General features: G+C 42.8%; 2 protein-coding genes and 1 pseudogene across 8 annotated transcripts in view; 1 reads left to right on the forward strand and 2 right to left on the reverse strand.

Moving 5' to 3' along the window:
* The first annotated feature begins 16,118 nt into the window (after positions 1–16,118).
* On the forward strand, positions 16,119–113,536 carry plppr1 (phospholipid phosphatase related 1). Of its 7 annotated transcripts, none has more exons than XR_007956631.1 (10): positions 16,119–16,298; positions 19,932–20,051; positions 72,639–72,827; positions 82,808–82,940; positions 89,743–89,993; positions 98,313–98,489; positions 102,158–102,289; positions 108,497–108,588; positions 110,670–110,728; positions 113,245–113,313. XR_007956631.1 is itself a non-coding variant. In XM_052019690.1 (9 exons), the coding sequence occupies exons 2-9, from the start codon at positions 19,986–19,988 to the stop codon at positions 113,261–113,263; spliced, it is 1,059 nt and encodes a 352-aa protein (XP_051875650.1). In that variant the 5' UTR covers positions 16,119–16,298; positions 19,932–19,985; the 3' UTR covers positions 113,264–113,536. The 7 variants fall into 7 exon arrangements, 5 of the variants coding, with proteins under 5 accessions (XP_051875650.1, XP_051875649.1, XP_051875652.1 ...); XR_007956632.1 differs by having other exon boundaries at positions 108,501–108,588; XM_052019690.1 differs by lacking the exon at positions 110,670–110,728 and having other exon boundaries at positions 113,245–113,536.
* Positions 88,214–88,367, reverse strand: LOC127572437 (60S ribosomal protein L39-like; annotated as a pseudogene).
* Positions 113,537–124,473: 10,937 nt separating the features above from the next.
* Positions 124,474–144,179, reverse strand: part of grin3a (glutamate receptor, ionotropic, N-methyl-D-aspartate 3A) — a 163,718-nt gene continuing 144,012 nt past the window's right edge. Inside the window, exons 7-9 of the mRNA XM_052019968.1 lie at positions 131,340–131,504; positions 128,558–128,631; positions 124,474–125,505 (exon numbers count right to left, since the gene is read on the reverse strand). Of these exons, the coding sequence (XP_051875928.1) occupies positions 125,169–125,505; positions 128,558–128,631; positions 131,340–131,504 (576 nt within the window). The 3' untranslated portion in view covers positions 124,474–125,168. The remainder of the gene's footprint in view (positions 125,506–128,557; positions 128,632–131,339; positions 131,505–144,179) is intronic.

The raw sequence follows: 144,179 nt of genomic DNA on the forward strand, positions 1-144,179 counted from the left end.
ATTCTTCCGTCCCTCCGTCTGCCTATCACCCCTCCGCGTCCAGATGCACTATGCCTGCCAGCTCTTGCTCCACCCCTTCCTCTCCCCTCTTTACACTGGCTATCTCCCTTCTATCTTTCAGTCCAGATGAAGGGGCTCAACCCAAAATGTTGACTGTCCATTGCCCTCCATATATGCTGCCTGACCTGCTAAGTTCCTCCCGCATCTGCAGTCTCCTGTGTCTCCATTCCAGATATCAGTCTAGTAGTCCCTCTCTGAGCTATTTCCATACATACTGAACTACATGAACTTCCCTGATAACCATATTATTTCCACACTATGGTGTGTAATTTTCCTCTTTTTTTTTGCTGAGGTTTGATTTAAGGTTTGAAACCAAACAAAAAAATATTGTCCATGAAAGTGATGTATCGGTGGATTCATGGACCAAATTAAATATTAAAGAGGTCCCATCTCCTTGGAATAATGATTGTGGCAAAGTGATGGTTGTTAAAAGGTCGCCAATTGAGTTAAAAGATTCAGTGATGAGAAGACATAACCATCCCCATGCAAATTGCAGTGGTGTGGCCAGCACCATTGGAAGAAGCTGCAGGGTGGACAACGATATGTGATGGGCTGGATTTTTGGATGTAAAACAGCAGCAATAAGATGTCATCAACTACCCTGCTGCAGCTATCCCATTGCCTTGATGGATAGCAACCTTGCCATTGAAACCACAGATTGTGCATTTAGACACTTGAGTATAAAATTTAGTTCTGTAGTGCTGAAGGAGGGTTGCATTGATGGAGATGTTCTCTTTCCGATCAGAAGTTGAGTTAAGGCCCAGTTCCCTCAGTATATACAAAATATTACAACACTATCTTGAAGGAGAGGATGTGACTTCTTCCTGTTGCCTATATTTATATCTCAACCAACAAAACTCAAGTAAATGATTTGGCCGTTATTATACTGTATCACCTTGTGCAAATTGGGTGCTAGTTTCCTGCACTACATTTGAGGCAGAAAAATTTTGTTGGCCATAATGCACTTGGGATATCCTAAAGTATTGAAGGCTTCTGCTTGCTGTTTTCAGAGCTTTCTCGTTACCAGCTTCGCTCTTGCTGAAGGCAGTTCAGCATCAAAAGAAATCTTCTTGCAATGTGGAAGCAATTACAAAATGTTTCCTCACAGATTATTTATGGTTGCAGGGGTGAAAGTAGCCCTGATACATAATGTTTTAGCTTTTAAATCTGTTGAGAGTGTTTTGAGATGAATACTATAATTATAATCAGCAAGTTATGATATCTCCGAGCATTCTGACATATCTTAATGAACAAGCTGCACATGTGAGGTGTGGGAACATGGTAATCCAAAGGCTTGGGTCCATTAATTCAAGACATGAGTTCATAATTCATCAGGACACCAGGAGAGAATGAGCTTAAGAACATTACTGGTGACCAGATTCATTAATGTCCTTAGGGGAAGAAATTCCAGCTTCCTTTTTCTGTCTCTATAAGATTCCTCTCTATTGCAGCCTTAACTGCCCTCTGAAATGACCTAGCAAGCTAATAGCTCCACTCACTGAGATTCTTCCATCATCCTTGGCCTGAAATCCTAGAACATATTACCCAATTCCCTGTGGGGGTACCTTCCCCAGGAGGATGACAGCAATTCAAGAAGGTGGCTCACCACTGCCTTCTCAAGGACAATTAGAGTTGAGCTATGACGGACAGCAATGAATATCCTGTCTTTGCAAACAACATTGCACCTCATGAAAGAATAAAGCACTGTGATGCAGAAGAGATATCACTGTGGCAGCTAACATGTGTGCAAGTTTCAACTGATATTCATGTCAGTCTGTGCCCTTTCCTGTCAGACTTTATGCCGGAGGCAAAGCATTTGTTTGCAGTTCAATGGCATTGATTCTAGTTTACCTGAAACATTCTATTTGTGAATCTGATTGTATGCTGGTAAATGATGTAATTAAAATTTCCTCACATCCCTTTGTCAATATTTGGAAATTCTGAAGGCAGCTCAGCATCAAAAGAAATTCTCTTGAGAAAGCATGGAAGATGTGCATGGGCTGGAATGATGAAGTGAGAACAAATGGAGATTGCTACATAGTATCTGGCAAATATCTTCTTTACTTCTGCTTCTGCTGTGGAATCAAGAAAGAGGAGTCAGGGTTGGACAGTGGTTAAGTATAAATATTTCATGAAATATGACCACAGACTGACACTCCATAGATGCTACCTGACCCATTGAGTTCCTCCAGCATTTTGTGTGAAACTTACAGGCCTGCTGCCATTTTAATGGTGAGGTGTTGTATGACAGGTCACATCCAACAGGTGAATTACTTCATTATAAATTAAGTCAGTCTACTGCAATAGATTTGGGAGTCTGGCTTAATTGTAACATTTGCCATGCTGAGTTTCTAGGTCTTGGGATATGCAGCAAAGGATGGAGACAGAAATAGCCTGATTCAAGTGGGAAAGTTGTCTTACGGCACTGCTTGTGGGCTGCCTAGAGCTGGAGAGCTTCCCACCACCAATCTCTTAGGGTTAGGTTGTCGGTCTGTGGGCAGTGGGTTAATTATCCCTCTTGTGCTTACTGTTCTCTTTACTGGAGCTTCACCCTCATTAGAAACTGCCACCATGATCTGTCCCATGATTTCATTACCCTAGTCCAATTCCACTCACCTTTATTGGGGTCCATACTTTATTGTTTATTTTATTTTTATTAGGGTTGGAGAGGGGTCACAGGTGTGAGTCCCAAAGTCAAAGTCAAAGCTGAGTTTATTGTCATATGCACGAGTACACGTATGCACAGGTGCAATGAAAAACTTGCTTGCAGCAGTATCACAGGCACATAGGATCAGATAAGCAGCATTCACAAGAGAAACGTAAATTAAACATAAATTATACACAATTTTACTATTAGAACAAACGAAAAACAAAGTCCATTTTAATGGAAAGTGATTAAAGTTGTCGTAGTGTTGCTATACTGCAGTGTTTAGGGTTGTGCCATTTGGTTCAAGACCGAATGTAGCAAATATAGATTGATGAGGAGGATCAGCCACTGGATCTGGCAGCACCTCAGCCCTCCAGTCCAAAAGCAGGAAAAGGTGCAAAGTTTGTCCCAGGGTCTCTCAGACCCGCTCCATCACTTTATAGAATTATGGCTTATCTTTTACCACAATGCCACCTTTCCACTTGATCCCTATATAGCCAATATTACTCATAGTGTCCAAAAACAAATATAACCAATGATGAAGCATCCCGATCCTTTAGAGCATATGATTCCAAACATATGCAACCTTTTGAATAAATAAATGTCCCCTCATCTCAATCCAAAACAGTTGATCTCTTATCCTGAATCTACTACCCTAGTTCTAGACTCACCAGCCTGAGGAAACCGCCTCTCGGTGTCTGCTAGTCAATCTCTCTCAGAATCTTGCATGCAGTAATGAGGTCACTGCACATTCTTCGAAGTACTAATAATCAAAGGCTGATTCTACTCCTCTCAACACTCCCAACCTGGACATTAGTCTAACGAGCTTTCTTTGCCCTCCCCTCGGGTGAGGAGACCTGAGTTGTACCCAGTAGTCCAGGAAGGAACTCACCAGAAGCCCACAGACTGCAGCAAGCCTCTTCACTCCAAGTTCTTCCAATAAAAGTCAATGCGCTGTTTATTTTCACTACTTCTCACTACAGTTGTCTGTTAATTTCCTGCATATCGTGAACCAGCACATCCAGTACACCAACTTTTATTAGCATCTCACCTTCAAAAAATACTTTTTAAAAAAATTATTCCTACTGTAAGGAATAATCTCACCTTTTCCCACATTCTGCCAAATTCTTATTTGTTCATTAACATATCCCTTTGCAGAGGCTTTGTATCCTCCTCACACCACACTTTCCAGCCAGCTTTACAATGTCAGCATACTTGGTTAAGAGAGGAGTAGATACCCCTGGTGCCCTGGCCAGTATTTATTCATCATTCACAACCACTAAAATCACATTACCTGGTTGGTGTTAAAGAGCTGTTTGTGGAAACTTGTCCTATGTTGCCTGTTTAAAACAATGAGCACATTTCAGAGGCTGCAAAGCATCATGTCACTGGGAAAGGTGCTACTATAATGCAAGGTGCTTTAGAACTGATTTGGCAGATCGTAGTTACAGTAATATAACTGTAACTTGTCTCAACAATATGTGCAAATGGATGAGGAGAATCCAAGCTGGGATTCCTACTTTTTATCACAATCCAGTTACTAAGCATTGAATTGTTACGTTGTTAATGGGAGAGAACATTGGTGGTGTCCATTAAGAAAAGCCTCTGCTCAGCTCTGTTGATGTGATGTCTAAGCAGTGAGTCATGGTGTCTATTTTTCTACAGGTGGTAACCACCCCCTCATTTTAAGCCAAGCAGGAATCCCACACATCTTGTATCCCACACAGTGACTACCTGCAGCTTATCTGACGAAAGGAGATATCGAAAGAGCAAGAATCCTAACTGTATTTCCTGTGCTCTTTGATCAAGTCTACTGAAGTTACAATGTTCCAATCACCTCAGGATGAGGTCAGATGACTCAGCACATTTCTCAAGCTCTTGACCTCTTTATCACCACCTGCAGGTTTGTCTCCAAGTCACACATGATCTGTATATCACTGTTCCGTCATCATTGCCCTGTCTAAATCCTAGAACCCCCTCCTCAGTGCCACAGCCACCGGGAGGTTAACAGTCTATCATCACTAACTCAAGGCCAGTTAGAGATGGTAACCTTGCCAGCGATGTTCATGTCATGTAGAAGAAGAGATGAAATGGTAGAGGACCCACTGGTTGGTGCTATTCTAAGCAGTATGTTAGGCTACTATCAGAGAAGAGGAGACACACTTCCAATATTGTTTAAAATTGTGGCTAGAAATTGGACCATCCTTATTAAAGTAATAGAGTCATAGACTAATACAGCATGGAAACAAGCCCTTCAGCCCAACTCATCCATGCCGACCATGGTGCCCATCAAGCTAGTCCCATTTGCCCACATTTGACCCATATCCCTCTAACCCCGCCCTATTCATGTACTTATCCAAATGTATTTTGAATGTTAGTTTTGTACCTGCCTCAACCATTTTCTCTGGCAGTTGAATCTTTATACTCACCACCCGCTTGTGAAGAAGTTGCCCTTCAGGTCCCTTTTAAATCTTCCATCTCTCACCTTAAACTATGTCCTCTAGTTTTTAGTTCCCCTTCCTTGGGACAAAGACTACATGTATTCACCCTATCTAGACCCCTCATGATTTATCCTATGTAAGGTCACCCCTCAATCTCCTATGCTCCAATGAATAAAGACCCAGCCTGCCCAACCTCTCCCTACAGCTCAGGCCCTCGAGTCCTGGCAGCATCCTTGTAAATCTTCTCTGCACTTTTTCCAGTTTAATGATGCCTTTCCTATAACAGGGTGACCAAAACTGTAGACAATACTCCAAGTGAGGTCTCACCAGCATCCTCTACAACTGCAACATAATGGTATTTGGTGTGCTACATGGGATGGCGTTAGCCCTGATGGGTTATTTGGGAAAAACAATGCTAAATTGGTGAAAATCCTGTCAGAAAAATATTTAAAGTGCTTTTAACATTTATTCATTTATTAAGATGCTACCTGCACATTTCCTGAAAGCCGCTCCCTGAAGAACTCATGGCTGTCATCTCATAAGCATAATGGCTGCTGGGAAGTGAGGGAGATCCTGAAAGTGCTGTATCCTTGTCAGCTGTAGTGAGGATAAATAGGGGAGGGGTGAGTGAGGGGAAGAGGAGGAGTGCTTGCATTGTAAAAGGACAATTCTCATGCAATAGTCTGACCTGAGAATCTTCAGCCACAACTGGTCATGTGGCCGGGGGACAGTGAAACAAGACGGGCAGAGGTGTGTAATAGTCTTGCACAATGGGCCCTTTAACTTACATCACCATGCCTACCTGCTTCGGGGTTTGCTCCAGTTTTACTGGGGGTTAAAATCAAGCTCATAGGACATTATTGGTCCAACTCTTGTTCAAAAGGCAGAGATGAATATTGTATGTGTTGATGACAACATCAAGTCATCAAAAACATCAGCTACACTGAGGGGAATTGCGCCTGGAAGTGCCTGAGATGATTAGGGCTTCGACTGGATGTGGACGCCATCACAGTATAACGTGTACAAAATGGACATGATATGTGATTTGCACATGAAAAATAGGATCTACATGCTCCAATTTTTGGGCAATAACATCTTATTTTCAAGTACTTGTTTCACCCTGCCCCTCTCTACCTCTGCACGAAAAATAAAATGAGATTGGTGGCTGATGATTGGTGTGGATTAGGTGGGCAAAGGGCCTGTATCTGTGCTTCATGACTCCATGGCTCTGTGATTCTGTAACCTCCGCCAGCCCTCCAGCTCTCCAAATTGCACTGCTCTGCTAATTCTGGCTTCTTGGGCATACCTGAATTTAATTGCTGTGGCAATGCCAGCCATGTCTTCAGCTGCCAAGACCCTTTGCTCCCTAATTCCTCCCTAATTCCCTAAGGTCCTATTTCTAGCTCTGTTTCCTCCTTAAGGTGGACTCTCTTGGCCAATCTGAATGCCACTCAGTTTTAGTTTTTCTTTAGTAATGCACCTGTGTAGTGCCTTGGGATGTGCAGTACATTGAAGCCACTCTAGAAAAGTACAACATAAAAAAAGCTGGAGGAACTCATTGTGTCAGGCAGCACCTATGGAGACCATAGATATCTATTCCATAGATGCTGCCTGACCCACTGAGTTCATCCAGTTTTTTGTGTCGCTCCAGATTTCCAACATCTGAAGTCTCTTGTGTCTCTAGATAATACAAGTCATCATTATTAACATCTAGAGCAATCTATCATTTGTACATCTCATAAATCTTCATTTCAAGTAATGTTAATGATTTGTTTGCTATAGTGACAGGCAGCATGGTGGTGCAGCAGTTAGTGCTGCTGTCTCACAGCTCCAATAACCTGGGTTCAATCCTGACCTCAGGCGCTGTCTGTGTAGAGATTGTGCGTTCTCTCTGTGACTGATGTGAGTTTCCCTTGGCTGTTCCGGTTTCCTCCCACATCTCAAGATGTGTCGGTGGGTTAATTCCCACTCAGTGTTAGGCTGTGGCAAAAGAATCAAAGGGGAATTGATGGGCATGTGAGGGAAACAAGGAGGGGAAATGGATCTGCTGGGAGATGGCATGGACCCAGTTAGCCAAATGGCCTCCTTCTGTGCTGTAGTAAGTAACAACTTGGATTGAAGTAACATCCTAAACATGGCAAAACATAGCACAGCCTTTCACTGGAGCATAATCTAAAATACGTTTGATTCTGAGTCATATAAGGAAATAAATAAAGAGAGATACAAGAGACTGCAGGTACTGGAATCTGCAGCAAAAACTTCTGGAGGAACTCAGTGGGTCAGGCAGCATCTATGGAGAGAAATGGACAGTCAATGTTTTGGGTCAAGATCCTTCATCTTGACAATGAGTAGAGGGCAGATAATCAGTATAAAATGGTGAGGGAAGGAGTTGACCAAGAGGACATCATCGTAGAGATGAGCAGAATCTTGGGGAAAGGGTGTTGTTTTAACTTCATGATGCATCAGATTTATTTTGAGTTGTTTGTGAATCTGGAAATGTTTGCCAAATGCAGTGGTAGAAGGTCATCATCTTAGAAATGCAACCATTGAACTGGTACTCTGTGACAATACCACATAGACCATCTGCTTTCCATTAGTGTGATGTGTTTGTAGTGATTTATACACTAGTGGCAACCAACCAAAGGAATGTGGGTAGGTTAGTCATTTTAATAATGGAGATTTTACTCAAAGCTTGTCTGCTCTCTGCTGCCTTCAATAAATGCCCATGATCCAGAGTAATTTAAGATCTGTGAAAGTTTAGCTTAAGATGTGGCAATGCCCTTTGGCAATAATAGTAATTAGGTAGGTGTGGATCAGTCAAGAAGAAATGGAAATGAGGAGTGTTACAGGAGACGTTGGATTTGAAACAGTTGAGGGAGTTCTGAGTGAATCTTTTGGATGACAATTTATCTCCACTGTATAGTTGAGGATATTACTGCAGTATCAGAAGCAAGCAACAAAAGTCCCGTGATAGCATTTAATTTTAAATTAATTTCTGTGCTATAAATTATATAACAAAAGATTTACAAGGGTGCCCTGGTGGTAATCACTGAATAAGACAAAGGGCACACAGAAACCAATGATTCCTTGCACGGGCCTTTATGTAAACTAAGAAAAACTAATTAAAAGTGTTGCAGAAGAAATGACAGAGAATTTAAGTTTAAAATTTATTTAACTTCACTGCCGAAGGCTGCTCCTTCCATCATTTTAATATGGCCATAATAATGCAGGCAGCTTATTAACAGAATATTGCAGAGTATCTGAGTCAGCTATCTCACCAGTATTTCACTGCGATTTTATGCTGCAGCTTTTAATATAACCATTGGTGTACTGGGTTTTGGGTTCATGCTGGGATTGTGGATTTTTGCCACATAGTATACTCCCACATTGTACAGAGTCAGCTGTGACCAAATAGGTAGAATTATTGCTTCTGGGCCACGAAATGATGAGCACAAAATCTCGGTTGATGCTCTAGAGCAGTACTGAAAGGTGTGCTTGCTACACCATTGGAGGTGCTGTGTTCCCAGTGAGAGTTTAAACCAGGGCATCAGCTACCCTCTCGGGTGAACTTTAAGGATCCCCACAGTGTTATTTTGTTATTACATTATAATTATCAAGTCATGTCCTGTTTTTCAAATCCTACCATTTCTTGCCCCACCCTATCTCTATAAGATACTTATCACCTCACAGGAGATCATTTGGCCCATCAGCTTCATGCTGGCTCCTAGCAGAGCAATCCATCAATTACTTTCCCCCTTCTTATTTCTTTGCAATGTATTCTCTCTCACATGCCCAACAACTCCCTTTCGATTTTTTTTGCCACTTCCTTACACTGAGGGGTAGGTTACAGTGGCCTATTAAGTACCAGCACGACTTTGGGATGTGGGAAGAACCCAGAGCACCTGGAAGAAACGCACACCTTCACAGGGAAAATGTACAATCTCTGCAGAGATACCATCAGAGGTCGGGATTGAATCCAGTTCCCTGGAAGTGCATGGTGGTTTATGTCATTCTGCTGCCCTATCCTTCTCTAACTCCCTCCTCCCCTACAACCCGACTCCAGCTCTGCTCTCCTCCAATCCTGACTCTTTGCATGACCGCAAGTTCCAACGTTCCACCATTGGGGTGAAGGCAATACCTTCAGCGTCAGTGCTCTAAAAGTTCTTACCTTATCTTTCTGCCTCTCCACTTTCCTTCCTATCTGAATGTCTCCCTCTGTGGTTAGGTGTGGAACCATGTCTGATAGCACCGCTGTCCTGTGGTGCATGAGTCCTTCCATCTGTGGTGCTGAGTATGAAAGTTTGTTTTGCTGATGAGCTTCTCTGTTTGCTTAGTTGGTCCCAAAGCAGCCCTGTGAGCAGAACATTACTCAGAAAGCACAAATCCCAGAGAACAGCATTACTGATCAGTTCCAAAACACTAACACCTTTAGGCAGTTGAATCACAAAATATAACAATATTAGATCCCTCTTAGAGAAAGACAAAATAATGAATGTCATTTCTATATTTTCATACATCACGGTGGTCTTTTCTCTAATAACCTGCAAGTTAAATGACAAACTTTGGTAGTATTTTGTACTGTTGATTTTGAAAATACTTTGGCTTAATTTTATGCTGTCGTTACACAATGAAGCTGACAACAATTTTGTTCATAAAAACAGAAAATGTTGGAAATACTCAGCAGGTCAGGCAACATCTGTGGAAGGAAAAACAGAATTAGTGGTTTAGCTTGAAGGCTTTTTGTCTGAGGGTCTCAGACCTGAAACCTTAACTCTGCTTCCCATTCTACAGAAACTGCCTGACCTGCTGAGTGTTTCCAGCATTTTTTATTCTTATTTCAGATTTCCGGCATCTGCAGTATTTTTGATTTTCATTGACCTTCAGTTCGCACTTGCACAGTTCAACATGAAGCTACAAAACAAAGCAGTGTGTGGTAAAGAGAGGCTATTGAAAATGAAAGAGGAAAAGAAGACACTTGGACATAAAACAAAATGAAGGACAGCCACTTGGCAGAAATTTGGTCATGACAAACAATAACAGTTTCTTTGCATCTACTTGAGAGGAAACGTGGAACCTCAGTTAATGTCTCGTCAGAATAAATGGAACTTCTGAGCTCAGTTCACTCCTGATCTCAATGCCTGTCCTTCTCACCTGTCATAGAAGAGAACACTGTACTCCACACTTGCTAAGAGAGAGCAGATGCTGGAATCTGGAGCAAAAAAACAAAGTGCTGGAGGAACACCTTTGGAGGGAAATGGACAGATGACATTCGTGTCGAAACTTTTCATCCTCGGAGGGAAATGGAGAGTTGACGATCGGGTCGAGACCTTTCGCCCTGTCCGAATGAAGGGTCTCGACCCGAAACATCAACTGTCCATTCCCCTCCACAAATGCTGCCTGACCTGCTGAGTTCCTCCAGCAGTTTGTTCTTTTGCTGCAGTTGAACCCAGCCTCATTTTCCCTATGACTATCACCATTGAAAAACACCGTGCTTTCATCCATTCAGTCTTGGTTAGGTCTGAACCAGGCTACAAAGGTTAACTGCTAAGCCAACCAGTCCTCTGTACACTCATTTCACTTCACACATGCAATATTTATGATTTTGGCATTATAATTACCAATCCATTGTCAAGCTCCTCAATCATGTTCATAAGTGGCCAGTAATGTAACTTGATGCTACCTCTGAATTATAATGTCAAGGAGGCAGAATAAAGTGGTTTAGGCTGAAATCATTCCCAGGCTTTGACAATGTAACATCTTCCTCGACTAACACTGTTAAAAAATGTTTTGCTTTGAAGATAGCTGCCATTTAATTGAAGATCTATAAATAATCGTCCAAGTGATTCCCATGACTGAGATTGCCATCTTGCAGTTGTTACTGCTGCTTCTATCTTTGTCACTTTACATCGAGGCCCATTTCAGGGGAATGGCAGTGTTGTGGCCAGCCTCCTGGACAAGTAAAACAAAGAGACTCAAGAAACTGCAGATGCTAGAATCTGGAGCAACAGTCTGCAGGAGGAACTCAGTGGGATCAGCAGCATCTGTGGAAGGAAAGGAATTGTCGCAGGGTTTCGACCCGAAACATCAACAATTCCTTTCCTCCCACAGATGCTGCTCGACCTGCTAAGTTCCTCCAGCACATTGCTTTTGCAGCAAGTAAAACATAAATCTGGGCTAATGATTTTGAAAGAAGAATTCAAAATACACCACTGGGGATATTAAATAATCCAGGAAAAAAGAAGTATTGTTCATGATGATCACAGAACTATTGGAATATTGCTAAAAGCCTTCCATGTTCACTAACAACCTTTAGGAACGGACATCTACTGCCCTCAGATGGTGTGGCTTATAGGGAACTCCAGACCTTGGAATGGGCCTGATTCTGAACTATCTTCTGAAATAGCCTAGCTTGTCACTCAATTCAAGGGCAATTAGGAAAGACCAATCAACCCTGCTCTGGGTGGCATTCAATGAATAAATTAAACAAAAACAAGCAATTTGCTTGCAATAGTTTCAAGTCAGTACAGTAGCAGATTGAGACAATTTTATCTTCATAGCTTTATCAGTTTCTATGCTGTTATATCCTGGAAAATCTCAGCAAAAGTTGGAAGAATTCTCCCCTCAAGAAAAAGAGCATTGATGCATATATTTAGCTTCAGTTTCCTTCTCTGAAGGACATGAGTTCTGCTGTCCTTACCCAGTTAGTCCATGCCTCCAGATCCATCAGTCTGCTTGCCCTCAGGGATTTGGGATTAAGATGCAGAAAAAAACTAACTGGAATGAGTTTTTCCTCTTAAAGTCCAAGTGTGGTATGAATGTGGTGATAGATATTTGCTGATCTATGCATGTGCGCAGTGATTCTAGGAGCCAGAGGAAGGAAGGGTTGGACAAGTTAAAGGAGGGTGGGGTGGGGGAGGGAGGAAGCAAAGGCTTTGAACACAAGGATGAAAATTTTCAAACTGATGTCTTGCTGATACAGGAGCCAAAATAGGCCAGTGAGCACAGGGGTGCTATTATAAAACTGCCAATTTTTATTAACAGCTATTTCAGTATGTGTGGAGTGCAGGCCTTTGTAATAGCTTATACTCCTCCACAATCGTCTCTGTTCAATTCAGCATAAAACTAACGCCCTAGGAATTCTACTTTCTAGCCTATTTTTGGATGAAGTACAGTTGGAAGCCACAGAGCCCACGCGTGAGATCCAGATTTTGGACCTAGTCCTTTTATGATTGTTGTGATGATGTCTGATGTGACTCTGGAGCCTGCTTAGCACCACTTTAATATGGGGATGGTCACCTTGCTGGGAACCAATGCTGCCAATATTCTAAACCTTCTACTGAAAGAGTGGCTCCTCCAGTTAATGATATCTCCACCAACTGCCAGAGTGAATGCAAAAGGGTTTCAGTGGTAGACGAGCTGGGGATGTTTCAGAGCACAGGTGAATTTCTGGAGACGATAGTGTGTGTAATAGTGATGGGGTGGGTGTGTGGTTGAAGGTATGAAGCCTCCAGAAGGGCAACACTGAGCGCTGGCTCAGTGGCACAGCTAGTAAAGTTTCTGCCTCACAGAGTCAGAGACTTGGGTTTGATCCTGACCTCTGGTGCTGTCTGTTTGCAGTTTACACCTTCCACCTGCAACTGCATGGGTTTCCTTCGGGCGCTCTGGTTTCCTCCCGCATCCCGAAGACACACAGGTTGGGAGGTTAATTGGCCACTGTAAGTTGTCAGTAGTGTGCAGATGAGTGATAGAATATGAGGAGGAATTTGACAAGAATGTGGAGAGAAGGAAAATGGGATTAATGTAGGGTTAGTGCAAACGGGTGGTTGATGGACTTGATGGGCCGAAAGGCCTGTTTTCATGCTGTCTCTCTCTATATTCTGTTGTTTGAATGGTCTGGGCAGGTGGGGAGACCCTGCGTCCTTTTTCCTGTGAGCAATCCGTCACAATCCTGAGAACGTACTGGGCATCTCGGTGGGGCACAGAATAAAGTTACAGGTTTGACCTTGTTTGTTTGATGAAGCTGCCTTTAAACATGAGTGCAAGGACAAAATCATAACAAGGCATTATTCCTGAAATTGCTTCCTGCTTTGTGTTACTAAAGGCATTTCATTGTAGTGGCAGTCCACTGTATACTACCTCTGAAATTCGATTCCATTGGCTTCAATAGAATTAGTTTCAGAGATGATCTATGAAGCTCTGCCAGTATTATAAAGCACTCACAATAGGGAATGAATTTCATAATCTATTAAATGTTCTAATTATGACATATGCTCTTCACTATCACATCATGCATCTGGATGTTTCCTCCCCAGGGACACACTCTGCAACTTTACTCTTTCCCACTAGGTGGAGCTTCATGAGTTCCAGGGATATTAGATCCACACCCACCATCCCAAAAAGCACAGAGAAATGTGCATTGTCTTGACTGGCTGTAGGAGGCATACAGTTAGGGGAATCGTGCACTATAAGAGAACTGACAACTGCTCACTCTATTTATCTGAATTCTAAACAGGAAATGTTGGATACACGTGGCAGATGAACCAATATTTGGTAATTTGTAATTGGTTTATTATTGTCACATGTACCGAGATGCAGTGAAAAACTTTGTTTTGCATGCCATCCATACAGATCATTTTGTCACATCAATGCATTGAGGTAGTACCAAGGAAAAGCAATAACAGAATGCAGAATATAGTGATACAGTTACAAAGAAAATGCAGTGCAGGCAAACAATTTAGGTGCAAGGCCATGATGAAGTAAATTGTGAGGTCAAATGTCCATCTCATCATACATGAGGTCCATTCAATGGCAGGATAGAAGCTGTCCTTGACCCTGGTGGTACCTGATTTCAGGTTTATGTATCTTCTGCCCAATGGGTTGGGGGAGAAGAGGTGAATTTCCATAGTGGCTTTCAAGACCTCAAGTCATCCTAAGGAGTTTCACAATTAAGTTCTTTTTGAAGTGTAGCCATTCTTGAAGCACAAGAGCCTCCACATTTGAAATGAATGGCAATGAGCTTATGGAAAAGCAAAATGCTGCAGATGATGGAAATCTGGAATAAAAAAAGTGAAAATTCTGGGGACACTAAGCAGGTCAGGCAGCACCTGTGGAGAGAGGAGACTGAACATTTCAGGTCGATATCCTTTCAGAGGTAACATGGCAATGATGAAATTATTTGTTTTACTGTTGTTCACAAAAGAGTGAATGTTAGCCAGGACACGGGACAAGGAACCTTCTTCTCCCGAGAGAGCAAACAGAGCCCCAGTTCAACATTTCATTCAATAGATGGCACCTCAGACAGTTGGGCACCCCCTTTGTACTGCCTTGATTATGTGCTCAGGTCTCAGGTAGGACTCAAACCCCAAACCTTCTGATTGTTGCGCCAGAATACAATGAAATGAGTTGCGAGTTAATGCCCCAGTAGCCATTGTAAATGTAACAGTGAATTCACAGCACCTGCTGCTACTAATGGATAAAGGTTGGGGCAACTAGTCATAAGGAAGAGGTACGTTGTGAATTCCAACTCACTATAAGTGGAATCACGCTGCTCTGTCATTGGCTCACAAAAGAAAACCAGCTGATGAGGCAGAAAGGAGTAAAAAAATGTTCGGGTTAGGCAAGGATGGCTGAAAGGAAACTCGGGTAGATTATGGGTTATTTGCACTGAATAGCCTGACCCTGTGCGGAATATTCTATGTAAAAGTCATTCGCCCTCAGCCTCCCATAAGAACCAAGAGCTGGCCGAATTCGCATTGTAAATATGGATTAAACTCAATGCAAACAATTCTGGTTGGTCTTCGATGATGGAAGAAGTCTGTCACTAACAAGGTTGTAATACTTTGAAGCCCAGGAAGGCAACAATTGCAGAGTCTCCATCCTAGGTTTCTTGAAGTCTTACATTTCAACCGTTTTTAAAAACTCTCTTCTAACTCCATTTTAATCTCTCTTAGTCCGCTTTCCTTTTTCCCCTCCCTGATGTCACTTGGATTCACCCCGTTCCCATCTCTGCCTTTCCCACTGTTTCATCCAAAGGGTTCTTGAATTTCATTGGTTAACTGGCGGGATATCTCTCCAGGCTCCTGGATGACCCAGATGCTGGAATCTGGAGCAAAAGAAATCTGCTGGAGGAACTCAGGTGGTCGAGCAGCATCAGGAAGGGGGGGGGGGTGTGGTGGGAGAAGGAACTGTTGACGTTTCGGGTCGAAACCCTGCATCACTCCTGATGTATCAGCCACAGATGCTCCAGATTTCAGCATCTGCAGCCTCTTCTGCCTCTGCTGGAGGAACTCAGCGGGTCAGGCAGCATCTGTGGGGGTTCATCCGGAGGAAGGGTCTCGACCTGAGGCGTCGACTGTCCATTTCCCTCCACAGATTTGTTTGTGTTTGTTTTTGCAGTTTTTTTTCTCTTTGAAGTTGAGACATAGATGGAATGACGGATCGTCTTGGAAAGGCTGAACGGCCTGTCCTGTTCTAGCAAAGGACTGAGGTCACAGATCAGCCGGGATCTAATTAAATAGCGGAATTGATCGAGAGGGGAGAATATCCATCTCTTCTCCAACCCCTGATTGCATGAATTTCTCTCCGGCGAAATGTGCTTGGTTGTATGACTATAACTCTTCTGAATATATTGCACTAAATCAGAACCACCAGACTGATTGATTATCCCAAAGCGCTTAGAAAGAGATATGAAGGCCCTTTTTTCAAAGTAAAGGAATAGATGAAATTTCAGCTGAGCCAGCAGGAGGAACGATCGGAGCACTCTGCTAATTGACAAGAAGGATGATCAAGGGCCATTTAGCGCAACAGACTCCAGGCTGTCTCCTAACTCATGTTTGTGTGTTTAAGAGAGAGAGAGACAGGTTCTGTTTTAAGCAACTTCTTCGAGTTGGTTGGTGATCCCGCCTCCTTCAAGCCTCCCCACAGGAAGTGAGACGTGAATGGCAAGGAGGGGCAGTGAGAGGGGCAGTTCTGTTGGATGGTGCCTTTGCTGGGAGGGTGATGAGAAAGCGAGGATGAGCTGCTGGAGGGACTAAACAGCGATCTCCTTCCCGCCCCGCCGCCGTTGTAGCTCCGGGTGTTCTCTATGCCCCGATGGTGCTGTTGGTAGCGTTGGGCACGGTACCAGCTTGGCGGCGTGTGGCACCGACACAGGTAAGAAATAAGCTCGGCACAGCTCGCTGCCTCTCTTCGCCTGTCGCTCCTTTTGTTTGGAGGGGAATAGCGATTCTAAAATCGCGGCCAGATTTCCCGACAGAAACATTTTTTGCTCCCCCAACCTCAAGTGTGTGACGAACGGTCAATCTTTGCAGCCTTGCTTTGACTAATCCAACAATGTAGTATCAGCATGTTTGATATTTGAACCGGATTTGTCACTACTATTGTTCTGGATTGCAACGGCAAGAGCTCGTACCTTCTGTCCTGCTTTTATAACACTGTTTTAACATACAAAAAGCACCACGTTTTGAGATAAACCATTTTATTTCCTCGGCTGAGCGCAGCTAAGTGTTCCTGATGGTATTGTATGTTTCTGGCGATATTCGGAATGGTTTTGATGTGTGCTGACATTCAGCGCTCTCTCTCGCTCTCTCTCCCTCCCCTCTCTCTCGTCCCTGGTCGATGCATTGTTTGCCGAGGACCAGTCCTGCAAAGCGTTTAGCTTTAGTTCAATGTCAAGCCATTGTTGCAAAGCAAACAACCACACACATTCCCCTCGCTAAAGGGGATCAGTCCACTCCTTTAAGGACTGCATTGGAAAAGCTATTAGGGAAACTTAATTTCTTTTAATCTGAAATGTATCTGAGGGTAACAGTCCCCTTATTATTTATTGCGTGGTTACGCTGCAGTTACAGGGAAATGCTGAGCAGATTGGATCTGTAACAGATTAGTAGGTGGCTAACAACTCTCTTGTTTCGCGATGTGCGTGTATTTTGAGTTAATCTCGACACTATCCACTCCTTGAGAATGGAAATAAGGATTGACAAGAACTGTATCACTCTGTAGTTCTACAAACTGTGTCCAGTTTGAAGAGACTGGACTCTGTGTACACTCAGACACAGTTACCAAGAGAAGAGCAAACCCTTCCAGTCATTGACTCACCCTTGACTGAGCTGGGTTCCTTTAATTCAGGGATGTTGCATGTGTGACTGGAGATGTCCTATATTCATTTCTCCCCCTGGGTATCTTAAGGGAAAAGGAAACTCTCTTCATTGAACACTTGTTTCTGTGTGACTCCACTGTTGCAAGAGGAAATATTAGGATTGTTTTAATTAAAGTATTCAGAATGGGATTTATGAAGATTTGTGATTAATCAGTTTGCTTTACCATCAAACCTGTTAGCTACATGCAAGCCTGTCCCAATGATCCATTTATTCATTAGGCCCTGTGTGTATTTTCGGCGATTGTTTCAATCGATATAGGGATGCTATCAACTGCGCCGCATTTTTTGAACTTTACAACTCAGTCCGCCGTGAGCGTTGATTTACTGAAGCTATGAAATCCAGGAGTTTGCTCTGTGAGTAAGCATACTCCAATCCGGGTTCGAGCCAGTAATTTTAACTCCAGTATTAGTATCAGGCAACAGTAATTCAGCCACCATTGTCTGCTTGGAGTCCGCTCCGAGGTATCACGTGTTAAGAAATCCCATCTCACGCTCCATCATGTTTTATGTCAAACTGTTTGCGATTACTTTTGTCAGTGCTTGCTGGGCTCACTGTGTCTGCACCAGCGGAACATAGAATATGAAGACTGCTTTGTGTTGAGAGGGGTGGATATTCCGCATTTCGCTAAATCCAGCGGATAAGTAGCCCTGATTACAGAATAGCTGAATTTATGATCTCTAATCCACCATTCATCTGTTAATTTTAGCCTTTCTAAGGTTACAGGAAATTTGGGAGATAATTCGCATTTTCAGAATAATTGAGAGAATATTTGGGCTTCCTATAGTAAACGCATTGCTACCGAAAAGTCAAGGATACAGCTTAGAAACGTCTGTCGTCTGTCCATGTGCTTTCACTTGGAGGATCTAATTTATGGAAAAAAAATACAGGCAATCAGCTGCTTTTCATCAGTCTTGCCCTCTCACTTGATGTATGATGCATTAAAATGCAGCACACTGATGTATCTTATTCAATTCTGTCCCCTTTTCTTTAAAGGATGGAAAATTATGGCATTTGTTGAAGTATTGGGAACTTCAGTTTGGTCCCAATGTACCTTAAAAATAAGTGCCCAATGTACTTTATAAATCACGTTCCTGTGCAAGCTTGTAATGGACAGCTACAGAAGATTCATTTGCGACTTTTAAAAGCTTATTTTTTGGATTAATTCTAATCAAACATCAGTGTTTGCAAATATGTCTATTGAGTTGTTTTCCCACAAATACCTCTACGACATTTAAGACACATTTAGATAGACACATAACTAGGCAAAGCATAGAAGGATACGGTCCTAATGCAGGAAAATGGGATCAGTGTAAATGGACAAAAAGGGTGGTATTGACATAATGGGCTGAAGAGCCTGTTTTCTGTGCTGTACCATTCTTTGACTCCGACGATCTCACAGTCTTTTTGCAATTTTGAAATGTGAACTGATTAATCTTTGATAGAAGTAATACAGAAGCAACATTGAAGAAGAGAACCTTTGCTTATAAATGAAGTATGGGTTTGCAGCCTTGGCGTCATATTTGACTCCACAACTAGATTTTGACCATATATTTGCACCATCACTAGGACCATCGATTTGCATCTCTGCAACGTTCCCAAACTTTGGCCCTGACTCAGCTCAGCTGCTCCTTGTCACCTCTATTCTTGACTATTCCACCACTCTCCTGACTGGCCTCTCTCCTTCTAAATTTGCCTTTACCCTAACTCACACTACATCCTGTCAGTCCATGTACCTTCACTGATTTCTTATTTAGCAAATTCTTGATTTTAAGTTGCTCACCCTTTAAGATCTCTGCACTACTCCAACTCTGAATCTCACACCTCTCTGAATTTAATCACTCCACTCTGTGCCTTCAGTTGCCAGGGTTTTGGTTATCCACACTATTATGTGCCTTGGAAATCATTGTTCCTTAGCTCCATGGAACATTTGCTCTATTAAAGACATCATTAATTGCCAAGATTGTATCTTAACGTAAGAATAATAAATATTTGAGAGAGAATGGAATTGAAAGTTATGTTGATGAGGTTAGACAAAGAGAGTTGAGGGATGACCACATGGAGTATCAGCCGCAGCGGAGAGGTTTGGCTTGTTTCTGTCTTGGAGACTTGATATCATGTTCCTTACACTGATGGGATGGTCTTTTTTCTCTTGACGTGGAGGAGGCTGAGGGGGAAACGTGACTGTGATGTAGTAAATTACGAGAGGCATTGAAAGTGTAGATAGTAAGAAACATTTCCCCATGACGCAGGTGTCTAAAGCTAGAGGATGTAGGTTTATGATGAAGTGTTGGAGGTATAGAGGGGATTTAAGGAATAACCTTTTTACCTAGAGGATAGTTGGAATCTGAACCACACTGCTTGAGCAAGCAGTAGAGGCAGAGACTCACACAATATTTAAGCAGTATTGACATGAGCACTTGAATGACGAAGGCACAGAAGTCTATGGACCAAGCAACCAGCATAGATGGTACTTAATAATGGGCAGGGACATGGTGGCCTGTTCTCTTGATGTATCCACTATGACTACAGAATATTTTCTCCTTGATTTGCTTTAGGGAGCACTAACGATTAAAACGGAGCAAATTGAGGGAAGACTGTGGTTAAAGTGGAATTATTTGGTTTTCAGGTGTGAAAGACTCTGAAGTCTATCCCTCTTCCAAGAGCGATCCGATGCATCAGAATGGCTACGGAAGTGAGCAATATTCAGAGGAGTTACTCTATCATCCCTTGCTTCATATTTGTGGAGGTAAGTGGATGAAACTGTGCATGCTGGATCATTTGTAAGTAATTGCCCCTAGGCTGGTACAACAAGATAATACACTTCAAGAGGAGACTCATATCTATAAGGCCACCTCACTCAAAGTGCATTACACCGAGAGATGTACTTTTTGATGTGTAAGCATTAGAAACGCAGCACTAATTTGGATGGAGCAAGCTCATGTTAACAGCAGTAAATTAGTCACCAGAAACTCTGCTATTGTGACGCTGAGTGAGAGATAAATATTGACCAGGACACTGGAGATAAGTACTCTGCTCTTCTTCAAGACAATGCTGTGCAGTTTGGTAACAGCCGCACATGGGATCAACCAGTCTCAGCTTAACATCCTCACCTTGAAGGGCAGCACCTCCTCTGCACTGGAGGGTTGCCTAGGTTTTTGTGCACTGCAATGGGACTGGCAGATGGAATACAACATAGAGAAGTGTGGGGGTCATGCACTTTGGTAGGAAGGATGAATGTGTAGACTATTTTCTAAATGCGGAGGAAATTCAGAAATCAGAGGTGCAAAGGGACTTGGGAGTCCTAGTTCAGGATCCTCTCAAGGTTAACTTGCAGGTTGAGTCAGTATTAAGAAGGCAAATGCAATGTTAGCATTCATTTCGTGTGGACTAGCTATAAATGCAATGACATATTGCTGAGGCTTTATAAGGCATTGGTGAGATCACATTTGGAATATCGTGGGCAATTTTAGGTCCTCTTATTGAAGGAAATATGTGCTGGCCCTGGAGAGGGTCCAGAGGAGGTTCACAAGAATGATCCCAGGAATGAAAGGCTTAACATATGAGGAACGTTTGATGTCTCTGGGCCTGTACTTGATGGAGTTCAGAAGGATGAGGTGGGATCTCATTGAAACCTACCAGATACTGAAAGGCCTGGATAGAATGGATGTGGAGAGAATGTTTCCATTAGTAGGATACTCCAGGATCTGAGGGCACAGCCTCTATACTGATGTCCCTTTAAAACTGAGATGAGGAGGAATTTCCTTCATCCTGAGCATGGTGAATCTGTGGAATTCATTGCCACAGAGGGTTGTGGAGGCCAAGTCATTGAGTGTATTTAAGGTAGATAGGTTCTTGATTGGTAAGGGGGTTAAGGGTTACGGGGACAAGCCAGAAGAATGGGGTTGAAAAAAATCAGCCATGATTGAATGGGGGAGCAGACTCGATGGCCTGAATGGCCTAATTCTGCTCCTATGTCTTATGATCTCATGGTACTCACACCTTGTGACATGAAGGCAGGAGTGCTCCCCATTGAACCACAACCGTCCCCAATATAGAAATCTCTTAAAAGAGCACTTCAAGCAAAACATGTATTGTGGAGTGTGGTGGTTTAGGATGAAACTTTTTAAGTATTGATAGTTGGAAATTTTTATTGAGACTTGACCAGAAATTATGTGCGGGACACAAGCAGGGTGATAACTGCTGGTGGAATAGTTTGAGTCCATGCTGAAGATGAGGAAAACTGAGTCAGGCCAGAGGAGGGTAAACAGAGGAGACACAGCTGCATTGTGTGAAGTGTGTCTTTATACATGTGTGTGGGCCTGTGTGGATATTATACTGGGAGTAAAGGATAAAACTCTTCAAGCAAGTTGCTATTCACCATAGTACTTAAAATGTCAACCTGATTCAGGAGCACTGATTAAAATTCTATTTTGGCACTGTTTTAAAAGACTTGTGAAGTTGGGGAGAATACAGTGGGATCAGTTTAAGATTTGTTTAAATATTGTTTGATGGCTGGCAGTGACTCGGGGGTCAGAATAGCCTGTTTCCGCACTGCATGAGCTTTACTGTAAGATTAGGGGACAATTCTACTCCATACCAGGGTGTAGACCACCCAAGGGGAATGTTGTAAGTGCTGTGGGTCTTTGACTTGTGTGTAATGGCTGTTAACAGTGAATGGGACACTGGGTTATATTGGCTGATATGACGGTCAGGAGTCATGTTAAAGCTGCATGGTCATTCCCCTCCTGGAGAACACCATGTGGTACAAGGAGTAACAGGAACACAGTGGGAGAGAGACCAGGCTGATATTGAGGGCTATTGGGTAAAGTTTTGAGGAACAACATGATGACTTAAGGTTGGGTAAAAGTGATATGTTTATAAAGGACAGTTTGCACAGATTTGAAATGTCCTCCATTGAGTTTGGAAGATTAAGATGAGATCTTATGAGGGTTTAAGATAAAGGAACTGATAAGGTGGATCACAAGAAACTATTTCCTTGGGTATGAGAATGCAGAACAAAAGGACTTGAGCTTAAAAGGAGGGCTTGGCCTTCAAGGTAATGTTGGGAAACATTTTGTCACATAAAGGATCATGAAAACCTGGAGCTCTCCCTCTTCAAAAGCTGTTGATTATAACGTTGGTAAATAGCGTTACCTGTGGGTTAGAGTCATAGAGTCACAGAGTTGTACAGCACGGAAATAGGCCCTTCAGCCCACCACATCTGTGCCAACTTTTTGCCCATCTACGCTAATCCTATTTGCCTGCATTAGGTCCATATCCTTCAAAATTTATGTACCTGTCTAAACGTCTCTTAAAGGCAGTGATTGTATGTGACTCCACCACCTTCCCTGGCAGCGAGTTCCAGATGTCAATCACTTTCTGTGTAAAGAAAACTTTCCCTTCAGATCCCCTTTAAAACTCCTTCCTCTCACCTTAACCCTCTGCTCTCTTGCTTTTGTTGGGTTAATAAGGTCCCAGAATTAAGATGTATCTCTTGTGGGACCAAACCATACTGGACCCAGCCGCTGCCTCAGACTTCCTACTTGCAGTACCCCTGCCTTCTGCACTTCTTCTGGGTGTAGAGGGCTCACGTCACAGACAGGAGGAGTTCCACCAGGCGGGACTGGCTTTGAGCAGCAAGTGAGCCTCAGGTGGCTTTCTGAGGCCCCGCCCCAGAATTCATTGGCAGCCTTTGACAGCTTGCTCCATCAAAAGCTTTTTACCAGCTTTTAAATATCTTTGACAGAAACATTTAAACTCGATTCAAGTAGATTTAGTTAACTCTCCGCAATAAAACAAATAAGAATTAATTCAAAGTGCACTAAAATACCAACAAATAATTAAAAGCATTAAAATGAATTAAGTAAGTACAGCATTTATCTGCACTCATCTTTTGCCACAAGGTAGTTGACCCCCCCATCAAATGTACAAAGTTGCACTTTGAACACTGGGTCTCCCTGGTGTAAAGCTGAGGGCTGTCCATGAAGTGAATCCAACCCTCTCCTCAATACGTCAGTCTCCTGATGCTGGGCTCAATGGTGAGACAGGCGAGGGAGCTGACCCTCAGATGCATTGGCATCTGATCTTCATGGTTCTCCGACTTCCAAGATTGACTGCAAACGCATGGAAGTCCGAGACTTCCCGAGGCATGAGCAGCTGACAGGCAGGGCAGTGTGACTCATTCATCCGGGGGAACAGGTTCAAACTGATAAGTTGTTCCAAATACAGGAAATGTATGAGTTGAACTTTGTGTTGAAAAGGGAGACTTCACTGTCAGACTGCATTCATTTCTCGTCTTTTTGAAAAAGTCAGGAATTATACCCAATTGTCAGAAGTATGAACTTTATTATCCAAGTGGTCAATAATAGAGATTTAAGGCACTGTAATTTGGAAAGCATGGCAGGCAAATTGAAAACAGTGAGCTCTTGACAGTCCATGCCAGTCAGACTGTCAGTCATAGGGATGTAGGGTAAAAATTAAGTATCACCAAAGCCCTGTGGGGAACTCTTCGTTGATGTAGTGCCACTGAACCCTTTCCCTCTGCAGAGGTTAGTCCAAGGCTCAGTTTTATGTTCCACTATCAGGAAAGGCACAACCATGATATGGCCAGCACCATTTCGACCCAACCATCTTTCCTTGGGACTCAAAGCTGAGGAGAAACTGACATTGTGTGGAATGTTAGGAAGTGGAAGATTGAAGAAATGGGGCAGGCTGGGTGGGAGCAGACCATTTGGCCCATCGAATCCGTGCTTGCAGACTCTAGTTGGACACTTTCCTGAAGGCATCACAATGTAGCCCATTGACTCTACTCTGTGGGTCCAGATAGTTAGTCTTTAACCATGGTCTCCAATGTTCTGCTTGCCAACAAACATCAGTGTTAAAGGAAAAAGAAAAGCAATAATTTTTAATGGCTTTCTCCTTGAATTGAGAGGAGATGAGCCTTTAAATTTTTGGGGGCACCAGGGGATTCTTGGTGGATTGGCAACTCCAGTGAAAGAGGCTTTAAGAGAGAGTTTCAGTGGGTTGAGGGATTACAGAGCAGCATGATTGCCTGGTTGTCTCACAGCTCCAGTGACCCAGGTTCCATCCTGATCTCTGGTGCTGTCTGTGTGGAGTTTGCACGTTCTCCCTGTGACTGCATGGGTTTCCTCCCACATCCCAAAGACATGTTGGTCAGCAAGTTAAATGGCTACTGCAAATTGCCCTTAGTGTGTAGGTGAGATGTAGAATCTGGGGGTGGGGTGGGGGGAGGTGGGGTGAGTTATAATGTGCGGCAGATAAGTTACAGGGAAAATTAGTGGGGAAACAGAACCACTATGTGAATCAGCATAGACTTGATGGATCGAATGGCCTCCTTCTCTGTCCCGCACCCTCAAAAGTAGACCAGGTTAGGCTGCCACCACCTTTGCAGCATATTGTCCCAGGTCTTCCAACCCGGCACAAGTGTTTCCCCACACCTCCCTGCAGATGCTTTGTTTCCAGTGTTGGGATCTTCCTGAGTTGGGAACAACACCTTCTGCCCAAGCTCCGAGTGTTACTGAGGGTTTCTGAATGCCGGACATAAACAAGCACTCAGTGCCTCAGTAACACTAACGGCTTTGACAACCTGTGAGTTTGGAAGTGGGGGCTCACCGGCTGTCAGAGCCATCTTGTGAGTACATCCAGTTGCCCGCACTGAGATGGGCCCTGTGCATTGCCAGGCTGTGCCAAGGTGCTGGGAAACATACTCCCCATGGAAAACTAAGCCCGGAGGCCAGACTGCAACAGTGGCGTGGCCTGGGGAAGGGGGGAGGAAGGCAGGTGGGCAGTAATTTCAGGACAACAGTAGATCTGTCCCAATAACTCACCGGAGGTAACTACTTCCCGCCTTCTCAGTCAGTGCTCCTGTCATTTTTGGACCTTCTCTAATCCACTATGGAAAGGAAGAGCTGCATTGATATATCTCCTTTCCTGACCTCAATATGTCCCAAGGAAACACAGTAGACCAGTCCCAGTTTTCTCCACAGCACCCTCAAAGTCCATCATAAAAAGATCATCTCATACCCTCATGCCATCTCCAAGGCCTTGATGTTCTGTGCCAAAAATGGCGCACAAAACACCAGATCCACACATTGATTCACCAAAATGGCTTCACCATTGAGTTATAGGGTGTAACTACCATGCATTTGTATTAGGAAAGTCTACGGGGCTGATGCATGGACGTTGTGAGGCTGAGCTCTAGGTATGGTGTTTTGCAGGAATACTTTGTGTCCTGCACACCATTCTCCCATTGAGCTTGGTGTGGGTTACGGAGATGCACTCCCATTCTGTGCTGTCAGCTCGTAAAGTCTGCACTGAGGTCAGTAACGGTCCTGAGTGGAGCAACTGGCAATCGAGGAGCCGTCCCCAGAACCGGTTCCACCACTCAATTCAGATCAGACCTGTCTCTACCTCCGTCCCTTTGCCAGCCTTTGCTGCATGTTCCCTGGTCATCTTACCCAGCAAAGACCTGCTGATATCCCAGACCTGATGGTTCCAAGAATGCATCAGCATCCACTGTATTAAGCCAGGGCGAGTTACAGAGTTTCACTTGACTTTGATGAAAAGGTGCTCCCTGACTTTGATTCCAAATGACCTTGCTCCAGTTTTAAGATTGTCTGCTGGTCTGGATTCTCATTGTGTCTCTGCCTCATGATAACAGTTTAAAGACCTTTATCTGAACACCATCCATACAAAGGGGAATCCTTCAACTGCAACTCATCGCTTATAATTTAATCCTTTTAAGCCCCTGTATCATGTTGGTGGATCTATGCTGTGCCATTGTCATTGAGTCATAGAGAGATACAGCAGGCCCTTCAACCCATCGAGTCCGTGCGAACCATCAAACGATAAGTAACTCATTTTATTCTCCCTACATTTCCACTCCCCACCCCCCCCCCCCCCCCAAGATTCTACCACTAACCTGCACTAGGGGCAATTTACAGTGGCCAGATAACTTATCAACCTGCAAGTTTTTGGGATGTGTGAGGAATCCGGATCACCCAGAGGAAACTCACATGGTCAGAGGGAGAACGTGCAAACTCCACACAGACAGTGCCCGAGGTCAGGATTGAACCTGGATCCTCAAACTGTGAGGCAGCAGCTCTAAGAGCTGCACTACTCTTCCACCCAAGGGTCATGGGCAAACATAACTGAGGGTCATCTTCACCTTTGGGCACTCAAGAGTGTATTGCTTCATCTAGGTTGTTTCTGCCTGTGCTGGTGATGGGATTCAGCAAGGATTTGTCCCCCTCATCCCAATGGTCATTAAACACAGACTTGAATGTATATACTCTAATAGGTCTGTTTCAAGTACCCCTCCAAAAGGAGTCAAATTTAAATCCCTGTGCAGGCCCCAGGGAGAGAATCCAAAACTATCTTAAATATAACTCAGTAATCAATTAATCCAGAGTGTGGTGGGAATGTGGAACCTTCCATCAAAGAGAATGCCTGAGGCAAAGAGTGTTGATGCTTTAAGGGGGTGCTGAGCAAATACTGAGAAGCGGGAGGGTGTGGTGATGGAAAGGGAGGGGCTTGTGGTGATAGAGAGGGAGGGGCTTGTGGTGATGGAGAGGGAGGGGCTTGTGCTGACACAGCACTGGCATGGTTCATTTCTCCTGACCGCCTCTCCCTGTGTTATATCTTCAGTGTTGGTTATCGGACTCGGTAGAGATCCCTCTTTGTCACATGGTGCCAGTCAGAGTGCATCCCCTTTATTGCTACGCCGTGGAGTGGAGACTGGGGCCCTGATACGTGCCCTAAACAGTGGCAGTTTTCTGTTGTTCTCCTCCTGTGAATTTCAGAAGCAGTGTACCTCACACTATTTTGTGTGTTTAGGGTGAATTTCCCAACTGATCAACAACCAGAGAGAAAAGAATTCTTCACTAGAATGATCAGTGAAGACAAAATTTGTGTGTGTGCATGTGTGTGCGTGCGTGTGCGTGCGTGTGCATGCGTGCGTGCGTGTGCATGCGTGCATGCGTGTGCGTGTGTGTATTTTATATGAGTATTTACTTTATTTTACTTGCTTATAATAAAAATAGATCCCAGGCTTATCAAGTTGATGGAAAATGGACAGGTGCTTGGTCGACTTACTTGCTTCTGGTCATTGAACGGGGAGCCTATCTGATCCATGCCAGTCTAAGGAATTCAGGCTCAGTTTTAGGTTCGGATTTGGTATTCCTCCAGCCCTAGGTTGCAGGAGTTCTAACGCTGGTTTGCCCCTGCAGTGTAACCTGTTTTAAATACAGACCAGTTGACTGAGCCCTGCCCAAGCCATGTAGCATCAAGGTGTTGGTCCACTGACCCACACATCCTACACTTGCTACCCTGGAGGGGACTGAGTGTACTGAGTGCTGTCACATTCTGGTGAAGAGCAGCTCATTTGATCTCCACGGTTACTGAGTAGCTTCAAGAAAGAGCTTGCAAGGAGGACAAGTGCCACCATTGATTACATGGCCTCTCATGCTCCTGTCTCTGAAGCATGCAGTTGTCGGTTTGAGTCCCACTCGAGCTCTAACACCTTCAGTGATGCAGACTGACACTTCATGCTGTAAAGACGGAACTCATCACCGTCAGAAATGCCAGCACTTCAGATGAAATCTCGGTACAGTTCTCTGTCAGAACATCCAGAGAGATTATGCCGATCTGATCTCCTGTTGCTTTGAGTTCTTCTGTCCCCAATAAACACCAAACTGTGTAGTTTTGTTTATTTCAGCACAGTGCATTTTGGAGTATACTGACTACTTGGTGAACTGGGATAATGACCATTTCAGCGATGTACCAACCTGGTGTGTATCTGTCAAGACTTCCACTTTAGATGCCCATCATATTACAGAATTCCTGTACAGTAGCACCCCCTGGAGAATTGTGGTGGTAATTAGACAGGACCAAGCATCATTGGATGAACCCAGGATTGGTCATCACAGCACAGCACTGAAGCAGGTCCTATGCCAGCTGTTTGTTAGTGGGTGGGGTAGTACCACAAACTGATCTTCTCCTAACACTTTGTTCTCTCCATCACCTTCTGATCTTCACCCCCAACTCTCTGATCTGCTCCAATGACTTTCTGATCTCGCCCCAGTCCCCTAATTGGTCCATCAAAGCTTGGGTGCAGTACCAGCTCTCCTTTCCTCCCTAACTCTGCTCCCTTAAGGCCTTGCAATGCCTGTTCAGTAGCACCCTAGGACAGCACTGATGGTTGTGGCAATGGGTTCATTACAGAAACAGCCATCGACCATCTGTCACTGAGGCAAGTTAGAAGCTCTAGGTTTCCGTGACATCTATAGCTTGACTGTGCCTCTAAATATTAAAGCATTTGATGAGTCAGTCAGGCACCAGCAAGTCAGTGTCAACTCATGAGCACCCAGCAGACCAGCTCTCGCCCAGATCACTGCATGCCAGAGGACTCGGGACTTGTTTGTCTTCACCTTCTTCAGTCTCCATCCTCGTTCTCTGTTCTTCCAGAGTTTGGCCACATCACCTGCCCAACACAGAGGACCATTTATCAAACCACTAATGACAATAGTGACCTACATTTCTACAGCACCCTTCACAACCCCAGAACTTCTCAACCAGCTTTGTAATCAGCCAAGTGCTATGGAAGTGTTGTGACTTATACAAGGAACTGACTCACAATGTATATGGAATCGGGGCTAGCTTGTATCATTTACCATAATTAGTATTTGCCAAGATTTAAAGCTTTTCTAGAAAATGTACCTTTGCTGAATTTTGCAAGTTGTTATCCATCCGATAGCTGATATTTATGAAGGTTTTGTTTTTTTTAAAACACGACACTATCTATTTCTGTTTTCAGTTCCAGGTTTGTGGTTAGGTTTGATCCTAGTTTGTTGCTTTGAGACTCTTGTTAAGTAGCTACAAGGCTGACATATCAGTAAAGCCAGGTATCAAAATGTTGTTTACATGAAAGTCTTCCTCATGTTCAAAAAGTCATGCATTATGGAGAAGATAATACAAGGCTCTCAGCTTTTTCTGGAAGCAGGAGATAAAAGCCTGGAGATACCTTGAAGCTCACAGCCACTATAGTTCAAATATTCTGGTGTTTATGTGTGAAAGCTGAATAGTTTAGTCAATATGTGAGGACAAAAATAATTTGCAGCTCTCACTGACAAATCCTTGTCAGCCATCGGCCAGCAATGGAAAAGTGGGGTTCTGCTGCCATCTCCTGGTAGTGCAGAGTAGTGACGAAGTGAAAGGCAGATCATTGAAGAATCGAGATGCAAGAGATTCTGCAGATGCTGGAATCTGGAGCAGTACACAAAATGCTGGAGGCACTCAGCAGGTCAGGCAGCATCTATGGAGCGAAATGGACAGGCGATGTTTCGGGTTGAGACCCTTCATCAGGACTGGAAAAGAAGAGGGCAGAAGCCTGAATAACAAGGCAGGGGGAGGAGGAGGGGCACAGGCTGGCAGGTGATGGGCGAGTCTAGGTGAGAGGGGGAAGGTAGGTGGTTAGTGGAGGGTGGGGTGAAAGGGAGTGATGTAAGAAGCTGAGAAGTGACAGGTAGAAGAGGCAATGGGCTGAAGAAGGAGGAATCCAGTAGGAGAGGACAGTAGACCATGGAATAAAGGGAAGGAGGTGAGGAATGGATGGGCAGGTCACGAGGGCAGGGGAGGGGAAAGAGAAGGGGTGAGGGGGCCACAGGAATGAGGAAAAATAGAGGGGGTAGGAAGGAATAACAAAAAAGAAGGGAAGAGGGGAGGGGTCACCAGAAGTTAGAGAAATCGATGTTGAGGCCATCAGGTTGGAGGCTACCAAGGTGGAATATGAGGTTTTGATCCTCCAACCTGTGTCTGGCCTCATCGTGGCAGTAGAGGAGGCCATGGATAGACATGTCAGTGTGGGGGTGGGATGTGGAATTGAAGTGGCTGGCCACCAGGAGGTCCTGGCTGTTGTGGCAGATGGAGCAAAGGTGCTCGACAAAGTGATTCCCCCAATCTGTGTTGGGTCTACCTGACGTAGAGGAGGCCTCACCGGGAGCACCGAATGCAATAAATGACACTCTCAGATCCACAGGCGAAGTGCTGCCTCACCTGGAAGGACTGTCTCGGGCCCTGGATGGTGGTGAGGGAGGAGGTATAGGGGCAGGAGTAGCACTTTGTATGGTTGCAGGGATAAGTGCTGGGAGGGTCATCAGCAGGGAGGGACAAGTGAACAAAGGAGTCGTGGAGAGAGAGATCCCTGCGGAAAGCGGAAGGGGGGGAGCGGAAGATGTACCTGGTGGTGGGAATCCCATTGGAGGTGGCGAAAGTTGCAGAGAATGATGTGTTGGATGTGGAGGCTCATGGGTGGTAGCTGAGGACAAGGTCATATAGGTACTGTCCCCTCCTACCAGATTCCTCCTTCTTCAGCCCTTTGCTTCTTCTACCAATCACCTCTCAGCTTCTTACACCACTCTCTTTCATCCCCCCTCCCCCACCCACCTACCTTCCCCCCTCACCTGAACTCACCCATCACCTGCCTGCGCGTGCTCCTCCCCCTCCCCCTCCCCCGACCTTCTTATCCTAGCTTCTGCCTCCTTCCTTTCCAGTCCTGATGAAGGGTCTTGACCCAAAATGTCGACTGTTCATTTCTGGAGTTCCTCCAGCAGTTCGTGTGTGTTGCTCGTGGAAGAATTGGATGTTGCGTGAAGTTAGTTGTTCGGCAAGTAGATTTAATGGCAACAAGAGTATAAAGCAGATTTAACATACTGTCATAAAACAAAACATGACACCAAACTGCATTTGACCAAAGGACTGGTCAAAAAAGTAGGATTTAATAAACTCCCTGTTGGAAGGAATGATAGATGGAGAGTTAGAGGTGTTCAGGAAGGGAATCACAGAGCTGGGTCTTCTCATCTATAGGCAAGGTTGTTGAGTAAATCTGGGGATACTCAAAAGGTCTGAGTTGGAGGAGAGGCAAGAAGTTGGAGATCTGTAGAGGTGGAAACAAAGAGGCAAGGAAGGGAGCAGGGAATGCCAGATTTCAGAACAAAATCAAGTTATTGGTAGAGGTGTACAAGATGATAAGAGGCATAGATCAAGTGGACAGTCAGAGACTTTTTCCCAGGGCGCCAGTGGCTAACACGAGGGGACATAATTTTAAGGTGATTGGAGGAAAGTACAAGGGGGATGTCAGGGGTAAGTTTTTTTTACACAGAGAGGGGTGGGTGTGTGGAATGCACTGCCTGCAGAGGTTGTGGGGGCAGATACATTAGGGACATTTAAGAGACTCTTAGATAGACACATGAATGATAGAAAAATAGGGGGCTATGTGGGAGGGAAGGGTTAGATAGATCATAGAGCAGGATAAAATATCAGCACAACATTTGGGCCGAAGGGCCTGTACTGTGCTGTAGTGTTCTATGTTCTATGTTATTTCTTAAATGAGAGCTAAGGGAGTTCAGGGATCATGGGGTGACGATTAAACATCACTTGGTGTGTGTAAGATCACAGACAGCAAAGTTTTCAGGGTTACAGACAGTTAAACACAGGAGGTTGAATAGGGAATATCAGAATAGCTGAGCCTGTAGTTAGTGCAGATGAGGAGGGATGAGTGGTAAATCACTCCAAATGGCTGGAGACTATGTATGTGAGATTTATATTTTCTTTCTATTGGTTTGTTCCCAAAGCATGAGAACTGAGACCCTTCTCCGTCACTGGAATCTCCTCCACCCACAGCCCTCCAGGATCTTGGCTCTTTTCTGATCAGGCCTCTTGAATTTAATCATTGCACAATCAGCAGCCATGCCTACAAGCTGGGAAGTCCCTCAGTTCTGGGATTCCTTCCCCAAACTTCTCTAACTCTCCATCTCCTTCTTCCTCCTCAAAGCGTACCAAGCTTTTAGTCAGTCTTATTCTTTGATTGATAATGCTGCATTGTAAAGCTCAGGTGGTATGGTTTACCTGCAGAAGGTAGCTACACCACTGGGGGAGCTGTAGCAGGAGACTGTCTCACATCTTTCCCAGCCCGATCAGGCCAGCCGTCTTTTTAAAGCACAGGGTTGCATCGGCACTATTCCCAAGCCTCCTAATGGAGGCCTGATTTTAACCAGCAGCCTGTTTTGGCAGCTGTGCTGGTCCCCTCTAAGCTCAGAGCCTTGCTGGGACTGTTGCTAGAGGCAGGGAAGGTGACTTGGTAATTATTCCTCCTTTTGCAAGCGTGAGCCTCCCTTGGCCGGCCCCTGCCCAGGTGACCAACACCCCTACACTGCTGACCCTCCTCTGGCTCCTGCTGCTTAATTTTAAGAGGCATGAGTTTGTGTGGAGGGTTTGGGGAGGAGTGGAAGAGGGGTAGAAGAAAGGTTGAAAGGCCGTGGAGGTGACAGAATGGGTGGAGGGGTTTTAAGAAGTGGTCGAGGGCAATGAGGAAGGGTGGAGAGGTTCAGAGAGATGGCAGATGGTCTCTGGAAGGGCAGTGGAGGGGTGGTGGACAGGAGTGAAAGGGCTTTAGAGGAGTTGGAGGAGTAGAGTAGGAGGGTGAAGGGGTTGTGGACTTACATTGAGTAGATTGTGGATGGGCAGTGGAAAAGTGGTGAGGGGGCAGTGAAGTGCAATGGCATTGAAGGGGCTGTGTAGAGGCAGTGAGGTCTCTCACTGCATGGGGCCTAGCATAAATCTATAGATTTGACAGACCGTATCTGGCCTTTGAGGGGAGGATTCCCAAGGTGAAAATGAGGAGGATCAGTAGTATGGATCTTGAAATGTTGAGCTATATTAAATGCAGTACACATGTTGTGGACTAGGCTTGTGCCAACTTAAATTCTAAAGGGGCACTGGGGTGATCTATCTGAGGCGTTTAAGAAGCATGAAGCATTTCTCCGGTTGGTGGGGAATCTGGAACAGTGGGGCTTAAATCAGGGCCAGTCTGTCCAAGTGATATCAGGAAGCAGGGCAGGCATGTAGCAGTTAGCGTAATGCTATTACAGCGCCAGCGACCCGGGTTCAATTCTGGCCACTGTCTGTAAGGAGTTTGTACATTCTCCCTGTGTCTGGGTGGGTTTCCTCCAGGTGCTCCGGTTTCTTCCCACATTCCAAAGACGTACGGGTTAGGAAGTTGTGGGCATGCTATGTTGGCACTGGAAGAGTGGCGACACTTGCGGACTGCCCCTAGAACATTCTATGCAAAAGATGTATTTCACTGTGCGTTTTGATGTACATGTGACTAATAAAGATCTTATAAATTCATACAAGAGGAGTCAGAATCTGGGATTATCTCTCCAAAGGCTGAAAATTTCAAGATGGTAATTTATAGATTTCTATTAGGTAAAGGCTGTAAAGGGTGAGATTGGCAGGGTGGGTGGGTAGAATTCAGATGTGAACCAGCTAATGGAAAAGGAAGGCAGGCTCGAGGGGATGGATGGCCCACTGCTCATCCTGTGTTCCTTTCCCTCTACTCCCAAGCATGGAGCAGTACACAGGCCGACTCCTCCAGTTCCCACACGGGGGCAATTGCAGCACCTCTGACTAAACTTGTGATCATTACAGGAAGTGGAGGAGGTTCATTTCAGACATTTGCAGTCAGTGGAGACAGACTTTAACTCATTAGACAGAGCCAGATTTGGACATTAAATGAAACTTCAGAGGAATGCGATTGATTAGCATGTGTTTAGAACTCTGCTTCAGAAATTTAGTTCAATAATATTCCAAGGAATTGTATCCCAGAAGCAGAGTTGAACAGCTACGTGTTATTTCATGCATCGAGCTGTTTTGTTTGATTTGTAAAAGTTTTCCTAAATAGTCAACCTTCAGGCTGTGGTGAGCAAGTGAATTAATGTGTCCTCCCACCGCAGAGAGTCCTCAGTCACCAAGTGTGGGTCCTGAGCAGCTGAAGTGGTTGATCAGGGTTCAGGCTGTGTGAAGCTTGAAGGCGAGACTGACCTTCCATTGGACAGCTGGGTCGTTGCTCGGGCTGGACCCGTCTTCCCTTCCCCCATCCCCCCTATCTGCACTAAGATAAATAAATCTCCTTTGAGAACACCACCTGCCACTGAGCTTCTGTTTGGTTTCAGTCTGCTGACAGATTCTGCTGCCTTTTGTTACAGTGTCTGACTTGCAGAGGGGTTTAGAAGGTGGAGATGAGAAAACCCTCAGACCAGTCTAATTAACCCCCTCCCCACCCCCCCCCCCCCCCCACACACACACCCTTACACAAAGGCACCCCACACAAACGGACCCCCCCCACAAACAACCACCCCCCCCCCCCCCAACAAGCACACCTAACACACACCCCGCACATGGAGGGATGACACATGTGTGCTGGACTGCGATGGACCCATTCCTAACCTCACACCTCATTCTCCCCTTCCACCCCACCCCACCACAACGTGGCCCTCTCTTCTGCTCTCTCTGACTAGGGTGCTTAAGATGATTAAAAAGGAATTGGTAGGGTGGATTCAGGCCTGAACAACAGTTCAGGCTACTTACAGCATTTGTCAGAGTCACAGGTCATACACTGGAGCCCCAGTTACTCTCCAGAACCAGAGACTGGGAATAATTCTGCTGCATGCCTGTCATTCGTGCAGCAGGGGGTGTATTTGGGGCAATCCTGCTCTTGTTGGGCTGAATCTCCCCACTGAACTTATCAGGAGTTTTGGGCTCAGCTTCCTGGTGGCAAGCTAATTACCTTGGATCCCCTAGGAATTAAAGATTACTCTTCTGAATGCTGCCAAAAACTAAATCTTGGGAAAATTCAAGGAGAGCCATGTAAAGATAAAGGGAGATTATTGTTTGACTGTTTTCCAGTAATAGTCATAGAATCAAGGAGTTATACAGCACAGAAACAGGCCCTTCCACCCACCATATCCATGCCAACCATTTTTGCTCACCTGTATCAATCCTATTTGTCCACACTAGAACAGTGTTCTTCTATGCCTTGCCTATTTAAGTGTCCGTCTAAATGCCTCTTAAATGTAGCAATTGTATCTGATTCCACCACTTCCTCAGGCAGGTGAGTTCCAGATATCAGCCACTTACTCCTCAGGTCTCCTTTCAAAACTCCTTCCTCTCACCTTAAACCTGTGATCTCTTGTTTTCTGATATGGTAGGGAACAAGAGGATTGGGCAATCAATCAACCAATGATGGGAGTATGGAGGCGGGGCAGTTGAAGTGGGGGAGACATTTGCCCAATCAGAGCTCCTAACCTGGGCTGCATATTTCAGCTATGTTCAGGGTCTCAGGTCTTTACACCCAATAAACCTGCCAGAAATTAGGCATAAAATGTGCTAACCATTACAACATTACTGCTGAATTAGATTGTTACCGCCTGGAAAAGGGTAGGAGCCAAGCTTGGAAAAACCTCAGATTTCCTTGTAGTTCATTCTTTGGTCGTGTGAGGTGCTAGCAAGGCCATCGTACTCAGCCCTTCTCCAATTTCTCCTGAACCGATGGCTTGCTGGTCAATTTCAGAAGGCAGATTAGAGCCTGGAGTCACGTAGAGTCCAGGCTGGGTGAGAATGACAGATTTTCTTTCTTGAAGGACAACAGTGAAAAGGCTGGGCATGTAACAACAAGGTAGTATTTCATGAACACCATAAATAAAGCTATTTTTTTTAAGTCTAAGCTGTGTTACCTACCCCTAATTGTTAATGAATGCCCATAAATTTTGATTACATCTTTTTGTTGTGTGTTTGTCACAGTTTTGACATTTCTGAAATGCAGCAGTTGGAACAGTTGCGCCAAAGGTTGGTAAATTGCAAATTGGTTACTTGGTAAATTGGTTTATTATTGTCACATGCACCGAGGTACAGTGAAAAACTGTTGTGCATGCCATCCATACAGATCATTACCTTACAACGCTGCATTGAGGTAGTGCAAGGGAAACAATAACAGAATGCAGAATAAAGTGTTACAGTTATAGAGAAAGTACAGTGCAGGCAGACAATAAGGTGCAAGGCCATAACGAAGTAGATTTTGAGGCCAAGAGTCCATCTCATCATACTAGAGCACTGTTCAGTAGTCTTATAACAACAGGATAGAAGCTGCCCTTGAGTCTGGTGGTATGTGTTTTCAGGCTTTTATATCTTCTGCCCAGTGGGGGAGAGAGAAAATGTCCAGGGTGGGTGGGGTCTTTGATTATGTTGGCTGCTTTACTGAGGCAGTGAGAAGTCTAGACAGAGTCCATGGAGGGAGGCTGGTTTCCGTGATGTGCTGAGCTGTGTCCACAACTCTCTGCAGTTTCTTTGCAGGGGTGGTGAGTCCAACCAGTAAAGTGAAGCTAAGCTACAAATTCGGTTGCTGTCGACTTCCAAGGTCTTGAGCCGTTATTGGTGGCCTGGGGGTGGGGGGGGGGGAGGTGGGAGTTGTCTCATTCAGAAACAGAGAAGCCTAATAACTTAATTAGGAGAGGGGAGGAGGAATTACAAAATAAATATTCAGTAGTTGAGGATCCAAAGAAGTGTGCAGGAAGGCAGGTGTGTTTGCTGTCATCTGGTTGTCTTGTTGGCTTTTGAACCTGGTGGTTAAAGGTTCAATTCCCACCCCTGAGACCTTGAGCACAATGTCCAGGCTGACATTCAGTAGTGGCATTGAGGAGCAACACACAAAATGCAGGCAGCGTCTATGGATGGAGATGGACAGTCGACGTTTCAGGTTGAGATCCTTCATCTGGACTGGTCCAGATGAAGGGTCCTTCACCAGTGCAGTGAAGGACCCTTCATCTTGACCCAAAATGTTGACTTTCTACTTCCCTCCATAGATGCTGCCTGACCTGCTGAGCTTTTTCAGCACTTTGTGTGTTGCTCCAGATTGCAGCATCTTCAGTGTCATGTGCCTGTGTGGTACTGAGGGGTGCTGTGCTGTATGAGATTGCATCTTTTGGATGACATCTTCAGCTGAAATTAATTTTACCATCAGACCCAAACACACACTTGGGCTGGTTGAATGTGGGGGTGAATATCCTATTGTGCTTCCTTGGGGAGGATAAAAGTTGTTAGTGGACTGAGAGCTTCCTTCCCACTATCAGTGCGTCTCGAGGGATGCAGTTGGATGCTAAACAAACAGACTTTTACCCAAAACCTCGACTGTCCATTTCCCTCCATAGATGCTCCCTGACCCGCTGAGTTCCTCCAGCACCTGGTGTGTTGCTTCAGATTCCAGCACCTGTGGTCTCTTGTGCCTCCATTAGATTTTTACTCTGTGCTTCTTCTGTTGTGTACATGCATCTGAACCGGTGCTGGAATGTGGTCTCCAAAGCCGAAAACCTGGCCAATGAGTTTTGGAGGTTTATGATGTGAATAGCTCCTCTTTTGCTTGCTGGTTGAGTCCAGAAGAAGGACACAGCCAGTACACCTGGGACCAGTGTTTGCATGAGCTACCAGAGTGAATGAGGCTTCACCCAACATGGATTGGCCTAATTGCCTGCACTTCTTTTGTCATGGGTAAGGCTCAGTATCTGGAGTCATCTTCTCCCGGAGAAGTTAGCAAGCAGAAGTTTGCCGGACTAATGAACCATTGTCCATCACTGGGCAGTGTGATCACAGGCAGAGACGCCCGCAGTTGCAATAATAAATGCGTGAGGCAAAGGTGGATTTTGACTTTCACAAACTTTGTACCTCCAGACTTATTTACCTCATTAACTGTATTGAAGTTTGCCAGCAGCCGAATAGGATTTGAACCCACAGTGTTCTGACCATCACTCCAGAGCATCCTCCACTCCGACCCCACCCCCACTCCAAAACCCACAGGTAGTGGGAGCTGGGAGAGCAGAAGGTAGCTTTGGAAGCAAGTGCAGGAGAAGGTGCCTGAGGGAAGGGAAAAGGGAGCATATGGGTTGAAGGAGCAATTGGGTAAATCACAGGCAGATTTCTAACTTAGTAGGAATCCTACACAATTACATGGAATGTGGGATTTACTGCCTGCCTGATATTGTTTGTCACTGACATCAAGAAAGAATAGAATTTAAAGTATATTGTCCTGTCTTGGTGGATTAGGTTAAAATTGCTTTAACTCGCTTTAACTCTGTAACTGATCCTGGCCAATTACAGAGATTTCTGGCTTTGTGGTAGAGTTCATGTAAGTTTACAATTGTGCATTGTGTTAGCCCGCAGTTGTATATTCTGCAGCAAAGCAGGCCTGATGTCTCTGCTGTTTAATAACTATCATCTGTAACCCTGGGGAAGCCGTAATACAGTTCAGGAGTCCAGCCACATGTCTGGCCTACCTACCTCTAAATGTACATCTGGCTCCTGCTCAGGTACAAAGACAAGATGCCCTAATTGTTCTTGTGAAATTTGTGCTTTCAAAGGTTTTAAGAAATAGATTGAAGCACTTTCTCATTTTACTGTAATCACAGACATCAATTACCGTCAGTTTAGGGACGTTAAAAGGAGAAAAGAAGCTAGGCTCATGTTCCATTGTTCCACTGTTGCACACAGCAGTAATACAGTACACGAAGTACAGACTTATACACTTCTGTTTAACTTTTAAAGATCCATTATTTAAAATTTCAATTGAGCGCTGTCAGAGGCGTCACTTTTAAACTGACGCTCCCTCTGCTCCCTCAGGTGGATATAAAAGATTCCTTAGTTGTACTATTCAACAAGGACCTTGGGATTCCTAGCCAACATAGTCAACATTGAAAAGCAGATTATCTGATTATTATCATGTTGTTATTTGTAAGACCTTGCTGTGTTCAAATTGGCTGCTATGTTTCTTACAATACAAGAGTGACTGCACCAGAAACATTGGTTCTTATAATACAAGAGTGACTGCACCAGAAACATTAGTTCTTATAATACAAGAGTGACTGCACCAGAAAAATTAGTTGAGACATACTGAATCTATGAAAGATGGGACATCAGTGCAAGTCTTCTTTTATCACATATTTTCATGCTGTATTGGAATGAGATTGTGCTGGGAAGGTGAATGGACACAATCTTTTTCTCAGGGTAGGGGAGGCTAACACTAGAGGGCATAGAATTAAAGCATAGGAACTGAGGGACAATTTTTTCACGCAGAGGGTGGTGGGTGTGTGGAACGAGCTGCCAGAGAAAATAGTAGAGGTGGGTACAATTATGTTTTAAAGACGCTTAGACTGGTACATGGATTGAAAAGGTTTTGAGGAATATGGGGCAAACACCAGCAAGTGGGATAAGCTCAGGTAGGCAACTTGTTCAGCATGGACAAGTTGGGCTGAAGGGCCTGTTTCCATGCAGTATAACTCTATGACTCTATGAATTTATCAGTTAAGTTTCTTCAGCAAAGACTATTACAACAAAAATAGGACACCTCCAGCTTCCCACTCCAGACTGCCATTAGAGGGTGAAAGGCTGTGCTTAGCTTGATGCATCATCCAGGCTCTTTCCATTCATTGGGAGAACAGTATTGAGGTGTCACCTGTCCTCATCACACTCCACCTCACCCTATTAATCAGAGAGTGAATGGTCACAGTTGCATGACAAGATATTGGTACAGATTCACAACCATTGAAAGCAAAAGGCACCTCCAAACTAGCAGGGTAGTTCTGTTGAAAGACAAAGTAGACATTACAACTTCAGCATGGAATTGAACTGTATACAGCTGTTGAGGTCTCTTTTTCCAGCATCTAACTTCTAATTAGATAACAACATTCCTAGTCATTATTAAGATCAAATTTGCCCTGGTTCCCTAAAGAATGCTTGTTTTCATTCCTTGATTGAGCGTATATAATATATATTTTGAGAAAACACAAAGTTTAAAGTAACATTGTCACAATGTCCATCAGTATATATTTGTGTAAATTATGCAGTGATATCACAGCCTGTGCAAACCACTGAGAAAACACTCTTGTTTTAAACAAAACAGCAAACTGTAAAGAAGACCTGTCATTGTTCACAAGCTGTATGAAGTTACTCGAGCAGTTAATGAGGTGTCACTTCAGGCAAAGGTTTTGGATAAGGCTGTAGTAACAGCTTGGGCAAGCCAGAACCCAGTGGAGTTGCAGAGCCTCTTTAATTCAGCAACTGGGGAGGATGCTAAGTTCAGAGAACTTCCTTGCCATGATCATGTTAAAAAGGCATTCTTCCCATGACTTTTGGCAGCTGGCACATCCATCATCCCTCTGTTTGTTCGTTTGAAATTCAGAGGCAAGAGACAAGAACTGAGAAACTCTGCAATTGTACGGCTTGACCTTTCAGCCCCTGAAGGGCCAGCACTGAGGATTAGGGCTGGTTGGGACAGACGTGAACTACAAGAGAAAGGAAATCATTCTTGTGTGAATGCCAACCATTGTTCAGGATGCTTTAAAGCCCAGTGCAGGATCTGTTAATGCTTACAGATAACCACATAACGGCTTCCATTGTCCATTGGCGGGTCCTTCCAAGCTGACTGCCTGTCCGTCTTCTGAGGTCACATTCGTACAAGGGTGTTCCTGAAAAGGGAGCACGCTGTGTCCACTGGCTCATTGGAGGCTTTCTGCAAGTGGGTCCCACAATGACACCGAGAGCAACGCTTTAGCTTTGGGATCATGAACGCAGAAAATGTTGGAAACACTCAGCAGGTCAGGCAGCATCTGTGGAAAAGTGATTAGAGAGTATTAGCTATAAAGAGAGGTTGGACAAACTTGGATTGTTTTCTTTGGAGTGTCTGAGGCTGAGGGGAGACCCGAAAGAAGTTTATAAAATTATGAGAGGCACAGATAGGGTAGATTGTCAGAGTCTTTTTACCAGGGTAGAAATGTCAAATACTAGAGAGCATAGCTTTAAGGTGAGAGGGCGAAAGTTCAAAGGAACTGAACGAGGCAAGTTTTTTACACAGAGAGCAGAGGTGGAAGCAGGTATGATAAGTGTCGTCAAAGAGGTATTTAGACAAACACATAAACATGAAAGGAATGGAGAGATATGGATCATGTGCAGACAGATGGGATTAGTTTCATTTGGCATCATGGTCAGCACATACATTGTGGGCCGAAGGGCCTGTTCCTGTGCTGTACTGTTCTATGTTCTGTGAAACAGAGTTCATGTTTCAGATAGGAGATCTTTCATCAGTACTGGGAAAGGATTTAAGGACTTTTATTGATGGTAGAGTCATAGAGACTTGTAGTAGGGAAACACGCCTTTCGACCCACCAAGTCCACACTGATCATCAACCACGCATTTATAGTAATCCTACGTTAATCCCATTTTATTCCCCCACATTCAAGCCCCTACCCCCCTCCCCGATTCTATCACTCACCTATACACTAAGGGCAATTTACAGTGGTCAATTAAGCTTCCAATCTGCAAGCCTTTGGGATGTGGGAGGAAACCAGGGCTGTCTTAGGGAGAACACACAAACTCCACACAGACAGCACCCACAGTCAGAATTGAACCCGAGTCTGTTGTTGTGAGGCAGTGGCTCTACTAGTGGCTCTACTGATGTTTTAATACAATTATTTTTAAAATAAAGAAGAAAAGATAAAAATGGACAGCTTCTATTGTAGTGTTCTGATTCTTTGCAACAATCATTTTTAAATGAAGCCAGTCCAATTTGAAGCCAATTTCAGAATAAATGCAATAATCCACGGTTAATGGATTGTGGGATTGCTTTTGCGACAAGCACTGTAATTGAATTTTGAATTGTTTAAATGCTTATCATTGAAATCTCAGTTAAAATGATTCAGGAATATTTAAAGTGTCCAAACAAAGGAAGGTGGGGGAATCAAACTGCCAATTTTGGCAGTTTTGTAGGAAGCTAGATTAGCTGGTCTCATGCATCCACAGGCATCCAAGCTTGTACTAAGGAGTGGTCTCCTCTGCTCTAATAATCATGGTTCAATGAGAGGATTGAATAGGTCACAGTGTCCTTAAGTTCTGCAGTATTACTTCATTCTTTATTGCCCTTCCCTTCCTTTATCCATGGCTTATTGCCAGTGTCCTAGGCACAGATTCCTCACTGTCTCATTAGCAGTTCCTGACCCAACTATCCTGATATATTACCTCCACCTGAAGGACTCCTGGGCTACTGATGACAGAACTTCTGCTCCTTTGCCATTTTCAAGAACATCCTAAAGCTTCCAGGCAATGAGCATGTTTTCTTTTGACACCTCATCACTTGTAGTGTTCAAAACCTGGCATCCAGTTTGCCACAAGGACAAGTGAGCTGTTACTGATGTTGGTCTGGGGTTTGGTAGTGGTCCGAGGTCACTGGAAATATCTCCCCCTTCCCCTCCTGCTCTCCCTCCAGTAGTACTGGGTGGCATGGTGGTGTGGATAGTGAAGCCATTACCCCGCAGCTCCAGCAACCTGTTATGTGTGCTTGCCGCGCTTGTGTGTGGAGTTTGCACGTTCCTTCTGCAACTGCCTGGTTTTCCTCCCCCATCCCAGAGATGTGCAAGTAGATTGTCCGTCTTTGGTTGACCCTGGTGTGTAGTGAGGGGTGGAATCTGGGGAGAGTACATGGGAATATGGGGAAAATAACAAATGGGATTATTTGTTGTGACCTTGCACCTTATTGCACTGCACTTTGTCTGTAGCTGTGACACTTTACTTTGTACTGTTACTGTTTTTGCCTGTACTACATCAATGCACTTTGTACTAACTCAATGTAACTGCACTGTGTAATAAATTGACCTGTACGATCAGTTTGTAAGACAAGCTTTTCACTGTACCTCGGTACAAGTGACAATAATAAACTAGTACCAAGAAGCCAATACCAATAATGTAGGATTAGTGTAAATGGGTGGTTGACAGTCAGTGCAGACTCGGTAGTCCGAAGGGCCAGTTTCTGTGCTGTATCCCTCCATGACTATGAGCTAGAAGTCAGTGGCAGGGGCATTTGATGTCCTTCCTTGCCACTGGAATCACCACTGTACCTGTCAGTGTGCACTGGGAGAAGGGTTGGGTGAACTTCATCACCAAACCCTCAACATTACACCTGGCAGGTCTGAAACACAGGCAGCAACCTTATCATTTGGACCCTGCTGATAAAGTTAAATCCAAGTTAGTCTTTATTTTACTCTTTAATCATTTTTTAGTATTTTGATGTGTTTCTAATTAAATTTATTTTAAAAATATTTTAACAATGTTTTTTAATTTGCCTGGTTTTTAAATACTTCTGTTATTGGAGATATTTAAAACAGTTCACAGGCCTTTGCTGTACAGTGAGCTGTCAAAGGGGGTGGGGACTCAGGACATGGTGCCAAGGCTGAGTTGTTGATCGTGGGTATGGAGGGGCAGTTTAGTCAGCTTGTGGCCAAGTAAGTGTGGCTGGGCAGGGACTGGCAGCAAGTCTGGGTTGTGAGGTCGGTCCTGCAGGATCTGGCCAAATATTGTTCAACTGGGCTGCCTCTCCTCCAAAATATCTCCTACATATAAGCTGCAAGGAGGTTTCAAAGAAGGTTAGGGTTGACTGAATATTACATCAGGTCTACTGTGCAAAGCTCCTCCCACCCCCTACTACATCTGCACCTGCAGACGTGTCCTTGCATTCATTTTTCTGCCATCCATTTATGTATCTTGCACTTAAATGCAGCTATGATAATTACATGAAGTGCTAGCAATGGCTTAGTGCATTGCCAATTACACCAGTGACAGACACTTGTGGATTCTAGTCCTACTTCAAAAATCAAAGACTAAAAATCCAGGCGGGCACTCCAGTGGGGAGAGTGCTCAGCTGTTGGAATTGCTGACTCCGATTTAAGAAGTCATACCTCAGCCTGGTTTACATTGTGAACGTAATAGATCCCCTGATGTTATGTCGGACAAGAGTGGGGAAGTTATTCCTGGTGCATTTTCCAACATGTATTCCTCAATCAATATTGCTCAAAAAAATGTAGATTACCTGTTCATCATGACATACAGTACGTGGGAGCTTCCTGTGTACAATCTGTCTGTCATATTTCCAACAATGACCAAAGTGCACCTTTCACTCCCGTTTCAGGATGTCCCAAGATTGCATCCATGCATTTTTTTGAAGTGCAGTCACTCTTGTAAAATAGGAACTGGTTAAAAACCTGGTGGTGAAAACATGTCCAAGGCTTTGGAGAAAGAGAAGGAGTGTGGGACTAAATAACTCTTTCAAAAGGGCATTACACTCAATATATGCCACTTCTTTGCTGAAATTTCATAATCTATCCTGACTTCACGGCACAGTTCCTAGATTAGAGAATGCACAGCATGACTCCACTGTGAGGGCACATAATTGGAACACATCTGCTTAGTTCAATTAGGATTCAATTAGACTGCTCTCTGTTGGAATTATCTCAAACTTTAAAAGAAAGTTTCATGGACTGCAAAAAGCAAGAATTAGCCCTTTGGGCTAATGAGTTTATGATCTGAGGCTGTCAGCATTAGTGGGTCAATGACTGAATTGTCAGCTCAGTGCTCTTGGAAGCACAACCTGTCAATCATTTTAATGCAAGTTGTGGAAGTCATTTTATAAAAGGGCGATTCATCACACAAAGTCGGGGGATGGTATAGTGAGCCACTCTCACTAATAGGTCGATGGGATTTACAGACAATATTTGTGGAACAAATAATTATACCAAGTGGATGACTGCACCTGTAACATCTTGTGAAAATTTGGAATCAGTGCATTGTTAGGTTCAGAATTATGGAGAACTTTACAGCACAGAAGATAAGACAAGATATCTTTATTAGTCACATGTACATCGAAACATACAGTGAAATACATCTTCTGCATAGAGTGTTCTGGGGGCAGCCCGCAAGTGTCGCCACGCTTCCGGCGTCAACATAGCATGTCCACAACATCCTAACCTCTACGTCTTTGGAATGTGGGAGGAAACCGGAGCACCCGGAGGAAACCCATGCAGACACGGGGAGAATGTACAAACTCCTTATAGACAGCGGCTTGAATTGAACCCAGGTCGCTGGTGCTGTAAAGCGTTACGTTAACAGCTACACTACCGTGCCTGGATATTCAGCTCCGTGGATTCATACTGGAGTTTATATTTGCATAAACTTCCTCTTCCTACCCCTCGTTAGCCTAATCTATTTGCATTCTTCTTTCCCCTTTGCACTTATCCACTGATGCAGCTTCCCTTTAAATGTATCCAACAGAAATTATTGTGCAGCCATTAATAAATGAATGAAGGCCTGAAGAGAAGTAGGGCAGGTATGATACCAAGTAGCATTGTGGAGTCTGAAGCAGTGAATATGACATGAGCGCAGCTTCCACTCATCCCGTGATATGAGTGGTAGGTTTGTGTTTGTTTCACGCAGAAACTGCCATATGGGACTGTTTCTCTATCACTTCCTCTTGCCTCGGGCCATCCCCTCTCCCGCTCACATTCCCACCTTCTCCTGTCAATTATCAGCCTTACTCATTGCCATCCTGGAGCCTGTCTCTTGATTATGAACATACTACACATTTGCCGGGTTTCCTCAAGGCGCAAGCCCCTCAGTGCACAAACATAATTTGTTTCACACTTCAATGGCTTAATCAGTCAGTCTCAGCTAGGCCTTACACCTAGAGTTGCCATCCCTTTAGGGGTAGGTTTGGAGTATTTGGGAATTAAAGGCAAATCTCTGTAACTTTGTTGCGGAAAACACATGAGTAAAGCAAAGGCATTAAATAAAAGCTGCATACAGTGACAATGATATCACTAGCCAGACTGGAGATGATTGGGTAAATCTCCTGTCAATCAAGCTTGGAGCCTGCACTGCTGTAACTGAGTGAGATTGATTCAACTTTGGTCACACTTCTCACCCACACTTGAAACCACTGAATTGCTAGAAGTTTCCATTTTCTACACTGCTGCTATTCAAGAAGAAGATCTGCCATCCTCACCTGGTATGGCCTATACGTGACTTAAGGGCCTTTGACGTGATCAGCTTTTAATTGTGCTCTGAAGTGGCACAGTTAGGACTGGATAATAAATGATGATCTCGGCAGCAATGTCCACCTGTTATGAACAAATGGGAAAAAAGTAAGGAAAGGTTGCATGAGATATGAGCGATTGAAACAAAGTAATGGGGGAGCTTGGAGAATGGACTGGAGTCCTTACAGGAGGCAGGGTGGGAGGAAGTGTAGTCAAGTGTGCTGTGGGGGTCTGAGCATTGTAGTGGATGTTTGTGGCTGGCCTAACTCTTGAGATGGTATTGGAGAGATCCAGGAAGAGAAGGGGAGAGTCAGAGATGGACCATGTGAAGGCGAGGCAGAGTGGAGATTGGCAGCAAAAGTGATGACGTTTTCGAGTTCTGCATGAGTGCAGGAAGCAGCACCAATACAGTTGTCGATGTACCGGAAGAAGTGTTGGGAGAGTGGGCCCAAGTAGGACTGAAATGTAGACTGACAAGCACCCATAGTTATGCCTTTGTCTGCCACTTTAGTTCCCCTCCTACTCCCATTCTGACCTTTCTGTCTGTGGCTTCCTGCACTGTTACAATGAGGCCTAAAGCAGACTTGAGGAACAACACCTCATCTTCCATTTGGGCATGCTGCGGCCTTCTGGACTCAATATCTAATCCTCTAACGTTAGGTCAGTCACTCTTTCTTTCTGTCTGCTACAGAGTTGGCCACTGCTGTTTGTCATCATTTTGGCTCAGTTTTCCTTTCTTTATTAGTCTGCCCTGCTGGGCATGTCTCACAGGCTCACCATTGACAATACATTACAAAGTAGCATAATGTGCTTGTAACCATCTCCGTTAAGCCAGGTTATTCGAGATGAGATGACTTGCTACCCCTCTGTTTCCGAGGTGGCTGACAGGGCCAATATGGGGACCTCACCCTCCGCCACAGCTAGTTGACAAAGCCAACGGCTCGGTAGTTTCCACCATTCTTGCTGGATTTTCATGTACTCCTGATAAAGGAATTCAAAATCCCAGTTCCATCCTGTTTACTTCTTCTCCACTTAATCTTCATGCACCAGGGAATCTTGGGAGACAGCACAGAGGTTGCATATTTTTCAAGCAGATTTTAAGAACATCTGTGAATCTTTTCCTTTGACCTCCTGATAATTTCTTCCCATGACAGAGCTTGGAGTAAAGTCTTTCTTTCAGGTGTTTAGTGTGGGGCATGTGAATGATGTGCCTGCCTATTGGAGTTGGCTGAGAGTAAGTAGGTCCTCGGTGCTGGGGATGTTGGCCTGAGAAGGGACACTAATGTTTGGTTGCTTCTCCTTCCACTGGATCTGGAGGATTTTGCCAACTCAGCTGGTAGTATTTCTCCATTGCTTTGAGATGCCTGCTGTATGGAGTCCATGCCTCAGAAACATACAGGAGGATGGGGATCACTGCTATCTGATGGACTGTGAGCTTTGTGCCAGGTTTGAAGTCTTTCCCTCAGTCCTTCTCCAATCCTACAGCTGTTCTGAGTTGTACTTGTGCAGACAAACGTTCCACATGGAGTCCAACAGCAGCCCAAAGTGACAAGTTCAGCCCCCTGCTGGTGTTGTCTCCACACTCTTCCTCTCTCCAATTCTGGTTTCCACACTTGCACAAAGCTTACATGCCTCTGGCTACTGCCACAAAGAGCCTTTTCCATCGCTATTATTCAGATACATTATCTGTTCCTGTTCACATTTGTCAATTGCCCTTACCGCTCTTCTTCAAGATGTCTCTTCCCTTGACCACATCTTGCTTTGCTCTAATCTTGACTATCTGATCATTGCCAGTGTATTTCCAGCAGCATTTTCTCTTGCCATGCCTGCATCATTGCACCAAAGTATCAGACTCCTTAACTATAAGCAGACACCATCCAAAAATGTGGGATTGGGCTCCATGGGCATGCTGACAGTTTCAACACCATGTTGTAATAAAGATCATCTACTACCACCTTTATAACATTATCTGTCACAAAATATCTAATCGCTGCCTTTGTCACCACCAGATTTGATTAATCTAAATTTGACTCCCTGTTTATTGTGGGGGTAGGTTTGGGGAGGGAGGGGAAGTGGCGGTGACTTTTATTTCTTTGTTTGAATGGTTTTGGAAACAAGAAGGAGGGGTGAAGGAGTTGGATCAGAAGGACAGAATCGGTCAACAAGGCTGGTTAGAGATTGGAGAGATGGGATATCAAAGGGAACCTCGGTGAGGGTAGAAATCCAGCTGGGCCAATCCTCAGTACTCCAGAAGGCCGAGGGTTGATGGACATCATCCTCCGTTCTCAGGATGAGTTCCACAAAACTGCTGCATAAAGCAGAAAAGTTGTAACAAATGCAAAGTGAACATTGTCTCTTGGTCACTGGTACCAAATGTGCAATACAGTAGCTGCTGGAGTTCATTTCTTATGGAAGTCCACTTTCAGAACACAATGCACAGCTACCACCATTCTGTGTGTCCAGTGTGACTAACCAAGGATGAATTTCCAGTCTTAGTGGCTCACCAGATTAGTGATTTAGTGGACATCTCTACAGAACTATTGAAATAAATTTCAATGCATGAATAAAATGAAGCTGCAATTTTACTGCAGAAACGTGCTGGGACCTTCCTGCAATTCTATGTCAGATGAAAGACTAACTGTGGAGATTGGCTGTCACAGTGTAGACACACATTTGCTTTGACACAGCAAAGGGATGTAGGCTCTACCTCATCCATGAGGTAGCATATCTGACAAATGCAGCACTCAGTATCAGCTTAGATTCCTGCAGTCAAATCTCACAGTGGGTCTTGAACCCACAACCTTCAGACAGAGAGGTAAATGCACAATTCACTGAGCCATGGTCGACCCTGTACTAGCTGTTAACCATGTCAAACTAATAAGGCCATCTCTTGAAGCTTGATGTTGACCAATAGAAGGATATAGTAAGTAATGCATGGCCTGATTTATTACCAGGGGCTGAATGAAGAGACCCTTCTTGGTCTATTGAATTATTGATTTCAGCTGAAGCAGATCATCTGGGAAAGAGAAAAGTAATAATAGCAAGCAAGCACAAGAATACTTCTGGGGCATGAAATAGTCAAAAGGTCCTTTCTTGGATGTTTAAACATCACCAACCTCATCGTTGCTTAGTTCTTTAGTACTCTCACTCAGTCTTTTTGTCTGTCTGTCTCTTTCTCTCTGTTACATATGCACATTGCACAGTCTCTTTGCCAATTGCAATCTCGCTCTCACTCTGTCTGACCTATACACACTCACACACACTCCCTCTTTTCTGTCTTGGTTTCTTTCTCTTTCTTTTTCACACACACAGACCGAGACACACTTTGTCTTTCTTTTGTTCCTTGTCTTGTTTTCTCTCTCTCATGCACACTTTCTATTTCACTCAAGCTCCCCCTCGCTCCCCCTCCCTCTCTTGCTGTCTCCCACACTCTCCCTCACTCTGCTGCTCTCTCTCTCATTCTTACTCTCTGCAGAAGCTCATGTAATTGCCTCTCAGATCTCATTAATCTGTTCGCCTCACTGGTCTCTGTTGTATTTTATTTAACAGCTTTATTAAATTTTGGATGAAGAAAGGTTCTGCTTGACAACACTCCTTCCTCCCTAACTTCCTCATTAGCAACAACCCCTGAAATGTTTCTCAGACTTGGACAACCAAGGTATTAAAGCCAGATTTATGTTATGACCATTTACAACCAACTGCCTCAAAGCACACAACTGGAAAGAAGCCTAACTTCCCTGTAAATAAGTCCAGCTCCTGCTCTGTGTGGTAGAAACTGATAGCCAAATTTGGTTCTTCTTTTAACTGACTTGGGTACTCCTGACATTCCCTGCTGTTCATTCTGGTGCTCACTTTTGGAAGGGAGAGTAACTGAGTGTATTTGATGTCATATAAATGCATGGGTTGCCTTCAGGTACAGGTGCAGTGAGAAGTTTAACTTAAATTAATCTTCACAGGTTATTGGTTCTAAGGTCAAACATCCAATAGAGGAGGTAACTAATACATTTATCACTCTGAACAGGAGCATAATTGTCATGCCCCTCGTTATTTTAATAATCATATTAGTTGCATCTTTATCACAATGGTTGGAAAAATGAAGCAATGCACCCCTGTGTATCATTTGTTATCGAATGATCTGACTATATTCATGACATAGATCAAAATTGGAAGGAAACATGCAATTAAAAAGCACAGTGCATGACCTCAGGACGTTCCAGAAGCCAATTAAGCACTTCTGAAGCATGGTCATTGTTGTAAGACAGGATAGGAGACTGGGAAGGAAAATGGCCACAAGATCCATAAATGGAGCCTCAAATTGTCATGCTATCTGAACAATGGGATCCTAGAGATTCTATTATGGAGGGCTACATTTCTATGCACAACTTACTGTGTCTGTTTTACACTTTTGGAAATTTGCTATGGTTTGATTTAGATGGCAAGGGCAGTTGAGTATATGCACTGATGTTGCATAGTGACACAAAATTGTTTTGGGTAAAGGGGACTCGCAAACAGCCTGGGCCCTGCACATTGGAACATTGGTTGAGACCTGCCAAGGTTTTAGATAAAGAGGACCATGTCTCATTGTTCACTGATGGGGAGTCTGAAGCATCTGTTGCTATCTAGGTAGATCCTTATTTGAATGTCTATCCAGCGATAGCTTCACATCCCCCTTGCTTCCAATGAAATCAGCGTCTCAGATGAATTAAGCCATTTTTCAACCTACCTTGATTCCCAAATCAACCTATCCCTACCCAACCTCCACAATCTGCAGCCAGATGATTTCCTCTGCTGGCTCTGTAGTGGTGGGAGCTGGTGGATGGAAAGCTGGTTGAGAAATGGTTTGGGGAAAGTGGACTGGAAACATTACTGGAAGGTAAATCAGTGTCAGATCAGTGTGAGGCATTCGAGAAGAGGCAGTGAGCACTCAAACAAATATATTTCAAATGAAAGAAAAGGAGGAGCTCCCAAATCTAGATCTTCATGATTTAGTTTAAGTCAAAGAAAGGAAGTTGATGAGAAATATTGAGAGTTCAACACAACAGAAACCCTGGAGTGTTATAGCAGGGTTGAAGGAAATTAAAGGGCACATGAATGTTGGCGGGTGAAATCCAGGAAGCCCCTAAAATGTTTAGAAATATATGAAGGAAGAAGAGTCTGGAAGGAAAAGGTGGGTTCTATTAGAGCCTAAACATCAGAATGATTGTGGTGTCTATCTGGTGTACAATTCTGGAAGAGTACTTTGGAGATGTCCTTGTGGAAGAGTGGACTGGTGCTAGGGGAGAAGATTGGACATATTATAAATGGTAAACATAGAAAGGGAGGACATATTACAAGGTGCTGGCATATTTAAAAGAGGACAACTCACCTGGCTCATGTAAAATATATCAGTGCTCTTGAAAAAAGCAAGGGAGGAAATACTACAGGCTCTGACAATCATTTTTAATGGCTTTTTGGCTGTAACCATGGTATCAGAGGAATGGGAAACAGCTAATGTGATACTGGGAGTAGATTATGTAACTACAGCCAAGTCAGCTAACTGTCTGTAGTGGACAGGTTGTTGGAAATCTTTCTGATAACATAAGCTATCTAAAGAGCCACAGATTAATCAAGGACATTGAGCATGGATCTTTAAGAGAAGGTTTTCCCTGACCAATGATTGAAACTTTTTGAGGAAGTAACAAGTAGTTTACATGAGGATAGTGCAAGTAAAAGTTCATATGAAACTTAGCAAGACTGATAGGATCCAGGTGAAAGTGGCAAGTTAGGTTAAAAATTGGCTTAGTGAGAGAAAACAATGGGGAGTCATCAGCAAGAGTTTTAGCAGTGAGCATCTTGTGCAGTGGGATTCTGCAGGTCCCTTGTTTCTCAGGGTACCTATAAATCATTTGGAATTAAACATAGGGGCCATTATTGAGAAGTTTCCAAATGATACCAAAACTAGCAGTATGGTTGATAGTGAGAAAAGTAGTTCTTGGTTGCAGGGAGGTTTCAGTGGATCCGTCAAGGAGGCATAAAGTGGCAAATGGAATTCAATCTGGAAAAGTGTGAAGTATTGCATTTGGGGAGGGCAGAGATGGTAAGGGAATGCATTATCAATGGTTGGATACCATGAAATGTAGAGGAACAGAGGGACCGTAGACTGTGTGTTCACAGATCCCTGAAGGTGGCAGGACAGGTAAATAAGTTAATTACAAAAGCATACAAAACACCTGTGTCCATCAGCCAAGCCAAAGAATACATGGGAAGAACTATATAAAGCAGCAATGAAGCCAACATTAGAGCACGGTATACAGTAAAAGGATCCACATGACAGGAAGGGTGTGATAACATCAGAGGGTGCAAAGGAGATTTATGAAGATGTTGCTAGGGCTGGTGAACTGCAGTTGTGAGGAGACTGGATTTGTTTCCTTTGGAACAAAGGAAGTTGAGGGAGATTTAACTGAGGTCTATATGATTACGCAAGGCCTGGACAGTGTGAACAGGAAGGACCTATTTCCCATGGTAGAGAGAATAATAAGTAGGGGATACAGATTAAGTTAATTGGTAGAAGGATTGTAGGGGGATTGAGGAGAAATGTTTTCATCTGAATAGTTTGGGGGTGGGGAGGGGGGCTAGAACTCACTGTTTGAGAGGGTGGTGGAGGCAAAATCCTTACCAAGTTTAATAGATGCCTGGATGAGCATTTGAAGAGCAGTAACCTAGGTTACAGACCTAGAGCAGTGGGTAGGAAGATGATAATTTCAACAGCTCCATTGTTGTGTCCCATAAATTTCAATGATTCTGTGATTATGATTTGGTGATTCTGAGTGCACAAAGTATACAAGGCCTGGGCTTTGTGCACAATAGAATTTCAACCACATCCTGCACCCCGAACAAAGCCCACCACACAACTCCAGCTTAGCAGAACTTTTCAGGCAGCACACACGTTTCTAGCCAGGTCCTCTAACAGTGTAGCACTCCCTCAGTACTGCTCTTACTGGCTCATCCCTTCAGTGAGACTTGACCTTAAGAGTCAGAAGACAGGAGTGCTCTCCAGCCAGTTAAAGCTGACATGACATAAATTCTGAGTACTGCAAGGGCACTATCATCATCCTCCATTTACAGGTTGGAAATGTATCTCAGTTTATTTTTTGCTGCGCTAATGTAATAAAGCCAAACCTCATTTGCCAAGCTAAAAGAAATTCGCTGAACCCACTTTTCTCAAAAGCGGGTCACCTTTTTAAACAGCAAGTTTTTAAACCGTGAATTCAAAACTTTCTAGGCATAATTATTGCTATCACCGCAATATTAATTTAGATTAATTAATATGTAATTTACACAACTGCCTTCATGGTAAATTTACATGCTGATATGTATTCTTCATCAAAAGCCTTTTAGGACTGGTGATTCTGCTATTTAATTCCATTTTCAGTTGAGTCTAGGGAGGGTAAGAAATTGAGTAGTGTATTGGTGGTGCAGCTGGTGATACCAGCTCAATTGGTAGCATTCTTATCCCTGAAGGAGAGAGTTATGGATTTAGTTAGGGCCTTGATCAAACAAATATCCAGCCTGATGCTTCAGTGCTGTGCTTGAGGGAGCTTTTGGATGTGATGCTAATCCGAGGCGCTGTCTGTCTTCTCAGTTGTACTTATGAGATCCTATGGCATTATTTTGAAGAAGAGTTGAATTCTCCTGGGGATTCTGGCCAATACTTATCTCTCTTCAGCATCATTAAATCAGATTTACTGGTCATTAGTGCATCACTCTTTGTGGAATCTTGCTGTGCACACCCCTGCAGCTGTTTTTGTCTACTTAGAAGATGCTTCACTGGCTTCTGACATCCCAAGGTCACAGAATGTGCTTTGGAAAAAGTCCAATCTTTTCACTTGTTATTTTGTTTTAGGGTTTTAGACAGTATATGTTTATTTATTTGTGTATAGTTCATTGCCCCTGCCTGTGGTAGGAGCGCTGACAGTCCTCGACAATCACTGCAGTTTCATCATTTGGTAATGGAATAATCATTAATACTTCAGTGAGGAAATCATCATGCATCAACTGAGTGAAGTTTTCGGATCAATTAAATTTGACATGTAACATGCCATGCAGAATAAAGAAAGGAACTTCGACCATGCATAAAGGCTTGTTCTTGGTCACTTGTGCTTGCAACCTAGGATGAAGTTTGTGTTTCTGTAACTTCTTTCAGAACCTCTGGGCATTTCAATGAAATAGCCCAGAATCATACTGTTATAATCTTTGAAATATCACAGCCAATTTGCATACAGGGAGTCCCAGAAAGAGGAATGAAGTAATGTCCTGGTAATCTGTTTAGGGATGTTGCTTGAAGATTAAATATCACAAAAACTAGCCTCCCATCCATTGACTATCTGCAATTCCCACTGACTCAGGAAAGCGGCTAACATAATCAAAGACCCCTTCCACCATGGTCAATCTCTCTTCTTCCCTTTTCCATCAGGCAGATGATACAAAAGCTTGAAAATACGTACCACCAGGCTCAAGGACAGCTTCTATCCCACTGTTATAAGACTCTTGAATGGACCTCTTGTACAATAAAAATGAGCTCCTGATCTCTCAATCTACTTTGCCATGGCTCTTGCACCTTATAGTCTGCCTGCACTGCACTCTCTCTGTAAATGTAAACACAATATTATGCACTCTGTTATTGCTTTTCCTTTTGTACTACCTCGATGTACTTATGTTTAGAATGATCTGTCTGGATGGCATGCAAAGCAAAGCTTGTCACTGTATCTCAGTACATGTGACAATAATAAACCAATTACCAATTATTGATCAGGGCACTAGACAGCCTTTCCTACTCTTCTCTAGTATCAGCAGTTTCAGTTCCACTTGAGAGAACAGCCAGGGATTTGGCTGAATGGTTCATCTGAGAGACACCCCTCGTATGCACTGTGCTGGAGTGTCAGAAAGGGTTCTAAACTTGGATCTCGGGGATAGGATCCCACAGTCATCATGACTCCAGATGTGAGAGTGCTGTTACTGAGTCATAGCTCTCACAAATACCAGGACAGCCACTGAAGTACTTTTTGATTTAAGACAGGACTGTCCTGAGTGAATTTAGAGATTAATTGAACAGCAGAGCTGCTACTTCTGAATGTCAGTTAGATAAGAATGTGTATGATAGTCATGAACCACTGCTCTTTTGGTTTTAGCATGCCATCTGTGTTTCCTGGGAGATCACAATTAGTCTGGTGTGATCATTATTCCGTTCCTAGACAAACAGCTGCCTCTCTGTTGCTCGGCAATCAATGTGCTCTCTAGGACAGCCCTGGGTGAGTGGCACGCGGGGATGGAGCTCCAACCTATATTTTGTACTTCTCGAAGTGGATTGTGCCCTTGATCACAGAGATGTGGACCTTTTCAGGGCCTGAGGCCTACTTGTGTTTGTGTTTTTGACCATCTTCAAACCCCTCCAACCCCAGGCACTTCCCAAACATCCAATCCACACTTACAGTGTATTCCATATGCAACCTGAATGATACAATAACAAGGAGCTATATTCGTTCATTGCCCTCAACCTAGTAAAATCATCCCAATCTCTGGGATGGAAGCGTTATCAGCACGTTTGATACCAGGACACTAAAGGAGGCAACCTGAAGGAGGAGAGGAGAATATAGAGAAGTGGAGAGGCTTAGAGAGGGTATTCTAAGATTTGAAGGGAATTCAAGAGCTTTGAGGTTAAGCATCTGAAGGCATGGCCATTAATGGTGAAGGAACAAGAATTGAGGATGCACAAAGGCCAGAGGATTCAGAGATCCCAGGGGACTGTAGTGTTGGAAGAGGTTACAGTGTTAGGAAGGGGTAAAGGGGATGAAGGAACTTGCAGAAAAACAGGAAGGATGGAGTGATTTGGATATTACTTTATTATTTCAACACGGTAGAAGGCTATTCAGCCCATAGATTCACACTGTTTCTGAACAGAGCATTCACATCAATCCCATTCCCATTTTCATTTCCCTGCAGCCTTTCAACTTATTCTCTCTTACATGTTCATCAACTCACTTTTGATTCTTTTGCCATTTATCTGCACTAGGGTAATTTACAGTGTTTAATAATCTCTGCAATGTAATTTACCATTATATCTTTGGTGGGTGAAGGAACCTGAAATGTCTGGCAGAAATCCATGTGGTCACAGGAAGAACTTATAGCTCCACACAGACACTGTCCGAGGTCTGGATCGAACCTGGGTCTCTGGAGCTGTGAGACACCAGAATAATCCACTGCACCAATGCATTGCCCCAAGGATAAGAAGCTTTGGAACTTTTGTCATCATCTGACCGGGGGGGGGGGGAAGATACTGAAAGGCACATGATCTGTTCATCTGCAAACCCAACCTTTATGTTTTGTTTCCAAGTGTTTTTTTATTTCATTCATTGACAGGATATAGATGTAACTAGGAAGTCCCGCATTTCTTGTACATTCCTACATCCCTCTGAACTGAGAGGCTTGCTAGGCCGTGTCAGAGCTTGGCTGTGGGTCAACCACATTAGTATGAGCCTGGAGTCACCTATAGGCAAGACTAGGTAAGAGTGACAGATTTGGTCCCCTGAAAAACATTAGTGAGCAAGAGAGACTTCTACAACAAGCATTTCATTTCCAGGATTATTAGTTACTTGAATTTAAATTCCCCAGCTGCTATGCTTGGATTGGAACTCATGTCTGCAGATCAGGAGTCCAGGCCTCTCAATACAAAGGAGTAACTTAGCACCAATGCAATCACTGTGCTCCGAGCTTCAGTGATGGCAAACTGCCATGAGTTTATTTATTTCATTTATGAACATACTACCAGGAGACTGTTCCATTTGTCTCAGTCTATTTACCAACCTCAGGACTAAAAGATTTCTAACTTTGCAGGTGATTGTATTGACTGCTGGTCAGGGTGGCCTCAGGCTGAAGATCATTGCATGTTCTGCTGAAGATATCCATTAATCCTCAGAATATTGATATTTTGAGTAGTGATTTAAATGGAATTTTTCCTCAGTTTCACATATGTCTACTTCAACAATATAAATTATGAGATGTCTAAGTGATAGATTGCACATTTACTGCCTGGTCTGCGTTATAGTGGGGGTAGATGGTGAAGGGGAAGTGACCATGCCTTGGGGCTAACAGATATCAAGGCAGCCTTGTTTATGAGGATTACATGTGGCTTGTAAAGAAAATAAAACACGTGTGTTTTTGTTTTGCATTTGCCCTTTAACTTGTCTTCCCAATCAAGGTGGTCTCTTCTGTTCCTTGAAGCAGGTGCAGATGGCTCTCAACAGGTCTCTTGTGTAGATCCTGGACATATGGGCAACTTTCATATCCAAGCCAGATCTATTTGGCATCTGTGCAGTTTCAGTGTAGGCTATTTTGGGAGGTTATTTTCATGCTGCTGGTTATGTTTTGTTCTCCATGTTCTGCAATCTGATGGGATTATGCTCTTAAAAAGCTCCCCGTACTTACCCACTTTTACATCTCTGTTTGCTCCTTTTATATGTTCCTTTAAATCTACACCTGTTGTAACATCATCCTATATGCTGTAGCAATGGAGTTTTTAAAGCACTTCAGTTTATTATAGCAGCTGGACTTTGCAATTTACAATAAAACAAGAACATTATTTAGGTGTATGTTACACTCCCACAAATATCACCAATACTCCCACATTATTACGGATCACTGAAACTATTATAGTGTCACAGATCCCCAACTTAGCTAATAGTTGCTGGGCACAATTATTCTTCAAATACTCACTCTGAAGCAAACGTGCTTTTTTGATTTCAATTGGCTGGATTGCCTCCCCTGACTTATTCGCCTGACTTGGAAGACTCCTCCTCTCACTGGAGTTTGATTGACAAGATTGGTCCCTCTTTCAATTGCAATTCAACTGACTAGGTTAACTCCTCCCCTGGCTGCAGTTGGACTGATTATCTCGACCCCTCTCCAACTGCTGTTCAACTGACTAGGTCGACTTTTTTTCTGAATGCATTTTGACCAACTGGGGCATCTCCTCTGACTGTAGTTCACATGACCAGGTTGACTCCTCTTCCGACCGCAGTTCTGTAGTTCACTGTCTCACTCTTTATCGTCATTGTCCAGTGGTGTGGGTGGGTGATAGGTTCCTGACTGGCTATGCTCTCGTTGCTGACTCGCCACCAGTACCACAGCTCATCATTATTAACTTGCCATGTTGGCCAAGGCTGCTTGGCTGCAGTGTGATCTGTTTGTCTTAGGAAATACAAACAGAAAATGCCGGTAAAACTCCAGCAGCATCTGTGGAAAGAGAAAAAGAGGTAACGTTTCAGACTGCCTCTCTTTTGCCTTGGTATTCTTTGACCTGAAATGCTGATTCTGTTTCTCCCTCCACAGATGCTACCTGATCTGCTGAATGTTAACAACATTTTCTGTTTTCATTTCAGATTTCCAGCTTCCAAATTTTTTTAAATTTTCATTTGTCTTGCATATGTTGGCCATGGCAGGTCTATCAGTCTACTGTTTCCTCGTGAGTTGTAAATTGTCCAACTATCACAGTACAGAACAGTCCAGTAGTTCTCTGCAGATAACTGTTTTGCTTTGATACGCCCTTTTCATTGTTCGAAAAGTTTCCCCATCCAACTCTACCCCTCCATGTGCAGTAGCAAAAGGAGCCTATACTGTGGTCCTTCCCCACAGAGACTTAGCATTGGCTGCACTGAGCTTCAGTGCGTCCCTCAGTATGTACTCCTGCAGCCTGAACTGTACCAGTCGGCAGCATTCCCTTACAGACATCTTGCTGTGCTGGAAGACCAACAAGTTTTGGGCAGACCAAAGGGCGTCTTTCACTGAGTTGATGACCTTCCAGCAGCACTTGATGTCTGTCTCGGTGTCTGCCCCCAGGAACAGATCAGAGAGTCCTCTGTAACACAGCTGCTGGAGATGAACTGGGACACAGACCCTTGCATCTGTCTCCATACCCTCTTTGCAAATCCACAGTCTGCAAAGAGGTAGGTGACCATCTCTTCTCCATTGCAACAGTATATATTGGGGGTGATATATCATCTGTAGAGGAAAGCTCTGACTGGGAGGGCACCTCTCATCACCAGCCAAGCGAGGTCTTGGTGCTTGTTGGTGAGATCTGGGGATTAGGCGTTCTGCCAGATAGTTTAGACCATCTGCTCAGGAAACCACCCCACCATATACATTATGTCTCTGTCCCACAGTATCTGCAGCACGTTCCCCACTGACCACTGCCTGATCGACTTGTGGTCAAAGGTGTTTACTTGGAAGAACTCTTCCACAAAGGACAGGTAGTGCAGAAACATCCAGCTGACTGGGACATAGTGTGGTAATGGGGCCAGGCCTATCTTCTGCAACACCAGGGACAGGTGGAACCTTAGCCCGTAGTGACACCTGGTGCACACGTACTTTGGGTTCACACACCCTGGTAAAGTCACATATGAAAGTTGTCATTGGGATGAGGCAATGTTGGGTGCACTTTTGCCCCTGTTTTCTGGGGACTTGTGCATTGTGACCTATCGGACTCGCTCCATCTTGGACCCTCAGATAAACTGGAAAGACATCCCATGTGATTACCAAGACAGAGGAGTGAGGAACAGACTACACCTGCGCCAAGTACAGCAGCCCTGAGAGTATATTGCACCTGATAACCAAGTTCTTCCCAGTTATTGACAGAGAACACTGTTTCCACAGACCCAATTTTTGTTTTACCTTCCCAATCCACTCCAGCCAATTCTTGTTACACGCCTCAGCCCCTCCGACCCAGATCCCCAGCACCTTCAAGTAGTCAGACCTGATGGCGAAGGGGACATTGGATCGGTCGGGCCAGTTGCCGAAGATCAGGGTCTTGTTCTTCCTGTGGTTGACTCTCGCCCCCAACGCCAACTTGAACTGGTCACAGATGCTGATCAATCTGTGAATTGACCATGGGTTTGAGCAGAAGACGGCAACATCGTCCATGTACTGGGAAGTTTTGACTTGTGTGCCTCCACTGCCTGGCAACATCATCCCTCTTATGCTCTCATCCTTCCTGATGGATTCAGCAAAGGTTCTATGCAGCACACGGACAAGACCGGGGAGAGCGGACAACCATGCCCGATTCCAGACTTGATGGGGAAACTATCCATTTCCCACCCATTGATTTGGACTGCACTATGGATATCTGTGTAGAGCAGTTGGATCCAATTTCTGATTCCCTCCCCAAAACCCATTTTGGAGGTCACTTTAACATCATTCCTAAAACAATCATGTGTCATTTTTAAACTTTCCCCTCCTCTGGTACTCATACCACAAACTCTTACAGCAGAGGTGACAATGAACAGTCATAGGACATGCACCCTCTCCTTTGTTATTCAGGGATCTGCTCCAAAGACATTGTTAGGTGGTATAATCAGTCCTTGCTCTACCATCATCACTGCCTGGATAACGTTGATGATTACTGGTTATTTACACATTTTGACTTGGGAAAGAATTGTTTCACATTTACCCTTAAATAGTTTCAACTGGTTAATGTATCACCCTTATTTAAGTTTTTTGTGTGAATTCCAATTACTCTGGTCAACACTTCCCTTTGCAACTGCAACCTTGACTTCCTGACCAACAGAGTGCAATCAGTAAAGATAGGCAGCAACACCTCCACCACGATTATTCTCGACACTGGTGCCCCACAAGGCTGTATCCTCAGCCCCATACTCTAGTCCCCATGCGCTCACGACTGCGTGGACAGATTCTGCTCTAACTCAATTTACAAGTTTGCAGATGACACCACTGTAGTGGGCCATATCTCAAATAATGAAGAGTCAGAGTACAGGAAGGAGATAGAGAGCCTAGTGACATGGTGTCATGACAACAACCTTTCCCTCAATGTCAGCAAAACAAAAGAGCTGGTCATTGACTTCAGGAAGGGGGGTGGTGCACACACTCCTGTTTACATCAATGGTGCTGAGGTCGAGGGGGTTGAGAGCTTCAAGTTCCTTGGAGTGAACATCACCAATAGCCTGTCCTGGTCCAACCACATCGACGCCATGGCCAAGAAAACACACCAACACCTCTGCTTTCTCAGGACGCTAAAGAAATGTGGCATGTCCCCCTTGACCCTCACTGATGCACCACAGAAAGCATCCTATCTGGATGCATCACATCTTGGTATGGCAACTGCTCTGCCTGTGACTGCAAGAAACTGCAGAGAATTGTGGACACAGCCCAGCACATCACATAAACCAGCCTCTTGTCTACCTCAGTACAGCAACCAGGATAATCTAAGACCCCACCCACCTGGACATTCCCTCCCCCCCCCCCCCCCCCCCCCCCCACATTAGCTGAAGATATAAAAGCCTGAAAGCACGTACCACCAGGCTTAAGGACAGCTTCTATCCCACTGTTATAAGACTATTGAATGGTTTCCTAGTACAATATGGACTCTTGACCTCACAATCTACCTCGTTGTGACCTTGCACCTTACTGTCTACATACACTGCACTTTCTCTGTACTGTAGCACTTTATTCTGCATTCTGTTACTGTTTTACCTTGTACTACCTCAATGCACTGTTGGAATGAATTGATCTGTGTGGATGGTATGCAAGACAAGTTTTTCACTGTACCTCGGTACATGTGACAATGATAAACCAATTCCAATTAGAAAGACACTAAAACATCCTTTATTATTAAGGCATCTATCTTTACAAAAGGCTCCAGCTTGTAGAAAAGGGATTACCAATGTCCCTGGTCTCCATGCATTGCCTGATTGCCTGTCAGTTACTCATAAGGAAGTCCTTTCCTCATTCTAGTTGATTGGTAGCTCCTCTCTCTCTCTCTCTCTCTCTCTCTCTCTCTCTCTCTCTCTCTCACACTCACACACACACACACACACACACACACACGGACGCTCGCACACACAGACACGCAAGTAAGTGATTGTCGTAGAATCATAGAGACAAAGTATATGGAAAAGGCCCTTTGGCTCACTGAATTCACGCCCCTTTTTTATTCTCCCCACACTCCCATCAACTCCCCCCAGATTCAACCACTCACCTGCACACTCGGGGCAATTTACAGGGAAAATGTAACAAACTCCACACAGAAAGCATCTGAGGTCAGGATTGAACCCAAGTCTCCAGTGCTGTTAAGCAGTGTCTCTACCAGCTGTGCCACTGTGCCACCCTAAAATTATGTTGACCTTTTTCTAAGAAAACAAAAAGGCTGAACACATTTTTTTTGTATCAGCAGCATTTCTATAGAGCTCATCTATTTCTTGGCATAGGAATGCCAGCATTCTGATTTAGGATTGCCCATTCACAATAAACAGGACAAACCAACTGACTAATTACTGCCCATTCAATCTAGTTTCAATCATCAGTGAAGTGATGGAACCCATATTGACAATAGCACTAATAACCTGCTCACCAATGCCCTGTTTGGGTTTTGGCAGGATTACTAGCTCCAGACCCCATCAAAGCCTTGGTTCAAACATAGTCTAAAGAAATGATTTCTAGTTGTGCAATCAGAGTGACTGCCCTGAATGAAGACAGCATTTGACTGAGTATGGCATCTGGGCACCCTGGTAAGACTGAAGTCAATAAGCATCAAAGAGAAGATACTCCAATGGCTGGAGTCATATCTTACGCAAAGGAAGATGGCCATGATTGTGGGAAGTAAATCATCCCAGCCCCGAACATCACTACAGGAATTCCTCAGGACAGTAATTTGGGCCTAACCATCTTCAGCTGCTTCAACAATAGCCTTCTTCCAATATAAGGTAATAAGGGGAGGATGTTCACTGATGATTACACAGTATTCAATTCTATTTTCTGTTCCTCAACAAGTGAAGCAGCTTGTGTCTGCATGAAGCAAGACCTAGACTACATTCAGGCATGGGCTACCAATGAGCATCTCCAACAGGAGAGAATCTAACCACCTCCCCTTGACATTCAGTAACATTACTCTCACCAAATCTTCCACCATCCATATTATGAATATCGCCATTTACCACAAACTTGACTAAGTACCTCATTATGACCTTGCACCTTACTGTCTACCTGCATTGCACTTTCTCTGTAGCTGTGACACTTTACTCTGTATTCTGTATTGTATGACCTCAATGCACTGTGTAATAATTAATCTGTATGAACAGTATGCAAAACAAATTTTTCACTGTACCTTGGCACAAGTGAGAATAATAAACCAAATCTAATTCCAACGACATAGATGCCATGACTACAAGTGCAGGTCAGAGGATGGGGATCCTACAGCAAGTGACTCACCTCCTGACATCCCAAGGCCTTTCCATAATCTACAAGGCAGTACTGTGGTGGAATACTCTTCACTTGCCTGGATGAATGCAACTCCAAAAACACTGAAGAAATTCAACAGTATCCAAGACAAAACAAACCACTTGATTGGTACCTCATCAACCACCCTAAGCATTCAATTCCTCCAACACCTGTGCACTGTGGCTGATGCATGTACTGTAGTTACTCACCCAGGCTACTTTGACAACACATCCCAAACTTGCGACCTCTATCCCCAAGACGGACAAGGCAGCAGGGTCACAGGAGCACCATCACCTGCAGGTTCCTTTCCAAGTCACACACCATCCTGACTTGGAAATCTATAACCACTGGAAATCTTGTAACCACTGTTGGAGCACCTTCACCAGCAGGACTGCCCTGGGCCATGAAGGTGGAAAACCGCCACTAGCTTAAGGGTAACTGAGGATGGGTAATAAATGCTGGCATTGCCCAGATCCCAAAAATGAATAACCATAAAAAAAAGACACGGTTGTTACTGTTGTCAAATTATGCCCTTTCCTTCCTCACTCCAGCTTTTAGGTATCTGCCCCGGTTTAACCACTATTGGATCTCCTATTGGCTTTCCGACTGGATCTGGAGGTGCATTTCCGACACCCACACCTCTCTCTCTTTATCCTCATTATCCACCTGTGTGGGTTCGTGATCAGCTGCATGTTCAGTTCTTCTTCATACTTCCTCATTGTTATCTCGTCACATAGACTGGACAGGTGGACTCTGACGTCAATAATTTGTCTGAGAAAAGTTGGCCATAGTTTATCAGTTTACTGTTTCCTTTGAATTATAAATTATCAAAACAAAGAACAGAGGCTAAGGTTCTGATTTCATGGTTTTCCACAGCTGTGTATTTTACTTTGTTCAAACGTTTCAGGATCAGCAAGATAATTTCAGGGAGAGCTTTTACTGTGCTAAAGGCATTTTCTAAATGCAGCTGGTTGACATGACATTGCAGATGAGGAAATTTAGCCAAGTTAATGTCTGAAATTCAGCGAGCAATAGCAGAATTGCATGAAAAGGAAGCTTGATAAATACAAGGGAGAATTATGTGTAGTGAGTTAGAGACAAGAAGAGACTCAACTGATGCAACAACCTCAGTATGGCTTTGTTGCACCAAATGGCCTGTATCTATGCAGTTGTTCCAATGTTATGTACCTCATCATTTCTTTATTATCCTATTTATTTTGATGATATTTCTTACTCTTCTAAACATTTCTTGCTTACTCAGTATGTCTCCAATAAAATCGTGTTTGTTTTCCCCTTCTCAGTGCCAGTGCCTTGCTCTTTCTATGATGCTTACTGTGACATTCTTGCCCTTGGTCTCTCATCTCTGAGTTATTCAATGAGGGAATGAGATGTTCCTGACATTCCCAGCTTGCTTCTATCTTGTTGCAGTGGCAACTTTGAGGCTTCAAGCTTATGAAGAATTTAGGGGTGGATATGGTATCTTGTTGCCTTTCCAATTAATATTGCAGACAACTTTGTAAATGAATCAATAATTTCAATACTATAATTGCCTCAACAATATCCTTAAGATCAATCAATAAACCAGCCAATTGACCAATATATTATATAGAACCATTCATTGATCTAGGAAAAAGAATGCGTTCCTGGGAAATGTCTCGTTAAGCAAAATTTTGCAAATCATCAAAGCTGGGTAAAATGCTGGGTTATTTTCACGTTGTGTATCCCATACATAGAGAGTGGCATATCATTTATTATAGCAAAAGTAATATTTATAAATTGAGGACACGCACTCCAAAGACTCAGTGGTAAATTGAATGCTGGTAAAGTGATGAATATCTGTTTATAAAGATGTGTTACATTTTGAGAAGACAAACCAGGGTCGGACTTTCACAGTGAATGTTAGGGCCCTGGGGAGTGTTGTAGAACAGAGGGACCCAAGAGTACAAGTACCTGGTTCCCTGAAAGTGGCATCACAGGTTGGCAGGGTCGTGAAGAAGGCTTTTGTCACACTGGCCTTCATCAGTCTGAGCACTGAGTATAAAAGTTGGGATGTTATGTTGCAGTTGTACAAGATGTTAGTGAAGCCAGATTTGGATATTGTGTTCAGTTTTGGCCACCCTGCTATGGGAAAGATTCCATTAAGCTGGAAAGACTGCAGAGGAGATTTACGAGGATGTTGCTGGGACTACAGGGACTAATTTATAGAGAGAGGTTGAGCAGGTTGAGATCGTTTTCATTGGAACATAGGAGAATGAGGGGTGATCTTATAGAGGTGTATAAAATCATGAGGGGCATACAGTCCTTTTACCAGGCTTGGGGAATCAAGAACTAGAGGACATAGGTTTAAGGAGAGAGGGGAGAGATTTACTATAAGCCTGAAGGGCAATTTTTTTACTGAGAGGGTGGTCAGTATATGGAGTGAGCTGCCAGTGGAAGTGGTTGAGGCAGGTACATTAACATTTAAAAGGTACATGGATAGGAAAGGTTTAGAGGGATATGGGCCAAATGCGGGTAAATGGACTAGCTTAGATGGGAATCTTGGTCGGCATGGACCATTTGGGCCGAAGGGCCTGTTTCCGTGCTGTATGACTCTATGACTGTAATGCTGCACTATCACAGATGCCACCTTTCAGATGATGCACTGAGCTGCAGCCTTGTCTAACAGTCTGAAAGCTTCCAATGTGCCAGGAGAAGAAAAGCCAAAGGCAATCACATCAGTGGCAGCTGAGCCTGGAACTCATTTGATGTTCAATGACTAACTCTTCCTCCGCACTGCATAGTGATTGACCAGCTGACTTCAGGAGTGGGTTGCCTGCATCAACACCACTGTACCACCTTTACCCGTTACTTCCCAGATATAAACATGCAATAGCAATATGCTCTGAAAGAGTTAAGCAATTAATGTACCATTCCTTAGCCTGAGTTTGTGATGGTCACTCTGATGCATTGCTTTTGTGCTTCTGATATATATTGAAAGTTAGAAGTGATTATATTTCAGAGGTGAAGGAAACTGTTTGAGGGTGCAGGGAAGAAAGCTCCATTTCAAGTCAAACAGTCGATACAAGGTTTCATACAGTCGGACTCAGCAGTGCCAGTTAGTGCCAACTGCAACTCTTGCTTCCAAGAGCAGAGGTTGTTGGTTTAACTCCCATTCCACTGTCTCTGAGCACATAATACCAATCCTCCATGTATTGCGCTGAAGAGCGTTCCATTGTCACAGATACCTTCCAAAAGGTGAGAAAATAAAACCATTGAATCTTAGAGGTGGACAGAAAGTGACAATGGCACCATTGTGAAGAAAGAACAGCAGAGTTCTCTCCAGTATCCAGCTAATATTTATCCACCAATCGAGATCTCTGAAACCAATTATCTACTCATTATAACATGAGAACTTGCTGTGTAAAAATTGGCTGCCATTTTCCTAACATTGCAACACTTTAGGATGTTGAAAACTGCGGACTCTGGAAATCTGAAATAAAGACAGGAAATGCTGAAAATAAAAAACTCAGCAGGTCAGGCAGCATCTGTGGAAAGAGAAGCAGTTAACATTTTCAGGTCCCAGACTCTTTATCAGAATGGGGGAAGGTATTGATAGGCATGCAAGAAAGAATATGTTACAGGGAATGGGTCTAATGGGAACATTCTAAGAGATAGCATAAACATGATGGACTGGAGTGAATGTGGTTGGGTCATGAATGGGAACAGAGGTATAAAGTTATGGGAAAAGATATAAAGAACATGTAATGAAAAAATCTTGATGTCAACAGCAGTTATATTCTGGAACTCATTGATGCTAAGGGTGGTGGAAACTGAATTACTCAGGGCTTCCAGAAGTGAATTATATAGGTACTTGAGGGAAGATGGTTTGCAGGACCCTGGGGAATCTGCCAAGGAATGGGACTGATGGGATTGCTCTGTGAGGAACTGACATTTGCAGAAAGAATAACAAGAGGCAGAGGAAAGAATGGTTTCAAAGGGTAGTGGCATCAAGTATGGCAGATTGTCAAATAGTGTCACCTTAAGTTGAGAGTTAAAGGATACATTGTTGGCATAGCCCTCCTTGAGATAACAGGTGGGTTGGAGTGTCAGTGTGAATTCAGAGATGCTATGAGTGGAATTACCTCGGTATGACCTCTGAAGAGGGAGTCCTTCAGTTTTTGCAAAGCAGCATGGAGCTACCGCTGAGGTAGCTAATGGGGAAGTGTTGTGAGAGATGGTCAGTTTGAAAGCCCAAATGTCACTTCTTGCTCTTCAATGAAAAATGCATCAGTCGTGAAATCTGAGGTTGATTTTAAATGTGCTCCCTTTAATACAAAAGCCCAAACATTTCTCTTCAATGTTTGTCCCCAGATCTCAATGAAAGAAGACTGGAAATTAGCACAAAATGGAAAGTGAGGTGACAGTTTGGAGAGATAGTCAACATTTAGATAATGTGCATTCAATGAATTGGAAAGATCCTCTCATAGATAAGATTAGGTTCAAGTATATTGTAGTAGCTAGAAGGCACTTTTTAAAATAATTACTATTAATTACTTCTCTATTCTCCAAGTAAGAAATTATCTGAAATCCCTGGGAGAAGATGAAAGATTTAAGAGATGAAGAAGTGGAACTAATTCCCAATTGCTAGAGAGAGAGTAGTGTAAATTACGCTGAGCGAGTGTCCCTTATGATTTTCGTAATTCTGTGCCTCAGTTTGTCACAGGTGGAAAGATAGGGGAGGAAATGCTGGAAAATGCATCAAATAATTCAAACATCCAAAATCCAATGTGACGTGCATGTTCTCTGTAAAGTTTTCACTCTTATTCATGGTTTATTATTTCTAAAGGAATTCCTTATTTATGGCCCAATTTTTTCAAAGGAGTGAAGGAATGTGGGCAGTGTATATTGTGAATCACTATGCTTTTTCACAGGTTATGGGTTTTACTTGAAACTTTATTGGGATTTGTTGGTCAGCTTCTGATAAGTCTTCTCTGTCATCATGTTTCTAGGATGGTTGATGGACATACAAGTTAACAAACACATAAATTAGGAGCAGGAGTAAGCCACTCAGTCCCCCAATCTTGCTCTGCCATTTAATAAGATCATTGCTGATTTGATTGTAATCTCAACTCTAGATTCCTATCTACTCCTGATAACCTTTCACCTTCTTGCTGACTGATTATCGATATACCACTGTTTTAAAAATATTCAAGCACCCTGGTTTCAATGTGCTTCAAGGAAGAGTTCTGAAGATTCATAACTAAGAGAAAAACATTGCACCTCATCTTTGTCTTAGATGGAGGACCCCTGATTTTTAAATAGTGACTCCTTGTTCTGCAGTCTCCCACAAGAAGAAACATCCTCACCACATACATCCTGTCAAGGCCCTTCAGGATCTTATATGTTTCGATCACTCTTTTCGTGGACAAAATAATCTGCAATAACTCTCCACTTAGATAATATACTCTTTCTTTTTCAATCTTTTTATTAGTTTTCAAATTAATACAGATTGATATATAGCATCAATATTTATACATGTAATACAAAGAGATCAGGATAACGATCATAACATATATAATCATAAAGAACAATAAAATATAAAAAAAATCTGTAGATCCAATGATCTCTTAGTAAATGGATATAATATAAAAGAAAGGAAAGAAAAAGATTTATTATATAAATTAAAAAAAACCCAAATCAATAAACAAAAAAATTATAAACAATATAAACTAAACAAAAAAAAACTTTTTAAAAGAAAAACAAACAACATAAAAAAAGAAAAAAAAACTGGGCTAAAATTTCTCAGTAGAAACAGAGCAATATAATGTCGTCAAGTCCATTCCTCCAAGTTGGAAAGTTATTGAAAGGGGATCTACATCATGTGAAAATATTGAATAAATGGACTCCAAATATCTTCAAATTTAAGCGAAGGATCAACATTACCGCTCCTAATTTTTTCCAAGTTTAAACATGATATAGTTTAAGGGATAACATACTCATTTTTATTTTTTCTGCCTAGATGGACTATCACATTTTCCTACATTGTACTTCATTTGCCTACCTACTTGACCTATCTGCATCCCTTTGTAGCCTCCTTATGTTGTCTCCACAACTTACTTATCTATCTAATCTTGTGTTATCAGCAAATTTAGCAATCATACCTTTGGTGCCTTCATCCAAATCATTTATGTAAATTGTAAAAAGTTGAGAGCCTGGCATGTCTCCTTGTGGCACACCACACCAGCCAATCAGAAAAAGACTCATTTATAGAGCAACAGACAATCTGCTGGAGGTATTCAGCAGGTCGAGCAGCATCTGTGGGGGGTTAAGGAACTGCAGATGTTTCTGGTCGAAACCTTGCATCAGGATTCTGCATCCTGATACAGGGTCATGATGCGGGGTTTTGACTTGAAACGTTGACAATTCTTTTTCCCCCCACAGATGCTGCTCGAACCACTGAATTCCTTGAGCAGCTTGTTTGTTGCTCCAGATTTTAACACATGCAATCTCTTGTGTCTCCAAAGATTCACTTATGTGTATTCCCTTTTTTCTGTTGGACAGCCAACCTTCTATCGATACCAGTATGTTACTACCTACACATGATCTTTTATGTCCCACAGTAACATTTTGGTGTGGCACCTTATCAAGTGCCTAAGTAGAGTACATTGACTGGTCACCGTTCATCCACATTACATGTTACTTCTTCCAAGAACTCCAATTACTTGGTCAGACCAAATTTTCCTTTCACAAACCGTGCTGGCTTTGCCTAATTCCCATGATTTGTTTTCTAAGTGTCCTGCTATCACGCCTTTAGTAATAACTTCCAACATTTTCCTTCAGACAGATGTTAAGCTAACTGCTTTCAGTCTCCCTCCCTGTTTGAATAAATGAGTTACGTATGCTATTTTCCAATCTAATGGCATTTTGAAAATTAATATTCAAAATCATTTTCAAAATCATTATCATTCAAATCAGTAATCATTTCTTTTAAGTCCTTCAGGACCTAAAGAATTATCAACCATCAGCTCTTTCAATTTGCTTATTCCTGCTGCCTTAGTGCAATTTTCCTGATCCAATTCCAGATTTACAACAATTTCTGGGTTGTTACTTGTATCGTCTGTAGTAAGGATACCTCTCTAAAATACCTCTTGAATTCATCAACCATTCCTTGTTTTCATTTATTAATTCCCTAGGCTCACTTTCTATGGGGCCAGCACTTATTTTGTTAACTCTTTTTGAAACATCTTTAGACACTCTTACTATATTTGATATTTCTGCCAAGCTTTATCATGTATTCCAATCTTTTCTTGCTTAATAATCTTTTACTTATATTTTGCTTTTTTTAAAATGTTGTCCTATCTTCTGACCTGCCCCCCTGAATTTGCACAATATGTTTTTTCTTTAAGTTTATATTACCTTTAACTTTTCTAGTTAACTTAGATGGAAGGTCCTTCCCTTGCAAATTTTCTTTCTTGCTGGAAGGTATCCATTCTATATTTTCTGAAAAATCCCCTTAAATGTCTGCCTTGACATCTTGACTCACTGATCCTTTGAACTAATCTGCCAGTTCATTTCAGCCAGCTCCATTTTCATTCATTCTTGTTGCCCTTATTTAAGTTCAATCATTTTATGATGGTTGCTATCTAAGGTGCCTTCACAATGAGGTCATTAATTAATCTTATCACAGTGCACAATATCAGTGGTAGAGACATGGATAAGAGTCAAAGCTAATGAGTTTGGTTATAGCTGAGACCTATGCTCATTGACCAAAGTGACTCTGCAATACTTGTCACTGGGCTACATAGGCAATGGGAAATGTACTGCTCCTCCCATATCTTTCCCCATATTAGATAGGATGATGTGACACTTCATTAAGGATGTTACAGTATAATATAGGCAGTATACTATTCTGCTGCTATGGTGGATCTATGTTAAGCAGCTCCTGTTGCTTTTCAAGGGTTGAATCTAATTGCTGTCAGAGTGAAGTTGATGGCTGTGTGTGAGGAGAATTTGCTGATTACAAGGTTCTTCTAAGTTATTCTTTCCAGGTTGGAGTAAGCAGCATGAAACCTGTGCCTATTTCTTATATACTTTGAACACTTCAAAGTGTAAAAGGCAGGTAGAAAGATAGCTTTTTTAATTCATCCATTAAATGTGTGAATCTCAAGCAAGGCCTGCATTTATTGCCGATCCCTAACTGCACTTGAAAAGGTCGTGATGATTCACCTTCACTAACCACTTCTGCTGCCCTTGTGGTGAAGCTCAGTCCTTGAGCTGAAGCTGAGTTGATATGTTCATTTTGTATTTTAATCCTTTAATTTTTCTCAGCAGAGACCTGTTAGGCCAAATGATTTTTTATACTCTCTATTCTATGCAATTCTATGCCAATACTGTAGTTCTGATTGTGGGGAAAATAATTCGCAAAGAAGTTCAAGAATTAGGAATAATGAAGCACCAGAAAATGCTGGAAACAGCATGCAGTCAAGCAGCATTGATGCAAAGAGAAGCACAACTAACATTTTGGCTCAAAGACTCTGTGTCAGAACTGACCTGAAACATTATCTGTTTCTCTTTCCTCAGATGCTGCTTGACCTGCTGAATATCTCCAGCATTTTCTGTTTTCATTTCAGATTCTCAGCATCCATAGCAATTGCCAATTTTCATTTACAAAATTAGGCTTGGTACTGCTCCTTTAATCCTGCAAAAATCTAGTGAAATTTTACTCAGTAATTGTTCTTGATTTTTGAAGATAATTATTGCAGTGTGCTTCTTTAATATTCAAGACTCTCTTACCTGTGCTTCCCGAGACTTCACCTAGATCACAAGGTACATTAAACTGCCTGTTTGCATGTAACAGAGGTTGATTTTTGTGCTGCTGCTTTGGGAGTGTGTTCCAGCTGGTCGACAAAGCAGCACATTTTAATTACCCCTGAAATGTGGAGAACTTGACTCTGCAGCATTTGCCAACCATAATGTCTCCAGAAACAGATGGGGTTGATAAAAATAGAGCCTATTTTGATGTTTAACTTGAGGACACATTGCCTTTGTAGTCAACTTTGATCACTTAATCATTAGTGACACTCCTGTGCCTTTTGATAAAGTTGCGACTGAAATCATCAGTTCCCTTGCCTGGCCCCTGGTTCCATATGAAACATTCATTTGTGTCATCTGCCAGAAGGTTTATGTAAGGGGTGGATCAAAGGGGAGAGCATGTTGCTCAGATGCGGAAGCATCACTGGGATGCTGCAGGGAGCTTGCACTATGGGACCACAGCATCTGAGGCACCAGGACAGCTTCAGCAGTGACGACAGCTCCTCTCTATGTTAACTATGCTGTACTTTCAGCTCGTCATAATGGCTGGGACCGTACTGCTCGCCTATTACTTTGAGTGCACCGACACCTTCGAGGTGCACGTCCAGGGGTTCTTCTGCCAGGATGCTGACTTAATGAAACCCTACCCAGGACCAGAAGAAGACAGCTTCATCCCCCCAATCGTCCTGTACTGTGTGCTGGCAGCAGCTCCTACCATTATTGTAAGTAACACAAACTACACTGCACGCTGCTCTATAATTCCTGTCAAACTCTCCCTACTTCTCACCTTCAGTCTCTCTCCCGCCCTCAAACACCTCCTCCTACAGAACCGTACCTCTCTCACCCATCTTTGCTCAACCCTGTTTCTCATTTCTTTCTTTCTCTCCAGTTCACTCATAAGAATGTTATACCTTTTGGAAATTATTTCAGTTCAGAACACAGCACATAACCTTGGTGTATCCACATACTGTGTTTTTTTAAATGTCCTGGAAAATTTCCTAGACTACAGTCCTGGTAATCCATTGAGCCATTGTCTGAAATTCATCTTAAAATGAAAAATCGTGCTACCATCCTTCCATGGGATGTAGCCGATGTGCGTAACCGATGCTTTTGTTTGTATGTCAGTGTTTTTACGTCAGTCTCTGATAAGCTAACTGCTGCTCTATGACTGTAATGAAACTCCGATGGTTTCATTTAAAGCCTGAAGTAGCAATCTATTCACTGTTTCTATCATTCCCATATATTCTTACACCCGTTTGCCTTTTACTACCTGTGAACAGAGTGCTTGGTGCCAATGAGAGAGAGAGAGAAGTGGATTCACTTAGTGTCTTGCAATCTAGAAATTCACCATGTTTTAATGAGTGAACAGCAAATTTAAAAATTGATTCTCATTTACTTTTCTACCATTTTAAGCCTTCTCCATTGTCATTTATATATTAATCCAATCAATCAAAATAATAAAGATTCCAGCTAAGTACATAACTCTGTGATTTCAGTCCTCTCTTGTTGGTGAAAGGCTCTTATTCATTTCTCTCCATATTGGATCAATTAGTGCTGAACTAATTAAAGTATCTGATGAAATAGTGCAGAAATTGTTTAAACTCCCAGAACAATGACATTTTCCAAAAGATCTGTTCCCCTTTTTTGTAATTTTAGAAATATTTTGTAAGACTAGAGTCTAGAAACTATGTGACTTACCTCCTGTTTGTGCAAATTGGGCAGAAATCCACTTAATCCAGAGTAGATTACACTCACCATCATTTCTGGATGAAATTGCACCTATTATGAAAGTGAACCAAGTGCTTCCATGCACAACTGGTATTAGCAAGCTTGTAATTTTTCTGGTGTCAGATGCGCACCCTCACTCTCTCATCACTCTCAGTGTAACACCCTTTTCTGCCCTTACCAATACAAATTGGATCTTCAGGCTGCAATGTCCAAACATCATAGATCAGTCTCAGTGGAAATGGAAGCACCTCACACTACATTGTTGCTCTTACTGTTAGTTAAAGGCACACTCTGCTGGCATTGGGAGACTTGATTGGAAAGTTGACAGAGTATGCTAAAATTAACTGAGAGTGTTGTCTCTCACATTTAGCTGTTGAGATGCTCATTCAATGGGTGCCTCAGTGGTGAGATTGCTGACAGCATTTCCATTTCTGGAGGCACAGTATGATAATGACTGGCCACCAGAATCAGAATCAGGTTTATGGGGGAACTCAAGACAGAAAACAAAAATGTGTTCATCTGTGGAGACCCCTGGAGGATGCCCCCTTAGTGCACTATAAGTAGGTATAGAGATTCCAACATTGTGTCTGAGACATGACTTCGTACCTGGGCCTCTCTAATGAACCATGTATTCTTTGGCTCAGGGTTTCCAAAGCTGTCATCGCTGAGGTGTATAGGAAGTTCTCCGACCATGCTGTCATACCTTTGTTGATCCCTCCATGGAGGTCAAGGTAACATTGCAACTTGCCCCTCAACACTGCTTCAGAGACGTCACCTAGATGCAGTATTCACAGAGAAATAATTTCATCTACTTTAGATTTCATGCCCACCAGGTAACATCTAGAGCATGGAGGGGGGTGGTTCCTGTGAGGACAGGCAGCCATTTTCTGCACTCACATGCCCACAAGGAGACACCCTTAAGAACGCCAGGCTTTTCCTCAGCAGGAACCGTTTCCACTTCTTCATTGTGGTTCTGGATCACCAGAAGAGTTTCCTCATGGTAATGATGTAGGGTCTTGAACCGAAACCCCGGATGTCCATTTCCCTCCATAGATGCTGCCTGACCCATTGAGTTCATCCAGCTCCTCTGTGTGTTGCTCCAAATTTCCAGCATCTGCAGTCTCTTGTGTCTCCGCATGGGAAATGCCTTGTTTCCAGGAAGGACTCGCAATGCCTACACCCTCAGGGAGATCAAGCTGCCAAACATTTTTGTGGGCTAACAGTGCCCAGACAGGGACCAATCTTTTTATCCCTGGCTCCTCACATCAATGCTCTCTCCAACCACAGCAGCTGAGCAGAGGTAAAGTGACAGCCATGCAAGCACCAGAGCCACAGGTATTTCCTATTTCTCCAGAACCCACATCCTCCCAGGGAAGCCCTGCAGTACACACAGTAGCTCAGTAGCTACAGATTCTCCACCTTTATGTGCTGTCTGCTGTGCAGCTCAGCTACCTGAAGACAGCAGCCAATGACGGACGAAGAGCAGCAAGGAGACACAGAGCCCAAGGGACATGAGGCACAACCTACCGAATGCCATGAGCAAGAGGATTAGGAGCAGAAAGAAGGATACCATAAAGTCCCAGCTGAACTTTAAACACCTCATCTGCCAGCAGAGTAGAGCAGGGAGGCATTGTCTGCATGGGCTCAATGGTGTCCCTGATTGATGCTTCTCAACCTTAGCTGCAATATCACTGTTCCCAGTACAAACCAAGTGACCATCTCCACAACCACTGTTTATCAATGAAGAGGTTCACCAATAATTATGTCGTGGAGCCCAAATGACACATAATAATCCGACACATCCTCCTTTGCAGGTCCACTGGCACTGATTATAACACATCAGTGAGTGAATCCCTTATCCAATGACTGAAATGGCTCACAACATTGGTTTTCAATACTGGGTAACACACCCTGATACGTCTTGTGAGGACATGGAATTTATTTCTGCATTATAAGATAAGGATAAGATGATAAGATCAGATTTATTTATTAGTCACATGTACATCAAAACACACAATGAAATGCATCTTTTGCATAGAGTGTTCTGGGGGCAGCCCCCAAGTGTCGCCACGCTTCCGGCGCCAACATAGCATGCCCACAACTTCCTAACCCATACGTCTTTGGAATGTGGGAGGAAACCGGAGTACTGGGAGGAAACCCACGCAGACACGGGGAGAACATACAAACTCCTTACAGACAGCAGCTGGAATTGAACCCGGGTCACTGGCGCTGCAATAGCGTTACGCTAACCACTACACTACCGTGTGTGCTTTATTGAGTATGGATTCCCACAGATGAAAAGGATAGCTAGAGCCTCTTCCTGTTAGGGTCTTGGGGATTTTCTACCTACTCCTCTTCCCAGAACAAAGGACCACACTCCATCTCACAGATGAGAATGCCCAAGTCTCTTTCACTAAATCTGGGGAATTCTCTCCTACTTCCCCTTAGCTTCTCTCTCCTCTATGACAGCCATTGTGAGTTGCTTCTGCTTGGTTGCCATGTGGAGTGTGACTTTAAGGGCTGATGCCCTTCTCTGATTGGTGCACAGTGGGTGTTGAGTGATATGCTAAATTGAGTGATGTCCAATTGAGAACTGCAGGTTCTGTCTCAGCACATCTTACTTTATGTGAATCACCTCTTCACATTTTTAATTATCACTTTGGTCAATTGTGTAATTATTTCAGGGGATGGGCTTTAATTCTAAAAGCAGTGATGGCTTAGTGCAGCAAAAATGGATGAAATTCAATTTCTAGTCTCATGTTTTTTGTCGCTCCCTTCTCCACAAAAGAAAGGATGGCAGTGGCCTGTATTGGAAATTAGAAAGATGATGTAAGGGGTGATGCTGATATTTCATTCTGTGCTGTGAAGAGATTAGAGTGGGCAGGAAACTCAGGTAAACAGGGAAGTACACCTTCCCAGCATGTTCCATGAAAATTAAATCCAGGGGATCGTTCAAGTATATTTGTTGATTTCCATCCCGGTAAGGGGGGGAGAGTAGCTGGGGAGGAGATGCTAGGCAAGTGGGTAACAAAGGTGATAGAGTGTGGGTTGGGAGATCATGAGGGTGAGAGGTTGGGAAGAGTGTTCAGATATTTGGGAGGTGGGGTAGGGATCTATGGGAGGCTGTATGCATTGGAAATGGGATGTCTGTGTAGATGGGCATTAAAGTTGATCAGGGGCAAAGGCATTTAAGATGTGGGCTTGAAGAAGGTTTGGAAAGGGTGGGCAGAGTCCAGAATTGGGAGAGGGTGAGGGTCACAATGCGAGAATTGGAGATCTGGGATGTAGAAATCAGAGATTGGCAGGAAGACAGGAGTTCAGGAGTGGGCAATGTAATGATGGGTTGGGTTGTCAGGGACCTAAGGGGGTGTCAGAAATCATGGATCAGGAGGGATTCAAGCATCAGGGTTGAGGAAATCAGATCATGGGGGTCAGGAGATAACAGTGTGGTAGGGAGTCATGAATATGAGTTGAGAGGAGAGTGGGTGATTTGGGATGAGGTGTCTGGTTTCCCAGGGGATGTGAAAGGGGAGGGAAGTGATTGAGAATTGACGTGGGGGACAGGGGAGATTGGCGTGGGACATTGGAGATGGGGGTCATTGTTTGATGCTGACAGGGAGGCAGATACTGTTCGTGAAGTGTTGGATGGGAGGAGATAAGTGCCTTTTCATCCCCATTAGCAGTGCAGAAAAACCTCATGCCCTCTGGATCCAGCTCTAACACTTCCCAGGTTTGCTGAAGCCTGAACATTCTATTCTTAGTGAATTAAATAAAGAGCATGCAATGTACTTGGAAAGATTTCACCGACTCCCTTGATCTGTGACAGAAGGTTGGTCACCCATTCTTCCATCAAAACCAAAAGAGGACTGATCGGTACCAAATCTGAGATTCCGCATTTTTTTAAACCCCCCCACCCCCCCTCCACCCCCCGGAACTACCTTTACTTGAAGACTGAATCACCCTCCAGTTGTGAGATCCAGAAAAAGTGACCATAAATATAAGACAGTCACTGATTAGTCAATGAGAATTCAGGAGAAACTTCTTCATCTGAGGACCAGTAGGAATGTGCTTCCACAGGGAATGATTGAGACAGAGGAGGAAGTTGGATGGACATGTGAAAGAGAAGGATGTGCCGGTTAGTTCAGATGAAATAGGGTGGGAGTGGGTTGATGTGGAGCGAGTAATCCTTTCCTGTGCTGTAAAAATGTGAATAATTTGAGGAATACAGTAAGTTTGACATATGGCTGTGTGAGGTCAGTGTTTTGTCCATCTGTTCATGGTAGAGGTTGTCATACCTCAATGCCCCAGATTTATAGAATAATGGGGAATGGCAACTGGTGTGTAAGGTGGGGTCAGGGGTGGAGGGAAGCAGACAACTCAGTCTCACCACTGTCACCCATGAAAATGACTTCTCCAGTGGTGGGAAGGAGCCAAGCTCTTCTTAAAAGCATCATACTCGTAATGAACGAGAATCTTCTGACAAAGTGTTAGCGATGATAGGGTTGCTGCCATGTGGAGAGACTAGGTGAGATTATTCTCTGAGCAGGGAAGGTTAAGGGGAGAGTGATCAAAACTGTGGAGACTAGATAAGGATAGATTCTTTCTGAGAACTACTCTGCAGAGGATGCATATTTAAAATAGGTGGCGGAATAACCAGAGGTGTAATTGAGGAGAATTTTCTTCATGCATTGAGTTGTAAGCACAGTCTGAAAGGCTGTTGCGGGCAGATTCAATGTCTACTTTTGAAAGAGAATTGGATAATCACTTGGCAATGGCAAGATTAGCAGGGCTGTGAATAAAGGGCAGGAGAGTGGGACAAATTGAAGAAAAGAGCCAGCACAAAAACAATGGGCTGGATGGCCTCATTCAGTTATCTGTGATATCTGTGAGCTGTCTTCATGATCTCAGTAAAAGAGCAATGAAATTCATACTTTTTTTTACTGAGACCAGTTTAATAATATGAATAAAGAAATAGAGTTCCCAAAGCACACAACCCTCTGAAAGTAAATATGTTGCCCCATCTTTTTTAATAAGCAACCAGTTACTTTTGTACAGCGATCCCTAATCTTAAATTATCCCCCAAGAGGAACGGTCCTCACCACATTCACCCTGTCAATACCTCTCAGGATCTTTTGAGTTTCAATTCAACCATGATCCAACTGAATGATGGAACAGGCTTGAATATGCTCCCACTATCATTTCCCCTGCCCTCACACTCCCACTTCAAATAGCAATAGGAAAAGAAAGAGCCACTTCATTTCCCAATTGAGTGATTCTTGGCCATTAGTCAAGAAGACTATTTTATCCCTTTTCCAGTATCTTTTTAACCAGTAAACAGAAACTTAAAAACAAAAAGCCCCGATAGAATTTTTCACAGCCTGTCGCCTCGAGATTAATGTACAATTTCTGGAAACCCCAGGTCGTCCCAGAAAGTCGACCACTGTAAGGTTAGGGCTGTCAGCCTTAGCCTCCTTGGGAGTTATTCCCGTCTATCTCGGTATCACAAGTTGACCAGTAAAAGGAAACATTCAGCCTGTTTCCCTACTCCTCTTTACCATTTAGGGATCTTTGCAGAAGCACACTAGTGAAGGAAAAAATAATTTCTACATAACAAATCCAATAGGAAATCTGTTGCTGACATCTCTCACCAGCTGGTTTATGAATAAGGTTCCTGACATCTCACAGAAGATGTTCCTCTGGTACTCAGGTGAAGGAGAAAGAGAATGTTGGGAGGTTGTTGTGGAAATACTTGGTGAGTTATGAAACAGTTCAAAATAAAAGTTTTTTTTAATATATATCATTTTTTTATTTCCCCCTCAGGGCACCCCAAAGGGCTTCATAGCCAATTAAAAATTTATAGAGTGCAGGAAACATGCCATGTTTGCAAACAGCAGGGTAATAATACATACTGAGGGTGAGTGAGGTATAAATATTTATCTGGATACTGGGAAAACTCAGTTGATTATCTCTGAAGTATGCCATGGACCTCTGAGGTATGAATGAGAGAGGTGACAGGGCCACATTTGCTGACATTGCCAGCAAAACATAGTACAACTCCCTCAATATTGCACTGAAGCATTAGACTAGAGTTAGGTGGAAACCCATTAGTATTCAGCTGAGAAACAAGAGTGTTACACAGTGAGCCTTAGCACTACATGCCCCAATCCAACAATATGAAGGTGATAGAACTTGGCTGCACCTTTTTATTTGCAAGTACCTATCTGTTACCATCTTTAGTTGCTGTCAAGTCTTGTTGCAACAGTTCTGTGACTGACCTAGATCAGCTTTTGTTGCAAATTCTCTTAAGATCTGTAGTGTTTGTGTACCCTGAGGGGGTGGGAGGAGCGAGCTTGATGATTAGCATTTTTATCAAATAGACTTTGGATCACTTCATGTATAATTTTGCATAATGTACTATTTTGATTACTATCCAAAGACGTAGAAGTGCTTAATTAAATATTAATCTGTGTTTATGTCTGATTAAGTCTCCATAGCATATTATTACAGGAGAGCAGCAGAAACTGTTCAGGCATCTGTGTTGTTTTGCATTTTGTACTCCCTTCTTCTTAGAAAGTCCCTCAGGATCGAGGATGACTTGCTTCCACTCCGGTCTTGTGGGTTCTGAGGAAGCCGATGAGGACAATGTAGGAACTGCAGACTCTGGCTCAGATGGGGCAGGAGGCGTCTGATTGGGTGGGTTGGTGGGTACTTTGTGAGGTAGTGCACTCCTTCCCTGGGTGCTCTGCATGCATGAACTCAAGATTCTTAATGGCTTCCAAATGCTCTTTTACAATTTGCAGCTGAGAATTTTGCACTTCTTCAAGGAAACTTTGAGAACATACTTGAATCATTTGCTCTCTCCATGTGGTGGTTTTTTTGGTATCATGGAGCTCAGAACAGAGTCTATTTGTTGGAAATCTAGTCTTGGGCTTGCAAATGATGTGATCTGCCCATCGAAGCTGTCTGAATGCAACCAGACCCTCATTGGGCCTGGCAGAGGATGCTGGCATAAGTTCATTAAACCTACCAGTTGATCTGGAGACAGCGTTCATGGCATCTCTTCACTGACGTGGCTGTTATGATAGTCCATGTCTCATTTGGTGAGGATGAGGATCACTACTGCCTGATGGACCATGAACTTTTTGCTAGGTTTGAGGTTTTGCTCTGCACTCTTTTCCTCAGATGGCCAAAGACTGTGCTGATCTACCCAAAAAAATAGTAAATTTCATCATCAATATCTGCCTTTGCTGCATTGTGGCTCCCAAGATATAGCATGGTCCATGCTTTCCAGTGTCTTTTTGTGGACCTTTAGTGTCGGAGGGCAGTGTTGTAAACTGGGGGTTGTTTTGTCTGTGCTCTGCTGATCAGTGACTGAGCTTGGAGGTTAGATTCTGAATTAGAGGTGGCATAGGCTGACCAGTTTGCCCCTCACCCTATGGATTAGCTTTACTCCAGCAGGAAGTTTGTTGGAGTTGAGCTGCAGCATTGCAGGACAGAGGTAGAGGCTGTGTTTGTACATGAAGTGGATGTAACCTCTCACTGTGGGAGCTCAGACTGCAGTTGACGTTAAAGGGGAGCGGGCTGCCGTCGTTTTGATTGCAAGCCACAGCAGACAGGAAACAAGTGTCAGGATTAGTTTTTGGGATGGCAATCAGTAACTAATGCAATGCCATAGGGATCAGTGCTGGAGGCTCAGCTACTTACAATTTTTATTTAGGAGTATAATGTGGGGAAATGTGAGGTTTGCCACTTTGGTAGGAAGAATGTAGAATGAGAATATTGTTTCAATAGAGAGGGTGTAAAACACTGCAATGTAAAGGAATCTGGAGTTCCAAGTACATAAAACACTAAATGTTAGCATGCAGGTACAGCAGGTAATTAGGTAGGTGAATAGAATGTTGGCCTGCAAGAGATATAGAGTTTAAAGTAGGGAAGTTTTGATGCAATGCTACAGGATACCAGTGACACTGTATTGCAATACAGTCTTGGTCTCCGCATTTGAGGAATGATTTACCTGCATTGTAGCAGTGCAGAAACGGTTCACGAGGTTGCTTCCTGGAAAGACAGGGATGACTTATGAGCCTATACACATTGAAATAATAAGTGATCTTACTGAAGCATATAAAATTCTGAGGGGACTAGACCAGGTAGGTGCTGAGAAAATGTTTCCCCTCATGGGGGAGTCCAGTACTAAGGGACTTAGTTTCAAAATAAGGGGTAGCCTATTTAAAATGGAGATTCAGAGGAATTCCTTCCCTCAAAGGGTCAGGAATCTTTGGAATCCTGCACCCCAGGGAGCTGGGGAAGCATCATCTTTGAATATATTCAAGGCGGAGATGGAGGGATTCTCAACCTATGGGGAAAAGTTCGGAAAAGAGAGTGAAGATCAGAGCAGCCACGATCTTATTATGTTGTGGAACAGCTCGAAGGGCAATATGACCTACTTCTGTTCCTGCTTCCTATGCCCTTGTATTCTTACAAAAGAACATAAGAAATAGAATCAGGAGTAAGTGTGGTTGATACTGTGCCTCAAGTGCACTTCAGCATCCAATGCCTTTATCTTCTAATGTCCTTAATTTCCAAAAATGTACAGATCTCAGCTTTGAATATACTCAGAATTAGCATCCATTGCCTCTAGTGTAGAGAACTTCAGAAATGTACAACCCTTTGAATGATGAAATTCCTTTGTGTTTCTCTGTCTTAAATGAGTAGCCCCTTACTCTGGAAATCTGCCCCTAATTCCAGATTTTACAGTCTGAGGAGGCACCATGTTGCCAATCTCTTTCAGAATCTTGTGTATCTCAATGAGATCACCTCCCAATTTGTTAAATTCCCCTGTGCACAGGCCATTCATGTCACAAGTGCCTCCTCACCTTGTCATTGTCAAAAAAATAAATGGTAGCTCTTGAATCTTCTTCAGTTTACTCACATCTTTAATATTCTGCCTTATCCAGTGTTCGTTGTTTTGTTGCAGATTTTCATTGGTGAGATTTCGATGTATTTTATAAAATCAACAAGAGAAAATTTGCTCCGCCAGGAGAAGACCATCGTAACAGGAGAATGTTGTTATTTGAGTCCTCTGTTCCGAAGAATAATAAGATTTATAGGTGAGTCATTGGAATGAAGCTTCTTTAATAGATGGAAGGGGCATGGGTTGCCTCGCATAAATTCATGGAGGCACCACAGAAACTGAGACCTAATGCCGAGCAGACAAGGTTACCTGGGGTGCTGCAACTTTCACAGCTTATGGAAAGAGAAGATAAAAGAAAGCTCTTTCATCTGACAGGGGATTGCTAACCATAGGATGCAGATTAACAAGGGGATGGTGCTGGGTAGAAATTTGTCCTCTTTTATTTCTCCTCAATGTGCAATGTAGTAGTGTAAGAGGAATTGATGTTCACTGGGTCATGGCTAATTTACACTTTGACTCTATCTACCTTCCTTTGTTAGTCATTCTCAATTATATTGGTCTAACAAACATCTGTTAATCTTAATTTGGAAATTCTGAATGGACCTCCAGCGTGGACAGCTTGCTGAGTTTATAGGGGGTGGGTAAGGGGTAAGTTCCAGTGTTCCTCAATGTGGGAAGCATTATCCTGATATTGCTCTCTGTTTTAAGGCTATGTTCCCTTGGTCTGATCTCTGCCCCCAGAAGAAATAGCTTCAGTCTACCCTATGAATTATTTAATCATGGTAAACATCTCAGTTATATTTCCTCTTAACCTTCCATGCATGAGGGAGTACAAAACTTTCTTTGCAACCTACCTCTATAACATATTATAAAATGATTTGATATCATCCATTATCTTTGAACATCTGTCTTTTGGTGAAATTATAACTTTGTATTCTGGCCAATCATATAACAAGACATACAGGGCATAAAGGTCTATAAGACCCAGGCATCACATGCCTTCCAAACAACTTCATAAAGCAAGATTGAACACTATCTTTAGCAATGCCCAAGCAAGATGTTTTCAGAAGCTTTCTTCAGCAATTAGTCTTTCTCGAAGAATCAACAGGATGATGGGTAGTATTGGTCACAGAGAGCCATTACAAGATTTATTTAAAATCCAAAACTACTAAGTGTTTGCAGGCACGCTCCATGGAAATGAGTCTGTCTAAGCCCATCTCGTCCATGTGCAGCACCATCCTTTAGGTCACAACATTCAGCCCAATCCGATACTCTTGAGCAAAACCCATCTTTACTATTCCATAGAATTTTCTAGCCTTCATTAAATTTTATTTTAATTGCACATTTGGCTGTGGAGCAGTAAACAGGAGGAAGGTTCCTATAAACAATGCATCACAAGTAAGTTTCCAGCAATGGTTGCTTCGTAAGCAAACAAGTCACTCATTATAACATTGCTCCTGATAGATCAGTGTTGGCCTGGCATTCAGTTGTTGTCAGCACTGTTGAAATGGCTCTCAATTAAAATAGGACAACAGTTTATATTTATATAGTGCCTTTAACATGGGAAAATGTCCCAATTGCTTTGGATGCAGCTTTGTTAAAGGAAAATAAGATGCCAAGTTGCATAAAAAGATATTACAACTCTGAATCAAAAGCTTAATCAAAAAGCTGAGTTTAGAGGAGCATCTTAAAGAGAGGTAGTAAGGTGTCAGGAAGGACTTCCAGAACTTAGGATGATGGCAGCTGAAGGTTTGGCTGCCAGTGGTGGGATCGATTGAAATAGATGCTGTGTTGAACACCAGAATGGCAGGACTGCAGAGACTGTGGTGGGTTGCAGGATCAGAACAACTTACTTGGGATGGTGTTGTTCAACATTAGAGCTCACAGCCTTGACTTCCCATTCTTCAGCATTTTAATACCAGGGTGGTAAAACTGCACCTGAATGTACCATTTAAAGTGTGAAATATACCAAACAAGGTTCCATTTTGAGGATGTTTAATCTGTATCCAAGATGGCTCCTGAGAGACACCAAACCCAGCACCAGGTCAGGCTATTTTTCTGGCAATCCTTGTGGCCTCCCATGAGAAGGTCCATTTGTGCATGTTAGCAAGAGACACTCAATGCTTTTGGGAATATGGATCAGAACCATCATTGGCCTTGTTTCCCCAGGTTCCAAGCAGCAACAGCCAACAAAAGTTTCTTTTAAAAATAAGTTCTTGAAACGTTATTGGTGTGGAGAGAGGAATGGAGGAATGTGTGCACCCAGCTGGTGATCTCATCACTTGAATGTCCCCGTGGAACCACCTTGGATGCTGATTGTTTGCTCAGAATCCCAAAACCCAAAATTGGAAGAACTTTGGAATTCCCCATATATTACTGAACTGGGTCAGAAGTAGATTGTTAATCCTTGCAATGAAACTCTGCTGATTAGGCATGTGTTATAAAACCACTGGCAATCCTTGTGCCTCTCCCTCAAAGAGGATGGAGACCATTGGGAAGCTGAAAGCAGCAAGGGACTGAGAGATATACAGGAGAAGTAAGGGTTCAGAATAAACGATGGATTTAAATGGGCTGTCAAAGGCTAGATAATTATGCAATGAAATTGAGCTTGGTTGAATGAGCAATTAGCACAAAATGCATATTTTTATCCACTGAACTGTCACTAACAGCAGCTTCATAAAATATTAGAATTTTCACTGTAATCCTTTTGCACACTGAGCTTTCTGAAAGCAAATTGTAAATGTTTAATTATATCTACTGAGTAAGAATGCTTTTCAAGGGGTGGTTAATGCATCCATTTGCCAGGGGGGAATATAGGAAGACGGGGACAGGATGAGAAGGTATAGTTATAGTGTGATGAGACTTGGGTCGAGTATATACAACATGTATAGAGCTGTTGGGCTGACCAATGTTTCCTGGTGCTGAGTCGGTGCATCTTTGGACAGGATGGGTAAGCTTGAGAATGGGAGCTTTCCTCTTGCCCTGGTAACAGCAACCAAGTACTTTGATCAAATAATTTAGGAGACTGACAATGCCTGTGGATCTATATCTTGGAAATAGTTTGTACTTTCAGGCATGAGAAAGAAAGATTTGAATTTATATAGTACATTTCAGCACTTGAGGATGTCCCAAAGAAATTCATGGCCAATGAAATACTTGGTAATTGGTTTATTATTGTCACATGTACTGAGGTACAGTGAAAAACTTTGTTTTTCATGCCATCCATGTGATCACTTCACCACATCAGTACATTGAGGTAGTACAGGGGAAAAGCAATAACAGAATGCGGAACATAGTGTTACAGTTACAGAGAAAATGCAGTGCAGGTAGACAATAAGGTGTAAGGCTATGATGTGGTAGATTGTGTGGGCAAGAGTCCATCTTATTGTATAAGGGGACCATTCAATAATCTTATAATAGCAGGAATAGAGGCTGTCCTTGAGCCTGGTGGTATGTGCTTTCAGGCTTTTGTATCTTCTGCCTGATAGAAGGGGTGAGAAGAGAGAATATCTGGGATGGGTGGGGTCTTTGGTTATGTTGGCTGCTTTTCCAAGGCAGCAGAAGTGTAGACAGAGTCCATGGAGAGGAGGCTGGTTTTCATGATGTGCTGAGCTGTGTCCACAACTCTCTGCAGTTTCTTGCAGTCTTGGGCAGAGCAGTTGGCATACCAAGCCATGATGCATCTGGATAGGGTGCTTTCTATGATGCATCTATAAAAATTGGTGAGGGTCAACAGGAACACACTGAATTTCCTTAGCCTCCTGAGGAAGTAGAAATGCTGATGCACTCTCTTGGCCATGGCGTCTACGTGGTTGGATCAGGACAGGCTATTTGTGATGATAGTTGAAATGTTGTAATTGTTGAAATGCAGCAGCCAGTTAGTGCACAGAGAGCTCCCATAAACAACAGTGTAATAATGAATGAATAATAAATTATGAGTGGTGTTGATTGAGGTGTAAATATTGGCCAGGACACCAAGTAGTTGATGGTGCCACCATGTGGTAGTTCCACTTGGACAAAGCCAGTACTTAAATAGCTGCCACTCTCCGAGTATGTCAGAGGTTAATGCAAAATGTGAACACAGCCAGCTGATCTTCCAGTATAATTGTCTGATTAACTTTATCAAAAGAGTGATGTTTATAACAATAGATAAGTATGAATCAGATCAGCTGGATCCATCTCAGCATCAAATTAATAAAACAATTTGGCTTAATTTGCATTTAGTTCAGCTTGGTCTTCTCAAGCAATTTATTGAGCCACGCTGTATAATTTTCTCTGTAGATGGACTGTAAGTGGAAGCCAAGAGATGCATGGTAGCTGGTCTACTGGGCATCAGAGGGTCCCAGGGTGTATTATGGGCAGCACTGATGCTTATGCATTCAAAACTAAATACAGGAGGTTAAACATGAAACATCTGCTCCATTGTTACAATGGGTAAACCCAAATATTTGCTGTAGGATTTTTGCCAGAAGAAGCTGAGAGAACATGGACTAGATGTGAGCTAAAGGCCTGAATTCCAGAGGTGAGGAGATAGGATTGTCCTTGACATCAAGGCAGCAATTGACCAGGTGTACTAAAACCGAGGATTCAAGGGGAAAATGCACCAATGATTGGACTCATTCCTCACATGAAGCTATGAGGATGGTTGTGGTTGTCAGAGCTTGATTATTCCAGTCCCAGGATATCGCTAAAGTAGTTCCCCTGGGTAACGTCCTAGGCTCCACCATTTTCAGCTGCATCATCAATGAGTTTCTTTCCACTGGAATGTCAGAACTGGGGATATTTGCTGATGATTGCAGAATGTTCACATTCCTTAGCAAATGATGCAGCCCCTGCCGGCATAGAGCAAAAACGTGGACAATATTCAGGGATAGGCTGAAAAGTGGCTCGCAACGTTTGTACCAGGCAGTGACCATCTCCAACAAGAAAGACTCTAAGCACTTACCCTTGACATTCAATGGCATTTCCATTGCTGAGTACTTCACTATCGACATTGACCAGAAACTCAAATGGAGCAGCCACATAAATTCTATGGTTGTAAGAGCAGATCAGAGTCTGGATATCCTGTGGCAAGTGACTTACCTCCTGAACACCAAAGACCTTTCCACCATTCATAAGGATCAGAGAATACCTCTGCTTGCCTGGGTAAATGCAGCCCAATAACTCACAAGAAGCTCAACACCATCTGAAAAAAAATTTCAAGCACCATGCTGAAAAAAGAGCAGAGGATCTCTCCTCTGTGTCTTATCCAATATTTATTGTTCAATGAACACACACTGACAACCTAGTTTTTATCACACTTTTTTTTGCCAAACATTTCAATGATTTTATTTTTCCACAATAGAAAACAAACAAGAAAGCTTTGCCCCGCAACGTTGGATCAGATCTGTGTTTCCATTCTCCCACTCTGTAACAGATGCAGGTGGGAAGTGATGGCTGTGGGCAGTGTGCCAATGGTGGTGAATCTTTTTACAAGCCCGGTTTGCTCCTTCTCCAGTGTCTCCTATCAGAGTTGTACCTGATTTTGTACTGGTTTTCATGTGGATCCACTGCAGGATCAGCTAGTTATGCTTCATCTTCTTGGTGAGGAAGCCTTGGTCCCAAAGGTTTTGTGCGATGGCATGGCCAGACCTGTGACCTCCACAATTGTGGAACGGTGAGAGAAAGAGGGAGAGAGGGGGAGGATGCAGCAGATCCCTATTGTTGTTGGTGGAGGCTTGCTGTGAACCAGTTGGCTGTTGTGTTTCTTTCATTAGAACAGTGACCAGTATTCAAAACTATTTCATCATGTATAAAATGCTTTGGACAGTCCTGACCTCATGAAAAGATGCTATGGAAATGCAAGATTGTTTTTTGTTCATTTAAATAGAGATTGAAACCCAAAGATCCAGTCACCATTGATTTCATTCTTATTGATTAAGAGATTTATGTACATTTGAAGCTTTTGGCAGGAGGTAGCATGAACTCACGCATGATGGGAATTTGGAACCATGATGTAACTTAACATTTAAGAGGACATTGCTGTATGTCTATCCAGGGTGAAGTGAACTGCAGTTGCATTTGTGTGCCCTGGCCAGTTTTCTCTTCTATTCAGTTTCTGATACGTAGGTGCCTTATGACTTCACAAACTGCCTTCTTCACTTCTACCCTGGAAGAGTTTTGATTCACCATGACTGAAAGCCCACACATTTACACCCAACTTCTGTGTAATTTTACATGGCCCTCTCACTTGTGATGACAGTGGACCACAGCTCTGGCTCAAGGGCAGTCCTGCTGTAAGGCACTGGTCCACAAAACAGAAATGCTTGAAAGTGAATTAAATAACTGTCAAACTAACTGTAACAATATGAAGTTTTTTGTTAATCTGTTCATTTTTTGAGGCCTGGGCTTCTCTGGCAAGGCCTGCACTTATTGCCCATTCCAAATTGCCCTTGAGAAAGCAGTGGTGAGTCACCTCTTGAATCGCTGTGGTCCTTCTGTTGAAGGTTCTCCCAAGGTGCTGTTGAGGAGGGACTTCCAGGACTTAGATCCAATGATGATCAAGGAGTGGCAATGTATTTCCAGATGAGAATGGTGGGAGGGGGAGCTTCAGGTGGTGATGTTTCCATGCTGCCCTTGTCCTTCTTAGTTTTAGATGTCACAGGGTTGCCAAGATGAGTAACTGCAGTGCGTTCTATAGATGGCACACACAGTAGCCACTGTACACATGTGGTGGAGGGAATGAATGTTTAGGGTGGTTGAAGGAGTGCTAATCAACCAGGTTCAGTTGTCCTGGATGGTTTAGGGCTTCTTGATAATATTGGACAATTCTGAACAATCTTCCAACATGCTCCTGTCTTATGTCTTATAGATGGTGGAAAGATTTTGGAGCATTAGGTGAGTCACTTGCCACATTGCTCCTGGCCTCACATGAAGTGATGCAACACTGTAAGCTTAATCTCAAACTGCAGGAAGGAGTACTATCTACTCATGAGTCCCTGTTTCTTTCTCCCCCACAGGTGTGTTTGCCTTTGGACTGTTTGCCACGGATATATTCGTAAACGCGGGTCAAGTGGTCACAGGGAGCCTAACCCCATACTTTATAACCGTTTGCAAACCTAATTACACAGGAACTGATTGTCGTTCCCGCTCACGCTTCATAACTAATGAACGCATCTGCACTGGGAACCCGGAGGTCATCGCAAATGCACGGAGGTCCTTTCCATCAAAGGATGCGTCTTTGAGCATCTACTGTGCCTTGTACGCCACGGTAAGTTTGTGATTCGTCAGCTGATGGATTCCCGTTGTTAGGAGCAGACTTCTTGTTTCATGCATGTCCCTCCCAAATTTTGATTGTTTGGTTGTAATCCTGAGGTCAGACTTTTCCAATCCATACTAGCTTGGTCACTTGTTTTTGAGTACCAGACGTCTTTAATGATAGCCAAAAATGCTGGAAATACTCAGTGGTCAGACAGGATCTGTGGAGAAAGAAACAGGGTTAAAGCTTCAGGTCGATGATCTTTCATAAGTGCTGGGGATAAAAGATAAAAGAAGTTTTTAGATGCAGAGAAAGGGGAGGAGGGACATAAGGAAAGGTCTTGATACTATGGAAGTCAGGAGTGATTAGCCTTCCACCCCATCACAGATTTTTCCTTTAATTTTCTCTCTGTCCCTCCCGCTTTCTTCTACCTTAAAACTTGTTTTATCTCTAACTTTTTCCTGTCTTGAAATATTAATTATGTTCCTCTCTCCACAGATCCTGCCTGACTTGCTGATTATGTCCATATTTTCTTGTTTTTAGTGTTTTCGGTGCCTGGTGTATTTGGTTTTTGAAGTATTTTAACTGTCAGCTGGGCATCTCAGATACCAGCACACCCCAACGTGAACAATTAATTCGTCTTGCTAATTTTCACCTGTTCTGAAGAAAGTATCTTCCACAGACCCATGTCATCCATGAAGTTAAGTGCTGGGTCTAGAGAAAGGGTACAGGAAGGCACTATTGGTTGCAACAAAGTGTTTCATGATGAGGGGAGGATTCAGTCTTCAGTGTGAGCAGTGAATCATTTTCAGAGACTGCAAACGAAGTTGATGGCAACCTAATTGGAGTAACTAGTCTGGACACAATGGTTCTCGAGTTGTCTGCTGTTCACCCAATACCATACTGGCCCATCATTGTTTCCTTGGTGGATATTGCCTATATCCACGGTTTGGCTCCATACAGCAGCATTCCTATGGCTCCTACATGTCACCTGGACAGTTTTAAACTGGGCGCCGTGTGTACCTCGAGCAAATGTGTCATAAACAGTGGAGCTGTATCTAAGTGCTGAGTGTACAATGAATGAGTGGCACCTAGAAGAGCAAGAGAACAATTCTGCAGTTTTAGAGATGGGAAGGGGGTAAGATCAGTGGGGAACTGGAGAACAATGATGAGAATTTTAAAATAGATGTAGGAACTAGGGTGGGTTAGCAAGAACAGGGATGATGGACAGAAAGGACTTTTTATGAGCTCATGGGCAACAGAGTCATAGATGACCTCCAGTTTTCAGGGGATAGAATGCGGAAGACTGGCCTGGAGTGCATTGGAATAGTCAACTCCAGAAATTGATGGCAATATGTTCAAGTTCAAATTTATTGTCATAGACATATGTACACAGGGTATAAATAGCTTTTAGCAGCAGCAGCACTGTACATTACAAATATGATAAACATAAGTTAACATAAACTTAAATTAACATAAATTATACCTAACTTACATGACAAAACAAACATAACGACATGAGTGCAAGTTGAGAGAGTGAAAAAGAATTATAGTCTGACTTAGTGTTAAGGTTCCTAAAGTCAGCTCAAGAACCTGATGGCAGTGGGGAAGAAGCTGTTGTTGAATCTTGAGGTGTGGGTCTTCCTCCTGCCTGATGGCAGCATCGAGAAGAGGCCATGGCCCGGATAGTGGGGGTCCCTGATGATGCATGTTGCTCTCTGGAGACAATGTGGCAAGATTTTACAAGATCCCAATGAAAAATCCACCACCAAGGATAGAGTTTGAGTTGGAATGAATATGATTTCTTTGAAGCAGTGACATACAATAAAATGTGCTATTGTTTTGGCCAGTGAAAATGGCCCCTGCAGACCTTGCATGAGGTTTTGGGAAGTGTTTTTCATCAATAATTGCTGGTGAAAGGAGTTCTCACCAACACTGATTTGGGTTGTGTAGACCACAAATTGGCAGCTTCCTACTTTAGTAACTTGGGGCAACCTTTACTGTTCTCAGCCATGTCTGTTGCATTAGCACAGTGCTTTTAAAAGTTCCACTCTTCTGTGCTAGTTTGTATATTACCAGATAAATGAAAATCATAAACACAGGTCATGGTCCATCAACATGATTTGCCTCATGGCTCCAGCGACCCGGGTTCAACCCTGACTTCCGGTGCCATCTGCGTGGAGTTTGAATGTTCTCCCTGTAACCACATAGATTTCCTCTGGGTGCTTCAGTTTTCTGTCACATCCAAAGACATGCAGGTTTGTAGGTTAATTGGCCCCTGCAAATTGCCCCCCATGTGTAGATGAGTGGTAGAATTTGGTGGGGGGGGGGTGGTGTACAGCTGATGATAATGGAAGGAGAATAAAATGAATTGGAGTAGGATTTGTGTAAAAATGGGTGCTTGATGGTCGGTGTGGACTCAGGGCCTGTTTTCATGCTGTATCTCTTTATGGTTCTGTTTACATACTTTATAGCATTAGAAATTTAACTGAAGAATTGCATCATTTTAATGGTTCTTGATTAAAATAATCTCTGTCTACAGTTTCTCTAAGAATAACCCTCAGGCTGATTTCCATTGCCATAAATGTCCTTCAAAATGACATCGCCCCTGCATTTTCAATCAACTCCAAATATAACTTTAAACAAATGTTGATGTTTCACTGATATAACTACTTATGTGTAGCTTTGCTGCAAATTTAAGTACATGCTAAATGCCTCCAGTAGTCGATCCATGTATTGTTTCCCTAAGATATGATCCGGTGCAGTGGTCTGTGCTGTACTTAGTTAATGTGAATGATGTGAAAGCACCACTCACTTTTTTCCACCAAGCTTTATGTTTCTTGCTGGCTGACAGAATGATGTGGCATTTGTCTGTGCTTGACCTCTGCCTGCAGAAGCTCATCCAGAATACACCATGAAAACAGCCTGTTGTTGACGGTGCCAAACATGTGCTGGAACGTCTGTCATACTCTGCCTCTATACTCCTCCTACCCATATTCAGATCTATTGAAGTTAGCTGAGTACCAATAGGGAGAACAATGGGGAGCAAACAAAGATAAATTTTTACCATTGTTGCTATTCCATCACTCAGCGTTCATACAAAATGCTGGAGGAACTCAGCAGGTCAGGTAACATCTTTGGAGGGAAATGGACAGCAGACATTTCGGGTCGAGACCCTTCACCTGGACCTGCAGAGTTCCTCCAGTCTTTCGTGTGTTGCTCCAGATTCCAGCTTCTGCGGTGTCTTGTGACTCCCAGCATTCAATTTTCTTTGGTGGATGGGGGAAGACACGAGGCCTATTTTCTTATGTCTGAATCACAGTATTTTCCTTCAAATCATTCTCTAGATGAAGGTGCCAGTAGACCCATGCACAGAGGTGCAAATTTGCTGACTGTCAGAATTGTCCAAGTTAAGAAGGGAACTTGATTTTCAAGCATGCTGGTAAACTTTATTGTAGGTAGTAGTGAGATCATCACTTTGGAAAAACAGAGGGCTTTCTAAAAAGTGAGTCAAAGAACCACAGAAGTGTTTGTCATAGAAGGATGCCATTTGGTCCAATGTGCCTGTACTGCACAGTGGTGCAGCAAGTAGTACTGCTGCCTCACAGCTCCAGGGACCTGAGTTTCATCCTAATCTCAAAGTGTTGTCTGTGTGGAGTTTACATGTATTCCTGTGACCGTGTGGGTTTTCTCCATGTTCTCCATTTTGCTTGCACATCCCAAATGGAAACAACTTTTCTCCATCTATACCCCTCCTTGATTTTAAATACCTCTATCAGATTCCCTTGCAAGCTCTATGGTTCTGAAGACAACAACCCTGGTTCCTCCAGTCAATCCACGTAATGAAAGTCCCTCATCCCTGGAATCATGTTGGTAAATCTTTACTGAATCCTTGCTAAAGCCTTTACATCTTTTCTAGGGTGTGGTATACAGAATATAAGAAAAAGAAGCAGATGTAGGCTTCTTGTGCTTGCTCCACAATTCAATAAGATCATAGCTGACTTTTTACCTCAGCCTCACTTTCCTGCATTAATAACCTATGCCCTGATTTCCTTAACATCTAAAATCACATCAGTCTCTGAATTGAATATACTCGGTGACTGATCTTCCACAATCCTCTTGAGTAGACATTTTCCATGTCTAGAAAACACAGGGCCAACCTGCTTAATCCCTCCTCACAGGACCAGGATTCATTAAGATTCATTATCCACCAGGGGAAAAAAGTCCTCTACTCAACTCAGTTTTGTTTGGCCCATTATTTTGAAATTCTGGCCCTTGGTTCTAAAGGCTCCAATCAGGAGAAACATCCTGGGCAGTCACGGTAGTGTAGCGGTTAGTGTAACGCCTTACAGCTCCAGCGACCCGGGTTCAAATCAGGCCACTGTCTAGAAGGAATTTGTACGTTCTCCCCGTGGCTGCATGGGTTTCCTTTGGGTGCTCCGGTTTCCTCCCACATTCCAAAGATGTACAGGTTCGGAAGTTGTGGGCATGCTACGTTGGTGTCAGAAGCATGGCGACACTTGCGCACTGCCCCCAGAACACTCTACGCAAAAGATGCATTACACTGTGTGTTTCGATGTACATGTGACTAATAAAGATTTCTTATCTATCTTATCGACCCTACAAAGTTCTGTAAGAGTTTCGTATGTTTCAATAAGATCATCCTTCATTCTTCTAAAGTCGAGAAAACATATGGCCAATCTGCTTAAAGGGCCAGCCTCTCTCTCAGGAATCAATTTGGTGAACCTTCATTGCACTCCCTTTATCACAGGTATATCCTTCTTTAGACAGGGAGAGTCCACCTGTTTACAGTATTCCAGTTACAGTCTCACTAGGCCTGTGTATGATTTCAGTATGACAAGTATAATTTCAATGGACTCAAATCCTCTTGAATTAAAGGTCAAATATAATTAATCTTTCTGATTGCTTGCTTATCAGCATGGTAATTTTTAGTGATTCGTGTATAAGGACTCCCCAGGTCTGAACATGATAATCTCACCATTTATAAAATACTCTGCTTCTCTATTTCTTCAATTAACATGGATTATCTCACATTTTTTGCAATATATTCCATCTGTCATGTCCTCACCCATTCACTTAGTCTGTATATATCCCCCTGGAACCTCTCTGCATCCTTCCCAAAGGTCACATTTCCACACAGCTTTGTATCATCAGCAGACTTTGGATATATTACACTTGGTTCTCTCATCCAAGTCATTGATAAAGCTTGCAGCAGCAGGGGCCACCAGTGATCCCTATAATCACTGCCACCCCCAAGCCAAAAAATCTATCCTATTTATTCCTATTTTCTATTTTCTGACCTTATTCCTCTCCAGATTTTAATCTTTGATCTAAATTTGCGTCATAACCTCCTCTGTGGACCTTATTGAAGTCTCAATGCACTATATCTATTGGTTCCCTTTAGCTATTCCTTAGTTACAACTTCAAGAAAGTCCAACAGATTTATCAATCATAATTTCCCTTTTATAAATATATGGTGATTCTGCCCAATCCTATTATTATTTTCTAAATGCCCCATTAACACTTCCTGAATAACAGATTCCAGCATTTTCCTTTTAACTGATGTCAGGTTAATTGGTCTATGGATCCCTCTTTTAGTCATACAATCAAAGAGTCATACAGCCTGGAAACAGGCCATTCGGCCCACACATCCCATCTGTTATTAATACCATCCTCCAGCACTTGGCCTGTGGCCTTCTATGCCTAGTTGATTCAAGTGCTCATCCAGATACTTCTTAAAAGCTGTCTGGCAGTCCATTCCAGGTTCTTCACCAATCTGGGTGGAAGAGGTTTCCCTCGGATCCCCTCTAAGTATTTTACCTCTTACCGGAAACCTACACCCTCTAGTTTTATTTCCTCTGATGTGGTGAATAGTTTCTTGCAGTCTCCCTTATCTATACCCCTCATAATTTTATATACCTTAATCATGTCCTCTCTTAATCTCCTCCACTCCAGGGAAAACAGACCCAGCTCTTCCAGTCTCTCTTCATTACTGAAATGCTCCATCCCAAGCAACATCCTGGTGAATCTTGTCGGCACCCCCTCCAGCTCCACCACTTCTTTCCCATAGTTTGGTGACCTCTCTCCTTAAAAAGTGGGGTTACATTTGCTATTTTCCAAGTGTGGAAACCATTCCAGAATCAATGAAATTCAGAAGATGATAACCAGTACATCCATTATGTATGTAGCCACCTCCTTCAAAACTCCAGGATGCAGGTCATTGAGTCCTGGGGATTTATTGGCTTTTATTTCCATTAGTTTCTTCTCACATTCAAGTTCAAAGTCAAGTTTATTGTCGTAGGCATACAAACACAGGGTATAAATGCCATGAAAATTAGCTTTTTGCAGCAACAACACAGTACATTACACACATGAAAAACGTAAGTTAACATAAACTTAAATTAACATAAATGATACATAACTTACACAACCAAATAAAAATAACAATATTAATGCAAATTGAACAACATTAGTATCTCCGATACTTTTTTCACTAATGCTTCATGCATTCTAGATTGACCTCCGCTGCTTCAGAGAGGTTTTCTGCAATTTCTTCTTTGAAGACATACAAATTATTTATTTAATTTATTTGCCAAATCCTTATTGCCCTATATTATTTCTTTTATCTCAGTCTCTAGCAGACACAGAAAACAGGATCTATTCCCCCTAATTATACTGTCCTCTAATTAGTACCACATTCTCTATCACTCCCGCTTTTTGGTGACCCTCTGTACCATGATGGTGTGATCGGATCGCTCAGCCTTCCTTCGGTCTCTGCTTTCATCCACACAGGTTGCAAAGGCCTTGTACCTGTTAGATTGGTGCAAGAGCCAAGGCTCCCCAGATGCTTCCTTCTGGCTTCCCACAACTGTGTCACTGTCAGTTTCACGCTTCTCTTCCTCTTGATCGAAAAATTCTTAATTAACTAATATAATGATTGTGGCTGCCTTCTGGGACAACGTATGGAGGTAATCCACTGGTTCTCCACTCCTGATGGATTGCAGTGTCTAAATCCGGGACTCCAGCTTGACAACTCTGGGCTGAAATTCCTCGAGCTGCACACATTTACTTTGGATGTTTGTCTGAAAGTTGTGCCTCATACACCACTCATCTCAGGTTATGAATATATATTAAAAGTCATGCCCCTGGAACCATTCCTGAGGAATGCCTTTGAACACTTGCCACCAATCTGAGAAACAACCTTTCTCCACTGCTCCCTCCTTCCTAGTGTTTGGCCAATTTTCTATCCATTATAGCCACTTTATTCCATGGCTTTTGCTCTTGATGTTAAGCCTATCATGGGGCACTGTATTAAAAGCTCCTGGATGGGAAGTCTAGAACAGGAGGCCAGAGTAAGTGATATGGCCACTTAGAACAAAGATGAGAAGTTTCTTCACTTAGAGGGTGACAAATCCTTGGAATTCCAGAGGGCTGTGGAGACACAGATACTGAGTTCATTCAAAATAGGATCCATAGGTTTTATTAAGGAAATAAGGGACAAAGGGACAGTGCAGGAAAGTAGTGCTAAAGTAGAAGATGAGCATGATCATGGTGAATGGTAGAGCAGGATCAAAAGGCCAGATGACCAACTCTGGCTCTTACATTCTTTTGTTCCTCGGAAACTTCATCCATACCTTATCAACTATCTATCTGACATTGGCTCTCTCTGTCACTTTATCAAAAAGCTCTGTTAAGCTGTATTTTCAAAAAGTGCCTTCATGTTTACTTGAACTCCCTTGACCTAAAGGGCAACAGATCAAGACTGGAAGGTAGTATTTGATTAGGTAACTCTTTTCATAGCCAGCATTGACATAGTGGACCAAACAGCCTCCTCTGTGTCATGAATTTTCTATGATTCAGCTTCATTTAAAAATGAGCAAGTACTACAAAACATCATGGATACTTCTCATCTACTTTGCAGTTTTTTAATCATCTAATTCATAAAATTATGAGAGACACAGATAGTGTAGACAGTCTGAGTCTTTTATCCCAGGGTAGAAATGTCAAACACCAGAGGACATGTATTTAAGGTGAGAGGGAGAAAGTTTAAAGGAGATGTGTGGGGCAAGTTTCATTACACAGACTGGAACACGCTGCCAGGGGTAGTAGTGATATGACAGAGGAGGCTGTTCGACACATGAATATGTAGGGAAATGGATCATGTGCAGGCAGAAGAGATTTAGTTTAATTTGGCATCATGTTTAGTGCAGATGTTGTGGGCCGAAGGGCCTGTTCCTGTGCTGTACTGTTCTATGTTCTAGTCGTGTACCCATGCCATTAAACTCTGTGTGCGACCATGTTCTGTTTCAGATGTACATCACCAGCACGATAAAGACCAAAAGCAGCAGGTTAGCCAAACCTGTCTTGTGCTTGGGTGCACTCTGCGCCGCCTTCCTAACGGGACTGAACCGGGTGTCCGAATATCGCAATCACTGCTCTGATGTGATTGCGGGTTTTGTACTGGGCAGCACAGTAGCTTTGTTTTTGGTAAGTCCACCTTACAGCTCTGAATCTATCAAATATATCAAATTAAAGATGCCTTTTTAGGACGACAAAGTTAAAATTTATATTAAGGTACAAATATTTATAGATATATTTTCCTTAACTAGAAATATTAGGCACATTCACATTTAATATAGTAAAGCAGTCCAAAGCATTTCACGCTAGATTCAATATTTCTTTATTGGCGCCAGTCGCTGTTTGTCTGCAGACGTTAGTGACTGACTTGAGCCTTGCCTGAGTGTGGAATCGGGTCTTGACCCGAACTGTCGACTGTCCATTTGCCTCCGTAGATGCTGCCTGACCTGCTGCACTTTGTGTGTTGCTCCAGATTCCAGCATCTGCAGTCCCTTGTGTCTCTGTCAACATGTGGAATCAGGCTGTTTGACCATGGAAGGCAATATTGCCAATTCCTCCCTAACATGCACCAGTTTTAATCTGAGCTGTTGGGGTAGCTCACTTGGTTCTGAATTAGAGAACTGATGGTTCTAGTCCCACTCAATGGATACAATTCAGGTTGACACTCCAGTGCAGTTCAGAGGAGTGCTACACTGTTGGATGTCCCTTCTTTTGCATGGGAAGTTAAACAGAGTTGCCCCCCCCTCATCTCCCAGGTGGATATAAAAGCCCACAGTATCAAAGCAGAGCAGAGCAGTTTCCTCACTATTCTGGTCACTGAATCTCAAACAAGCGGAGTGTCTGGCCATCATCATTCAGCTCGTTGTGGCGGCTATGAAGAATCTTCAGTGCAATTCCTGCAGTGTTAACCACACATCAGAAAGTACATGTGAAGTGCTTTGAGACATTGTGAGGTCACGAAAGGCGCTGCAGAAATGCAGGTTAATCATTTTTATGGGCACACTTTCCAGCAGGGGGCGCAAGAGGCTGTTCCAGTTTAAAGCTTGCTTTCTCTCCCCAGACAACAACTGAGAAAGGACCATATTGGAAACCACATGGAAATCCTCATTCAGATCACCATTTGGACTCATGGGCAGCAAGGGAGTACCTGGCCTATTAAGCCATCCCTACATGGTTCATCTTCCCACACTTGCTCCCCCCACCTCCTCCGCAACACCTCCCCTGTAGTCATCCTGGATGAGACCGATAAGTCGGAGGAAAATGAAAGGCTCAATAATGGGACTACCATTCTGCAAAATTCTTCTCCAGCCCCTCAGATAATCAAAGCCACACCAGGGCATAGCATCCATATGATAGAGTGTCTGTCCCTCTCAGGAAGGCAGTCAGGTTACCAGTTGCCAGCACTGTCTAGGTGCTCACTGACTTACGAGGAAAAGATTTTCCTAAGACCCTGCCTATTCCTACACTTGCATGAGTGAAACTTGAGCATCAATCCAATGCCTGCAGACTACGCTGACTTTTCACTATAGGTGAAAATGGAAACTTTTCTTTATCCTTGGGAATTTCACCTTTATAATAAACCCTCAATGTTTAGCCCCATCTTCACTCAATCCTCTTGAAGCAGGAGAAGAGGCAGGACAAAGTCCAAAACATTGAGGTAAACTAGCTGGTTCAGTTTGTCAAAGCCTTGCTTCAAGGTGTGCTCAGTAGTAGAAGGCTTGAGGTAAGTACAATCTAGCATTCTCAAGAGCATCGAATGCCCTTTGTTTAAGTATTTCTATCGGTCATCCCCAAATTTTGTGGAAGATTACCACTGTTGTCTTCTAAGAAAACAGTAAGCATTTCCCACAACAGACATTTCAGATTGCTTTTGGCTAACTTAAGTGTTTCCAGTCATTTTAAATCATTTAGTGGAGATTAGGCTGAAAGTTATCGATGGCAGAGTTGTTTGCTTTTAACTGTGTCTTTGACAAAGTTGGAATCTCAGTGCAAGATGGAATTGAACGATGGAACATTATTTTTTTTCATCATAACTGCACTCTCGTTGGCATCCATTACTTTTTGATTATATCTCTCTCTAAATACTATTTGATTACCTCTTTTTAAACATCTTTCAAATCTCTCTCTTCACCTATTGAGTTCTATATGGCCTTATGCCCTAATTTAACCCTCAGTAAGCAAGTGTCTGTCTACTTAACCCTCTTTATATTGGTATCTGTCTGCATTTAAACCTTCTGAACTTAACCCTTTCTATTTAGGTTGCCATATGTATTTAACCTCTCTACATAGGTAGCTCTTTATACTTAACCTTTTCTGTTCAGCTATCTGCCTGTATTGAACTCTCCTGATGTGAGTATCTGTCTATATTCAGACCTCTCTATACAGTTACCTGCCTGAATTTAACCATCTCTATATTGCTATCTGTCTGTATTCAGCCCTCTTGAAATAGGTATGGGTCTGTGCTTAACCTTCTCTAAATAGTTTCTGTCTGTATTGAACCAACTTTGTAGAGGTATCTCTCTGTATTTAATCCTCTCCAAATAGTTATCCGTCTGTATTTACCCTACTCTTTATAGGTATCTGTCTGTATTTCATACTATCTAAATAGTTCTCAGTAGGTCAATAACCCCCTCATTATAGTTATTGCCTGTATTTATTTCTCTCCATATATCTGTATTAAAGCCTTCCCTATATAGACATCTCTTTCTCATTACTCCTTTCTATATAGGTATTTCTTTATATTGAACTCTCTCTGTATAGATATCTGTTTGTATTCAGTTCTCTCTATATAGGTATCTGTCTGTATTTAACCCTCTCTATTTAGTTCTCTCTCTTTAACCATCTCATATGGTATCATTCTTATTGAAGAATGACACAATATGCAGTAAAATCCATCTTTTCCCCTCAGTAATTGAACAAATGTCCTCATCAAACAGGAGGGCCTAGAACATGGCAAAGGTGGCTGATGCCGAGCTTTTAAAGAAAGACTGCTGTATTCCATTGTGCTAGGAGCTATAAATTTACTTGGGATTGTGTAGTTTTTGAGATTATTTCCACTCTCTTGCACTTAGTTCCCTGTAGAAGCCTCACAAGATTGTTTCCTGATTGGGAGATCTCCTCAAACTGTCAGGGAAGGCTGTCAAATTTGTTTATGGATTTCTTTTCTTTTAGTGATTTCATATTGAGTGAAGAGGAGAGGGCTATAAATTTATAGCTACTAGCACAATGGAATACAACAGTCTTTCTTTATGAGCACAGGACTCTGGGTACTTAGAGTGGCAAAAAATAACCTTAGGCTGAGTAGCACCCATCTTTCAGAGGCTATGAAGTTACCCAAGGCTTCTAGGAGAGGAAATATACCCATACTAACACAGCCTGCTACCTTGGGTGTGAGAAAACCAGAAGTGGTTTGTCCATATCAAAAGTGTGCTTCACCAAGTAAGGGGCCTGACACCCGCTTCTTACATCTCCAGTGACTTGGACTCAACCTTGACCTTGGGTGTTATTTGTGTGAAGTTTGCACATTCTCCCAGTGGGTTCCCTCTGTGAGCTTCAGTTTCCTCCCAAATCCCAAGGATGTGCAGGTTGGTAGGTTAATTGGCCACTGTAAATTGCTCCCAGTGTATAGATGAATGGTAGAACCTTGGCGAAGTTGATGGGAATCTGGGGAGAATAAAATAGGATTGGTGAAGGATTAGTATCATTGGGTGCTTAATGGTTGGCACGGACTCGATGCGCCAACAGACCTGTTTCCATGCTGAGTTATTGCTGACATAACCATCCATTTTTATTGCCAGGGTATATGTGTTGTTCACAACTTCAAAGGGACACAGACCACATCCATTAAGCAGAAGCCCAAGGATCCACATGGAGTACCATTAATGACATTCCCTCGGGTGGAGAGCCCACTTGAAACCTTGAGCGCACAGGTAAGCCACGCTGACTACCTCATGCTCCAGCTAAAAGATCCGGTTTCACACAGTGAATAGAAATGACCTTTGAGCCACTTTACCCACCAAGGTTTACCCTTCTTACCTCATGGTTTAACATCCATGTTAGTCAACAACAGATTGAGAAGATAGCACAAAGCCTCCCTTTATTGGATTTGGCAAACTAGAGTGAAGTAAGGAAGCCCCACTGGTAATCCAACTGAACACCTGTGTTCAATTTCTCAAGGCCTTGCTAGTTTCCTCTACGATCCTGTGCTATTAACAGTAACCAGAACCACACACTCCCCCTAAGCTGACAGTTATCTTGGTTGAGAGCTGTCCTTTTAATTTGCAGCTTGCTGTTACTCACTGAACATGAACAGCACAGGCAAATGCAAGGTTTGTTGCCCACTTCTAATTATCCTCAAGAAGTTGGAGACAAAAGAACTTTGTGGGGAAATCCTTCCAGCATTCATTGGTAGAACTGAATAGCTTGCTAAGCCATTTCAGTTAACAGTCAGCAACATTGCCTTGGATCTGGAATAGTGTACATCCTAGAATGGGTAAAGTTGACAGATTTCCTTCCACATTAATGAACTGGATGGATTTTTATGACAACCTGGGTTCTTTTGGGTCACCCTTATTGGTACCAGCTCTTTAATCCAGGTTTATCCCAGGATTGGAGCTCAAGTCAGTGGATCCCTGGTCCTGTAATTTATTATCATTGTGCCACCAGGTGCACATAGAACAAGTGGTCACTTACTAAAAAACATGGATGCGGAAGTTTGCCTTCTGCTTGTATGTGGCAAATACGCGAGTATTGAATTCTGCTTCGGAAAGTAAATTACATTGACATCTAGGCCATTGGAACTGAATTTCAGAATGGGACTTCAATGTGCAAATATTACTACATTGTCCGTTTAGCACATACAACAGAAAAAATCTTTTTATGCCACTGATACGTCTACCACCGAGTCACCAGTCTGACAAAGTGAAACTTGTATATTTTTGGATGCTTTTATAATGTTTATCCAATAGTTTTTTTTTATTCCTCCAGGCACTAACAGTTAAACGATTGGTTGATAGCATTTAGTTCAAGGTTCTGACAGTTAAAACATTTATGCCCTATTAATAAGACCTTCTGGCTTCTCAATTTGATTTAAAATGAAATGCCTTTATTTAGTGGTTGGCCTCTGTTAATGTTTTATCAAGCTAAGTGTTTCTTTTCAGTAAACTGAAGAATTGGTCAATTAAATGCACAGACAGAAATCAATAATCAGCGCCATTGACTGGAAAAAGAAGGGATGAGGAGAATTTATTATTGCAGCAAATTGTTATGAAGCAAAAAATTTCCAAATAACTTTTGAAAGGAATTGGACAAATCCTTGAAGGTGAAATGATTGCTGAATGAGACAAACAGCACTTTCAAATCCAAACAGGACAGACACACAGAATGTGCTGCATCATCCTAAAGCTCTGATTCAATGTGCTTCTAAACTAAAAATAAATAAAAATGCTGGAGCTGATTTACAAGCTTACAGAACTCAAGTAAGCTTTGCATGAAGTGCTGTTAGAAGGCACTTTGAATTTACTAGAATTACAGTGGGTTTAACAATCTTTCGGGTGGTTTTGGACTCAAAATCTGCCAGCATAGTCTTTCAAAATTCACCACTGAAATATTACTCTAGCCTTTTTGCATAGTGCCGTGGGTGTTTTTTTCATGATAATTTTCTGAATGCAAATTTATACATGCATCAATCAGCATTTTGTGTTATAGCAAGGCTGCACATAGTTATAATATTACGGTCAAACATCATGGGAATCACTGAGTAATTGGCCTGTCAATCAAGCCTACTGAACACAGTGCTGAGACGGAGATTGATTTTGTGCCCATAATTTGTATGTAATTATCCACCCACTCACTGCATTTCCCTGGAGACCTGAACTGACTTTTATTGGGAGAAGCTCTGGAAATTTTTTTCTTACGTAAGTTCTGTTTCTTCTGTTCTTTATGTAGCTTCCTGCCCAGAAGTTCATGCCCAGTTGGTAGCACTAAACATTCTATACAGTAGAGGCTATGTGTTCTTGTATGCTTCTGAACTTCAGTTCCTTTAAAGTTGTTTTCATTCCAATTTAATGAATGTCAGTGACAGAGTATAATGTGTTGCTGCTGTTCATGGAGTCATGGAATAACGAGCACAGAAGCAGACCCTTCAATTACCCATATATACTAATCCCATTTACCAGCTCTTAGCCCATGGCTTCCTGTGCCATGGTGATTCAAGTGGTCATATAGTTATCTCTTAAAAGGTGTCAGAGTTTCTGTCTACATCACCCACTCAGGCAGTGCGTTCCAGATTCCAATCACCCTCTGGGTGAAAGAAGTTCATTTTCATACCCCTTCTAAACCTCCAACCCCTTCTCTTAAACCTATGCCCTTTGGTTTTATTTGCCTCTGTTATGGGGAAAGGTTTCCTACTATCTACTCTATCTATGCCCTTTGTAACTTTACATGCCTCCATCAGGTCCCCCCTCAGCCTGCACTGGTCAAGGGAAACAAACCCGGCCTAACCAGTCTCTCCTCATAACTGAAATGCTCCACCCAAACAGAATCTTAGCAAATCTCTTCTGTGCCCTTAGTTCCAAAGTAATGTGTGTGGTTATACAGCCCTGGCTGATAATGCTAAATGTGTATAATGTACTTAACATTATCAGCCAAGGACAAATAAGCATAAACATTACTTAGAAAGTGAATCCAAATGTACTAGAAAACCAAATAGATTCTGCAAGTACAGATGCACAAAAACACAAATCACTAAACACAGGTTAATAAGGGCCTAAGAAAATGAATCAAAGCTTCATTCCTGGAGAAGCAAAATTATAAATCTGGGAAGTTATGTTAAACATGCATTGAGCTTTGGACATTGAGCACTGTGTTCAAAGCTGTTCACCAATTTATAAAAAGAAGACAGTGATACTGGAGATGGGACAAAGCAGATTTCAGTAGAGGTTCTATTTATACAGAAAGGGTTACTATAATGAGTCTCTTTTCTTGTAAAAAGGACCAATTTTAATTTTAAACTTATCAAAGCTTTAGATACACAGAGAATGTATTTCCACTTGTGGTGGAGAATGAAATCTGAGTCCATCAATATAAGAAACTTACCAAAAAATGATATAAAGAAAAATGAGGGAGCTTCTTCACCCAGAGAATAGTGAGAATATAGAATCTGCTACAAGGAGTGGCCAAAGTGAATATTGGAGACGTACTTAAGTGAAGGCTGTAAAATCTCATGTGGGAGAAGGGTCATGGGGATTGATGGGAAGAGGCTAAGGTGGAGCAGACAAGATGAGCTGAAAATCCTGTTTACTATTGCTTACAATCAGGAGCGCTGATGATTTATTGGCTTGGATTTTACAGAATAGACCCACCACCCTCTGATCTGTGCAAATCTTGGGTGTTTCCAGAAGGAAGAACCTACCAGACAAAGGCTTCTTCCAGCCAAATGGTGAGGCCCTGTTGGTGCAAGAGCCTTGTGCAACCATATTGGGTCACAGAAGAAGCCCCACCTACAAAGCTGCCGAGGCAATGTTTGACAGACAACAAAGCCACACTGCCAAAGCTGTCAATTTCCCTGATATTCAGAAGCCTTTACAAACAATTAAAAATGAAATTAACAACTAAAAACATATAAAATTGTTAACCTTAAAAAAAATCAAAAATCATTTAAAAATGCTTTTAAGTTCAGAATCAGTATCAGATTATTGTCACAAACTTGTATGACGTGAAATTTGTCTTTTTGCAGCAGCAGTATATAAAATTACTATAAATTATAAGACTAAATAGTTCCAAAAAAGGAATAACAAGGAGGTAGTGTTATAAAATTTATTACACCACAGCAAATACAAGTGACTTAAAAACATGTAACTCACTTCTCTTCCTCATGGTTGTAAGAGCTCCATTGCACTGAATGGACACATGGATCCTGCACCAGTTTAATTTGCTGCACGTTTTGTGAGCAGATTACCCAGTTAAATTGCCAGCAAGCTCATGCTCTGCTGTTGGATTCCATGTGGAATCCAGCAACATGGAATGATCTCAGATTCACTGGCAGGAATTTCTGCATTTAGACCTGTACGTGCTGAAGTTCAGAACTAACCTGAATAAATTTGGGTAGTTTGCTGCAGAACCACTGCCAAAACTCAGCAACATCTTTACCACGGTGAATTACTACTCATTTCCCCTCTCTTTGGACCACTGTTGCTACACACTTTACTCTCTATTCACCAACCTTTTGTGGAAGTGCATGCTCCTAGCCAAGTTTTAACAAAACACTTTCCGACTAATTACATTTGCAGGGTATTCACAAGGGCATGGGACTTATATTGTCAGCATTATGGTTCTGTCAATTTGTTGGAATGTTGACAACTTTTCAATATGGGCACAAATCCTCTAATGCTTAGGAAATCCAGACATTAATCTCAACAATGGAAGAGTAAATTTAGAAATTCTTTTCTCCAAAATGAAGCTGAATGCACAGAACAAGAATTAGAGTCTCTCTCACCTCCTGTAAATAATTCACAAGAAGTAAGAGTACATGTTGCATTAATATTGATTATACAAAGGCATGTGGAAGCAGAGTAGCTACGTAACCAGAGGTCTATATTAACTATCCAGAGGGATATGAGTTCAAATTCTTCATGGCAGCTGGATTAATTCAATGATCAGGAATTTAAAAGCTAGGATCAGTATTAGTAACCACAAAACTACTAGATCGTAATAACCCATCAGGCTCACTCCTGTTGTTATCTGGTCATGCCACATGTAATTTCAGACCTACAGCAATGTGATGGATTCTCACCTTAAAGGTTGCATATAGTGACAACATTGCAGCTAACTGGAATGAAAATGACTGGGTAATTCCCTTGTCATAGAGCCATACAGCACAGAAACAAGCCCTTCCACTTATGAGTTCTCACTGACGATCAGCCATTTACATTAATCCTACACTGATCATATTTTATTTTCCCCACATTCCTCTCCCCAGAATCTAACTTTACCTACTCACTATAGACCATTTCCAGTAGCAATTAACCTACCAACCTGCATGTCTTTGGGATGTGGGAGAAAACCGGACTGCCTAGAGAAATTCCATACAGACTGGAAGTCAAGGCTGGATCCAGCTCACTGGAGCTGTGAGGCAGCAGCTATTCTAGCTGCATCACTTGTGCTGTCCCTCTGTAAGAGACAAGCAGACATTATGTGCAGAGAATTTATATGCAACTATCCTCCACTCATTGCATTTGTCTGGAAAAACGATAGTACTTTTATTGGAAGAACTTTAATCCACTTTAATCCACTCTTTGAATAGTCTATTTGCTGAGTCTCACTTCCAACTTGGTGGCTGAAGCTGTTGTGTCGGTAGTTACTCAGTAATTGAAGTGGCCTAGCAATGTGCTCAAGGGCAAATGCAGATGAGCGGTAGATACTGACTCTGTAGGTGATGCTAATATCCTATACTTTTTGAAAATATTGACCTTATATAAAAACAAAAATAATGCTCGAGAAACCTAATCAGGTTACATAGCATCTGTGGAGAGTAAAACAAACTTAAGGTCTGTAAATTTTCATTAGGCTGGAAGAAGTTAGAGTTTAAGTAGGGTTTTATGATTCCAAGGAAGCTGGGGGGATGTATGGGAGGGGTGAGACAAGGTAAGAATAAAAGGAATAGATTGAGATGTTGGAAGGCAGCGGAAGTTAACAGATAGAAGGGTGAAAAGCCAAAAGTAGTGACAGTGAAATCATTCAAGATGGGTCAAGAAATGCAAATGGAAAAGCAGGATCATTACTTGAAACTTCTGAATTCAGTTTTGAGTCTGGAAGGCTGCAGTATGTGTCATGATAAAATGAGATGTTGTTCTTTGAGCTTGTGTTGAGCTTTGTTGGAACAGTGTAGGAGGCCAAGGACAAAGAGGTCAGAATGGGAGAGAGAATTAAGGTGACAAGTACCAGATGCTTCGATGGCACTGATATTCCACAAAGTGCTCACCCAATCTATGCTTGATCTTCTGGAAGTAGAGGAGACCACATCGTGAGCAGTGAATAGGCTAAACTAAAAGAAGTGTAAGTCACTGTTTCACAATATTTTGCTTTTATAACATTGATCTTACAACGTGGCTCTTCTTCCCTTAATGCCGGCATGACAGCAAGGTGGGAGACATCGGCAGCCCCCCCGAGAGGGGGTGTTTCGTCCCAGGGTCATTTTCCAGGACCAGCCAGATACCCAAGTCAACAGGAGGTATATACTTAATAATCACCCAAGGGCAGAGCTCTATCGTGAGCTCGAGGCTTTAGAAGTCTGGTGTTGTATGAGACTATGCTCTGCGTGTCTGCCTCTGCTGCTTCTGGGCTGATGGCCTTTCTCTTGTGTCCCATGTGAATCTGGCACCGTGTAATCTGTGTTTGCATCTTCTAGCTATATTTTGCTGTGCTTTCGGCCAAGTGTCCTTGGTTGTTCACGGTGGGTCACTTCTCTTGGTTTTCTTTACAAACCTTAGCCCTGAACTGTTTGCCTGGTCTTGTAGCAGTTTCACTGCAATCACCCAAGTGGGCACAGACAGAGACCTGACCTTGGTGTTGGGCACTCCAGACACTTGTATTTCTCTGCTTTACAACTGCATCATTTTGTTAAAAGTTGACCTGTTCATTTGTGCTGTGTTACTATGGTCTTGGTTTATTTTGCCAAACAAGTGATTTAAGGTAGGAAGCATAAGACTTACCCATGTCAGCTGTGGTTCAATGGTGAGCACTCCCTCGTCTTAAGCCAGAAGGCTGGTAATTCAAGTCTACCTCCTGAGACTTGAGCATCAACATCTAAGCTGAGACTCCAATGCAATAATGAGGGAGTGTTTGATGTGCTGATTTTGGATGTGATGTTAAGTTATGCCCTCATTCAATGGGCATAGAACATCCAATGGCACTGACTAACTGATTATTTTGTACTTTCTGGCAGCTTCCTGGTTGCTATATTTGTTACACGGCAACAATGTACTCTTTTGAAGTACTTAATTGGCTGCAAGTACTTTGGAACATCCAGAAAGAGAGATCGAAGGGACTATAACAATGGAAGCTATGCTATTAAATTATAAAGTCATTCTCTTAAGTATTGAAAATGTGGTACAATTCTAATGCTTAAACTGATTAAAGGAGCTGATAGCTAGATAGAGATTAACTATTCTGGTAGGTGACAAAATGTCGAGCGAGGGGGCCATCAACTTAAAATTAGAGCCAAGCCATTCAGGGGAGTCTCAGGAAGTACATCTCCAAAAAAAAGGTAATGGGGATTTGTCTCTCTCTCTCTCCCTCCAATAAGCTGATAAGTCCAGGGCTTTATTTCAGGCTGATTGAACAGACATTTGGAGGTATGTCTATTCAGAAGAGGCACTCCCCTTCAACAATTTATCACAACGCTGGTGAATTAGGGGTCACTAGACTGCATTTATGATTGGACGTAGGTGGAACAAACTGGGAAAAGGCTTCCTCTCTGTGCTTTTGAAAAATAAGCTTTCGAAGAGTTCCACAGAATAAACCTACTGTCCACCCCACACACTCTACTACCTCTTGCTCATGTCACAGTGGTGCAGCTATGTGTAGTCCAGTTAAATTGCATTAAAACCAAGATCACACGAAAGAACTTTAAGCCCAAGGCATGTGACACATTGATAGGGTAAAAAGAATTACAGCAACAGGAGACTAATGTGGAATGTCAGCACCAGTGTTGACCATTGGGGCTGAATGGCCTGTTTCTGTGCCTTACTCTTTACTTATGATTTTAAAACCGTTATTTATTGGTTAGTGAGGGTTTTAATTACTGAGTTCTTTTAGAATTCAAGCAAAACAGCTTTAGATTACACAGATCAGTGGGGGTCCAAGATGATAAGCTTGGCTAAAAATCTGTTCCCCTCTTGGTCCAGAATTTAATTGCAACCAAAATTAATAGGGTGAAAGTACTGTTTTTCTAAGGACCAAGCATGGTGATCTTGGGTAATCTCAATCCAGGCCCATTGGGTACAAGCCTATGGTACAAGACTCTTTGTAAACTTGAGCAATGCCCCTCTGAGTTAGCGGTTAACATTGCTGCGTAGAGGAACGGACCTTCACTCTGTGTTGAGCCAATCGAAAGATTATTACCAGGTGTTTGAAATTAATGCTGGGCCCCTGAAAGATTTTCCCTTGATTGGTATAAATTTACACCAAAGTTTGTGTGAAAGCATGGGCAAGGGGTTTAAGACAGGTAAGTCACCTGGCCTCTTTGGTTGTATTCTCTATCTTTTTATCTTACTTTCTTCTGTTTGAGGCAGGGCTTTCTTTCTGTTTCAGGTGATTAGGTCGCAGAGGTGATTCGCATGGGTGCTTTCATCTCCTAGTGAAAACAGGGGGTGCGTGAGTGTGCATGCAAATGCCATCTTGCCTAGGGCCTGATGACATTTCACCCTGCCCTCCATTATGTTATGTCCGTCCCTGGGAGCATGTGGTGGGGAGTGCTACCAGTTGAAAATCCATGGCAGATTCTCCTTGGAAGATTGCCTATTCCTGGGCAATGCTGGTGTAATACTCGAGCAGTACTTTTTGTGTCCTGCTTATATGTGGCCCACTCTGTCCCAACATATGAGCAAACATCAAAACAAAGTGGAGATATCTATGTCCTTCAGGGTGGCACCGCAATAATATTTTGAGATGCCAATTAATGCACACTGGTTCAATAAATATATCTTAGTTCACAACAAAATGCACAGTTTTTGTATGTCCCACTCACTTCCAGCTCCTTGTTTGGTTCACATATTTGGCATGGGCTGCAGTAAATGCAATGAGGAAGAATGCAATATTTAAAAATCAGCTAGCCTCTGAAATGATCACTGACCCCACCACCCCGTTCCTCACGTCCACTCTTCCCTGTGTCTAGCAACATTGGGGTGAACTTCAACCACGGAGGCCTTGCCCACCTCTGATAGATGCCGAAGCAATAAAAGTAGGATGCCCATGAATTTCCTGCACGTTAGTTGGCAGACTAGGTTGGATCATCACTGGCAACCTTGATTGGCTTTCAGTTTGACAATTTATACCATGTTAAGTCAGGAAGGATGTAACAGGTCTTGAATCCCTTCTCTAATGGTCAATGGGAAAATAAATTAGGATAAAGTGTAAAATCCTGGTGTGTTGCTGCTTAATCCCAGTTTCTTCAGCTTGTGGCCTTGTGATTTTAGCTTTCTGTCACAGTTATCTTTCCTTTTACCTTCCTTCTCTGATCTGCAACTGAGGGACTGGCACAGGATGACTGATGCTGATCTCTATTGATGCCACTGTTGGCTGCATGGTAGTAGACATTCACAACTGGGCCTGTCAGAATTCTCGTACTGCTCCCCTTCCTGCTCCTCCTCATGTCCAATGAACACTGGATCTCCCCTCCACAATTTTTAAGGTTGAGGTCAGATCTGATAGGATCCTCTGCCTCCCACCTCTCTGCCACACCAGTAGTTCTCCAAGCACCAGAACAGTCATGATGGGTTGAATGGGGTCCTCTTGTGCTGTAAGAACATATGGCTTAACTGAAACATCCAGTATCATTGATACACGTGGATTGATTAATTTTTGGCAAAAAAAGTTTTCTTAATGTGTTGCTGAAAACCTTTCTATCTTTGAATAACCCGTGTCTGACTAGTGGCAGAAGACTCAACATTTCATTATGTAATTAACACTACTGTCTGTTCATGACGGTAAGGTCCAGCTAAATAGACTGTATTTTCCACATTGTTTAAGGCCTTGGCTGAGGCCTTTTATAACACAACTTGTACATCTCTTGGGGGAGAACTTTGCCTTTTGCCACTAGTGCTAATTGTATGATCTGGATCAGCTACTGGTTGTACGCCCCTCCCCTGCCATTGTTTCCACTGAAGTCAATGTGCAGTTGAATACAACCCATGGCTGAAACCCACGCATTCACTTAGTCGGTATGATCAAGGATGCATTTTCTTCCACATAGTTTATACAGCTGGAGCAATACTGGGGATAGCTACACTCGTCCTTAAAATACTTTGTTTTTGCTGTGATTAAATGTAACAATCTTGTTAGGAACGACTTTTGAGAGCTTTGGACCTTACTTCAGTCTGTTGTAACACATGAAATGTCTGTCGTACTGTTCTTTGTGGATAACCCTTTCACACCAATGACTCTCTCCCCCTTCACAGGATGTTTGTTGCAGTGTGTGTCTGTCCAGTATAAGTGATTTTCTTTAATACCAGCACATTGCAAACATTATGTTAGTGGTTGAGGTGGTTCACACAGTATTTTGTACTGTGATAAAGTAGTTTGCACAGCAATTCTACTTAGGTCACCATTGTGAAATTATGGAACCTTTTTATCTATAATCATAGACCCAGAGATAGTAGTCTCACCTCTTGACTCAGTACCACTCCAAAGGCTTGAGCCAAAAAACCTAGATGCCCTGTCACTGCCTTAGTTGCACCATTGGAAGTGCAGTGATTTGGATCAAGCCTTTAAGTAAGGCCCTTTCCTTTTTCAGATACATGGAAAAGATCCCCTTCACTCTTTTGAAATATAGCAGTAGAGTTTTTCTCAGTGTCCTAGTTATCCAACGATTATTATTCACGAGAAAGAGCTTATCTGCTCCTTATCTCCTTGCTGGTTGTAGGAGATTGCTGTGCACAAATTGATTGCTGCAGTTCATTACAACAGCAACAGCACTTCATAAAGTACTTCCTTGATTGTAAAGTGCTTTGGAAGCTCCTCAGCACTGTCTAAATGAAAGTTTTTATTTTAACTTGAAACCCCACTGGAGAAAAATGTTTGCAGTGTGCATATTTTTTTGACCTGCATTAAATTCCATTGCTCATTCAGCTGAAATGCTTATAAAACCCTTTCTTTTGTCCTCTTACAGAACCACTCTGCTTCAATAACAGAAGTGACCTGAAGAGAAATCTTTTTCTCCTTCTTAACAAAAACACACAGATTGGTACTTTTTTATAATGTGTTAAACTGTGGAAAGTGCATCTCAAGAAAATGTCTAGTTAGTATGGGATGTTTTGTACATTTTGTATGACAAAGTGTTGTAGCATACCTTGATCTTATAGCCTGTTTCAGTACCTTTCTCTTAAAGCATTTGATGTAAACATTTCTAATTTCTTATGTAAATTCAAGTCGTGTTATGTGGTCTTTGTATAATAAAGTGCGTGGTCTGGTTTATACACACTTTACCTTGTGAAGTGATTGGTGTATTTTTGTTAACAAGAACGGTCTTTCAATCTAGTTTCCAACTTGATAATTCCACAGGACCTCTCCCCATTGTAACTTCCACTAGGCTGTTCAATGGGATTTCTATGATTTTTACTCAGCAGTTAATAGATTCCAAGTTAAGATTGCATGTGATTCAGAGGGGAGATTGGAGGTGGTGGTGTTCCCCTGACCCTTCAAGCCTTCTTACACAGTTGTTAGAGGTCAGATTCAGGAGGTGTTGTCAACGAAGCCTTGGTGAGTTGTTGCAGAGAACCTTTAGGGTGGTACAGTGGTACAGCTGGTTGAGCTACTGCCCCAGAGCACCAGCAGCTCAGATTCAATCCTGACCTTCAGTGCTGTCTGTGTGGATTTTTCAAAGTCTCTGTGTTTCCTCCAGGTGATCCTGCTTCTTCCTACATCCCAAAGGCATGTGGATTGATTAATTGCCACTGTTAATCACTTCTAGTGTGCAGATAAGTGTAGAATCTGAAGGGCATTGTTGGGAATGTAGGGAGAATTTAAAATAAGGGATTAGTGTAGGATTTGTGTAAAGGGTACTTGATGGTCAGTGTGGATTCAATGAACCTGTTGCCTTGCTGTATGACTCTATAACTCTAGATGATGCATACTACATCTACTGTAGTGCAAACTTCCACAAGCAGTATTGTGACAGTGAACAGATAATTAGTGGTGGAGAGCATTGATGCTTAGAGTGAGGGATTGAGTGCCCAATGGTTGTTTTATCCTTTCCTTGTTGAAAAGTTTTCACACAACTGATTATACTGGTCCTCTATATACAGAGATCAAGCTTTGCATGAACTGGGTATCATGTTCAGAGAGGGCAATAGATTGAGTGATGCAGCGAATAGAAAATCTTTCCCTGGGAAGCAAAGTTTCCCAATAACCTCTTCATCTTTTAGATGAGGTGTTAAATCAAGGCCCATTTGGTCTCTCACAAAGATCCTGTAGCAATATTTCAAAGAAGAGCAGGGAAGTTACCCTAATGTCCTTCCAAACATTCTTCTTTCAGTAAATATCACTAACGTAGATTATCCTCTCACTGGTAACTGATCATGGCATGGACATAGTGAACTGAATGGCCCCCTGACTTTGATTCTATTATAACATTGCATTTTGTGGGATTTCGTAAATTTACTGCCATAATTGTTAATTTACCATGGGAACTGCACATCCAATCTACCCCTTGGCTGCGAGTCTTGTTGGGAAGTTTTGAAGGAGGTAGAGGAGGTGATACAAAAATGTGTGTCTTTCTGGTTTAGAAATTCTATTGCTTTATTGTGATGGAGTTTTATCAGGAAACCCATTTCATTGTACTTACTGTGTTCCTTCCGAAGCTTGTGATTTTGCTTCTGTTTGCCTTGCACGTCAGACACTCACACATCAATGGTGACGTCCAACATCGTGGGTTGCTCAACTGAGCAGCACTTCCATTGACAGCATGAACACCTCGTACAGAAATAGGTCTTCACTATGAATGCGAGGAATGTATCTACAATAGATAAACAGGGCCCACCTGACCATGTACCAGCCCATGATGACTTATAGATGGCAAGTAGGTTCCCCAACACATTTGCGACCTTGATCCCCTGCCTCATCACCATGTGTCAGACTTGCTGCCCCAGCAGCCAATCACAGCAACCCATATTCTCCAAGCCCCCTCCCAACCCTGCCTACAACAGCCCAATTCCCACCTAAGTGATGCTGTAACCTTCCCCCCAACCCACATTGCCTTTCCGTCCACCCCAAAACCCTCCCACTGGTACCTGTTTTCTTCTCTTCACTTCACCAGCATGAGTAGAGGAAAGGCCGTGCAGTCTACCTCCTTGCTTTGTTTTTATATCTCAGAATTAAACTTATATATACAAGAAACAGTAAAAAACAGTGCCTGGCTTTCTTTACATTCATAGTGTTATTGGGTCAAACATTTTATGTACGGGGTACCATTGCTACTCATGTGGCCTCCTTGAGCGAGACACACTTCAAGTGTTGAAGAGGCTTTAATGCTGAGCTTAGCACCTCAATGTCTAGTGGCACCTTAGACTGCGGTCCTTCCACACAATGCCTTTGCGTAGGCTTCACTGAACTTCATTGCCTCTCTCAGCTTGTACTCCTGCTCCCTGGGATGTGCCGGTTGGCAGTATTCCCAGATCAATGTCCACCCCCATCTCAATATGGGCAATGGTATCCCTGTCAGAGATTTCCATGCTGGGTTGAACACAGGTTTGGTTCGGGTGGATCACCTGTCCCAGAAAAGATTTGATCGATTGGCGATGGCCTTGGACAGGATCTTGTCATCCACATTTAACAGTGAGGTGGGTCGCCCATTCCTGATGGCTGTTCTCTGTCCCCTTCTGCTTGAGTATGAGGGTGATAACGCCCTGCCTCATCGATTCTGACATGCTGCCAGCCAGAAGAATAGCGTCGTACACTTCCAGCAGGTCTGGGCCCATCCAATCTCTCAGAGCCAAGTACAGCTCAGCCGGTAAGCTGTCACTGCCAGTAGTCTTATACAGCTGCCCCTTTGCACACAGTAGCTTGGACTCTGTATATGACAGCAATGATAGGCCATCACACAAAGCACGTTTTAGCCAGCTTTGTCTCACACAATTACTATAGGGTGATGCAAGCGCTGCTTCCTCACAGCTTCAGTGATCTGGGTTAAATGTTAATTTACTGTGCTGCCTGTGTGGTGTTTGCAGGTTCTCCCTGTGACCATGGCTTTCCTCTGGGTGCTCTGGTTTCCTCCCGCATCTTAATGGAATATCAGTAGGTTAATTGGCTCCTGTAAATGATCCCTATATGTAAAGTGGCAAAAGGGCCAAAGGGAGAATAAGTTGCAGGGAAGGAAGAGGGGGACTGGGCCATCATGGACCCGATGGCCTCCTTCTGTGTCGCAGTAAATATTCAATATGCGATATCCCACCAATATTGCCCAGGTGGAAATTGGAAACTAGTCCAACTGCTCTGTCTTTAAATTCTACCCAATGGTTCAGGAGGGAGCAGAGCCCACAAGAAACATTACCACAAACAAAATCGAGGCTGAGGCTCTGGTGGTGAACTGAGGAGTCGCCATCCTTTGGAAATGAAGAAAAGCAGAGTTTTCCATGCTGTCCAAGTTGATATTTATCCCTCAATCAGCACTTTGAGAACAGATTCCCTGCTCATTATGACAATGCAGTTTGTGAGATCTTACTGTGCACAAATTGGTTGCCACCTTTCCTAATTAAAGCTGCAACACTTTAAATAGTACTTCATTAGCTGTAAGCAACTGTAAAGAACATAAAGGCTGTAAAGAACATTAGCTGTATGTTTTTCAAGAATCATAGAAGTTGTGATGCAATTACAAGCCTTTGTAATTAAAACCTTAACCTGCAGGTTTAACACTCAAGTTCTGTTCCTGCAGCAGCCAACCTCTGGCCTTCACCCCCACCTCTAGCAGAGGCATGGAGTGTGCTGGCTAACACTACGTTCTGTATGATTGAGGCAGAGAGGAAGATTGAGCACAGATTCTTGGGCAGTGGCAGGGATCCGGGGGGGGGGTGGCGCGGAATCTCCTCCCTCTGCAGAGGGGAAGGATGCCATCTCACTTTCCTGATGTTTTCCTGCAGCAGCTGGTGATGCTCTGCCTGACTCCATTTCCTCCTCCCATTCATCAGTCAGATCGAGGGAGTGCCCCGCAAGATGGCCCTGACCAAGCACGCTCATACTTCTATATGGTGGAGTAGCGTCACACCTACACATTTTCAGGAAAACTGTTGCTGAGGAAATTGGTGAATACAGATTCAAAGGACCTCTTACAAGCACAGCCAGTCTCCAGCATCGACTGAACGGTGGTGGCCATGATTGGCTTTATGTGATGATAAAAATCCTCAATGAACTCCTTGCTTACTCCCGTTCCACTGTTCAGCCAATAGCCGGGTTGCAATGCAGCCTCTTTGACCAAGGACAGGAGGACTTTTAACTCTCAACAGCCATTCTAGACCACTGTTCCTCGAGCACTACAGCTCCTTCACTGACGTGCCACCTTGTGTTAAATACGGCCTTAATCTATGTCATAATTTAAGAGCCGCACTTGACCACCTTGAAGTCTTTTCAGTTCCTCATATATCTGGCCAAAACACCTCTATTATTCTAGTTAGGTGAAGTACTCAAAGAATTGCTGGAATAAATATTGCTTAAGTGTTGGTGAAATCTTAACAAAGGATTGTGTTTCAAATGGCAGCTTCAAACCTCAAACACATGGATGTTCCTTTGCACAGCCCCAGGGAATCTCTCCACTGCCTTGTCCATTCCTTTCAGCTGGTTGTTGTTGGGAGAGGATGTTTGTTGAAGCTTTACAGTTCCTCATGGCCCTTCAATGAATGTCAGCAGGTGATTCCATTCCTCAATGACCACCTGTCTGGACACTCTTAGTGCAGCCTTTAACTCTTTTACCAACTTGGTGCCTCAAGATAAACATGCATAATGTTTCAGATAAACATGTCTCAGATGTGAAATTTTAACTGTTTCTTTTTCCGCAGAAATAATAACAGAAAATGCTGGAAAAGCTCAGCAGGTCAGGCAGCAACAGTGGAGAGAGATGAATGGTCTTCGACCTGAAATGTTAACTGTTTCTCTTTTCACAGATACTGCTGACTTGGAGAGTCTTGCCAGTATTTTCTCTTTCTGTTTTTAACACAGCGAGCCTGCTCAAGACCTGTCTTGACCATCTTGAAGGATCTTTAGCACCTGAAACATCTGGGGAAAATTCCAGCCTGCCCCACCCACTCGACTTTTGTGCATACAGGCAGTCCCCGGGTTATGAGCACCTGGCTAATGGACAACCCCACATATGAATGAGCTCCCATAATATTATTAAATTCAGAAGTCCTAGGTACGTCCATACATTTGTCCCTATGAATGGCAGAACTAGTTTCCTCTCTCTCTCTACATTTTGTAACTGTTCTTTCTCATCAGTCTGAGGTGGTTTTGATGCCAGTCATAACAATGCAACACACAAAGTGCTGGAGGAACTCATTGGGACAGGCTGCATCTATGGAGGGAAGTGAACTCAAGTCTAGATGAAGGGTCTCAACCTGAAACGTCGACTGTCCATTCTCCTCCATTGATGCTGCCTGACCCGCTGAGTTCCTCCAGTGTTTTGTGTGTTGCTCCAGATTCCAGCATCTGCAGTCTCTTGTGTCTCCATTCATTATAATACTGTGGAGGTGTGGTTACCATACTGAGTGATTTTTATGTACTTTCTGACTTACGAACAAACTCGACTTGTGGACATCAGTGAGACAGAACCCGTTTGTTACCTGGGGAAGCATGTAGTGTAAGGTGGGTGTTAATTGGCTGTCAACCTTACTTTATTCCCAATTGGCTTCAACAATGGAACACACTTAGAGTACTGTGTTCAGTTCTGGTCGCCTCATTATAGGAAGGATGTGGAGGCGTTGGAGAGGGTGCAGAGGAGATTTACCAGGATGCTGCCTGGATTGGAGAGTATTGAATATGAGGAGAGGCTTAAGGTGCTAGGGCTTTATTCACTGGAAAGGAGGAGGATGAGAGGAGACATGATAGAGGTATATAAAATATTGAGAGGAATAGATAGAGTAGACAGTCAGCGCCTCCTTCCCAGGGCACCAATGCTCAAGACGAGAGGTCATGGCTTTAAGGTTATGGGTGGGAGGTTCAGGGGAGATGTCAGAGGGAGGTTTTTCACCCAAAGAGTGGTTGGTGCATGGAATGCACTGCCTGGGGTGGTGGTGGAGGCAGATACATTGAACAGGTTCAAGAGCTTGTTGGATAAGCATATGGAGGAACGTGATATAGAGGGATATGCAGGAGGAAGGGGTTAGGTAGTGTGAGGGTGGTCTGATGGACGGCACGACACGGTGGGCCGAAGGGCCTGTTTTGTGCTGTATGGTTCTATGGTTCTATGGTTAAAGGTTTAGAGGGATATAAGACAAACTGCTGAGGGCAATCACTCGTTTTACCCAGCACAGATAGATTAAGGGGGCTGCTGTTTCACCTGGATACCTTAAATGCCAAAGGACCTCAGAAGGGGCCAAGATGCAGCCTGTGTTCTTCATAAGGCACCATCTTGGTAAAGCAGCTGATGTGCACGTCAAAGAAAAGTTAAGTGGCTGATTGCCGATGAAAGTGCCTCTTGTTGACCAGAGCAACAAAAATAAAAATGGGGAGTGCTGTAAAGCAGGCTGCCACTTCACTGTTGCTCAATTTCCACCAATGTCCAAAGACAAAATTAGATTCAAATATTTTGTTCTGGGACCAAAATAATCATCCACATAACTTGGTACAGATAAATAAGGTGGCCAAGAATGAAATATTTAAATCCATGCAAATTGATTTATATTAAAAGCAAAACATGAAATGGTAAATATTTTAATTATCAGAAACTCTAGATTCAATAATGCTAGCAAATGAGTTGTTTGCTGTTGGAAAACTGTGATTATCCAGAGTTACAAAACCCAAGGTAGCAGTCAAATTTGCAGAGCTTCTGAACAATCATTACCTATGTAAAAGATGAATGGAACATCTCCAGTTTTGTGAACTAATAGCTGGGTAAGTTCCTTTCTCTTTACACATCAGGGCAGTGGAATGGGGTTATAACTTTGGGGAGAAATGTACAACAATGATACTGAACTAACCATCCATTACATGTCCTGCTGATCTTCCTGCCTTGAAACTTAAGCAGTGAGGTGCATAATCAAAAAAAAAAATCAGTATCATCCATTTTGTATTAATTATATCTGGGTTGGTGGGATTCTTGCTTCTGAGTTTAAAGGTTGTGGGTTCAAATCCTATTCTAAGGGACTTGAGTACAAAAGTCTGTTCTTATGTTGTTCTGTGAGACCGAAAGAGTGCTGCATTGTTAAACCTCGCATCCATGGGGTAAGGTTTAAACCAAGCGTTCTCTCATGTGGGTAGAAAAGATTCCACTGTATTGTTTAATGAAGTACATGGAAGCTAACAAGGTGAATACTTGTCCCTCACTCAACATCATTTAAATAATACCTCATTTTATCCTGATGCAGCATCTTGACCCAAAATGTTGACAATTGCTTTCCCCCACAGATGCTGCTCGATCTGCCGGGTTTCTCTAGCAGTTTTTTTTTGTTCCAGATTCCATCATCTGCAGTCTCTTGTGTCATCATTTAAATATTACCTCATCCTTACCACATTGCTATTTGTTGGAGATTTCTGTGTGCAAATTGGATGCTGCGTTTCCTGCAGCACTACACTTCAAGAATAATTCATTGGTGTAAGCTACATTGGAGGTGTACTGAGGTTGGGAATGGAGTAATGTAAACGTTCATTTATCTTTCTTTCTCCAAACTGAACCCCATCCAGTCTGTTCTCCACAATCCGATTCCTTCTGGTATTTGCCTGTGATGACTTGAACCTCATTAGCCCTGACTGATTGCCGAACTACACACAAATCCTTCTCCCCCTCAATCATGCAAAGCAAAAAGGTGAATATGCAAATTAATTATAGGCAAATATTCTTCACCATGGCACTTTACCCACCTTAAGGAACATTGCACTTCGAAGAAGAAAAAAAGTGATCCGTTGCTAATAAACTTTCACATTGGAGGTGGTTTAACAGCATAGTGAAAGGACATTCCTCACCCTGAATTTGTTCAAGTTTTCTTTTATGAGCCTTAAGTTCTTGCCAACATTAATACCTCACTCATTTCTTAAAGGCATATTATCTGGTCATTATCACATTGGGAGCTTGCTGTGCACTAATAATCTGCAGTTCTTGCTGCTTTACAATTGTGACCACAGTTCAGGAAGTACTTTGTTTGGTGTAAAGTACTGGAGGATGCCCCTAAAGGGATATTAAAGGCAAACAAAATACATGTCTTCCTTTAACACTTCTGTATCTCTGAATGGCCCAGTGTCATAACAATCCTTCACATTTTCAGACCACTCGACTGGGGCCTTGTTCTTGTACCAATATGTCTGTGATGTTCAATTTCTTTCCTCCAACATAATCGTTGAGGTTCTTTTACCCTCATTTGTCCTTTCAGTTTATGGATCCAGAAGAGAAAATAGAGTAGGCATTCATCCACCATCACTTGCACTAAATGGCTGTATGTTGTAGTCAGCTGCTGAATTTTGATCCTGTGAAAGGCGAGAGATCTCAATTTTGGAAGTGGAATACTCCATGCAGCCACTACTACATGGTATGCTTAGTGCAATGGAAGAATGCATGCATCTTCATGATATGCACATACTTTGGATAAATGCATGTATCCTTCGAAGAGAGCATGTTTCACTGGGAATTGTGGGAAGCTCTTGCGGGGTAGGTATTATCACAGCCTTCCTATGTGTGTCTCCGCTTCTGGTTGGGTTACTTATTTGAATGATGGATGGGTCTAAGGTGCTTTAATGGTGATGAAGCCTGTCCTAGCTATTTTAATAGTGCAAGATGAAGAGTACCCACTGGTGCTGGATACCTCTAACACAAAGGTGGTTGCAGAAGACAAACATGGATCAGAATAAAGCCCACAGTCTTGTAGTTTCTATCGAGTAAAAAACACAAGTGAAACCAGGATAAACAACCTGGAAAATAAAGCACATGGTGCATCTCCTCAGAAGTGTAGTTAGATAGAGCATTACATGAGTTGGTCTTAGTATTTTAAAGATGGGATTTCCTTTCATGAAGGCAGGAAGATGTGAAGATTTGTACAGATTCACATTACATCTTTGTGCCTAATACAATATGTGGATGCACACTCCCACACTTCAAATACTCATCCAAGAGTGCAGGTATTCTCAGATGGCACATGCATTCTTTCTTGACGAGTTAGTGAGTTATTCCCATTGTGCTAGCAAATGTTACCTCTCAACCAACACCTAAAGATAGATTATCTGGTTATTAATAGCTGCAGTTTGTGGGGAAACTGCTGTACACAATCTGCTGCTATATAAATTCATGTCTTTCTTTCTTTTTCTGTGAGCAAGGAGAGTTTTAGTAACTGAGTATCTATTCAACAGATTTTCATTTGTTGGTCTGCTGACCAGGAGGTAATTTCTTGATGCTCAGTTGTTGGTTTGGTGACCTTTGTGGTGGGTTGCCACTTAGTGGAGTGGACGACATACAGGCAGCTTTATCAGTCCAAGGCATCACCATTCCCTGGCTGACGGTTCTTTCAAACATTGCTCATTTCCATAACAGTCACAACGTACTCACGTACCAACAACTTCAATGGATAGAAATTAATCTTCATCTAACAACTAGTTTCAAAGACAATCTTGGAGAAATTGTTGAGGCTGCTAACCTTTTCTGGGCACATTTTATCTCTCATGACCTCTCTGTGTTAGAGTCTTGGGGCAAAAAAAAGCTGGAATGAAAGAACCATTCAAAATCATTTGGAATACCTTACCACAAATCCAACAAGTAATCTCACTGATCATCCCAGGAAGGAATAGAATGTGCTCAATCAAATTGGAAAAGGACGAAGGAAGTGCATCTAATTTATTCACATGTGGAACATTAAAGAATCCTTACCTTACAGGGAGGCACAGTGGCACAGTTAGTAGATTTGCTGCCTCACAGCTCCAACAACTCGTGTTTGATCCTGATCTCAGGTGTTGCTTGTGTGGAGATTGCACATTCTTCCTCTAATGGTGTAGCTTTCCTCTGGTGCACCAGCTTTCTCCCACATTCCAAAAATGTGTGGATTGCTAGGTTAATTGACCACTGTAAATTGTCCTAACATGTAGATGTGTGGTAGAATCTGGGGTGGAGATTGCTGGGAATGTGGGGAGAATAAAGTGGGTTAAGGTAGGATCAGTGCGAGAAATAATATGGGTGCTCATTGGCCTTGCAGACTTGGTGGGTTGAAAGGCCTGTTTCCATGCTTGGTCTCCATAACTTTATGTGTGGCCAAATTCAAACATCAGATCCAAATGGCCAGAACTCTAAATGAAATCAAATTCTTGAAAGAGCTACCATCTGACAACATAGTTATGGCCCGATTCCAAAAACGCACAGGGCTTTAAAATATTCCTCAACCTTCATGCTTACCACCTTTTCTAACTCTTTGGGTGTGGAGGGGTGGGTGGTGGTACAGGCTTAAATTGACTCTCTGAGACGGTGTAAAACAACCAGGAGATTATTTTGATGGGACTTATTTGCTGCTGAGGATGTGAAAATCGGGAGAGAAGTATATTGTTTTATAACATCATTCAACAACAGAGACTCCACTCAAAAGAAGATCAAGATAAAAACTGCATTTCTTTTCTCTTAGTCACTAGATGTACCTGACCGGCACATTCTTGGTGTCCTATGTTATTCTTCTGGTCAAATGTTTTCAGATGGAAACAAAGGCAATGTCAATGCCTGTTTTCCAATTCCTGACAGCAATTCTAGCACCATAATCAGCAAATACACTGAATTACACAGTCAACTAAAACTCCTGCAACCTTCCAAAAGATAATCAAAAGTACTCTCTGAAGAGTGAGTCCCTTAGTGGAATAATGCCAGTGAGTCTATCTTACACTTTCTGGGAAGTCTGTCCCATGGGAGACACACTCCAAGAAATCATTCTCTTGGGGGAACCTGCCCTGGTGCATCAACACCAAAAAAGATGCTCTCACAGGGAATCAGTCCCCATAGAATGAACAATGACTGAGACAAACATTCCCACGGGAGGAGGTCTCCTAGCAGGTCAGCTCAATAGGTCCACGTCCTTCTGCAGTGGATATGTTAGATACAAACACTTCTGGTAATGGTCAGAGTTAGTCATTAGAGATAAAGTTTGTGAGAAAGTTGGGAATTTGTGCAGACAATGTGTTCATACAAATCATGACTTTACTTTCAAAACCATTTACAAATTGACACTTTTCACGATGATTTAATGACTCCCAAGAATATCCTCTTCGCTTTACAACGTGACAACAAAACATCAATAGAAGGAGTGTCAGGAAAGATTCACACACCCACCGACTATCAGGAAGGTCTGTATGAAAAGCTACACAATAATTTAAAGCTTTGATTCTTTCCAGTGTACAACATCCTATACAAAGTCTGAAGGGAACTCATTAGTCCTGACTGGTGGTTCTCCAAAGAGATGGGTTTCACTGATCCAACTTATAAATTTCCGGCATTGTGCATTGTCAAGACCGAAGCTCACCAAATGTTACAATCAGGAAAGAATCCATGGTGTTTGCAAAATAGTCCAATATCATATTGGCTGTATTTTTTTAATCACCTGCTGGGGATTGAGAGCTTTTGGAAAAGGGTGCACCTATTATGCAGGTTAACTAAACACTCGTTTGTGACCAAGCTCCATATAATTCCCCTTCTGGATCCCTTCTGCTAACCTTGGTGTTTATGGGTCTTTTGAGTCAAATAAGAGAAATTAAAATCCAGACTGGTATTCTGATACAAGTTTTGGCTTCCTCCTCTTACACAGGGCAGTGACTGCATTTGTTGGGGAGAAACTGGCTTTGTATCATGGTTATTATGCCAAATACAACTCTACAAAGAGGGGAAAGTTCAGAAAAAAATAGAGTTTTTGCCATCATGTGTTCTAACCAGTTCCTATTTTACGGTTCTGCTTTCTTGACTGTTCTCTGATACTCTTCCAATTCATTTTTCCTATTCATTGCTTTTTGCAGTTCTTGTTTGATGAGCTGAATCTGCTGCTCTAGTTCTGTTAGCTCATGAATGACCGACTGCCTGGCTTTCACAAGTGGCTCAGGTTTGCCGTTGGAATTGATGGCCAGAGGCAGCTCTTTTGCCAGTGAGGGTGGAACCTCAGCCTGGGAGGTCTTCAATTTCATTTCAGGCTGTTGACCGTCTTTGAAAATATATTTCTGTTTGTTCCAGCTTGCATGGGTGGCTGTGTTCCACACAACTTGCCGGTTATTCCTTACATTACACCTGAAAATGAAACATTTGTTTTGAATCAGACCTAAACCAGAGAGATGTGTCCACAGGAGATGCATTATTTGACAATATTGCTGCACACACGAGGTGATAAGTACAAGGGTTTTACCTCTCCCTATCTCTGTAATCCCCTCCTGCTTCACAAACCTCTGATATATCCATGTTCCTTCGATTCTGGCCACTTGATCATCTGACTTAACAGTGCCGCCACTGATGGCTCTGCTTTCAACAGCTAAAACCCTAAATTCTACAATCCCTTCTCTAAACCTGCCCTCCTCCTCCCTCTTCCTTTAGCTGGTGCTTAAAACCTCTAACTCTTCGTCACAATATCCCTTTATATAACATTCAATCAAATTTTGTCTTATAATGTAACTGTCAACATTTCGGAACATTTACTGTGGCAAGGCAAGCAAAATATTATGTAACTGCAAATAGCATTTCCTGTAGTGACAAAGTGAAGTCCAATTAACTCTACAATATTTTCTTCTGTATGCACAAAACCATTGGATAACATGACGAATTATGTCCCGACAAACTCTCTTTCTGTCCTGATATAAAAATGCATGAGGAACTTCAATGATTGAAACTCATAGAGAAAATGGAACACCAACTTTGTAACCTCCATACAGGAAAACACCTTGAAGTTACATAACTCTGCACTAGACAGGTCTGTTTACAAATATGAGTATTGTTACTAATATTGGAGAACAGTTTACACCACTGAGGTATTGGTCTTGTAATTTGGAGTAAGTTTTTACTCAGGTAGCAGAGGGGAGTCACACAGGAGACAATAGATCTCTGGAACTACATCCCAGTCAGTGCGACTCTCCATCCACTATACGGGATAGTGAAAATGAGCAGGTTATAAAACTAAGATCATCTCCTCAAAGGTCTGTTTAGTTAGAATTGGCCCGTAATATCATCAGGATCGTGTCAATATTGTTAAATGACATATTGAAGCTAGTGTTTATTCTCCTTGATAAATATAAAACTATCTGCAAGGAAGTGAGAAAAAAAGTGTGATCTGAGAAGATTTCTGTTTCCATTATTGTTAAAGAATACAATTTTATAATGACGCATCTCAAGAAGTTGACCCTACTAATGTGAAAACTTGGGAGTTGCTTAGCTGGAAGGTGTTAGTTACAATTAATTATGTCTTTGATATAGGTCATAATTGATCTCACCCATTGTCTCACTTGCACTCCCACCCCCACCGCAATTTTCTCAAAGCCGCAGTTAATTTCTGTGACTCTGCGTGTTCTGTTGCCTTGAGCCCTCATTGCCGTGGCTGTCCCATGGATTGTGCAAACAGTGACTAGGTCTCAGAAGGTGGATCCAGAGAGCCTGCCCATGGACTGTCCTGATACTTTACTGCTATCAAAAGGCCTTTAAACAATTTTAAAATGTCTGTCATAAGTGGAGACACTCAAAAACATTTTTAAAGCATTTAAATGACAGAAAGTATTCTAAAAAAAAGAAAAATTGACATCAAACACTTTTGAGTACTTGAAATTAATTATTAATTAAGATTATAATAATAAAAGCACACTTGCATGCACTTGTTTTTTCAATAAAATTTAGCAACTTCATTCAAGCGAACAAGGTTGGACAATGTACGTGAGCTAAACCTGGAGTAAAGTTGAAAGGTCTGATGTAAGGTGCATCCAGCTCAGGACGTTGGAGCTCCACCCTCAACTCAGGAGTCCAATAGTGGAACAGGAGGTCAGGTATGCTGTTCACTGGCCTCCAGCTTGTTCCTGACTTCTCTGCTGAATTGTACATTGATGAAAGTCAGGAACAGGCTGACCTGCCACTGCAGTTCGCCAACAGTTCACTACCAATCCTTGGCTGAAAATGCATTACATTCCAGCCCACTTGTTCAAGTTCCTATTTTAAAAAGTTTCTAAATCTCTTATATTTGGTTGGTTTAATGTCTTTTTCAAAACAAATAATTCCATATAAATTTATCATAGCTCATTACTCATATAACCAGTGTGATTCCAGTCTCCCAAAGAGTAATATATGCTTGACAGCTAGAAAACCAGTCCTCTCTATTTAATCATTCCGATTTTAATCATCAGTACGGTAGCATAGTGGTTAGCATAATGCTTTACAGCGCCAGAGACCCAGGTTCAAATCCGGCCACTGTCTGTAAGGAGTTTGTACGTTCTCCCTGTGTCTATGTGGGTTTCCTCTGGGTGCTCCGGTTTCCTCCCACCTTCCAAAGATGTACAGGTTAGGAAGTTATGGGCATGCTATGTTGGCGCCGGAAGCGTGGCGACACTTGCGGGCTGCCCCCCAAAATCACTACGCAAAAGATGTATTTCACTGTGTGTTTCGATGTACATGTGACTAATAAAGATATCTTATCTTATCTTATCTCATCTTATCTGCTTTTCCTATGTGCTAAGAACTGTATACTGAGTATTTTGATAGCTTCACATGTCTTTACAAGAGAGGCTATCCTTGACATGGATGATCACATCAGAAGAGCTCATTAATTATTTTAAAGACTTTTAACCCGCAACTTCTTATCTGCTGTGCATTAATGACAATTTTCATTCAAATAAAACCTTTAGTATTGAAGAAACAGCCCACAAGATACTTCACAAAGTCATGAAAAACAAAGAAAGAGAGGTGGTGTGGCCAAATGCTTGCACAAAGAGGTGAATTTTGAGCATCTTCAATAATGTAGAGTGAAACAGGGAGGATCATTGGGAGGGAACTCCAGACCCTACTTACCAGGGACAGCCGATAATGGTGAAGAAAAATAAAGGGGTTGAACAATGAGACAGATCAGATAGACAGAGAGCTGGATGGAGATATCAGAAATGGGCATGGTGGTTTCCGGACAGTTAACATACATAAAGGCACACACGTAGAGAGCTCCAGCCACTGAAGTTAAAGGCCAGGAAATCACTGACATGCTACCTTCACTACCATTGTAAAGTGGGCTCCTACCACTTCTTCATTTGCATCATAAAGCACATCTATTGAAAAGAAATGCAAGTGCCTCAGTGCTACTGATATCACCAAGCTTTCTTACCTCTTTTCCAGTCGATTCAATTTGTGCTGAAATTCTTCGTCATTGAAGGATGTATTCAAAGCACGATGAAATCTCTGAAAAGCACAGAAGCATTTCATGTTCTGGTTAGAATCTAGACTTTCCTTTCATTCGCTCAGAGGATGTGGTCAACACTCTGATGGTTAGTGGTTATTGGCCTAAACTAATGGCCCTTGAGAAGGTGATAATGAGCAACATTTTTAGACTGCTGCAGTCCTTCTGGTGAAGTTACTCGCACAGTCTTGATGGTAGGGAGTAAGTTGACAAAGAACCATTGATATAGTTCCAAGCCTGGGAAGAATATGACTTGGAAAGAAAATTTCAGAAGGCAGCATTCCCATTCAATGACATTGTCTTTCTATATGGCAGAGATGGACAACTTGAAGGTGCTGCCAAGGAAGCCTTAATGAGTTGCTCCAGTGTATCTTGTAATTGGTACACACTACAGCCACGGTGGTAGAGGGAGGGAATGAATGGGGCACCAATTAAAGGGGGTGTTTTGTCCCAGACAGCATTGAGCTCCTTCAGTTTTATTGGAACAGGGCAAGCAGAGATTGTTCCATCACAGAACTATACAGGTGGCATGATTAGTAAGTTCGCAGTTGATGCAAAAGTTGGTGGAGTCGTAGATAGTGAAGAAGGTTGTCTTAGGATATAGTGGGTCATAGATCAGCTGGAAAGCTCGGCAGAGCGGTGGCAGATGGAATTTAATCCAGACAAGTGTGAGGTAATGCACTTTGGGAGGTCATATCCTGGTAGGGTACATAGAATAAATGGCAGGGACCTCAGGACAGTTGATGTACAGAGAGACCTTTTGGCACAAGTCTATAGCTCCCTGAAAATGATGACACAGGTGTATAGGGTAGTGAAAAGGCATTCAGTATGTTCATAGGCCAAGGCATTAAGTATAAGAGTTGGCATATTATGTTGCAGCTGTATAAAACTTTGGTTAGGGCATATGTGGAGTATTGTGGGCAGTTCTGGTTGCCATACAATAGGAAGGATGTGGAGGCTTTGGAGAATGGTTCACCAGGATGTTGCCTGGAATGGAGGGACTACAGAAGAGATTGGATAGGCTGGGTTTATTCTCAATGGAATGTAAGAGGCTGAGGGGTGATCTTATAGAGGTTCATAAAATTTTGAGGGGCATAGTCAGGATAGAAAGTCAGAATCATTGTCCCAGGTCAGGGGAATCTAGAACTAGAGGGCACAGGTTTACGGTGAGAGGGGAGAAATTTAAAGGAGATTTGAGGGGTAAGATTTTCACTATGGTGAATATCTGGAACAAGCAGCCAGAGAAGGTGGTGGAGGCAGATGCAACTTATAATATTTAAAAGGCATTTGGACATGTACTTAGAAAAAAAGCTGTAGAGGGATATGGGCCTAATGTGGGCAAGTGGGATTAATGTGGATAGGCATCAAGATCGGCATGAATGAGGTGGGCCAAAAGGGGCTGTTTCGGTGCTGTATGTTTCCGTGATTCTATAATTCACACCGCTGACATGCGTCTTCCATTTGGTGCAAAGGCTTTTGGGGAATAATTGACCAGGTCCAGCAGCCAGCTTCCAAACACTTGGGGCAAAGTGGAGAATCTCAAAGAAAGAAAGAGAAGGGGAGATGCTTAGAAAGGGAGTTCCAGAACCAAGTTGCCAGTTCAAGATACGGCTGCCAAGTGTGGAGCAACTAAAGTTGAAGATGATCAAGAGGCTGGAATTAGAGAAGCAGGGATCTTTCAGGGGTTAAATGGTTGAAAGAAGGCATTGAGGTACTGATGGGGGAGGTGATGAAGGAATTTGAAAATAGGAAAGAAAACTCTAAAATGGAGCCATTCCTTAACCGTGAGCTAATGCACAAAGTGTTGGGTGCATTGGGTTATCAGCAGCAGATTTTGGAATAACCTTGTGATAAATAGAATGAGGGAAGCCATCAAAACTACACCAGTTTGAGACTTATCAAAGGCTTGGGTGAGCTGAGGCAGAGCTTGTGTCAGGAGATGTTCTAGTGGTGGAAATAGAAGATCTCAGCAATGTGGTCTGAAGCTCAACCTGGGGTCCAATATATCACCAAAGTTGGGAACAGATTGATCTGACAACAGAACCGTATGATGATCAGTGCTTTCAACTGGGGGCAGAAAAAGAATGTTTAAGAGATGTTCTAACCAGTAAATGACATAAAGGGTTGGGAAAAACTCCAATAGTGTCACATTAGGTGGAAGGGTGTTGGGTGGGATGGTGGTGTGAAATTATACGCTGATGAATGCCTTGACTTGATAATTTTAGAATATTTTCCTTTTGGATTCAAGGTGTAATTTATCTAATTTCTGATTCAAGCCCAGGTAAAGTCATCTCCTGTTTGTGCTCCCTTGATAATTTGTTGACTGTGGTTATCCAGTGTATCCATGACTTAAGTTCCCAAAACTTGCTTTTTGGATACCTAAAGAATAATTCATCAAAGTATTACTGTACAGAATCTTCAATTTGATTCTCTAAGGGTGTTGGATTTCATCCAATCATTTCATCACAGCCATATCATTTCTGATTTCTACTGTGGAAACAGACACAAGATATGAACATTTTTCTGAACACCTGCACAAGGAATGCTTGCCAAGAAATTCACTCCCAGTTAGTAGCTATAGTCCACTTCTAAAATTCTGTCCTACTGAAGTCAATGGCAGAATACCAGGTGCTGTTGCCGATATATGGTATGTGGAGTGATGTTGACCAGGAACCTACTTCTGGGCAGCTGTATTTACATTGGAGCATACCTGGCTTGTATGGAGCCAATACTTCAGTCTTGGCTTCCTCTTGATCCGTGGAAGTACCAGTCTATAGATGATGTGCTCGCCAACTGTTGCAAAAAGGGAACCAGCAACGCCAATGCAAAGCATTACAAAGAGACCCGAGAAATGCTTGATACCCATTTGCAAAGTCTGTGGACAGAGAGGAGATTGTACCATTATATGTCTAACCTTAGTTTATATATGAGGTTTGTCATTGTGCACTAATTTTCTGCCCCAAAAATCCACCACCCCAACACATCCCATATACACAGAGCTTTAAATATAGAGGTAGTTATTTAACAATATGTGGCTGAAAGAGCATGTGGGCTAAATTTAAGAGGGTTGTGTAAAATATGATAATATGCGATAAAAATATGTAATTGGCTCCATCCCTGGTGGAGCTGCTGCCTCACAGATTCAGTGGCTCTGGTTCAGTCCTGACCTCTGGTCCTGTCTGTGTGGAGTCTGCATGTTCTCCTGTGACCCTGTGGGTTCTCCCCAAGTGCTCCAGTTTCCTCCCATATCCCAAAGATTTGCAAGTTGGTAGGTCAATTGGCCACTGAAAATTGTGTAGGTGAATGGTAGAATATGGGGGTGGGGGTGGTTGATGGTAATATGGGGAGAGTAAAATGGGAACAGCATAAATGGGTGCTTGATGGTTGGGATTGACTCAATAGGCCACAGGGCCTGTTTCTGTACTGTTTGATATCTCTCCCACTTTAGTCAGGAAGCAGAGACTGTATAACTGTAATGGAATGCACAAAGAGGGGCGTGCTTACATCAATAGAAGATAAAGGACGTAAAGGACGTAAAGAAGTCAGAAGAGAGAGAGAGAAGGGAGAGAGACACCAGCCTGCTAGTGTTCTCTATCGATGGATGAGAAACAATAACTGTGTCTGCCATTAGAAATCCATGTATGGAAGTTGGAAGTAATCCGGTGGAGTTCACTTTGTTGCTGACCTGGAGAAGGAAACAGGTATTCGTGTGGACGACCACGATTCGGATGCTTTTCGGGGTGAGGAAGTCACTACCGAGTAAACACTGAAGTGTCGTTTGGGTTCCATCGTGGAACATTTGGACTTCGTAATTACTCTCTCTCTGTTTCTCTACATCTACGTCTTATCTTCAGACAACGGTGGTTGTTGAAGAAGCCCTTGCTCATGTTTCACCTTATGGCTTGCGGAACTGAATTTTAAGAACCATTCCTGAACTTGGAGTTTGGGACTTTGTCACACACACACGAAGAGTTTAGTTTTGGGGTTAATGTTCAAGTTTAACATTTTTGAATTCTAACATACTAACATTTTTACTTTTATTTTACGTCATAAGTAGTGATTAATAAAATAGTTTTTAACACTGAATCATGCTCAGTGTGTTTCTTTTGTTGCTGGTTCGTGACAAAAGAGATGGAACCTGTAGAATCACAAATAAGTGCAGAACAGAATTAGGCAGACAAGTTGACCAAAACATACAATAAGCAGAAAGGCAGGAAGACATGCATGGTCTTATTTAAAGGAAATAATTTGCAAGGAGTGAACTTTTCAAATCATCTAGACATCCTTAAATGCTTCACAGCCAATGGCATTCTTTGAAATATAAGCACTGTTGTAATGCAGGGAATACCACATCCAATTTATGGACAGAAAGCTTCCGCAAACATCAATGTGGTCATCTGTTTTGGTGGTGGTTATTTGAGGAGCAATTATTGGGAAAGACACTGAGGATGCCTCCCCTGTTCTGTGAAATAGCACCATGGATCTTATCCATCCACTAAAGAGAGTAGGTGGAGCTACGGTTTAAAGTCTCATTCAAAGCACCTAGCTGTCAGTGAATTGCATTTCAGTTTGAATGCAAGTATTTTGCTCCTCGGTGTCAAGGCAAGCACGCTACATACTGATATATACCAGGTGTGTTGCTGCTGAGACCATAATGGGCTAGAACATGCTGCCAGGGGCAATCTGCCCACGCTCACCACTGTCATTTATACCGACTATGGATAGGCTCAAGGAACTAAATATCCTCTGCCTGTTCCTCTGCCCTGTTTTCAGGAGCCTCTTTGACTTTGAAAATTTTGACGTTATGTCTGAAAGATCAGCTTTGCATTCTTAGAGCTAAGATGCACTTGGGTGCAGGAATAATTGGTAATTCATCAAATAGAAAGAAAATGCATGAATTGTGGTTATATGAATAGAAATTGGCATGAAAATACTTCAAAGAAAAATCAATTTTGAACCAATGCCTTGGCTTATTTCAGCCTATATAAACTGTAATTGCAGTTTGTTGGTTGTATTTTTCAGTTTATACTAAAGGTGGCAGCAAAAGCTCTCTACACTGACCATATCTGAACATTATTTTGCATGACAGCTATTAATTAATGCAGAGATACAGCTGCCAGCTTTAAAGTCAAAGAGTGCAAAGAAATACAGTGCAAAGAAACGGTGCAGCAACAGAATTTAATTTTGCTGTTTGCATTGGTAATGGGTGTACATATTTGCAATAGCACCTGCTATTGAAGAAAGCAAATATCTGGCAGAAAAGGTAGAAGAAATTTGGGTGTGAGTGCATTGGACAAAAAAAAATTACTCTCTGTTTTTTCACAATATTTAACATGTATGTGTTCTGCTCCCAGGCTCAGAAGCCACATACAAAAACTTCCCGCAGTAATATTGATCAAAGTAGTTGTAAAATTAGGTCCCTGTGGGTGTTACATGCAAAAAAAATATTTTTTTCTGGGGGTGCAGGAAGTTGGTGTGGGATGGGGGGGGGGGGTGTCGGCTGTGGGGAGAAGTTGCTATTTTTAACAATTTGCTCGGAGTTGCACTTATTCTGAATCTTCTATTGTAAGTGCAATTTTTCTGGCACCATTACATCAAAAAAAAACTGAAAAAGAGTTAACATTTCAGAGTGATGATCTGGAATGAAAGGTCATCTACCAGAGAGTCTTAAAGAAACCCTGTTTCTTTCTTCCCAGATGCTGCCTGATCTGCTGAGTGTTTCCAGCATCAAAATTACTTTGCTTTGAAAAACTTTAAGGCTTGCCTGACTGAATGTTTGCCATGCCCGATGTGCATAAACATGACAGTATGAGAAATAGAAGTAGGAGTAGGCCATCTGTTCCCTCACATCTCCTCCACCATTTAATAAGATCATGGCTGAGCACCACTGATCTCAGCACCACTTTCCTGTAATAACCTCATATAATCTCGACTCCCTTGATATCTAAATATCTGGTTTATAGTTAAATGGCTTGGAACTTCAATGTTTATATTTAAAAGGAAATGAGACATAAATTGACAGTTTTTTTTGGGTCCAGTTTGTTGACAATAACATGCCTGTTTATGGTAGGTGTGGCATATGTTACTGAGACTGTGAAGAAATATAGGGATTGAGTGGCAGGGGAAGGAAACTCCATCCCATTATATCCACTGTCCACTGACTGGCTTTTCATTGTCCTTCCACAACTGGACTTCAGAAATTTGCTGACACTGTGACAATTTACAGCCCAGAAAGGCAACACAAAATCTCGACCATTACAATGCTTCAGCACTTGAGTAAGAGGTGAAGCAAGCTTTCCATTGTGTGATGAGAGGGTTAGAAACATCAGTGAATGCCGTTTCCCATTTGGATCAATTGTGTGGGCACTGGCAGTAGGCATTCCAGCATGGGTACACAGCATGAGAACAATTTGCACTGATAACTTGGCTTGGCTAAGCTTCATTGCAGCAACACAGAAACCTACAGCTGTGGGGAGATTTATTTTGTTCATTACAGGATACGGCATCACTAGTAATGCTAGAACTAACTGCCCTAATACCAACTAGGTCATTTCAGACCTTAAAAGTCAACTACATTACTATGGATCTTGGGGCACATAAAAGCCAAACCAGGTAAGGACAGAAGACTTCTAGCCCCCAGAGTGTTAGTGAACCTGCTGGGCTTTTAACATTAATGTCTTTCTAGTTCCAGATAGATCCCTCCCCACCACTGGTAGTATCTATAGGAGGCGCTGCCTCAAGAAACCAACATCTATCATCAAAGATCCCCACCATCCGGGCCATGCCATCTTTTCACAGCTACCGTCGGGCAGGAGGTACAGAAGCCTTAAGTCCCATACCAACAGGTTCAAGAACAGCTACTTCCCTTCAACCAACCTTCCTGAACCAACTGGAAAACCTAATCACTACAGTTAAGCAACATTGTGACCACTTTGATCACTTTGCACTAAAATGGACTTCATTTTTTTTTGTTCTAATTGTGTTCTTTCTTGTAAAATCTGTGTATAATTTATGCTTAATTTATGTTTTTCTTGTGAATGCTGCTTATATGATGCTGTGTGCCTGTGATGCTGCTGCAAGTAAGCATTTTGTTGCCCCTCTGCATACATGTACTTGTGAATATCCAAGGATACACAACCTATCGATAAGACAGGCAGGTGGGCAGAGGGGATGGGGATGGCTCTGTTGGTAAAAAATGAAATCAAATCCTCAGCAAGAAGTGATAACAGATCAGAAGATGTAGAATCCTTGTGGGTAGAGTTAAGGAACTGCAAAGATAAAAAGACCCTGATGGGAGTTATATACAGGCCTTCAAATAGTAGCCAGGATGTGGGGTACAAATTTCAACAGGAGACAGAAAAGCCATGTAAAAAAGTAATGTTACAGTGGTCATGGGGGACTTCAATATGTAGGTGGACTGGGAAAATCAGGTTGGCACTGGATCCCAAGAGAAATAATTTGTAGAATGCCTATAAGATAACTTTTTAGAGCATCTTGTGGTCGAGCCTACTAGGGAAAAGGCAATTCTGGATTTGGTATTGTGCAATGAACCAGATTTGATCAGGGAGCTTAATGTAAAGGAATCCTTTGGAGGCAGTGATCATAATATGATAGAATCCACTCTACAGTTTGAGAGGGAGAAGCTAAAATTGGATCTATCAGTATTACAGTTGAGTAAACGTAACTACAGAGGCATGAGAGAGGAGCTGGCCAAAGCTGATTGGAAGGGGACCCTAGCAGGAATGACGGTAGAGCAGCAATGGCAGGAGTTTCGGGGAGTAATTCGGAAGATGCAGGATCAGTTCATCCCAAAGAAGAAGAAGCATTCTACAAGGAGGATGAGGCAACCGTGGCTGACAAGGGAAGTCAAAGGCAGCATAAAAGCAAAAGAGAAGGCATACAATATTGCAAAAACTAGCGGGAAGCTAGAGGATTGGGAAGCTTTGAACCCATGAACACTACCTTGTTATTCTTCTTTTGCACCATTTACTTGTTTTTGTAACTTACAGTAATCTTCATGTCTTTATGTCTTGCACTGTACTGCTGCCACAAAACAACAAATTTCACGATATATGTCAGTGATAATAAACCTGATTCTGAGCTTTTAAGAATCAACAGAAGGCAACTAAAAAAGCAATAAGGGGAGAAAAGATGAAACATGAAGGTAAGCTAGCCAATAATATAAAAGAGGATACCAAAAGTTTTTTTCAGATATATAAAGAGTAAAAGAGAGGGAAGAGTGGACATCGGACTGCTGGAAATTATGCTGGTGAAGTAGTAATGGGGAACAAAGAGATGGCGGGTGAACAGAATAAGTATTTTGTGTCAGTCTTCACTGTGGAAGACACCAGTAATATGCCAGAAGCTCGAGAGAGTGAGGGGGCAGAAGTGATTGTCGTTGCTATTACTAAAGAGAAGGTGCTTGGGAAGCTGAAAGGTCTGAAAGTGGATAAGTCACCTGGACCAGGTGGACTATACCCCAGGGTTCTGAAGGAGGTAGCTGAAGAGATTGTGGAGGCATTAGTAGTGATCTTTCAAGAATCACTACAGTCAAAAGTGGTTCTGGAGGACTGGAAAATTGCAAGTGTCACTTCATTCTTTAACAAGGGAGGGAGGCAAAAGACAGGAAATTGTAGGCCGGTTAGCCTGACTTCAGTGGTTGGTAAGATTTTAGAGTCCATTATTAAGGATGAGGTTTCAGGGTACCTGGAAGCACAAGATAAAATAGGCCAAAGTCAGCATGGTTTCCTTCAGGGGAGATCTTGCCTGACAAATCTGTTGGAATTCTTTGAGGAAGTAACAAGTAGGGTAGACAAAGGAGAGTCAGTGGATGTTGTTTACTTGGATTTTCAGAAGGCCTTTGACAAGGTGCGGCACATGAGGCTGCTAAACAAGATAGGAGCCCATGGTATTACAGGACTGGTATTACATGGATAGAAGGTTGGCTGACTGGCAGAAGGCAAAGAGTGGGAATAAAGGGGGCCTTTTCTAGTTGGCTACCGGTGACTAGTGGTGTTCCGCAGGGGTTGGTGTTGGGTCTGCTACTTTTCACATCATATGTTGATGATGTAGATGACGGAATTGTTGGCTTTGTGGCCAAGTTTGCAGATGATACAAAGATAGGTGGAGAGGCAGGTAGTGTTGCGGAAGCAGAGAGTCTGCAGAAGGATTTGGGGAGGGGTCTTGATGATGCTAAGGACAGTGTTTGTAAGGTTAATGTTCTAGAGCATGTTGATATCAAGAGGATGAGTTGGAGATTTTAGAAAATATTAGGACAGTTAAGTCCCCTGGGCCTGACGGAATATTCCCCAGGCTGCTCCGCAAGGCGAGGGAGGAGATTGCTGAGCCTTTGGCTAGGATCTTTGAGTCGTCCTTGTCCATGGGAATGGTACCGGAGGATTGGAGGGTGGCAAATGTTGTCCCCTTATTCAAAAAAGGTAGTAGGGATAGTCCAGGGAATTATAGACCAGTGAACCATACGTCTGTGGTGGGCAAGTTGTTGGAAAGGATTCTTAGAGATAGGATCTGTGGGCATTTAGAGAATCATGGTCTGATCAGGGACAGCCAGCATGGCTTTGTGAAGGGCAGATCATGTCTCACAAGCCCGATAGTGTTCTTTGAGGAGCTGACCAGGCAGATTGATGAGGGTAATGCAGTAGATGTGGTCTACATGGATTTTAGTAAGGCATTTGACAAGGTTCCACATGGTAGGCTTCTTCAGAAGGTCAGAGGGCATGGGATCCAGGGAAGCTTGGCCGTGTGGATTCAGAATTGGCTTGCCTGTAGAAAGCAGAGGGTTGTGGTGGAGGGAGTGCATTCAGATTGGAGGGTTGTGACTAGTGGTATCCCACAAGGATCGGTTCTGGGACCTCTGCTTTTCATGATTTTTATTAATGACTTGGATGAAGGGGTAGAAGGGTGGGTTGGCAAGTTTGCAGACAACACAAAGGTTGGTGGTGTCGTGGATAGTGTGGAGGATTGTCGAAGATTGCAGAGGGACATTGATAGGATGCAGAGCTGGGCTGAGAAGTGGCAGATGGAGTTCAATCCGGAGAAGTGTGAGGTGGTACACTTTGGAAGGACAAACTCCAAGGCGGAGTACAAAGTACCATATCATCAAGTTTGCTGATGATACAACAGTGGTGGGCCTCATCAGCAGGAATGATGAAACAGCTTACAGAGAGGAGGTGGCGAGGCTGGCAGATTGGTGCTCAGTCAACAATCTCTCCTTGAATGTGGAAAAAACAAGAGAGATGATTGTGGATTTTAGAAAGGCTCAGGCTGACCACTTACCCCTGTGCATCAATGGCATCATTGTACAGAGAGTCAGCTGTTATAAGTTCTTGGGAATACATATAGCAGACGACCTGTCCTGGTCAACGAACATCTCTTCCCTCACCAAGAAGGCACAGCAGCGTCTCCACTTTTTACGGCAGCTGAAAAGAGCAAACCTGCCCTCCACCACCCTCACTACATTCTACAGGGGTACCATTGAGAGTGTCCTGACCAGCTGTATCTCTGCCTGGTACGGTAACCTTAACATCTCTGACCGTAAGTCTTTGCAGAGAATTGCGAGTACAGTGACAAAGATCATTGGAGTACCTCTTCCCTCCATCTCGGATATTTACAATACACGATGCACATGTAAGGTTTGTAGAACTATAGACGACCCTTCTCATCCCTCCCACGACCTATTTGTCCCACTGCCATCTGGCAAGCGGTACCGGAGCATTCGGGCCAGAACTACTAGATTGCACAACAGTCGTTTCCCCCAGGCTGTCAGGCTCCTGAATACCCTGGTAGACAAATGCCGTGTCAAAAGCTCCGGTTTGCACAATGGCGTATAAGAACTTTGGCTGCTGCTGAACATGTTTATACAATAAGTACAACACACTGAGCTTGTATTTCTCTTGTCCAACTCGGATTTGCACTAACTCTGCACTAAATTTGTATTTTGTATATACTGTTTTTTTGCACTATTTATACTTGCACTTTTTTTGTGTTTTTGTTTTTTGTTTGTGTTTGTTGTATGTCTTCTGTTCTATGTATGTCCTCTGTTGTGTGAGTCTGGGGGAAACGACATTTCATTCCGCCATGTGTTTTTATAGCATGGATGAATGACAATAAAGTAACTTGAACTTGAACAAAGTTAATGGCAGGATTCTGGGTAGTGTGGAGGAGCAGAGGGATCTGGGGGTTCATATCCACAGATCCCTGAAAGTTGCCTCACAGGTGGATAGGGTAGTTAAGAAAGCTTATGGGATATTAGCATTCATAAGTCGTGGGATCGAGTTTAAGAGCCACGAGGTAATGATGCAGCTCAAACAAAACTCTGGTTAGACCACACTTAGAGTACTGTATCCAGTTCTGGTCACCTCATTATAGGAAGGATGTGGAAGCGTTGGAAAGGGTGCAGAGGAGATTTACCAGGATGCTGCCTGGTTTAGAGAGCGTGCATTGTGAGGAGAGACTAAGGGAGCTAGGGCTTTACTCTTTGGAGAGAAGGAGGATGAGAGGAGACATGACAGAGGTGTATAAAATATTAAGAGGAATAGATAGAGTAGGCAGCCAGCGCCTCTTTCCCAGGGCACCAATGCTCAATACAAGAGGGCATGGCTTTAAAGTAATGGGTGGGAAGTTCAAGGGAGATACCAGAGGAAGGTTTTTTACCCAGAGAGTGGTTGGGGCATGGAATGCGCTGCCTGGGGTGGTGGTGGAGGCAGGTACATTGGTCAAATTCAGGAGATTGCTAGATAAGCATATGGAGGAATTTAAAATAGAGGGATATGTGGGAGGAAGGGGTTAGATAGTCTTAGGCGAGGTTTAAAGGTTGGCACAACATTGTGGGCGAAGGACCTGTATTGTGCTGTACTGTTCTATGATCATATTCTATGATTTGGACAGGTTGGGAGAATGGGCAAAGAAGTGGCAGATGGAATACAGCATAGGGAAGTGTACGGTCATGCACTTTGGTAGAAGGAATAAAGGCGTAGACTATTTTCTAAATGGGGAGAGAATTCAGAAATCGGAGGTGCAAAGAGACTTGAGAGTCCAAGTGCAGGATTCCCTAAAGGTTAACTTGCAGGCTGAGTCGGTAGTAAGGAAGGCACATGCAATGTTAGCATTCATTTTGAGAAGACTAGAATACAAAAGCAAGGATGTAATGCTGAAGCTTTATAAGGCCTTGGTCAGACCACATTTGGAGTATTGTGAGCAGTTTTGGGCCCTATATCAAAGGAAGGATGTGCTGGCATTGGAGAGGGTCCAGAGGAGGCTTACGAGAATGATCCCAGGGGTGAAAGGGTTAACATATGAGTAGTGTTTGATGGCTCTGGGCCTGTACTCGCTGGAGTTCAGAAGAATGAGGGGGATCTCATTTAAAACTACCGAATAATGAGAGGCCTGTATAGAGTGGATGTGGAGAGGATGTTTCCAGTAGTGGAGAGTCTAAGAATAGAAGGATATCCCTTTAGAATTGAGAGGAGGAGGAAATTATTTACCCTGAGGGTGGTGAATCTGTGGAATTCATTGCTACGGACAGCTGTAGATGCCATGTCATTGGGGATATTTAAAGCAGAGGTTGATAGGTTCCTGATCAGTAAGGGCATCAAAGGTTACAGGGAGAAGGCAGGAGAATGTGGTTGAGAGGGAAAAATAAATCAGCCATGATTGAATGGCAGAGCAGACTTAATGGGCTGAATGGCCTAATTCTGCTCCTATGTCCTAAGGTCGGATGGTCTTATGTGACAACAAACTTGAGTTTGACTTTGATAATTAACTGCCATGATGAAATTTGCACCTGTATCACCATGTCTTTAATTCAGGCCTCTTAATTACATTAGTATCTTGACTGACAGTGTAATGGAGTACTCTACCTTAAATACTCCTTCCTACCACTAGTGGTGCACCATGGCTCCATAATGCACCATCTATCTACACCATACTATGCATTTAGTCATCAAGGATACTCTGGCAATTGCCTGTCATGACCACCTGTCATTTCCAAAAATCATATAGCATCCTACTTTGGAAATACATGGCTGATTCTTCAATTTGTGGCTGGGTCAAAATCCCCAAATCCCCTACCCAGCAGTACTGTTGGAGAACCTTCATTCCAAAACTTCAAGGGTTTAAGATGTTGGTTCCCCAGCATCTTCTCAAGGGAAATTAGGGGATTGGCATTAAATGCGTTTCTGTCAGTGATGTCTACATCTCATCTCATGTCTTCACTTTATGGAAGAGTGTAGAATAAATGGTTGCCTGAGAACCCATTTTATAACCTTCCAGGGTTGTGTTTCCATGGATTTTAACAACAAAACACACCACAGGGGGCCATTAAAAATGGGAAAATGTAGCTTCTGGGATGTTTGATTATTTTACTCTACTTCCAAATGGCCCTGAACCTCTATTCATCCCAAATCTGTAAATAACAAGGATGGATGTAATTGAGTAATCAAACTCACTTGGTACCATATCTATAATTTCTAGGCATTTATTTATGCCGTGATTTTTTTAGCTTGGCAATATCTTAGAGTGCTTGACAGCCAATTATTTGCTTTTGACATAACTACAGTGGTAAGATAACATGAACAGAGCAAGCAACTTCTGCATGACAAGTTCCCACAAGTATATGAGGTAGTAACCAGTTGATTTTTATTTTTATTGTGAGAAAATGGTGCATGTTGGTGGGCAAATCTGGAGGAACCTACATCATCACAGAGTGCCCCTGGGATCATTTCCATCCACAGGAACATGTGGAGGGGGGAAGAGATTGATTTCTTATCTGAAAAGTACCACTTCCAGTAATACAGCAATGGTTCATTGAATTGTGAGTACAAATTATATCCTCACATCTCTGTAATGAGGGTGTTGCATCCACATTTCGCTTTTCAGCAGACTGGAGACTGCAATTTCAAATTGATTTCCAATTGCAATCTGATGAAGCTTAATTCCGATGTTTGATTCTGCTCTTAAAATCCCATCTGTACAGTGGTAGTGAATGCTGTATAATTAATTTTGAAACGTGCTTGCCTCGCTACAAAATGTCTTTGCTGGCATTGAGCACAGGCTGTGCCTGTCAGAAATTCCAAACAGTCCATTAAATACTTCGCAATTCTTTAGGTTTAATTCAGGCTGGCTGAGTTTCATTTAATGAGTTGTGATGGCTAAAACCACACTTTATTCTAAGGATAAATCAGTCTTTGACTTTCACGGACTAATACACATCCTTTTAGTCTGTCTTGACGTGAGGTCCCTGAGCATTTGCAACCCTTGCTTCCCTTTGTTTTAATCAGGTGTAAACAAACCTTCCTGAAGCTCTTGTGTATGAGCAGAATTGCTGAGAACTCTCAGGGGTTTAGTGAAACTTCTCTTTTATGAAGTGCAACCATGCTGGAAACAAAGTGAATCTTGATACTAGCAGTCGTGGAGCTGTGGATTATCTGTCACTCAGGCCAGATCCATGTAAGTGTCACAGAGCCTGGGTTCCAGCCCGGGGCACAAGGAAAATAAGGGCACGCAATTGGGGCATCCGAGATATGTGGCACAGTGTTGGGATACCAAGACCATGAAGGTAGCCCAAACCCTTTCAGTTTTGTTAGGAATGTAAGAAATTGAGGCTGGGTAGATGATAAGGCTGACTGAGCTAGTTCAAGGTTGATTTATTCTTCACTCATTTTTAGAATGTGGGAATTGCTGGCAAATGTGAGCATTTATTGTCCATCCCTAATTGCACTGGAGAAAGTGGTGTTGAACTGCCTTCTTCAATCACTACAGTCCTTCCATGAAGGTTCTCTTGTAGTTAGGAAGGAAGTTCCAGGATTTAGACCCAGTGACCATAAAGGAAAAGCCGTATATTTCCAAGTTAGGTTGGTGCCTGACTTAGGGACGGATCTGCGGATGGTGGCGTTTTCATGTATCTGCTACCCTTCCCCTTCTTGGTGGTTTAGAGGTGCTGTTAGAATAGCTGGGATGAGCAACTGTAGTGTGGCTTGCAGGATATACACGCTATAGCCATGGGACACCATTGTGAGGAATGAATATTGAGAATGGTTGATGGAATTCCGATCAAGTGGACTGCTTTCTGCTGGGCACTATGGGTGTTGATGGAGCTGCACATCCTAGACAAGTGGAAACAGTTCCATTACACTGTTAACCTTTGCTTAATAGATGGTGGAAAGACCTTGGTGGTTGGAAGATGACTCACTCATCACAGGATGCCAAGCCTCTGATCTGCTCTTGTAGCCACATTAATTACGTATTTGGTCCATTTGAGCTTCTGGTCACTAGTGATCCTCTAGGATGTTGACAGTGGGGGATTTGGTGATGATAATGTGACTGAATGTCAAGGTACTTGGACTCTCTCTTGTTGGAGAAAGTCATTGCCAGGCATTTCTGAGACATCAATGTTACTTGCTGCACACTGGCAGAGGTGCTTCACTTGCTGTGAGTTCCTGAATGGAATTTAAAACCATAAGACGTAGAAGCAGAATTAGGCCATTTGGCCCATCGAGTCTGCTCCACCATTCGATCATGGCTGATTTATTTTTCC

Source organism: Pristis pectinata, chromosome 7 (genome assembly GCF_009764475.1).
Source record: "Pristis pectinata isolate sPriPec2 chromosome 7, sPriPec2.1.pri, whole genome shotgun sequence".
In the NCBI taxonomy this organism is placed as follows: Eukaryota; Metazoa; Chordata; class Chondrichthyes; order Rhinopristiformes; family Pristidae; genus Pristis; species Pristis pectinata.

What these genes read in the sequence shown, in the direction of transcription:
- plppr1 (XM_052019689.1), top strand. Translation starts at nt 19,986, where the DNA reads ATGGCTACGGAAGTGAGCAATATTCAGAGGAGTTACTCTATCATCCCT. An exon ending in CAGCAGCTCCTACCATTATT is followed by an intron (nt 72,828 to 82,807) that starts GTAAGTAACACA and finishes GTTTTGTTGCAG; the next exon opens with ATTTTCATTGGTGAGATTTC. An exon ending in TTGAAACCTTGAGCGCACAG is followed by an intron (nt 102,290 to 108,500) that starts GTAAGCCACGCT and finishes CATGACAGCAAG; the next exon opens with GTGGGAGACATCGGCAGCCC.